The sequence below is a fragment of the Macaca nemestrina genome, chromosome X, assembly GCF_043159975.1.
Source record: "Macaca nemestrina isolate mMacNem1 chromosome X, mMacNem.hap1, whole genome shotgun sequence".
Classification (NCBI taxonomy): Eukaryota; Metazoa; Chordata; class Mammalia; order Primates; family Cercopithecidae; genus Macaca; species Macaca nemestrina.
The window spans coordinates 5,663,473-5,807,651 of NC_092145.1; the positions used below are offsets into that span (position 1 = coordinate 5,663,473).

Here is a 144,179-nt window from a genome sequence, read left to right on the forward strand (position 1 = left end):
TGTCTCTCACGAGGGAGTAAAGTCCCTGAGAGTATGGAGCCAAGGGCTGGTCTTTTCTGCAGCCCTCATAGCATGAAGCATTCACTCAAGGAATGTTTGTGAAATGAGTGAGTGAATGAGCGAGTGAGCATATGTGTGAGTGGATGAGTGAATGACTATGTGTATGAGTCAAGGGATGACTGAATGTGTGAGTGAATGGCTGAGTGTGTGAGTATGTTTGTGTGAGTGAATGGAGAATGAATGAATGAGTGTGTGAGTGGAGAATGAATGAATGAGTGTGTAGGAGTGTGTGTGTGTGAGAATGAATGAGTGAATGCATGAATGAGTAAGTGTGTGAGCAAGTGAATGAGTGAATGAGAGGGATAAGTATCTAGGTTCAGAACACTTGTGAGTTCTGCTTTTTCTACATGTGTAAGTTGAACCGCTTGAGCGTAGGATTGCTGAGACCCAGAAGAAAAGTCAGCATTGGCTCTTACACTACAGAACAAATGAAAGGTGGCTCCAGAAACTCCAAGATGACAACTTCCTGGAAATGCTGCATTTTTGCCTCCTTTGACTGTGGACTCTGGCAGTCTTTCAGGGGACATCTCCAGGGTCTAGATTGGTTTACTCCACACCGGCCGCCCAGGATGTGCTCACATGCTCTCATAGCACCTTAGATTTCTTCTGCAAACATCAGTAGTACTTACAAAGAATGACAGGCTTTTTTTCTTCCTATGGGAAAAAACACAAACACTAACTCCTCCCATAACCCATTCTTTATTAAATGTATGCTTCAATTAGCTAGTTATCATGTTACCAAATCCTTTTTAATTATTTGTCAAAGCTTCCCATATCATTTTTAACCAAGTGAATCTTATCTTAAATTTTAATATGATTTGTTGTTTAAAGGATTAAGGGAATGATTTCATGACCTAAAATGTGTATGGCCTCTTTTTAAAAACCCAATTGGTGATGTAATTGAGTTGCAAACACTATTTTTGTCTTTTCACAACATAATCTGCTATGGGACTATTTTCTTAAGGGACTTGCTTCATCTGCTCTTTATACACATTCAGCCTCTGTAAATATGCTTTTGGCTTTTCAGTAATAATGTTAGAGCTGAATGCTTTGGTGTATATCAGCAGGGTAGGAGAGTGTGAGGAAGGCTGCTACATGCATTTAAAAATTATTAATTAAATAAAAATTATTAAATTAAAAAATTACACAGAAAAAACGCGTCTTTAATGTATTTAAGAATATTCAAAGTACCTTTTGGATATAAGTTCATAGAGTTCCATGAATTAACCCAGCACTAACTGTTTTTTGTTTTTAAGTTTTGGTTTTTCCATTAGTTTTGGTGGCTATTTTTCTGACTGTTGCTGTTTTAATATGAATGAACTTTGTCTTGTAAACACAGTTGCTTAGTGATTAAATCATATGCTTCAGGATGTCCTTATGATCAAATTGTGTTCAGAATGCAAAGCAGATCCAATCAACAATGCCTAAAGGGGCCTGAATATGGCCCAAAGTCTCACTTCACATCTCAAAAGTCCAAGCCATGGGTGGTGTGTCCTGCTCAACAGCCTTGTCAACATGATCTTTATACAGTCAGGACTATCTGATTGACTCTTGGGAGCAAAAATTGAACTTTTAGGATTGAATGATGGAAAACATACTCCACCAACTACTTTATGAGTCTCTTTCATCAAACCAGAATCACCTCTCAGTTTCCAGGCCATTTTGCCCTTTCCAATCCCCTCCCTCTCACATGGACTCATAACAAAGTGCCATCATTTCAGTTTTCTCTTCTAAATGTCTCTTGGATGCATCCCTTCCTTTTTGGTTCCACTGCCACCTCCTTCATCCAGGTCCCCTGTGATCTCAGGCTTGGACCACTACAATGACCTCTACATTCTTTTCTTAGCCCCACACTGAGACTTAACTTGATTCCCAAATTTATCTTCCTAAGGTGCTCATTCATAATCTCTCTTCTCTGTGACATGCTGGGGCACCCCTTTGCTCCTCAGGTCAGGTCCAGACTTTTCCAATTGATTTTTAAGATCCTTCTAATCTCACTATAGCTAACTTTTATCCTTCTAATCCCTAATGAGCACAGCCTGGGTCAATAGCCGTTGAGAGACTTCTGCCTGCTGTGGTATTGGTATAAGGCTAGACAAATAGAATGATGGAACAGAAGAGTGAGCCCAGAGATACAGTCATGCATATATAAAGTTTAATTTATGACAGAGGAGACACTGCACAGGAGTGGAGAAGGAATAGCCTTCTCAATCAATTGTGCAGGGATAGTGAGGTATTCACAGGATAAAAAATGAAATAGGACTCTTATTTCACATCAACACAAAAATCAAGTCCAGACGGAGTAAGGACTTACATGTTAAAGGTAAAACTACAAAGCTTTCAGAAGATCATATAAGAGAATATCTTCATGACCTAAAGGTAGGGAAAGATTTCTTAAACATGACATGAAAAACACCAAGCATAAGGAAAAGATGGGCAAGCTGTACTATATAAAAATGAAGAATTCCTAGTTTTTGAAAGGTAGCATGAAAAGAGTGAAAAAGCAAGCCACAGACTGAGAGAAGTTATCTGGAACATGTAAAACTGACTAAAAGCTTATATCTAGAACATATTTTTAAAATGCTACAAATTATTTTGAAAAAGAGAGACAACTCAACAGAAAAACTGTCAAAAGGCTTAACCAGTAATTCACAAGCCAGGAAATCCAAATAGCTAGTAACTGTGAAATGGTCCTTGATTTCCTAGTAACCAGGGAACTGCAAATGAAAACCACAATGAGCTGCACTACTCACCCATAAAAATGGCTAAAATTAACAAGAGTGATGACAGCAAGTGTTCATGAGGATATGGAGCCCCTGGAACTCACAAGCTGCCTGCTGGTGGAGTGTATAATGGGATGGGTACTTAGGAAACATTTCTATTATCTAACAGAGTTGAAGATCGCCATCCCCAATGACCCAACAATTCCACTTTTATATATCTATATATAGATATAGATAGATAGAAGACAAATAGATATCCCCAGGAAATGTGTATTAGGAGACATGGGCAATGATGCTCACAGTATCCAATCTCCCTGGAGCTACCTAACTGTCTCTTGTAGTAGAATGGCCACATGAATTGTGGTGCATTCATATGAAAAGTATACTATTTGGCAGTGAAATCAAATATGGATGAATTTTAAAAGCAAAATATTAAGTGAAAGAGGACTGACCAAAAGGAATGTGTATGTATCATACACACACACATACATACACACAAATGAGTGGTGAAACCTGAGTAAGGTCAGTGGACATCTCAATGTTGATTTTCTGGTTTTAATGTTATGTTACAGTTGAACAAAACAGTACCATTGGGGCAAACTAGGTGAATGGTGCATGGGACCTTCTTGTACTATTTTTGCAACTTCCTGTGAATCTATAATTACTTCAAAATTAAAAGGTGAAAATTTGAATTTAAAAAGAACATGCATTATTCCATTTCTATAAACTTCAAAGCAAGCAAAAGTAATCCATGGTGATCTGGGATGCCCCTTGATATGGTAAAATACAAAGGATTGGAAGGAAGTGATTCTCATGGAAGTCAGGGATGAGGGAGGGGCTCATGACTGTGACTTGTAGGGCATGCAGGGGGCTTCTGGGGAAGCTGTCAATGCTGCATTTCTTGAGCTGGGTGATGGTTGCACTAGTGTTTACAACAATTTGTTTAACTGCATATATATGTCTTAAGCACTTTTGTGTGCAATATTGAACAATAAAAAAGTTTTCATTAAAGACATTTATGTGACAGCACCTTAGGGATCATTCTGGACAGGTATAAGTATCCTCCATCAGACTGAGTCCCATGGGAGGGGCTCAGTGGCACTCCAGACAGTAACACAGGGCCCACCTAAAGCAGACACAATGAAGCAGGTCTGGTTAATAAAATTAGAAAGACTGTCTCAAGAAGTGCTGCCTTCCATCTGCTTTTGAGGAGGCATCTGGAAAGAGGGGAAAGCAGGCAAGGCACATGGCCTGCTATACAGATTGACAACAAATGGGAAACAATATTGAAAACCAGGACTGTGGTTCCAGAGTCATGGTGTTGTCCAACCCCAAGTGTTGTGTTTCAAGGGCTGATATTTGCAGCTTGGGGTAGAGTCTGTGGCCCCCAAACCTTGAAAATACCTCTGAGGACCCCGCTGGGAATCTAGCTTGGCCCTGATTGGCCACAGAACAACAATTGCCCAAAATTATGCCTAGAAGACAATGTAGTGTTGCCTTTTAGAGTTGTGTAGTGCAGTGCCCCTAAGGGAGGTGACCCACATGCTGGTGGTGTCATTCCACCACTGTGCCTTCCAGGAAAGAGTAAGCTATGACTTCAGGCCATGGCCACAGCCTACTCTCACTTTATCTGTGGACTACCCACTTGTGCCCTAGGAGTCTTCTCCACTAAACATTTAAGTAGGCAGAAAAGACAGCCATGGTGAGTAGAAGAACTTGTCCCTCTGGGCGGGCCACTATGGAATCAAAGGCTGAAAGCTGCTGTGAAACACAAAATGTAAGCATTCATGTAAGCCACTTGGGCTGCTGGTAAAATGACCACAGTTACTAACCACTTCCAGACATTGGCCTGTTGGGTCACAGGTGCCTGAGAGAGCATCTGGTGAAGAGGAGGGAGCCCTGCTGAAATTTCTGGGGGGGACCTGAAATGCAATAAAAGGCTTAGGGGCCAGCCATGGGGAGAGGAAGGCCAAACTCATGGTTTTGTGGGCATTGCCATTGTGGGCAGAAAGAACAGCTGAGTGAACCACCAGGGTCCCCATATCTCTGTCCTGAAGTGGGACTCCTACCTCTAGCCCTGAATCTGTAGCTCCCAAACCTTGGAAAATACCTCTGAGGACCCTGCAGAAATTTCAGCTTAGCCCTAGCTGGCCACAGGGCAATTGCTGTCCAGAACTGTGGCCATTCACCTCTTTGGGCCCCATGTGGGAGTGTTGTCTTCTGGCCATTGTCTTTGTTATTGGTTCTGTTTGTTTTTTGCCAGTCAACCCATTTTTCTTTCAGGATGTTATCTTCTAACTTATTTTACAATTTAAAATTACACTTATTTACCTTTTGATTTTTTACTTGTTTTGACAAGGGAGTGGGGGGCAATGTCAACATGAGGGAAATAGCTCTGAAATGAATTCCTCGTCTAGACAAGGGAGGCAGGAAGGAGGCCCTTGTTAGAAGCTGCATTTCAATCTCAGGGAATGCCCCTGACCATCAAGCCTTTCTGCTGCGCAACACTATGAGCTGCTGTCCTTCGTCAATTCACCTTTGGAAGTCCAAGGAAATTTCTAGATGTTTCTGATAGCTAATGACTAGAGCTTTAGCAGGGGGCACACTAATGACAACTGACCACAGTAACGTGGGGAAGGCAATGAGTGAGTCCAGCCCCTCATCCTGAGAAAGCATTCTTCTCACTACCACCCTGAGACCCCATGGAAAGGTGACCCTGATTTGGTTATACAGATCTGCATAACAGAAACCAGGTGGCAGGAACTCCCTTAGCTGTGCAGTCAAAACCGATTTAGCCATTGATCCCCTAAAATCCCTTACCTCTCCTAAGCACATGCAAGATCCTATCTGAGGCTGGTGTTCTTCAAGAAGAAGGGTCAATGGAAGCCCACAGCCCTGAGAGGCACCCCCTGCTACTAGCATATATCCTCCATAGAGCAAGAGGCAGCCTCCAAAGGGGACAGGCTCCTTGAGTCCCTGGAAGGACTTCATTACAATCAAGTTCTCAGCAGCCAAATTTCTCACACCATGTATCTGTCCAATTGCAACGTGGAAACCTGGCTTACCTGCACAGCATTCCTCACGATCGCATATCACCACCAAAGGTAAAAGGCAGCGACTTGAACTCAGATCCCTGTCTTTTGTGTACAGTGAGTGCTGCTAACCTGCACACCACGAGATGCTCTGTTCTGGTACATCTCTTCTCCCACGTGAACTGAGGTCAAGTTGAATTGGAATGACTATGACAGCCAATGTCAATGAAGAATGGGATGCAGAGGGCACAAGAGATGAGCTGCCTTGATTAGTATTTGTCTCAGTAACCTGTGTTTGTTGTGAAGAGTAAGGCATCATCATTTCCCAAGCTCCAAGGAAACGCTGTTCCAAAACGGGTTGCTATTTTGTGAATTGTTGTACTCCCGTGCTGCTGATCTCTTGTGAGACCCTGGTAGCAGGACCCCACACTGAGCTGTAAGACACTCATCATGCTATGACAACCCCTACCTTCTGTATCGCAATCTATGGAATGCTCAAATTTGGCCAAATTGTGGAGAGCACTCAACATAGTTAGCATAATTGTGAAAGTTTCCAGAAGCCAGATCCCTGATTGGAATATGAAAACCTGGCTGAGATTTCTATGTTCTCTAATCTGGAGATGGATGAAGAGGGTTGGGAGGGGGTGTCCCTCCTGAGAGCATGGGCTGAGCCTTCATCTCAGTTGAGAGAAGGATGCTGGGGCAGGAGCATTTCACCTCCTGGGGGTTGAGATAAGGAAAAGGGCTACGTGCGTATGTTAACTCTCAACCTCCAAGTCAAGTGCTGAGGGCTCGGCTTGGGGATTTGCAGACAGTCAAAAGAGTTCTCCCAGACAAGCAGGGACAGAGCATGAAGGCATTCCCCAGCCTGAGGCCTGGTGGGGCCCCCAGGTGGCAGGAAGAAGCATGGAGGAATTGGGTGGCTAGGACTGTGAATCCCAGGAGCAGCCACTTCCTCCAAAGCAGCTTGAGTTACAACTCTGTTGATGGACTCATGACCTCTAGGCCCAGTGCATCTTGCTTCACAGAGCCTAGAGAACAAAATGTACCCAAGAGGTAGGGCTGGGGCTGCTCTCCCTTTTCTTGCCAGAACCAAATTCTATGGTGTCCTGAGGAGGCCTGGGCAGTTTGGGCGGTGTCAGGGCCAGACGCTTGGCACAGCCTTCAGCCTGCCCACTAGGGGCACTGTAAGCCACATGGTGCCATGGTTTCTGTAAGGGGATTCCTGGGCAGCCCATGTTAACAAATGAGAATGGATTCTGGAGAGAAAGAATGGGGTAGACCCCAGATTGTGATGAGCTGACAAAAACATTTGTGAACACTTATACAAGCTCCTTTGGGGACTCCCCGAAATATTCAGGGGGTTGGGAGGGAGCCTGGGTGAATAGGTAGGGCAAGAAGCAGGCCACTAGCTTGTTAATGTTCTGGGACCCTATCTCTGCAGACTGGTGAGGTCCTGAGCTTATGGATTACAGGGTAATGGGAAATCTGTGAGAAGGAAGTACTGGAGTGTTGAGGTGCAAAGCCGCCACACACCCTATGAGCCCTGTAAAGCAGAACATGTGGTCAGTTTCAGGGTGTGGGGGTTTTCTAGATTTCCAGCCCCTGCTGCTTCTCCACTTAGACACTACGTTTATTTATTTTTATATTGAAAGAAACACAAAGTAACTAATTTTATTTATATTCTTAATAAGGAAACAAACTTTTCAACATGTAGCAGCAAAATAATAACAACAGCAACAATAACAACGTGTACATTATCAAACACACCTTTTAGTTGAACGGAAAATCTTTTACTTTTTTTAACTTTTAGGTTCAGGGAAATGTGAAGGTTTGTTACTAGATACTATATTTACTCAGAGTGCTAAATATGGTGGTGGCAGCCTTATTCCATGCCAGTTGAGTGAAGCTGAAGCTTCAATGCCTGGAATTCCCTTCCCCTAAACAGTTCTCATTCAGCAGGAGCCACATGAAATTCGGGTGTTATCTGGAAGATGGAAGTGAAGCCAGTGTCTCTGATCTTTTGTCTCCTCTTCTTGACATGGAGCAGGTGCTCTGTGACTTCCAGGAACCGTGAACATTTTTGCTTTCATGGGGCCCTTCTTCAATTTAAAATAAATAGTGATATTTTATGATTGTGTTGGTATAAAGATGAATACATTAATATTACATAAGAAAATATTGTCTTTAATCTAAAAGTTCATTTCTCTCCTTCTGATTTTAAAAGAAATTAAATTATCTTTGTGGGTCCTTAAAAGTCTCATGGCCTACTGTACCTAATGGAGAGGTTAACCCTGAAAGGGTCTGGAGCTTGCTTGCCCACGCTAGTTCTCAGGGATCAGTGTTTGGGCTTGGAAGGAGCAAGGTTTGCCCATGGACTAGATGAGGCAGCACAAAGAAATGGGTGGATTGGCTGCTTTTTGTTTTTGGGATTAAAAAATAAGTCTATTGAGTGTTGTGGAAAAACCACAGTCTTACAATTTAGATGATGAATTATGTGGGAAAAAACAATGTCCAATGAGAAAAAATCAGCACTTTTAAAAATTATTTTAAATAATTGTAATTTATAGCTAACCTTTGTTAAGCACTTATTACAAGCCACATACTGGGCTAAGCCTCACTCCTTTCACCTTCACATGAAACCCATTTTAGAGACCAAAATGTTGAGGCTGCAGGCTGACGAGGCATCAGAAAGTCAGAAATGAAGAGCATAAAAGAGCAGAGACCAATGGGTCAGTAGGAAGAGGAAGTGGGGGGAAAGGATTCAGGAAGAGACACTCAGGGATTCCCTGTTTTCTCATATTTGCCCTTCTAGAACCACATTACATGATATACTAATAAATAGGCTTAGAACAACAGCACGGAACCAGAGGTAAAAGTTAACAGTTTTATTAACACTTGTCAAGAAAGGAGGCTGCACTTGTTTCTGATTTTCTTCTCAGTGATTTCCCAGGCCAACAACAGAGGGTATTGTCATATTGAATGAAGAGGACCCATTTGGAGACCTGTTGGAAGTCTTAGGCATCAGGGTCCTTCCCAACTTCCCCAAGGGACTGAGCCAAGGCAGAGCTTTGCACTCTGAGAGAAAACTGTGCTTCCTGGCTCCAGGGTAGAGAGGCCTCAGTCTGGTGAGTGTGAAGCAAGAGGGACTAAAAGAAGACAGGACTGTGACTGGCTGTATTCTACGCACAAGGATGTGGCGGCTCTGAGGGAGAAAGTGATCTACTCATGGCCATATAGCTAAGTAGTGACCAAATCAGGATAAGAGCCAGGCAGTGTGACTCTAGAGAACACCACAGCACGTCGCCCCTCACAGGGAACAGAGCTGGCATTGGCTGCTCATCTATTATGTGCCAGGGCTTCCACATATTGTCTTATGGGAGCCCAACAGTGAGTAGGGGAGGAAAGCCACGCTCAGGCCTGGTTACAGATAAGGAAGCTGGCTAGAGTGCTCAGTGCGAAAAAGGGAGAGGGAGGCACCAAAGTCTCAGAACTGGCAGGAACCTGCATGTCCTTCTGTTCAGCCTTCTGTCTGCTGCTTTGAACTCTCAACTGGTCTTCCCATTGGTCCCCTCACTTTTTATTGTGGTATATGTGTGTGTCTCTGTGTGTGATAAAACTTGTCAGTTCATATTTTAAGTGTACAATTCAGTATACTTGGGTATTAATTACATTGACAACACTATGCAACAATCACCACGTAATTGCAGAACACTTTTATCACCCCCAAAAGAAAGCCTATACCCATTAAGCAGCCACTCTCCCATTTTTCCTTCTCCAAGCCCCTGACAACCGTTAATCTGCTTTCTGCCTCTATGGATTTGCCTATTCTGGATATTTCATATAAATGGAGTTATACAATATGTGGTCTTTTGTGACTGGCTTCTTTCACTTAGCATTATGTTTCTGAGGTTCATCAGTGTTGTAGCATGGATCAGTACTTTATTCTTCATGACTGAATTGATATTCCATTATGTGGACGTAGTGCATTTTGCTTATCCATTCAACATCAATGGACATTTTAGGTTTCCCCCACCTTTTGGCTATTGTGAATCTGAGATAGACATTCATTGTGTGGAAAACTGTTTCCAATTCTCTTGGCTATGTATGTTCCCAGAAGTGGAATTCCTGGGTTACATAGTCATCCTATTTTTTTTTGAGGAACTGCCAAACTGTTTTCCCAGTGGCTGTACCACTTTGCATTCCCACTAGCAATGTACAAGTGTTCCAATTTCTGTACATCCTTGACAACACTTGTTATTTTCTGTGCATGTGTTGTTCTTTTTTTTTTTTTCACCCTAGTGGGTGTGAGGTGGTATCTCATTGTGGCTATCATTTGCATTTACCTAATGACTAATGATGTTGTGCATCTTTTCACATACCTATTGGCCCTTTCCATGTTTCTGAAGAAAAAACAAAGCATCCTTACTGGGCCTCCAAGGCCCTGCCCTACTCCCGGCTGCACTGAATGGCCCCGGGCCCTCCACTTCCACTCTGGCACCAGCCACCTGGGCCTCCCCTTCCTCATGTGCACACACGGTTCCCTCTGTCTGCGAGTGGTGTGTTCCCCTTCATCTTTTGGTTGAGCCCCTGTTGGCATGCCCAGAGCATCATCTTGCACTGCCCCTTGGTGTGCCTCATCCCAGTGACAGGCTTCTTGCTTCTTGCAGTTTCTTGAGGGCAAGTGCTGCATCTGGCCTGTTCACTGGAGTGACTCCGGCTCCTGGCTGAGGGCTGGAAAAACAGTATGTTTGGATCCACAGCACCAGATGGAAGACTGAACTGAAGTTGTGCAGGTTTCCTTCTGAGACACTGGGCTCTCTTGCCCAAGAGGCACTGGCAGTTCCATCTTGGGACTGTTCCTGCTCCAGGGCACCGAGCACCCAGTACTAGGACAGCAGGATAGATGAGGCATCCCCACCATCTCCCATTGACATCTTTGGAGCCGCCCATCCTCAGCTGTGGTCTGATACGACTCATGCCCTCAAGGCAGGATGAGTGTTGTCAGCAAGTGACTCATGGACATAGCTCCTCAGCCTTGGCAGCCTTGGCAGCCAGCTAGGTCTGATGACATAGGAGAGAGAGCCCCACAGTGGGAGGCAGGGACCAGAGTTCTGGTCCCAGTCTGTGATGACTCGATGTGTGATCTGGGGCCCTCACTTCCCCAACCTGTAGAGTCTATCTGAACCACTTGTGGATCCCTTTCAAAAATGCAGCTGGCTATACTCCCACCCCCGCTCCGACCCTGAGATTCTGATTTAGTAGCTCTGGCATGGAGCCCAGGAAATCTGCAGTTTATTTCAGCAGCCCCAGTGCCCCTGATGCTCACCCTGCCTTGGAGAATCTGCACAAGCTGCTTTGAGGGCCCTGTCCATTTCCCAGGCTTTGGTATTAGAATTCTAGAATTCTTCAGAATTCTGAACAGTTTTCATTGGGCAAGTTCCAAGAAGTTCCTTGAAGGAGGAGTTAGCTCACTTTCTGTTCCCTGAACACCTACCCTGGGTACCCACCCAGTGGGAGTAGTGGAACATGCTGTGGGGCAGGGTGGCTAAGAAGCTCAGCCTTCAGCCTGCCTGCCATGGAGAATGGTGGCAGGCCCAGGGGCAGGGTCTACTGGGAGTGAAGCGCTGGGCACTTGTGGCTGCAGCACTGTAGAGGGCCTGATGATAGGGCCACCTGTGCTACTGAGCTCAGAGTTTCTTCTACTGGAGTTGCCAAACATTCTGCAATATGCATCCAAAGACATCACCTCCCCATTTAGGGTGGTCCTAATGGATTGAGGCCTAAGCTGATGCTTCCAGCAAGCCTGCTCCACCATCTGCTGCATTTTTGTTTAGAGCAGGGAGGAGGCACACTCTTTGTTGAGGGCTGTGTTCCCAGAGGGGAGCTAAGCGGCACCTGGATGTGGTTGGGAGTTTGAAGGCTCTGGGTTCCCCACCCATCTCTACCTCTGCACCATCTTGGGCAGTCCAGCCACCCTCTCTCAGGCATAGTCTGCTCCTCCACAAAATGAGAATCCCATTAGTATCTGACTTAGGGATTTCGATGATGCTTAAGTGAGAGGCTGTACAGAAAGAGATCTTTGCAAGTCTCCTTGTTCTTTATGGCAGAGGAGAAACCCCACTAGACCTGCTGGCTTCAAGCCATGGCTGTTCTGCCAAGCTTCAACTATGCCCCCAGGAAGGCAACTCCACAAAGATGAGCCAGTCTTAGGGCAAAAGCTGTGAGAAAGGGCTGGAGAGAACATAAATTCTCAGGGGCGGGGGCAGGCTGGCAGAGGCAGCTATAGGAGGGAAGCTGCTTTGTAGAGAGCCATTCTGATCTAGTGCTGAGCAGACACACAGAAGACCAGAAACCTCCAAAGAGAGCTTTGTAGCTTGGGGGACCCGAGAGGGAGTGACAAGGTTGACAACAGGTAGGGTGGGGGCATTTTCACAAACCTGGGTTCCCCAGGCCCAGCAATCTGAGGCCTCCTAGCCTTGGCCTGCTCTTGGGAGCTTTGCAGCTGCTAGACACTGCTCCCTCCTCTTGATGGAAGGTCGAATTGTGGGCTGGAATCCAAGGATGCGGCCACTATGGACTCAGGGGAGAGGGGGCTGCAAGAATGGGTATCTCCAGGGAAGAAGTCGGAGTTGGGCCAAACCTTGGGCCCCCAGGCCCAGACTCCAACAGAGACGCTGTCCTCACATAGCTCACCTCACGGGGGCTAGTCTCTCGGCAGAGAACAGGGTATTAGGCCAAGGGCAGCTTTGGGAGATGGGGAGGCGAGGGAGCAGCTGCCAGAAGGCCTCAAGCTGTCCAGACTCTGGCCAAGGCCACCTTCCCTCCCCTCACAGGCAGGCCACCACCCAGAAGCACCATCTGCTCCCCTCTGCATTGGATTTGTAAACCACACCACGCCCAGGGTCTCCAGCGGCTCCAGGCCTTTGCCTGCAGGCCCCCTGAATGGCTCACAGTAAATCCCTCCAAACTAAGTGTGGACCAAGTCACCTCCTGTCAGAACCCTCCATGGCCCGTTCTGCCATCTCTACCTCTATAGGAGCCTCTGAATGCTGAGGAGTAAAGAGCCATTGAGGAGCTGTGAATAGTATCATTAGAATTTTAAAAGTATATGAGAAGAGGCGCTAAGAGGTCACTCTGAAGCTCCAGGGCAACTTCTGTGGTTTTGACTGCTTTTACTGCCTGGAGTACACCACCACTGCCAGTTGTTTTTGAATCACAGTCACTGGTGTGACTAGACTAAAAGGGATCAGGGCTATTGTTTTCAGAACTGAGCCTGTATGAAGACAGCCCAGGGGCTACTTGCCCTTTGGCAGCTCTGACTTGCTACCTTTTGCTGGTGGCTTGCCCCTCCACCCCAGGTTTTCTTCTCTCATTGAAGGGGACATCTAGGTCATCAGTGGCCTATGGAGGATATCATGGCCATGAATGTGGCTCTCATGGTCAGGGTCTGGTCCCACTTGCTGCATACTTCCTGCCACACAGCAGACACCTGATCTCAGGCAAAGAGGACACCAGTGGGGCTAGGCAAGGGTCTCTGGAGAGCATGCGTCTGCTACTACTATGCATTGGGCAGGGACTATGGCCCAGCGAAGCATTAGTCAAGAAGCAGAGGTGCAGGGCAAGAGATATGAGCATGAGCTGCTGCCAGCCATCATCAATGAGCTGGTACGGCACCTGAGATATCCTTTGTCTTGCTGAGACCGGCCATTGCCACCAGTGGCTTTCTGGGAGGTTGTCTGGGATCAGGGGCTTTACAGCAAAATGAAACCTCCCTGGACTGCTGGAATGTCCTCTCTCAGGACAGAGTCACCTTGCTCCTAGACAAAGACCAGGAAGGCACCCACCTTTCTTCTGCCTCCTCCTCAGCATTCCTCCCTCCAGGCGGAGAGCACCATCCTGTCCAAACTGTCCTGGCTTACAGAATGCTTACCCAGTGTGCATGATGGAACTCTGATCCCCACAACCGCTCTGGAGAAGGATAATCTTCCCATCTAAAGAAGAGGAAGCTAAGGCCTAGAGAGGAGAAGGGCCATTTCAAGAACCCAAGGTCAGAAGGAACTACAGGCAACAGCCTCATCAACTACCCCTACCCCACCAGCCCAGACCTGGCAGAGGATTTGAGGTTAAGCATCCCCAGCAGAAGCCAGTTTCAGGCCAGGTTGCTTTCCGCTTCTGGGGACCCTGGATGTCTACACAATGATTGCAATTCTTCCTTTTCTGATTCGATTGGCCATCTTCCAGAAACCACTGGGCCAGGCAGAGTGGAGGTGAAGGGAAATTACTACTCATAACCCTGATGTATTTCCTTTTCTTAAATACAAATTACCCCAGCCCCCATCCCTAGTCAAACATAAAGGGAGGGAGCAGCTCAGGCAGGTGTATCCTAGTGAAGCACACTTGATGTCCATTTTGGTGTCTGCTCTGACTCTGAGCAGGTTTATTTTAATTAATCAAATTGCTATCAATTCATAGGCTTCACTTGACAGCCTCGCCTTCTAATGTGGTTAAGTACAAAGCCTGAAGCTCATGGGCTCTGAGCAGGTCTGACAGGGAATGGAGCCAATCATGCTGCTTCGACCTTGAGTGAGTCACTAGAAGCTCCATGGGTACCACCTGGCAGGGTTTAGGCCCTTGGATGGCTCACAGGGTCAGGGTCTTGGGAGCAGCGTGGTCCACTGTATGTTTCCTGAGGCTGCTGTAACAAGTTACCACAAACTAAATGACTTAAAACTACAGAAATGCATTGTCTCACAGTTGTGGAAGCCAGAAGACTGAGATCCAGGTGTTGGCAGGGCTGTGCTCTCTTAGAAGGCTCTAGGGGAGACTCTTTCCTTGCCTCTTCCAGCTTCTGGATGTTGCCAGCATCCTTGGCTATGGCTGCATCACTCCAGTCTCTGCCTTTGTCTTCACACGGCTTTCTCTGTTCTTTTTTGTTGTTGCTGTGTTTGTTTTGTTTTTTTGTTTTTTTTTTTTATTTTGAGACAGAGTTTCGCTCTTGTTGCCCAGGCTGGAGTGCAATGGCGTGATCTCAGCTCACCACAATCTCTGCCTCCCGGGTTCAAGCGATTCTCCTGCCTCAGGCTCCCAAGTAGCTGGGATTACAGGCATGCGCCACCACGCCTGGCTAATTCTGTATTTTTAGTAGAGACAAGGTTTCTCCATGTTGGTCAGGTTGGTCTCAAACTCCCAACCTCAGGTGATCTGCCCACCTCGGCCTCCCAAAGTGCTGGGATTACAGGCATGAGTCACTGTGCCTGGCTTTGTTCTGTGTCTTTCTCCTTTCTTCTAAGGATATTTACCATTGGATTTAGGGCCTACCTGAATAATCCAGGCTTATCACATCTCAATATCCTTACCTTTATCACATCTGTAAAGATCCCCCACCCTCTTTTTTTTTCCAAATAAGGTCACGTTCACAGGTTCTGAGGGTTAAAGCTTGGACATATCTTTTTGGGGTCCACCCTTCACCCCAGTGCATACACTCCCACTGATGGATCACTGAATTCCAAGAAGTCTGGCTATCAGGGCAGTGTGGCCTTTGACAGGATCAACTGACACTTTCTCCTTTCAGAGCTAAAGTGGCTGAGAGCCTAGGGGGAGGAGGTTGCCTGGCTCTCAGCCTCAAGTTCCCTTGGCAAGTGAGGCACGTAATGGAGGAGAGCAGGGGCTTGTCTCCCAGCCCCTAGGCTCCTATTGTCTGGATAAGCCTGCTGAGCTCTGAGCCAGGCCTAACACATTTACATGACACAGGCATTTGTCAAGGGAATGAGCCCTTGGGGTCCCTGGGCACAAGGCAGGGCTGAGCTTTGGATGGAGTGTGACTCTATTCCCACATGGCACTGGAAGGCCTAGTCCCTCTACTAGGCCTCAGGCCCCTCAGCTGGAAAAGGAGCTGATCTTATGGGGTTTTAGACTCAGTGAGGATCTTAGGGGGTTCTCCCAGTTTGGACACCCATGGCTGCCTGACAGGCCACTGCAGCACCCTGCTCTTAGAGTGAACACACTGGCAATATCCCTTCTGCAATTTCAACAGGGGCACCTTGGGTGGCCTGGGACTCATGGATCCCCAGGAATGGCCCATAACCCTTATAGGAATCCAATGCAGAGCAGAAACCTTTATAGTTTATTGCCTGGGTTAGGGGCAGAACAAAGTTGCACTCTAGACACCCCAGAGGCCTGGGCCTGGACGTGGTTGCCACGTGAAGCTTTCTGCTCCTGTGACATTCTCGCTCTGTGGCCATCCAGTCTCTCCTGGTATGCCATCACCTAAAGGAACCTCAGTCTCCATCTCCCTTCTTCCTGAAGCAACAGATACTAGCATGTTTCTGACTCCTTGAGAAGGCTTCTTTCCTCTAGTGCACTGGAGCCTGCATCTCAGTCACTTCTACCACCCCACCCCCATCCTAACTGAGCCCCACATTGAGGAACCTGGCACCCACATTAGGAGATGCCCTCTCTTCTACAAGGCAAATAGAAATTATTTTGCTTCTTCACTCCCAGCCTTCCCTTCTTCAGATATCTTCCAGTTTATCAGGGCCTTTCGACATGTGAGGCCCAGAGCTGACCAGAGCAGAACAGAGCAGAGAATAGGGCAGCTGTGCCCACTAGACACTGTGCCAAACCCTTCACACCTAGTATCTCACTGACTGTTCCTAACAGCACTTTGAAATAGTTTCTACTATTGTACTCTGAAAATATGACAAAGATAATCTGAGTCTCAGAGGGGTTAAATAACTGATCCAAAGTCATAATAAGTAATAATCATAATAAGTCATAATAAGTAATAACTGATAGAGTCAAAAGTCTAACTCAGACAATTGACTCCACAGCCACCCCTTACACATTGAACTGCAGAAGAAAGCAGCACACTCACCCCCTTGTTCTGAATACTTGGCCCCTGTAGATACAGCCTAAGGCCCAGATTATTTATCTGGCCACCCATCTTGGCACCAACTCACACAGAGAGGTTGACTATTCCCACCCATCTCTGTGTCTTGTCCTGTATGTTCTCTGGGCCCTGGTTCATGGTCCCTCAGTCTCCATGGTCCGGGTCCTCTCCTCCAACTAAACCATGCTCAAGCCTGTGCTTGGAGAAGCACCCTTACCTCTTTTTTCCTGCTCCACACCCCTGCCAGCCAATGTGATCACTGAGGAGAGAGAAGTTGGTGCACAGCAGGTGGGCAAAGGGCTGGCACACAATGCTGTGAGCTGGCAACTCTAAATTGAGAGCAATTCCTGGAAATCAGGATACAACTGTTGAGGCCAAAGGCATCCTAATTAAATTGACCTTTGAAATAAACAAGTGCATCTCTTCAGGCATCAGCTGTGATTCTGCAGAGTTCCAAGATGAGCCCTAAATGAGATAAAGCCTCCAGTCCAGGTTGGGCTGGTCATGTAGGGACAGAATGTGGGGCAATCTATGGAAGCCATTAGCATGCTCGTATTTGAATCGCAAGCCATATGAGAGAAACTGGGAGGGAAGGATCTGGGCCTCAGGTCCAACCTGTGGCACCACTTCCTGGCTGTGGGCTCCCAGGTACTGCACCCAACCTTCCTGCAGGGCCATGAACCATGTCATCTGCAAAATGGGATGCAGGGGAGTGGCAAGAGACATTGTACTTTCAATAAAGGTTGGTGGCAGGGGGCTTCTCCCTCTTAAGGGTTCTTCTAGACCTGGGAGCTGAGGTTCCTGGGGTTGTAGTAGTCCAGATGTGTAACACTCTTTCCCTACACCTGAAATAAGACCTCCTTTTTTTTTTTTTTTTTTTTTTGATTTAAAACAACACTAGTTTATTTTCTCATACCCTGTGCATCAGAAATTTTCACAGGGTTCAGTTTGGCAATTCTATTATTATTTTTTTTTATTATTATACTTTAAGTTCTAGGGTACATGTGCATAACGTGCAGGTTTGTTACATATGTATACTTGTGCCATGTTGGTGTGCTGCACCCTTCAACTTGTCAGCACCCATCAACTTGTCATTTACATCAGGTATAACTCCCAGTGCAATCCCTCCCCCCTCCCCCCTCCCCGTGATAGGCCCCGGTGTGTGATGTTCCCCTTCCCGAGTCCAGGTGATCTCATTGTTCAGTTCCCACCTATGAGTGAGAACATGCGGTGTTTGGTTTTCTGTTCTTGCAATAGTTTGCTGAGAACGATGGTTTCCAGCTGCATCCATGTCCCTACAAAGGACACAAACTCATCCTTTTTTATGGCTGCATAGTATTCCATGGTGTATATGTGCCACATTTTCTTAATCTAGTCTGTCACTGATGGACATTTGGGTTGATTCCAAGTCTTTGCTATCGTGAATAGTGCCACAATAAACATACGTGTGCATGTGTCTTTATAGCAGCATGATTTATAATCCTATGGGTATATACCCAGTAATGGGATGGCTGGGTCATATGGTACTTCTAGTTCTAGATCCTTGAGGAATCGCCATACTGTTTTCCATAATGGTTGAACTAGTTTACAATCCCACCAACAGTGTAAAAGTGTTCCTATTTCTCCACATCCTCTCCAGCACCTGTTGTTTCCTGACTTTTTAATGCTTGCCATTCTAACTGGTGTGAGATGGTATCTCATTGTGGTTTTGATTTGCATTTTTCTGATGGCCAGTGATGATGAGCATTTTTTCATATGTCTGTTGGCTGTATGAATGTCCTCTTTTGAGAAATGTCTGTTCATATCCTTTGCCCACTTTTTGATGGGGTTGTTTGTTTTTTTCTTGTAAATTTGTTTGAGTTCTTTGTAGGTTCTGGATATTAGCCCTTTGTCAGATGAGTAGATTGCAAAAATTTTCTCCCATTCTGTAGGTTGCCTGTTCACTCTGGTGGTAGTTTCTTTTGCTGTGCAGAAGCTCTTTAGTTTAATTAGATCCCATTTGTCAATTTTGGCTTTTGCTGCTGTTGCTTTTGGTGTTTTAGACATGAAGTCCTTGCCCATGCCTATGTTCTGAATGGTATTACCTAGGTTTCCTTCTAGGGTTTTTATGGTATTAGGTCTAACATTTAAGTCTCTAATCCATCTTGAATTAATTTTCGTATAAGGAGTAAGGAAAGGATCCAGTTTCAGCTTTCTACTTATGACTAGCCAATTTTTCCAGCACCATTTATTAAATAGGGAATCCTTTCCCCATTTTTTGTTTTTCTCAGGTTTGTCAAAGATCAGATGGCTGTAGATGTGTGGTATTATTTCTGAGGACTCTGTTCTGTTCCATGGGTCTATATCTCTGTTTTGGTACCAGTACCATGCTGTTTTGGTTACTGTAGCCTTGTAGTATAGTTTGAAGTCAGGTAGTGTGATGCCTCCAGCTTTGTTCTTTTGACTTACGATTGTCTTGGAGATGCGGGCTCTTTTTTGGTTCCATATGAACTTTAAAGCAGTGTTTTCCAATTCTGTGAAGAAACTCATTGGTAGCTTGATGGGGATGGCATTGAATCTATAAATTACCTTGGGCAGTATGGCCATTTTCACGATATTGATTCTTCCTAGCATGAGCATGGTATGTTCTTCCATTTGTTTATGTCCTCTTTTATTTCACTGAGCAGTGGTTTGTAGTTCTCCTTGAAGAGGTCCTTTACATCCCTTGTAAGTTGGATTCCTAGGTATTTTATTCTCTTTGAAGCAATTGTGAATGGAAGTTCATTCATGATTTGGCTCTCTGTTTGTCTGTTACTGATGTATAAGAATGCTTGTGATTTTTGCACATTAATTTTGTATCCTGAGACTTTGCTGAAGTTGCTTATCAGCTTAAGGAGATTTTGGGCTGAGACAATGGGGTTTTCTCAATATACAATCATGTCCTCTGCAAACAGGGACAATTTGACTTCTTCTTTTCCTAACTGAATACCCTTGATTTCTTTCTCTTGCCTGATTGCCCTAGCCAGAACTTCCAACACTATGTTGAATAGGAGTGGTGAGAGAGGGCATCCCTGTCTTGTGCCAGTTTTCAAAGGGAATTATTCCAGTTTTTGCCCATTCAGTATGATATTGGCTGTGGGTTTGTCATAAATAGCTCTTATTATTTTAGGATACGTTCCCTCAGTACCGAATTTATTGAGAGTTTTTAGCATGAAGGGCTGTTGAATTTTGTCAAAAGCCTTTTCTGCATCTATTGAGATAATCATGTGGTTTTTGTCTTTGGTTCTGTTTATATGCTGGATTGCATTTATTGATTTGTGTATGTTGAACCAGCCTTGCATCCCAGGGATGAAGCCCACTTGATCATGGTGGATAAGCTTTTTGATGTGCTGCTGAATCCGGTTTGCCAGTATTTTATTGAGGATTTTTGCATCGATGTTCATCAGGGAGATTGGTCTAAAATTCTCTTTTTTTGTTGTGTCTCTGCCAGGCTTTGGTATCAGGATGATGTTGGCCTCATAAAATGAGTTAGGGAGGATTCCCTCTTTTTCTATTGATTGGAATAGTTTCAGAAGGAATGGTACCAGCTCCTCCTTGTACCTCTGGAATTCAGCTGTGAATTCCTTGTACCTCTAGAATTCAGCTGTGAAGCCATCTGGTCCTGAACTTTTTTTGGTTGGTAGGCTATTAATTACTGCCTCAATTTCAGAGCCTACTATTGGTCTATTCAGGGATTCAGCTTCTTCCTGGTTTAGTCTTGGGAGAGTGTAAGTGTCCAGGAAATGATCCATTTCTTCTAGGTTTTCTAGTTTATTTGCATAGAGGTGTTTATAGTATTCTCTGATGGTAGTTTGTATTTCTGTGGGGTCGGTGGCAATATCCCCTTTATCATTTTTTATTGCATCTATTTGATTCTTCTCTCTTTTCTTCTTCATTAGTCTTGCTAGCAGTCTATCAATTTTGTTGATCTTTTCAAAAAACCAACTCCTGGATTCATTGATTTTTTGGAGGGTTTTTTGTGTCTCTATCTCCTTCAGTTCTGCTCTGATCTTAGTTATTTTTTGCCTTCTGCTAGCTTTTGAATGTGTTTGCTCTTGCTTCTCTAGTTCTTTTAATTGTGATGTTAGAGTGCCAATTTTAGATCTTTCCTGCTTTCTCTTGTGGGCATTTAGTGCTATCAATTTCCCTCTACACACTGCTTTAAATGTGTCCCAGAGATTCTGGTATGTTGTATCTTTGTTCTCATTGGTTTCAAAGAACATCTTTATTTCTGCCTTCATTTCATTGTGTACCCAGTAGTCATTTAGGAGCAGGTTATTCAGTTTCCATGTAGTTGAGCAGTTTTGATTGAGTTTCTTAGTCCTGAGTTCTAGTTTGATTGCACTGTGGTCTGAGAGACAGTTTGTTATAATTTCTGTTCTTGTACATTTGCTGAGGAGTGCTTTACTTCCAATTATGTGGTCAATTTTGGAATAAATGTGATGTGGTGCTGAGAAGAATGTATATTCTGTTGATTTGGGGTGGAGAGTTCTGTAGATGTCTATTAGGTCTGCTTGCTGCAGAGATGAGTTCAATTCCTGGATATCCTTGTTAACTTTCTGTCTCGTTGATCTGTCTAATGTTGACAGTGGGGTGTTGAAGTCTCCCATTATTATTGTATGGGAGTCTAAGTCTCTTTGTAAGTCTCTAAGAACTTGCTTTATGAATCTGGGTGCTCCTGTATTGGGTGCATATATATTTAGGATAGTTAGCTCTTCCTGTTGAATTGATCCCTTTACCATTATGCAATGGCCTTCTTTGTCTCTTTTGATCTTTGATGGTTTAAAGTCTGTTTTATCAGAGACTAGGATTGCAACCCCTGCTTTTTTTTTGTTCTCCATTTGCTTGGTAGATCTTCCTCCATCCCTTTATTTTGAGCCTATGTATGTCTCTGCATGTGAGATGGGTCTCCTGAATACAGCAGACTGATGGGTCTTGACTCTTTATCCAGTTTGCCAGTCTGTGTCTTTTAATTGGAGCATTTAGTCCATTTACATTTAAGGTTAATATTGTTATGTGTGAACTTGATCCTGCCATTATGATATTAACTGGTTATTTTGCTCGTTAGTTGATGCAGTTTCTTCCTAGCCTCTATGGTCTTTACATTTTGGCATGTTTTTACAATGGCTGGTACCGGTTGTTCCTTTCCATGTTTAGTGCTTCCTTCAGGGTCCCTTGTAAGGCAGGCCTAGTGGTGACAAAATCTCTAAGCATTTGCTTATCTATAAAGGATTTTATTTCTCCTTCACTTATGAAACTTAGTTTGGCTGGATATGAAATTCTGGGTTTAAAATTCGTTTCTTTAAGAATGTTGAATATTGGCCCCCACTCTCTTCTGGCTTGTAGAGTTTCTGCCGAGAGATCTGCTGTTAGTCTGATGGGCTTCCCTTTGTGGGTAACCCGACCTTTCTCTCTGGCTGCCCTTAAGATTTTTTCCTTCATTTCAACCTTGGTGAATCTGGCAATTATGTGTCTTGGAGTTGCTCTTCTCGAGGAGTATCTTTGTGGCGTTCTCTGTATTTCCTGAATTTGAATGTTGGCCTGCCCTACTAGGTTGGGGAAGTTCTCCTGGATGATATCCAGAAGAGTGTTTTCCAACTTGGTTCCATTTTCCCCCTCACTTTCAGGCACCCCAATCAGACGTAGATTTGGTCTTTTTACATAATCCCATACTTCTTGCAGGCTTTGTTCATTTCTTTTTCTTCTTTTTTCTTTAGATTTCTCTTCTCACTTCATTTCATTCATTTGATCTTCAATCGCAGATACTCTTTCTTCCAGTTGATTGAGTCGGTTACTGAAGCTTGTGCATTTGTCACGTATTTCTCGTGTCATGGTTTTCATCTCTGTCCGTTCGTTTATGGCCTTCTCTGCATTAATTATTCTGGTTATCAATTCTTCCACTCTTTTTTCAAGATTTTTAGTTTCTTTGCGCTGGGTACGTAATTCCTCCTTTAGCTCTGAGAAGTTTGATGGACTGAAGCCTTCTTCTCTCATCTCGTCAAAGTCATTCTCCATCCAGCTTTGATCCATTGCTGGCGATGAGCTGCGTTCCTTTGGAGGGGGAGATGTTCTCTTATTTTTTGAATTTCCAGCTTTTCTGCCCTGCTTTTTCCCCATCTTTGTGGTTCTATCTGCCTCTGGTCTTTGATGATGGTGATGTACTGATGGAGTTTTGGTGTGGGTGTCCTTCCTGTTTGTTAGTTTTCCTTCTAACTGTCAGGACCCTCATCTGTAGGTCTGTTGGAGATTGCTTGAGGTCCACTCCAGACCCTGTTTGCCTGGGTGTCAGCAGCAGAGGCTGCAGAAGATAGAATACTGCTGAACAGCGAGTGTCCCTGTCTGATTCTTGCTTTGGAGGCTTCCTCTCAGGGGTGTACTCCACCCTGTGAGGTGTGGGGTGTCAGACTGCCCCTAGTGGGGGATGTCTCCCAGTTAGGCTACTCAGGGGTCAGGGACTCACTTGAGCAGGCAGTCTGTCCCTTCTCAGATCTTAACTTCTGTGTTGGGAGATCCACCGCTCTCTTTAAAGCTGTCAGACAGAGTTGCTTGTGTCTGCAGAGGTTTCTGCTGCTTTTTTTGTTGTTGTTGTTGTTGTTGTTTAGCTGTGCCCTGTCCCCAGACGTGGAGTCTACTGAGACTTGCAGGCCTCCTTGAGCTGCTGTGAGCTCCACCCAGTTGGATCTTCCCAGGGCTTTGTTTACCTACTTAAGCCTCAGTAATGGCCGGCGCCCCTCCCCCAGCCTCGCTGCTGCCTTGCGGTTAGATCGCAGACTGCTGTGCTAGCAATGAGGAAGGCTCCATGGGCGTGGGACCCTCCCGGCCAGGTGTGGGATATAATCTCCTGGTGTGCCTGTTTGCTTAAAGCGCAGTATTGGGGTGGGAGTTACCCGATTTTCCAGGTGTTGTGTGTCTCTGTTCCCCTGGCTAGGAAAAGGGATTCCCTTCCCCTTTGCGCTTCCCAGGTGAGGCGATGCCTCGCCCTGCTTCAGCTCTCGCTGGTCGGGCTGCAACAGCTGACCAGCACCAATTGTCTGGCACTCCCCAGTGAGATGAACCCAGTACCTCAGTTGATAATGCAGAAATCACCTGTCTTCTCTGTTGCTGGTGCTGGGAGCTGGAGACTGGAGCTGTTCCTATTCGGCCATCTTGCTCCGCCCCCCAAAATAAGACCATTTTTAAGAAGTATGCACAAATATTAATACCAATGGTTCCAATGGTGACATTCCTTGGGTACTCAAAAAAGTCAGAATATGCTCCATGGGCTTTGAGCATTACCAGCTACAGCCACATAGCATTTTTAAGTTTTACATTCTGGGCAATTCAGTGCAATTCAACAAATATATTCCCCAACGTAATGGTGAACAAGGGTGCCCTGTGGGGAAATGGAGAGGACAGGCTTGGTGCCTGTTCTTGATGATCTCACAGATGAGGAAATACTTCCATCTAATGACACCCAGCTTGATAAGTGCTAGAGAAGATGCTCCAAGAGTGGGCTCAGGAAGCTCAGAGTAAAGCATTACTATTTTCCACTTAAAAACCTGAGAAAGCTTTCTGGAAAAGGCAGTGGTTGACCTGGGCCTTGGAGGGTATGTAATATTTCAATGGCCAGAGTTGGTGATGAAGGCATTCCTGGTAGAGGGGAGAGCAGTGACAAGGGCATGGGAGGACACATTTGGAAAATGGCAAGCAGCCCATTTGGCTGGGTCCCTGTGTCCTGGGCTGATATCACGGCTGAGGGCAGGTCTGATTCTGCAGATGATAGTAAGCCATCAAAGCTCTTAAGTAAGGGAGGTGGCACCATGCATAGCCATGTGCAATGGTTCTCAGAGTAGGATCTGTGGACCCCTGGAGGTCTCCAAGACCTTTTTAGGGCATCCGTAAGGTCAAAACTATTTTCCCAATAATACTGAAATGTTCTTTGATATTCCACTGTCATGCTTTCCATTGGCACTGCTGGTGCAAAAGCAGAGAGAGGTGAAAAGAGCAGGTTCCTGAGCATGAATTGGGACCACGGCACCAACTGCACTAGTTGTCAATTGGATTCTTCACCACCACATACTTGCAGTTTAAAAAATGCCAGCTTCACTTAGGAATGTTCTTAGCGAAGCAGTGAAAATTAACTTTATTAAATACTAGCCATTGAGTTCCCATATTTTTAAAACATGGTGAGACACAATGAGAACTATGCTCAAAGCAGTTCTGCTGGAACCAAAGTGTAGTCATTGACTCAAGGCAAAGCACTACTGCATGTTTTGAGTTGTGAGCTGAACTGGCTGATTTTTCGTAGAACATCATATTTACTTGAAAGAATGACTAACTAATATTACTCAGACTTGGGTATTTGGCAGACATTTTCTTGTAGATGAACGAAGTGAGCCTGTCACCTCAAGGAAAACAACTGACTATAGTTTTTGCCAATGATAAAATTTGAGCCTTCAGGCAAAAATTTGAATTTTGAAAAGCTTGTATCCACCACTGTAAACTTGACAGCTTCTCAACAGTTAAAGGCTTTTTCCAACGAGATGGGTCATAATATTAACAAATGTGATCTTGTGATATTGTGGAATGAAATATGTCAACATATGGAGGATCTCCATAAGTCAGGGCACCATCATTTTTTTAAGCAACCAATACACAATGTTAACAAAACATAAATAGGTAAAAAACCCATTCAAAAGATAAGAGAGTCCAATGAAACCAAGTAGAGAAGGCTCACTGATACAGTTTTGCATCCCACATTACATTTAACCTGTAAGATACAACCATTGGTGGAGTTTTTGTGTCCTATCAAAGACGAATGTCCACAATGATCTGAAAAGTCTATTAAAATATTCCTCTCTTTCTCAACTGCATATCAGTGTGAGGCCAGATTTTCTTCATATACTTCAACCAAAACAACATCTCACAACTGAATAAAGAAGTAGATGTGAGAATCCAGCTGTCTTCCAGCAAGCCAGATATAAAAGAAATTTGCAAAAATGTAACATAATGCCACTCTTTTCAATACAAGTTTTTGTTTAGGAAAATATAACTATTTTCATATAAATACTATATTTACATGTAATTAATTCATTATTTTAATTTCAAAATAAATAAATATTTTAATATTCATGGTAACATGAATAGATATGACCCACATAAACAAAAGGTCTTTGGAGGCCTCAATAAGTTTTTGTCATTGTTGTTGTTGATTTACCTCATTATATATTTTTTTAAGTAAAATTCACATGACATAAAATTAACTACTTTAAAATGTATAATCAGTGGCAGTAAGTACATTCTCAATATTGTGCAACCATCACCTCTGTAGCTCCACATTTCCTTCACCCCAAAAGGAAGCCCTGTACCAATAAGGAGTCACCCCCCTTTCTGCTCTTTCCCCAGCCCCTGGAAACCACTAATCTAATTTCTGTTTCTGTAGATTTACTCTCAATAAGTTTCAAGAGTATAAAGGATCTGAGGAAAAAAGTTTGAGAGCCACTGGCTTAGTGGTTCAAATCCCAGCTCTGTTTTTATTAGCTGTGATTCCTTGCTCAAGTTGCTTAACTTCTAGGAGTCTCATTTTCCTCCCTAAAATGAAGATAATAATAATAGCATATTCAGAGAGCTATTGTAAGGATTAAATGGAATAATCATATAAAGCTCCTAGCAGATAGTAGATACTCAATAAATGGGAGTTCTTATCACCAAGACTGAATCCAGTCCCCAGGAGAAACACTGATTCCATTTCCATACACTCTGTAGACATGACTGGCAGCACCTTAAGAACAAGAACCAGCTCTTATTCACCTCATTGTCACATGTTTACCAGCCATAAGACTTTGGTGAGTAACTTTACCTGAGTTTTGTTTTCCTTATCTACAAAATGGGCCTAATTATAATACTAATCCCACAGGGTATTTGTGAGAATCAACACAGGAGTGAATGCTTACAATATTCTTGGCACGAAGGAGGCACTCAATGTCAGGCAGTTGTTTGAGAGAGGTTGCAAACAATGATAACGACATTGATGAAAATGCTGACACTGTGCCTCTTGGCACACTGTGGGCAGCTCAGGGGCTACCACCACAGGTTAGCCCTTCCTTTGGGCTGTTTCTTGTGATGGGCCCACAACCCCCTCTTTCCAGGAGATGGCAAGATCATCACATCACAGTCAGCTCTGTGGCCTAAGAGGCTTCATCTTTACTTAGCTGCTCTCTGTGCAGAGGCTACTTGGGCTTTAGAAGAGTAAGTTTACACTAGACTTTTTGCTAGAGCCCCATCTCAGCTGTAGCCCAAGACAATACTCTAGTTCCCTAGTTATGCACTCAGCTGGATTAAAGGGCACTTTGACTACTGGCTGGTGGAAGTTTCCAAGATACCCTAGAGAGTCCTTAGGAGTTCAAACTTAATCTTTTGGCCTATCAAAGGAAAGAAACAAGGTCTATTGCTGGCATCCATTCTGATGGTGCAGGGCTCCCTGCGGCAAATCTTTCTCCACTGCCATTGGCATATGGATCCTGTCAGGCCTGCAGCTATTGACCTTGAGCCTCTCAGTTATAGGCTGACCACCATGAAGCTAGAGATGTCACTGTTTAGCCACTCTTCACTGCAACATTTAACATGCTGCTGATACAGCTGTGAAATCTGAATTCTTGTCAAAGTGATATTGAGAGTGGTAAGCTGAGGAAGGCTGGCCCTCTCAGCCATGTGTCCAAGGGCAGGTCAGGTGGTAGGGTGGAGAAAAGACAAGACTGGGAATCAAGAGACTTACATTCAACCCTGGGGAGAACTGGAGACATGACCTGCCTGGGCCTTAATTTCCCCACTTGAAGAATGGAAGGTTGGGCTAGCTCAGGGCTAACTATAGTTAGCATTAGTCAGGGAGAAACTGCCACTGAATATTCACTTTCCTGGGCCCTTGAAGAGATTCTATGTGATATATTTTGCCCTGGAGAAGCTTTTTCTGGTCCTGAGGACCTGGATGAACAGGCACTTCTATCCTGGGTGGGTGATATAATTCATCACATATCACAAAGAAAGCTGGCTGGCCTAAAGTTTCATCCCAATGGGAAAGGATCTATCTTAAGCTTCTTCTCCCATCCAAACACCCCCACTCACCAAAAGTCATCTTGGCAACACTGGCTTAAAAGCCTTCTTGCCTCTGCCCTTTTGCTAACTCATACAGCTGGACTTGAGTCCTCCTAGTGTCCCACTAGCAGCCCTTTGGAGGAGGGGATCCAGCTCAACTAAAGGACTTTGGTGGCCCAAGGGTGCCACTTCCCTGTCAGGAGGTTAGCAGCAGTGGGGAGAAATAGAGCGAACGTGAAGGGAATCCATGATGTTCACAGAGGGGGCACTTATGGAGACGGTGGGCAAAAAAAAAGATTGGCATATCTGTTGATGGGGGATGGCAGTAGGTGAGCGTAGGGTGGGCAACCAGGAATACACCTCAGTCAGGGCTGGGGAAGTTTATTGGGTGGGTTTAGGAATCTCTGGATTTCTGTGTTCCAGACTTCACTTGGGGATAATATAGACTGGGTCCCTGACGTACCATGTGCTCCAAGTGGAATGGGTTCTGAATGACTGAAATTTTTAGCCCCCTGCCACTCTATCTGATGATCCGCACTGATGTAGTCTGAGGATGCTGAGTCCATGTGCTATCAAAGGCATGGCAGTGACTGGGAGGGAGGAAGGATGAAAACAGGAGCCAGTGTAGAGTGGGAGAGGTTAGGGCCACTGGGCTTGGGTTGGAGAAGCAGCCCCTTTATATAGTCATTGGAGCCTCAGGGCATGATGCTAGAGAAAGACAGCATGGAGGGCCCATTTGGCCTGTCCAGATGAGGATAGACTTTTACATCCACTTTAGATTGAGTAGAGGAGGGGTCCACAGGGGTGCCTTAGAGTAGAGGTCAACAGACAAGAAGCCTCAGTGCTCACAGTCTGCCTTTATCTTCACAAGGATGCAAGATAGCACTGAATATACCACTCCTCTTTCCCCTGATACCATGTTGACAAAATGTTCATTCAATTATTTCAAAAAAATCCAAACACAGTGATCTTCCTGAGGATTTAGAATTTTCTTAATTTCCGTCTGCCATCCCTGCCTCTCTGGGGAGGTAGAGGTAGGAAATAATATAGAAATTGTCTAAGTCTAAAAGTTGGCTCTAAGGAAACTTTATGCTGCAAAGCAGACGTGTAAAAATCTCTCCAGTAGTTGTCACAATGATATTAAATTGCCTACTTTATTCATTTATGAGGCTCAATGTGAGCAGCAAGTCTTAGCTGGCAGGCCCCAGGCCTGGGCTGCTGAGGGAAACGGGTGGTATGTGAGCACACACACCTTGCCAAGGCCTTTCTTGATGTCTCCCAGTGGACTGAGTCTTCCTATAGGGCCTGCCCAGGCTTCAGGCCTCACTACCACTTGCTGCCTGGGAGTACATGACTGTATGGCCCTCACTATTCACCCAGCTTGAGCCATGCTCTTGCAGATGGAAAAAGGGCATATATTCACACTTGACCTCTGCCCTGTGAGGTAAGCAAAACAGATATCAATAGTCCTATTTCACAGACAAAGATATCGAGGCCCAGAGAGGTTAAGTGATTCGTCATACTCAGCTGGCAGTAATATAGCTGTGTCAAAACTCAGCTTTTCTGACTCCAAGCTCAGTTACCTTGCCATTCTGCATGCTGCCTCCTCAGCTGGCCATGAGCACTCTTCTAAGAGGTCATCTCAGAGTGAGGACACAAGTTGGGGTATCTGTCTCCACAGTTCTTCCCCATTCACTCTGTGAATGCAAACGTGAATTTATGTTTAGCAAATATCAGTTAATATATCACTTCCATAGACAATTGAAAATTGGCTCTTGCCTGGGTGCAGTGGCTCATGCCTATAATCTCAGCACTTTGGGAAGTCAATGGGGGAGGATCACTTGAAGCCAGGAGTTTGAGATCAGCCTAGGCAACATGTTGAAATCACATCTCTTCAAAAAAAAAAAAAAAAAAAAAGTGGGGTATGGTGGCACGTGCCTGTAGTCCTAGCCACTTGGGAGGCTGAGGTAGAAGGACTGCCTGAGCCCAGGAGTTTGAGGCTGCAGTGAGCCATGATCATGCCACTGCACCACCGCCCTCCAGTCTGGGTGACAGAGTGAGACCTTGTCTAAAAAAAAAAAAAAACGAAAATTATCTCTCAAAATTGTGGCAAGAAGATGAGACCTCTGGGTTAGTGAATTCAGCAGTCAAGGAGTAAGATTTTTAAGATGAATCCAGATATGACATTAACTTTAGTAGGTGTTTAAAGAAGAGTTACAGCCATGTGAATACCCTGCTGTAAGACCTAGGTGATGATGAAAACTATTGTAGGCTGGATAACGTCCCCAAATCTGGAACTTCTAAATGCTACCTTATATGGAAATAGCATCGTTGCAGATGTGAGTAATTTAAGAATTTTGAGATGAGGATGTTATCCTCATCTTCATCCATCTGGGTAGGCCCTAAATGCAACTTCATGTGTCTTTATAAGAGGGAGGCAGAAGGAGATTTGACACAGATGCACAGCCCTGGGAATAGGAGTGCTACCCAGCCCTGCCACTTCCTAGCTGGGTTGTTTCTGGCAACTCGAAAGATAGGAATGGAACATACCCTCTTAGAGTCCACAAAAGTTAAATGAGAAAATATATGATGGGTGGTAAGCACTCAAAAGAAGTTGACCATTATCATCATTCTTTATTCATGAAAACATAAGAACTCTTTTCATATGTAGTAGGGCTGAATAATTGGTCCCCATGATGTTCACATCATAATCCTTAGAAGCTGTGAATATGTTACCTGACATGAAAAAAAAGGACTTTGCAAATGTGATTGGCTTAAGGATCTTGGGATGGGGAGGTCATTTTGGATTTTCAAGATTTGCCCTAAACGTAATCAACAATGATTATTCTAAGTGGGATGGAGGAGGGTTAGAGTTAAAGGAGATATAATGACAGAAGCAGAGGTTGGAGTGATGTGGGGTCATGAGCCAAGGAATGTGGGTGTCCTCTGGAAACTAGAAAAGGAAAAAAAAAAAAAAGATTTTCCCCCTAGAGCCTCTAGAAGGAATGCAGCCCTGCCAACTCACTCCAGTCTTTTGATCTCAATAACTGTAAGATAACAAATTTGTGTTGGTTTAAACTCCTCAGTTTGTGGAACTTGGTTACGGCAGCCCTAGGAAACTAATACATCATATGAGGTGAAAGAAAGGTTTTTTCTTGCATTATACACTTGTGTTAGGCTTCCTTCTAAGGAATACTAAGCTTGTGAGGTAAGGTGGTTACCCTGTGGTATATCTTTATATCCCCCAGAGTTCTGCAGGACCTGTCTCTGACAAGATCTCTCCAATCATTATTTTCATTCAATGCTGGTGCCATTGACCCAGTTCAGACCCATATTAGCTTTCTCCAGGACTTTTCAAACAGAATCCCCATAGGCCTCCTGGACAAGCTGTCTCCATCTCAGCTCCATCATCTATGCAGTCCCCAGCATGAGTTCTCTGACACACCAAGTCTGCCATATCATTCCTCTGCTCAGAAACATCCAGTGACTTCCTATCACCTACAGGATGAAATCCAGCACCACAATCCATTCCAACTCCACCCACTTCTTCAGCCTTCTCTCTTGCTATGCACTGCTATCTGCTTTAACATACAAGCTATCCCAAATCTCTCCCTCTTCCCTTTCACCCTTCCGTATCATCACACAGTCTGCTCCCTTCGCTTGGTCATTCTCAGCCATCCTTCAAACCTCATCTCCCATGAAAAGGCCTCCCCCAACTCCTAGCAGAAACTAGGGAACTCCATGGCTTGCTCCCAGAGCATGTGTCCAGATTGTACCACAGGTGACTGATTATGTGTCTGTCACCCTCATGTGACCATGAGCTATTGATGGGAAGGGACTCTGATTCATTCCTGAATCCTCACAGCCTTCACAGAGGCATTCCACAGGCCTCATGGTACTTTAGTGACTTTTCTTTCACAAGTTCTCTTTCATTTGTTTACTCTCACTCATTCTGAAAACCAGCAGTTCTCAAAGTGTGTTCCCTGGACCAACAGCATCTCCATCACTCAGAAACTTGTTAGAAATGCAAATTCTTGGACCCCACCAAAGACCTACTGATTCAGAACCTCTTGGAGTGGCACTCAGAAATCTGATTTTAACAAGTCCTTGGATGATTCTGGTGCATGAAGAATTACTATCATAGAAATTCGTGTTATAAGCACTTACAACATGCCAGGCGCTATGATAGGTATCTCTTGGCATGCCTGCTGTCATTTTGTGTCATAGCTGTTTTATCTGGAAGCCTCTGTGGGGCTATGTGGGAAAATCGGAGACTCCCAGAGTGGTGAACGAATGATCAGTATGGTATGGACTTAGAAAAGAGAAGGAAAGCAACGTTTCTGTGGCTGACAGATCTGAAACTGAGAATTCGAGACAGAGAGGGACTATTAAAAGCCCTTGTGTGGAGCTGGGTAACAGATGTAATGATTGTAGCCCAACTAAAATCAATAAACAGTGTCATACAGGGGCTGGGCATCCACACAGATAAAGTTGCCAGCCCCTGAAGCCTGGTGCTGGAGAGATGATGGGAGAGACAGGGAGGATGACAGTTTGCTGGTGCCAAGCAAAGCTGCATTGTGTCAGGATGCCATCCATGCTAAGTAATTCCACTTGACAAACACTAGCAGCAATTGGCCAATTCAAAGAGCACATGCAAGTACCTGCTCTGAGGATGCAGGAATGAATCAGTCAGAGTCCCTTCCCACCAGTAGCTCATGGTCACATGAGGGTGACAGACACATAATCAGTCGCCTGTGGTACAATCTGGACACATGCTCCGGGAGCAAGCCATGGAGTTCCCTAGTTTCTGCTAGGAGTTGGGGGAGGCCTTTTCATGGGAGATGAGGTTTGAAGAATGGCTGAGAATGGCCAAGCAAAGGGAATAGACTGTGTGATGATACAGAAGGGTGAAAAGGAAGAGGGAGAGGATTCATGATAGCTTGTATGTTAAAGCAGATAGCAGTGCATAGCAAGAAAGAACCCTCTTTGAAGGTAGCAGAGAGCTCAGGCAGTAGAAACGGGATCTGAGAAATGCACATGGGATAGGGGAGTGATAGGGGTACAGGATACACAGAGAAGGAAGGGCAGGCTGAGGGACAATATAAAGACACTGGGTGTCTGTTTGTATGTGAATAAACTGGTATCTTATAGCCAATGAATCCATTGATATGTGGCCACCATTTCTAGATTAGCTGCTTGGTTACCTGCTTCTTAATCCAGCTTTAGTCACAGATCAAGGAGTCTGCAGAGGAGAAGACAGGCTATGCTAAAAAAATAACAATGGTAGTAGGAAAGTGGTATACAAGGCTGCTGGATTAAGTGAGCTAGATCTAGTGTCCTAGATGTCTGTTAATGTAGGGAGGAACAAATATAAGCAGACATTTCTATAATTTCTAATTGGTTCATTTATATGTTTACTTGTTCTTATTTCATTTATGTCTGTTTTGGTACCTAATTTCTTAGTTTTAAAAAATGAGACGTTATTTTTCACCTCTTTGAGGATACTAAATGTATCTTCTATCAAATCATTTTTAGGCTGCAATAATACTTTCCCTTTGTCAAGAGGGAATCCAGCTCCTTAGTGTTGATTTTTTTTTTAGCTGTCACTCTTCATATTCATTTTTCTCATGTGTTTTGGGATTTTGGCTTAGCTCATGTAGTAGTATGTTTGTTTCTTTTCTCTGTCCTCACCCTTTCCTGTTTAGTGTTCTTGTTATTACCTCCATCTAGCACCCTAGAGATCTCGGTTAAAAATCATGTCTTTGCTTGGTGACTCAGGCTTCCATCCTGCTGCGATTCTGGGGATATCACCAGATTTACAGGTAACTTGAGCCAAGTCCTGGTTGCCAGGATGTGTCTGCTTCATCTTACATCCCTAAGTTTGCAGCTCTGTGTAAACCACAGTTCTAATCAGGGGGTAACTGCAATGTTTATACATCCTTTTCATGAATGGGAAAGCCCCACACTAGGACTTGGTTTCAAGCAGTAAATCCAGTGCCTTCTCATTACCCCATAGGAGCAGAACACCTGGTCATCTCCATCTGCTTCTGGATCCAGAGCTTAGTTGCCCTGTGCCTTCATCCCTGCTTAGCAGATATATTTATGTTCCATTTTTGGTCCACTGAGATATTTATTGATTTATTTTTAGGGTTGTATGCATTTTTCTCTTTATAGTATATTCTTGCCATGTATTTGGTGGAGGTGTCTTAAAGTGTAAACTTTGAAAAAGCCATCTTATCCAGCAGTCCAGATTGGCTTAGTTCTCAGTTCTTTACTAGTGTTGTTTGAACCATGAACTGATTTATAAAAATTTAGATTATATTAGTTTTCTAGGACTGCCACAACAAAGTGTCACAAACCATGTGGCTTAAAATAACAGAAATTTATTCTCACAATTCTAGAGGCTAGAAATTTGAAATCAAGGTCTTGGCAGAGACACATTTTCTCTGAAGGCTCTAGGGGAAGATGCTTTCTTGCTTCTTATTTGCTCCTGGTGGTTGCTGGCAATTCTTGTCATTCCTAGACTTGTAGACACACCATTCCAATCTCTGCCTCCATCTTCACATGGCCTTCTCCCTGTGTCTGTGTCTGTTTTCTCTTCTTAGAAAGATACCAGTCATTGGATTAGGGCTCACCCTAATTTAGTATGACCTCGTCTTAACTAATGACATTTGTAAAGACTCTATTCCCAAATAGGTCATATTCATAGGTTTAGGGCAGGCACAAATTTTAGGAGGACATCATTCATGAGTACACTAGGCTAGGACCCTAGAGGCATGCCCTACTCCTGACTGAGGCAATGGGATACTCAGCTCATCTCCTGATTCCCAGCTCTAGCTGGGGCCATTTAGCTCCCCCATTAAATGCTATTTTCAAAAGTGTTACTGGATTATGGAATGTGACTTCCTTTTTGTAAAAACTTTGGAGTGTCCTTCTAATAGTGAATCAGTAGCATAATCTCTATGTACATGGGATGGCAAATGATTTCTGTTCTTGTACTCTAATTAATGTTCCTGAGTCTTGGGTAAGTGCTAAGGTCCAGAAGGACACGTTTAGTTCTTTCAATAGGTAACTTGAGAATTCAAAGTTGTCAGAGGAAGTCCAGTAACATCTAATTTATCTAGCATTGTCAGGCTCTTTGTTGTTATAATAAATGATCCCACATGGCTGAACCTCTTGCATTTGAACCTACTTTGTATAATATTGCTGCTTCCCCTGTCACTGTCAGTGGCCATTTATGATGTCTGCCAGCCTCATTTCTAGTAGCTCTGGCCCTCTCTTTCAAATTTGCTGCTTCTATGTGCTACAGGCTGAAAGAACTGGCAGCAGAGCTTGCTAGACATGTGGGCGTGAAGCCACAAACTGCATGTGAACCTGCCGAGCTCCCTGGTGAAGGAAGGGCAGGAGACTTCAGGCTATTTCAGCTCTTCAGAAACCGTTCTGAGGTTGATGACTTTCTGATTCAGTTAGGTCACCAACTACATGATTTTGGAATAACTGAGGTGTTACTGAACTGTATAGACACTACTTTTTGAAATCTGTAGGCTTCACAGACTTTATTTGGCCTGAGCACCCATTTGTGCCACTGTAGACCCGGAAGGGTCAGAGTGATGAGGTTGAGGCCAGCTCACAACTTGGGTTCTTTCTGCTGCTCCATCTTCCTTCCTCCTGCCTCATTCAGTGGTTTCATCCAAGATTTCTAGGGCAGAGCCAGAGCTCCAGGCACTGGGGTCCAGGCAGCAGGGCAGGAAAGTTCCAGGGGACACCAGAGAGAGTATGGTGTGGAAGAGAGATTTTAGAACCAGCCAGACCTAAGTTTCAATCCCCACTCTTCACTTAGTAGCTGTATGACTTAGGTGAAATTACTTAACTCTGGCCTTGATTTAAACATCTATTGTTTCCTGACTTTTTAATGATCGCCATTCTAACTGGTGTGAGATGGTATCTCATTGTGGTTTTGATTTGCATTTCTCTGATGGCCAGTGATGATGAGCATTTTAACAGGTGCTGGAGAGGATGTGGAGAAATAGGAACACTTTTACACTGTTGGTGGGATTGTAAACTAGTTCAACCATTATGGAAAACAGTATGGCGATTCCTCAAGGATCTAGAACTAGATGTACCATATGACCCAGCCATCCCATTACTGGGTATATACCCAAAGGATTATAAATCATGCTGCTATAAAGACACATGCACACGTATGTTTATTGCGGCACTATTCACAATAGCAAAGACTTGGAATCAACCCAAATGTCCATCAGTGACAGACTGGATTAAGAAAATGTGGCACATATACACCATGGAATACTATGCAGCCATAAAAAAGGATGAGTTTGTGTCCTTTGTAGGGACATGGATGCAGCTGGAAACCATCATTCTTAGCAAACTATCACAAGAACAGAAAACCAAACACCGCATGTTCTCACTCATAGGTGGGAACTGAACAATGAGATCACTTGGACTCGGGAAGGGGAACATCACACACCGGGGCCTATCATGGGGAGGGGGGAGGGGGGAAGGGGGAGGGATTGCATTGGGAGTTATACCTGATGTAAATGACGAGTTGATGGGTGCTGACAAGTTGATGGGTGCAGCACAGCAACATGACACAAGTATACATACGTAACAAACCTGCACGTTATGCACATGTACCCTAGAACTTAAAGTATAATAATAATAATAATAATAATAATAAATCTATAAAATGAGGATAATAATAACATCTACCTTGTGGGGATGAATAAATTAAAACAAAGTGGTAAAAGTGTCCAGTGTACTGTAGGCACCCAATGATAGCCCAGCATTTTCATTGTTGGATGTCAGTCTTCTGCTCATCCATTTATTCAGCATCAGAAAATACATAGCAGTACTAGAAATACACATGTACTTTATGTCCTGCTGAGAGATTGCTAATAAGCACTGGTCCTTAGCTTCCTAGGATGTGGAATGAGTTAGTAACATACCTGGAGGCTTTAGGACAGTAGGCAGATGTGGCCTGTCCTTCCTCACTCTGCCTCTGGCTCTCTTTCTCCTAAGTCTCTGGAGGCTGTAGGCAATAGGCCCAGACTGGAAGCTCACCCCTCTCTAGTGGGCCCAGGGGGAAAGAAACCTCCAAGTTCAGCATCTTGCAATTACTGGGAAGAATTGGGCACAGCTCTGTATTCTCTACCCTTTGAAGAACTTTCTAATGACCCTCAGAAGGAGAAGGGAGGTCTTATTCTCTTCCTTCCCCTACATTCCCCACATCTCAGTCAGGGTCTGAGCAAATAGATGGATAAGCAGTTACTGCTGCAGAAGGGCTAACATGAGGATTCTAATTTTGGGGCCACACTGCTATTCAGAACCTGCAGCCATTTGAACAGCATTTTTAATGTTTTCAAAGTCCTTTCCTATTTTTTAAATGACCCCCATTTTAGCGATGGAGAAATGAAGGCAGTGATTGAGGCAGAGAGGGAGGAGGATCCCTCAAACATTAGCAGCTGAGGTGGGGCCAAAGCCCTGGTTTCTTGCTTCATAGAGCCCTTTCTATACCATATGGGCCCTATCAGTTAGGAATCAAAGAACCAGAAGAAGATAACAAGCCTGTCCACTATCCCTTAAGTAGCCAGCCTGAGCTTCCTTGGGGGCCCCGAGAACACAAGACTTTGCTCCCAGCAAAGGGCAGGCCAGGATGCTAAGGTAGGGGGCAATGTCCTCATTCTGGTTTTGTCACTCAAACTGCAGACCCATTGATAGTATATTTCCTGGGCTCAGCTCATTGGCTATGTGTGGAGAGTGGGCCTGGAGAGGAAGTCAGGGGGGAGTCAAGGGCAGAGGTGGGATGAGAACCCTTCCTCTCTGGGTCATTCACAGGGCACTTATACATTCTGCCCTGCTGTGGTGGCCTTTAAGATCTTCACCTTCCCCATCTGTAAAGTGGGTATAACATCATCGTCAACTGCCTTATGGTGGCTGTTAGAAGGCTCAGAGGCCATCAGGGATGAGTGAGTGATCTGTAAGGGAGAATCAGTATCTGACTTGGCTACTCGTTCTAATTCATAGGGTGGCTACTAGGGGACAGATGGTGAGCTAAGTATTGTGCATGAATCATCCCCAAATAGCCCACTGACAGAACTGATATGAGAGCCTTTTCTGACCAAATCCAGAGGCCTAAAAAATGAGCTAGAAGTCATACTGCTATGTGCATAAGGCTGTCATATATTGCAAACAAAAATAAAGGACTCCACTAACATTTGAATTTCAGGTGAAAGATTAACAATATTTTAGGATAAGTATATATTGTGCAATATTTGTGACATACTTATACAAAAATTATTCACTGTTTTTCTAAAATTCAAATTTAACTGTGCATCTTGTAATTTATCTAGCAATCCTATGTGTGCATGGAGTTGGCATTGCAGGGGCAGCAGGTGGGCAGGGTATATTTTGTTTGTATATTCATTTTGAAGCAAGGGAGTTAGGAGTCCATATACTACTAGAGAAATTATCTTCTCACCAAAACAAGTCACCACTGCTGTTCTCACCTTGAGGGCCACTATGAACATACACAAACTTGATGTTGTGTCCTGAAGAAAAACCTTCACCTAAGCTTATATCCTGTCCCTTCTCTTTTCTTCCTGAACGTTCCTAAGACCCTACTTTTCCCCATTCATCTGGACTCCTTTGGGGCATTTTAAAAATATTTTATCAAGGATAAAAGGGATATTTAAAAAAATAAAGGTTACTTTTGCATGTTTAACATTTGAGTCCACCTAAACATGAAGTTCATGATTTTTCAAGATGTTTGTAGCCTTCCCTTCTGTCCAAGACAGAGTCACAGGGGCTGAATTTATCCTACGACATGAAACAATCAAACAGACAAAAAAATAAGAAACAATACTTTTCAAGATTCTGGGCATTAGGTAATGTAAGACAGTGATCCTTAATACATGGGAAACAAATGAGGTGAGTGCTACAATTGCCCCAGCTTATTGCCTAGAGAGAGATTTAAGGCTGTGGAACAGGGAGGGAAAATCCAGGCAGAGTTTGGTGCTCTCCCTGAGTTGAAGACATGGCTGGGAATCCAGGAAGGCCAAGTAGGCTAACTTTACATGGTAAGTATTGTAAAACTGCAAAGAGGGGACATTTTGGTGACCCGCTGAGGGTCTCCCTTGAGTATTCAGTGTAGTAATGATCAGTGAATCCATGTGAAGGAACTACCTAAGGCATAGAAAAGAACTATCTGAAAGAATCACGAGTAACAGTACCTGTAACTTACACAACTCAGGATAATGCCTGCTCCTCGCAGCCAGTCTGTAAAAATCTCAGATTCACAATGTATCGAGTAGAGCACACAAATGAATCTTATCTCAGTATTAGGGAATAATTAGTTCTAGACTGATAACTGCTTCAATCCTGCCTAACAAATCATAAAAGGAAAACCTGAGAGGTTCAAGCTATTTCCAAGTAACTTAACTATGCTGTAGAACAAGGTTCAAGAATATTTATAGGAATACGAAAATATCCACCACCGAATAGGGCAAATGTTTGTCATCCAACAGAAAGTTACTAGGCACACACACAAAAAAGCAGGAAAATATGACCCACAGAGGAGATTTAAACCAACACAGAACTGAAACAGATGTTAGAATTAGTAGATGAGGACATTAAAATGGTAATTATAACTGTATTCCAAATGTTCAAAAAGTTAAGTAGAGACGTGTGAGATATAAAACAGACCCAAATTGAACTTCTAAAAATGAAAACTATAATGTATGACATAAAAATACACTGGATAAGAATAATGGAAGATTAGACATTGTAGGATAAAAGATTAGTGAACTTGAACACCTGCTAATAAAAATTATCCAAATGAAACACAGAGAGAAAAGATATTTATAAAAGAACATCATTGAGCTGTGAGAGAACTTCAAAGACTTAATACATGTGTAATTGGAGTCATGTGAAGGAGGGGAAGAGGGAGAAAAATATTAGAAGAAATAATGGCCACAAATTTTCCAGATTTGGTGAAAAGTATAAACCCATAGTTCTAATAATTTCAACAAACCCCAGGTATAAGAAATATGAACAAACTGTACCAATATATATTATAATAAAATTGCTCAAAACTAGTGATAAACATCGTAAAAGCAACCAAAGGAAAAAGACATGTTATGAACAGAGGAACAAATATAAGGATAAGAGTAATTTTGGGGGGTCCGAAACAATGCAAATAAGAAGATAATCAACATCTGTAAGGTACTGAATGAAAAAAAAAGCAAATAAAAAATTTGTCAGCCTCATATTTTATACCCAGTGAAACTGTCTTTCAAAAATGAAGGTGAAATATCCAGGAGTTTGAGACCAGCATGAGCAACATAGGGAGACCTCATCTCTACCAAAAAAAAAAAAGAGCTGGGTATAGTGGTGTGTGCCTGCCTGTAGTCTCAGCCACTTGGGTGGCCGGGGTAGGGGGATTACTTAAACCTGGGAAGTTGAGGCTGCAGTAAGCTCTGTTTGTGCTGTGCCACTGCACTCCAGCCTGGGTGACAGAGTGAATGTTTCAAAAAAAAAAAAAAAAAAGAAGGTGAAATAAAGACTTTTAGCAGAAGACCTGCACTACAAGAGATGCTAAAGACGGTCCTTCAGGCAGAGGAAAAATGATACCAGATGGAAATATGTAGCTACACAATGAAATGGAGAACACTGAAATGGTAATGACATGGTTATACATATATATAGAAAAATATATATATTTTTTTAAACTTTTATTTTAAGTTCAGGGGTACAAGTGCTGGTTTGTTACATAGGTAAACTTGTGTCATAGGGGTTTGTTGTACAGATTATTTCATCATCCAGGTATTAAGCCTAGTACCCATTAGTTGTTTTTCTTGATCCTCTCCCTTGTCCCATCCTCCCCTCTCTAAAAGGCCCCAGTGTGTGTTGTTCCCCTCTATGTGTCCATGTGTTCTCATCATTTAGTTCCCACTTGTAAGTGAGAACATGTGGTATTTGGTTTTCTGTTCCTGGGAGTTTTTTTATTACTTAAATTTCTCTAAAAGATAATTTACTATTTAAACAAAAATAATAACAATTGAGAGTGGAGGTTATAACATAAGTGAAATTACTATAATAGCACAAAAGACAGGAGGAGAGAAATGGAAGATACTGTTATGACATTTTTATACTATACATGAAGTGACATAATATTACTTAAGGCAGATTGTGATAAATTAATAGTATATATTGTAAATCTGTAATGAACTACTAAAATAACAAAACAAAGAGTAATAGCTAAAAGACAAAATGAAATTGAAGAAATATTCAATTATTCCAAAAGGAGTTTAAAAAATAGAGAGAGAAAAGGGGGAGCACAGAATATATGGGACAAATAAAAAGCAAACAGCAAAATGATAGATTTAAATCTGATAATATCAATACTCACACTAAATATAAAATAGTCCGAACAGCACAATAAAAATGCAGAGATTATCACATTGAATTTAAAAAGCAAAACCTGACTGTATGCTTCCTACAAGAAATGCATTTCATAAATAAAGATACAAATACATTAAAAGTAAAATGATGAAAACTATGATGCTAACACTAATCAAAAGAAATCTGAAGTGGCTATGTTAATATTAGATAAAGCAAATTTCAGAATAAAGAATATTATAAGGGATAAGATCATCCCACAAGGGATAAAGGTCATTCCATAATGATAAAGGGGTCAGTTTACTAAGAGGAACATAAGAGTTTGTGAACCTAATAAGAGAGCTTCACATTACATGAAGCAAAAGTAATATAATGCAAGGATAAATAGACACATACATATTTAAAGTTGGAGATTTCAATATTATTCTCTCAATAATTAATAGAATAAGTAGACAGAAAATCATTAAGGATATAGAAGATGTGAAAAACACTGATAAACTTGATCTATTTGACATTTATAGAACAGTTCACCCAACGACAGTAGAATACATTCATTTTAAATGTACATGGAACATTTACCAATATAGACAATATTTGGTGCCATAAAACAAGTTTCAATAACATTAATAGGATTCAAGCCATACACAATATGTTTTCTGACCACAATAGAATTAAAATGGAAATCAAAGACAAATATCTCTCGAAAACTTCCAAATATTTGGAAGAAGAAAACAAGGAAACAAGAAAATAAGTTCTAATAACTGTTATTTAGTTACCAAATATTTGGAAGAAGAAAACAAGGAAAATTAGAAAGTATTTTGAACTGAATGAAAATGGACACATAACATATCTAAATTTGGTGTATGATATTATATTAAAGCAGTATTTAGGGGACCCTTTATGGCATTAAATTCCTATACTAGAAAAAAAAAGTTTTAAATTAATGACCTAAGCGTCCACCCTAATAAGAAAAGGAAAGCAGCAGAGCGCAGTGGCTCACGCCTGTAATCCCAGGACTTTGGGAGGCTGAGGTGGGCAGATCATGAGGTCAGGAGATCGAGACCATCCTGGCTAACACGGTGAAACCCTGTTTCTACTAAAAATACAAAAACAAAATTAGCTGGGCGTGGTGGCGGGAGCCTGTAGTCCCAGCTACTCGGGAGGCTTAGGCAGGAGAATGGCATGAACCTGAGAGGCGGAGCTTGCAGTGAGCTGAGATCGTGCCACCGCACTCCAGCCTGGACAACAGAGCGAGACTCCGTCTCAAAAAAAAAAAAAAAAGTAAATTAAACCCAAAGTAAGTGGTAAAGAGGAAATAATAAAGATCCAAGCAGAAATCAATGAAGTTAAAAACAGGAAAATAAAGAAGAATTGTTGTAACAAAAAGTGGTACTTTGAGATCAACAAAACTGATGAAACTCCATCCATGAGTGTGGTTCTCATCATTTAGCTCCCAAAGAGAGAAGATACAAATTACTAATGCCAGGAATTGGGAGGTGAATTCACCATAGATTCTACACATATAAAAAGAATATACTATCATAAAAACCTTTATGACAATACATTTAGTGACTTTGACAAAATGGACCCATTCCTTGAATGACATATATTACCAAAGCTGACTCCTGAAGAAATAAATAACTTGAATAGTTCTACATCTATTTTAAAAATTGAGTTTGTAGTTAAAAACTTATCCATACAGAAAACTCCAGGACCAGATGGCTTCATGAAATATTTAAGGATAAAATAAAACTAACTCTATAGAAAACTCTCCCAGAAAATGAAAGAGCAAGGAATACTTTCCAACTCATTCTATGAGACTAGCATTATACTGATAACAAAGCCAGAAAAAAATATTATAAGAAAAGAAAACTATAGACTAATATTCCTCCCTCATAGAAGTAAATGAAAAAATTCTGAACAAAATGTTAGCAAATCAAATCCAATAATACATAAAATGGATAATACAACATAACCAAGTGAAATTTATCTCAGGAAGGAAGGTTGGCCTAACATTTGAAAATAAATCAATTTAATTTACCATACTAACAAACTAAAAAAGGAAAACCATATTATCATCTCAATGGATATCAAAAAGCACTTGACAAAATCGAACACCTATTTATAATAATTCTCAGCAAACTTTGAGTAGAACTTCCTCAACCTAATAAAGAGCAGCTACAAAAAGTCTATAACTAACAAAAACTTAATGGTAAAATAATGGAAAGCTTTCCCCTTAAGACATGGAACACTGCAAGGATGTCCACTCTCACCTCTTCTATCCAACATTGATTTAGCTAGAGCAATTAGAAAAAAAAGAAAAAAAGGCAATTAAGATTGAAACAGAAGAATTAAAACTGACTTTATCTACAACCAATATGATTTGTCTATTCACAACCAATATGAATATCTATGTAGAAAATCTGATGGAATCTACAAAAAGGGCCAGTGAGTTTAGTAAGATTATGGGATGTAAGATCAATATACAAAAATCAGTTTCATTCTTATATACTACCTACGAATAATCAGAAATTGAAATAAAAATTACCACTTAAAATAGCATCAATGATACAAAATACTTAGGGATAAACTGGAGAAAAGATGTAAAGGACCTCTACAGTAAAAACTATAAAACACTGCTGAGAGAAAATAAAAAGATCTAAATAAACAGAGATATACCACATTCACAGGGCAAGGATTTAATATTGCTAAGGTGTGAATTCTCCCCAAATTGTTTTGTAGATTCAGTACATTACCAGTCAAGATTCCAGGAGGCTTTTGAGTAGAAATTAACAAGTTGATTCTAAAACTCATATGAAAATGCAAAAGATCTAGTATTGCTAAACCAACTTTGACAAAAGAAGAATAAATTAGGAAGACTTACACTACCTGATTTCAAGATTTATTATACAGCATAGTAATCAAGACACAGTGGTGTTGGCATCAAGATAAATAGGTCAATGGAACAGAACAGAGAGTCTAGAAATAGTCCTGTACATATATAGAAAACTGATTTTCTTTTTTCTTTCTTTTTTTTTGCTGGGCACAATGGCTCATGTTTGTAATTCCAGTGCTTTGAGAGGCCAAGGCAGGAGGATCACTTGAGGCCAGGGGTTCAAGAGCAGCCTGGGAAACAGAGAGAGACCCCATCTCTACAAAAATTTTAGAAAATTAGCCAGGCATGGTGTTGCATACCTGTAGTCCTAGCTACTTGGGAGGCTGAGTCAGGAGAACTGCTTGAGCCCAAGGGTTCAAGATTACCATGCCACTACACTCTAACCTGGGTGACAGAGTGAGATCCTGTCTCCAAAAGAAAAATAAAACCTGATTTTTGACAAAGGTGCAAAGGCAGTTACGTGGAGAAGTGATAGTCTTTTCAATCAGTGGTACTGGAACAACTGGACACCCTTGCGCAAAAAATAAATTTTAATCCCTACCATACAACATATACAAAAAATGACTCAAAATGTATCATAGACCTAAATGTAAAGTTTAAAACTATAAAACTTATAGAATAAAACATTGGAGAAAACCTTTTGCAACCTTGTGTTTGGTAAAGTTTTTTTAGATACCAAAGTGCAATCCATAAAAGAAAAAGTTGGTAAATTGGACTTCATCAAAATATAAAATATCTACTTTTCCAAAGATACAGTTAAGAGCATGAAAAGACAATCCACATAGACCAAGAGAAAATTTGTGCAAATAATATATCCTATAAGAGACTTGTGACTAGAATTTATGAAGAAGTTGTAGTTTGGCAGTAAAAAGACAACACAAATTTAAGATGATGGACAAAATCATGACGGACATGATAATCAAAAAATGTCTATTCAAATAGACCGTTTTCTCCAGAGGATATATGAATGGCTTATAAGCACACGAAAAGATGCTCATCAGTATTAGCCATCAGGGAAATGGAAACCAAAACCCCACTGAGATACCAGTTTACGCCCACTACGATGGCCACAATCAAAATGATGGGCAATAGCAAATGTTAGCAAGGATGTGGAAAAATTAGAATCCTCATACATTGCTGGTTGAAATGTAAAATGGTACAGACACTTTGGAAAGCAGTCTAGTAGTTCCTCAAAAGGTTAAATATTACTATATGAAATACCAATTCCACTCCTAGGTATATACTAAAGAGAAATGAAAACATATGTCTACACAAAAACTTGCACAGAAATAGCTGCATTATTAATAATAGCCAAAAGGTGGAAAAAAGTCCAATGTCCATTGACTGATAAATGGGTAAACAAAATGTGATATATCCATACAATGGAATATTATTCATTCATAAAAAGAATGAAGTACTGACACATACTACAACATGGATGAACTCTGAAAACTTTATGCTAAGTGAAAGAAGCCAGTTGTAATAGGTCACATATAGCATGATTCCATGAATGTGAAATGTCCAGAATAGACAAATCAATAGAGACAGAAAGCAGATTAGTGGTTGTCAGGGGCTGGGGGAGATGAGATGGAGAGTGACTATTTAATGGATACAGGGTTTCCATTTGAAGTGATGAAAATGTTGTGGAATTAGATAGTAGTGATGGTTGCACAATTCTGTGAATACACTAAAATCACTGAGTTGTACACTTTTAAAGAATAGAGAATTTTTAAAGGGTGAATTTTATGGTATGCAAACTAAATCTCACTAAAGCTGTTATTTAAAATAGAAAAAATGACTCTGTTCTTTCTATTTTTGATTAGCCCTTTGGACCTTTTCTTTCTTGGTTTTTCATAGAATCTTTAGACGATGGAAATGGGAAGTAAGAGGGAGAGTAAAATCCCAATCTCACTGTGAGGAGTGACCCTGTGGAGTGGACATGTGGTGTTTTATTTATTTATTTTTATCTGTCAAAGAGAGCTTTTATTAAAACAAGGAGCCTGAGGTACAGCTCATTAGAGTGGATTCAGCTGTGGGAAATGCAAATGCATTGACAACTCAAGGCTTCAGCTCCTGCTAAACTCAAACTGGCTGGACAGTGTAAGCTGTGTGTCCAGGTGAAAGCAGCTTTGGCTCTTGGCTGGGGGAGTGGGAGGGACCTTAGAGCCATGTTTCTCTGTGCGTTTACTCAGCTTGTCCATCTCTGAATCAAAGCACATAAGTCTCTTGAAAAACCTAAGAGGTTTTTCATTTCAGGACAGGGGTGGGCAAACTGTGTAGCAGAGAGTGAGAGGTAGACTTGGGTTAGAGTCCCTGCTCTGCCACTTGTGAGTTGGGTAACCTTAGGAAATATACAAGCCTCAGTTTTCTCATCTGCAAAATAGGAATAACACATTTGCAAAGTTGTCTACAGGTTGCCCCAGGAAATGTATGTGAAAGTGCTTGACAGTGCTTGTTGGTTGCATTTGTATCTGAAACTTCTGGTAGAATCATTATTGTAACATCCCTAAATAGCAAGTTTAAATTGGTATAAACCATTAATGTCCCTAAACAGATGGCACATGCCAGAGGAGGATGTCAATAGTGACATGGGCACCATTTACAACAGTAAGAATGTATTGCACATGCACTGCAGAGCAGGCTTTTCTGGCACATTCTCTCATTTAATCCTTGCAACAACCCTATGAGGTAGGTCCTGTTAGTTTCCCTTTATACGAATAAAGAAATTGAGACTCAAAGAGCTTAGATGATATAACTTACCATGCTACAGAATAATGGAAGGATAGAAATTGCCAAGTGTTTGAGCAGGAGGCAGAAGACAGCAGTGGTTAAGTGCCTGGCCTGACTGAATCCAAGCTCCAGCACACTATCTGTGTGACCTGGGGCAACATGCCTCTCTCTGTGTGTCAGTTGCCTCATATCTGAAAAGGGATAACAACAATACCCACCTCGGTGGGTGCTATAAGGATGAAATGAGTCAATATTCTTAAGACATAGAGAATATTGTCTGGCACTGGCACAGAATGTTAGCTTTGATTAATAATTCACTATAAAATAATGTAATTGTTAGTGAATCATCAATCTAAAATGTTAGGTTGTTGAAATTGACATTATCTACCAGATGATACATCTATGTTTGCTCACTATTTAGCAGTTGCTCTTTATTGGGATTTGTTTTGGATGTTGGCATATTTTATAACAACTTCCTAGGTCACCAAAAATTGCTTCATCCTCAGAGCATAGGCTAGTCACTCCCATCTAGGTCAAACCCTCTTCATGCCACCTCTGTAGAATCTGGGGCCCAGAGAGTCCAAAGAACCTGCATTACGTGACATATCAAATGTGTGACAAAGCTCAGACTGGAATCCAAGTCTCCATTAGCCTAAGCCCATTTGAGAGCCAGGAGCCAGGTCTAGGACTGGGAGGGATCTGAGGATTGTCAGACTGCAGTGAGTTTCTCCCAGGAGTTGGTGAAGACTGTGAGACATTTTCCCAAGAAAAATGCATGATGTTTGCCTTGGTTCTTTGGCAATCTCACAGTAGGAAATCTTCTCGTGGCACTTCTGAGAATATTTTCACACAAGGACAGAGATAGTAAATATCTGACTGATAGAGCAAAAGGGGGGCAATAAATCCCTTTTGGCACATGTTCATTGATGAGAACGATGCTTTATAAGTATTGCAATTGTACAGATGCATCATGGCATGCTGAGGGCTGGGTAATGTGAACAGAGTGAGGAGTCCCATCTTTGGAATGCTACTGTTCCTCAGGGGCCATGGAGGTAGGAAAATGTTGTTTTGCTTCCCTCCCCAGGAATTCTGTTTCAACACACAAGGTTGCTGCCAACCTGCACCCTTCACTTTCTTTCCCTCTCTGGGCTTCAGCTCCTCTGCCTTGACCTGGGCCCAGTGACTTGGGCCCTGACTCCTACCAGAGCTGGCGGCTAGGACCAGGGAACCAGTGAAGGATGCTCTTGGATTCTGAGCCTGGGATGAAGCCGGCCACTCTGATAGGGCTGCTCTGAGTTCACATTCCACTTTATCTGCCAGAAGGCCAATATCTTCTTGGTGTGACAGGCTGAGGATTTGACAGTGAAGGGATCACAGGTCCATGAAGGTGTGGTCTCCCCAGTGCCAGCTCTCTGGGCCTCTTGCAAGTTGGGCTCCATTTTCTAGCACCACACTGCTGCCTTCTCTAGGGAAGGACCAGGAGAAAAGGGCCTAGTCTTAGAGCAAGAGCATTTGGGTTCCAGCTCAGGTGCCACTGTGGACCCTGGGTGAGTCACAGCCTGCCCCTTCCCAGGGCCTCAGCCAACCATCTGCAAAGCAAAGGGGGTGGGGGGAACAAAAGAGCCCCAACAATCCTAGAAAGTGAGAGCAGCAAAAAATCTTAGCAGTCATGGTACTTGTCATTAAAAGATGATGAAATTGAGGCTCAGAGAGGTGAGAGACCTACCCAGGGTAATTCAGGGTATTAGTTGCTGAGTGGGACCTGGGCTCTGGATTCTGTCTTGGCCTCCAGGCCAACCACAGCAGTCTGCACTGCCTCTAAGGTCTCTTCCCATTGGAAACCCTGAGGACTCATGTGTGCCTGCTCTGTCCTGTGGGGAGGCCTTCCTTTGGAGCAATGGCCTCCAGCTGACCTGGACAGGGCCACTGTATAGGCGGAGTCATCTCCTCAGGAGCAACTCTCCAGGGCTATCTTCACTGTGTCCTGGAAGTAGACTGGCTGGGACTCAGAGTCATTCATATTAAACTCTCCAGGCTTTACCCAGACCAGGGCTTGAGCCAAGCAGAGAGTGGCAGTGGATTTTTTCCACCTCCTTTCTCTTTGTATAGATACACCCACTTCAGCCAAGGCATGCACGTTTGACTTCTGAGGTTGGCTGGCCCCTCCTCTCAGCTTGCTTGCTCTCCTCCAGTCAGTCTCCTCTTGGTTGTGCCACCCCACCCCCACCTCGCCACCTACCTGGGTTCCTCCTGGTCCTTCAGGAGATGCAGGCAGGCTGTGCTGGCACCAGCTGGGGTTCCAAGGGGGCAGGGGCCCCAAGCAGGAACTTGGGTCCTAGGGCAAAGCTGAAACCATAGCTGCCTGAGCAGATATCACAGCAAAGAAAGCAGCATGGTGTGGGGAAGCCATAGCTGTAGGGACTGGGCCACCTGAGTAACCTGGGGCAGCACACAAGGCAGGTGGTCAGAGGCAATCTGGATCCACAGGTAGCTGCACTCCACAAGAATGTGTGGGGATGCCTCTATGTGGGGATGAAGGCTGCATCTACATGATATGAGGCTCTTCTAGTGGATGCAGGCTGCATCTACATGGAATCTGGCTCCCTAAAGAGATACAGACAACATCCATGCAACACAATACTTCCCAAGGAAAAGAGGGCTGTGCCTCCATAGGACAAAACTGCAAAGAGATGCGTGCTGTGTCTGTCAAGTCCAGCCCTGCAGGCAGAAGCAGACTGCACGTACAGAGCCCCGATCTGCCACAAGAGACAGACAGTAAAAGTGGAGGACAGTACCCAGCCAGGAGATGCGGGCAGCACCAACATGGGGACTATGGGTCTTCCCAGTGATGCACACTGCCACTGCGTGGATCACAGCTCTGCAGAAAAATGATGGCAGTTCCCTGGAGGCAGAGGTTGCACCAGTCGTGAATGTGGCTCTTCAAGACCCCCTCCATGGATCCATGTGGTGCACAGCTCTTCATGGTGGTGCTGGCTAGGTCAGGATCAAGTGAAATTTCATAAGGCAATACAGGCATATCTGTGCAAGGAGGCTCAGTGGAGAGGTGCAGACAACATCGATACAAGATGAGTCTCGGCAGGCTTCTGCAGGCCATGGCCACACAGGAGGTGACTTTATACCCAGATACAAACTGTCTCTACAAGGAACACAGTTCAGTCAGCAAGCTCAAGCCTCATCTACACAGCACAGACTCCACAAGAGGACATTGGCTGTGTCAACAGCTGCCCTGCAACTGGCCACAAACTGTCTACATGAGCAAAAACTCTGTGTGTCATCACAGGCTGTGTCTGCACAGAATCAAACTCTGGCTGCCCAGGACAAGGCGGGACATTCCCAAGACGAAGCTGCACCTGCCCAAAATGAGGCTGTGTCTACCCAAGATGAGGTTTTATCTGCCATCAAGAAGGTTGTGTGCGCACAGAAGGAGGCTATGTTTACTTAGATTGAGTTTGCATTTGCAGATAACCAGGCAGCATCTACACGGAACCACATAGCTTATACACAAAATGAGGCTTCTCAAGGAACTTCCACGTGTATCCACACAGGACAAGCTCCTGTCTGTGGAAATGCATCAGGCTATCCTATGGAGATGCAGCCCACATCTATAGTGTGCACGGCTCTGGCAGGCACCACCACCTGGATCAGCTCAGAAAGGCCCTCTGTGCCTAATTACAGCCAGTACAGGGATGAGCCAGGACTGCTAGTGGATACGCAGTCTGTGTCTACATGGAGTGGAACGCCTCACTGGACCAGCATAGAGTAATGCTTTGCAAGTAGATTCCAACTGTTTATTGAAGAACTGGGGCTCTACCTGCCAGTGTTGCCTGCCTCTACAGCCAGCACCCAGAGAAGTGGAGAACCAGCCACTGCAGGAGAAAACTGGTTGCACCTAACTGGGGATCTTTGTGGAGGGTCATCATATGTCCACACCAAGTGAAGCTCCTCATGGAACTGCAGTCCGGTGAGTGAAACAGAAAGAGCTGCTGCAAGGGGTTGCTGGTTGCTTCCACTTGATCCAAGGACCAGATGCAGGCTGAACCTACACATTGACTGAGTACAGCAACTCAAGGAAACACAGCCTGGGTTGGCAAAGCAGACGTAGATGGTGCAAGAGTTTGCTGGCTGATTTCACATGAAGCAGAGCACTAGCTAGAGGCTCAGCCCATGTCTACTTTGAGCCTAGCTCAGCAAGGAGCTGAATCTGGGCTCAGTGGGCCTCTACCAGGGGCACAGGCTGTATCTTAATGGAGCAGAGGTCTATGTGCAGGACCAACCTGCCTCCAGGCCCACCATAGTGCTGCTAAGAAACAACCCAACAAACTTCCCTGTGGGGCTGTTGTCAGTGCCTCACTAGAGCATAGCTTCAAGCACCGGCACAGAATGCACCTACACGCAGTGCAGCTGGGCCACTCTTGAGCCCTGCTCCCTTGCACCCCCAGCCACACGTAGTTAGAAGAGCACTGCCAGTGTGTGCAGCCTTGCCCAGTAAGTGTGAGTTTGCTGTGCTCTCCTTCTCTCCACCAATGCCCACAGGGCTGTCTCCAAGGCACCTGACTGTCCCCAAGACACTATGCAGGTCCTGTCTGCTGGGTTTCAGAAGCCTGGCATTTCTAGGTTTGGACAGAGTCCCACATATACACCAGGGTATACAGCTGAATCCCTTGTGCAAACCCATCTGCAGGTCTTAATCTGTAAAGTCTTCCTAATAAATCTGAAAAACTGCCAGTCCTTGGTTCTGTTTCTGTCTGGTTGGGAGATTGTGGATTCATAGCCATATGGGGAGGAGCTGACTGTGTGGGGCCTCAAATCCTGGGCAGCGTCTGAACAGGGATAGGAAGGATGACGATGGCAGTGTTCCCAGGAGAAGGCACTCCATGAAGCAAGGCCTGGGGACAGGACAGCATGGACTATTTGAGGGAAACAGCAAGGTGTGCATATTTTCTGAACTGTGGTTGGTTGCTGTCTCCTGGGCCTCCTCAGCATGTTGTATGTTGCTTCATCAGCATTTGTCTCCCTGGTTTCAATTGCCAGCTCCTCTTCTGTTGCTCTGTTCTCAAAGGTCAGATCTCTGCACAGGGTTGCCCCAGCCCTCTCATTACACACCCCCCAGCAATCCCAGCAAGACCCGGGGTTTCAAGTAGGTACCATCTACAGTGAATCATCTGCAATGATGGAAATACTTCATATCTCCATGCCCAGTACAGCAGCCAGGAGCCATGTGATATCCATTGAGCTACTGCATATATAATTAGTGTGACTGAGGAGCTGAATTTTAAATTGTAATTAATTTATGTTTTAAAATCTCTTTCCTTTTTAAACATTTAAGTATTTATTTATTTAGAAACAGGATCTCTGTCTGTTGCCCAGGCTGGCCTTGAACTCTTGGGCTCAGGCAATCCTCTCACCTCAGCCTCCCAAGTAGCTGGGACTAAAGGCACGTGCCACTGCACCCGGGTAATTGTAACTAATTTAAACTTCTGTCTTTTCTATGTTTAATTAAAAAATATACAGAACACAACATTTGCCATTTTAACTATTTTTAAGTGTACAATTCAGTGGCATTAATTACACTCAGGGTAATTAATGTGCAACCACCACCACTATTTCCAAAACTTTTCATCACCCCAAACAGAAACTTTGTACTCTGCTTTTTAAAATTAAAATTAATTTAAATTTAAATAGCAACGTGGCTAGATGTCACCATATTGAACAACACAAGTTTAGTAGTCAATAACCTTCAAATCAGTATCTCCACCCTAGACCCACCCTCTGCCCTGAGTCCCAGTCCTGGATGCCCAACTGTCTAGTGGGCATCATTCCACCTGAGTGCCCTACTAGCACCTAAAACTCTATCTTTCCAAAATCAAACTCATTGTCCCCACCCCTACATTCCTATACTGCTCCCTCTGGGTTCCCTGTCTTACAAAATGACACCACCGGCCACCCAATGGCCAGAGTCAGAAAGCTATGAGTCATCTCAGGTGCCTCCCATTTACTTTGCTTACACAGCAAATTATTTTCAAGCTCTGCGGACTCTGCCTCCTTGACTTATCTCAACTTGGCCCCATCTTCTCCTTCCCTATTGCCATTCCTCAGGCCTCGATCCCTACTCCACACTAAGTCTCCTCCCATCCCTTTACCTCCCATCCCTTTATCACCATGCCTCTGTCCCTCAACACTGGAGGATTGGCAGAGCAGCTAGGTTTTGTTATTCAGGTGCTGCCCAACCTCCACCCTACCCCCAGTGCAAGAGCTCAGCTCTCTGGGCAGACCAAGACCTTATCAAGTTAGGGAAAACCAGAACAAAAAAGATGAGGAGGTTATCCTGGCTTCTGGGAGAGAGCCCAAGGACAGCCAGGAAGCAGTGGGAGCAATCTCCCTACACGAGGGACCCCACAGATTGGGATTCAAATCCTAAGTCTGTGGCTAAAAAGATGCCTCAGTTTCCTCAACTGTAGGATGGAAATAATTATTTTCCACCCTTTACTGTGCTGGGAGGATTAAAAGAAGCAATGGAGGGAGAGGGGTCTGACATGTCAAAGGTACCAGGTCAGCTTCTTTAGGGGCAGAAGTTACTGGTCCCAGCTCACAGAGGAGGCAAGTGGATGGGGAACGTTATGGCAGGATCTTGGAGGTCATTCCAAGACAGAGAGGAGCAAATGCCCTCCTAGAAAAGTGGCCAAGTGAGGTCACTTACAACTTCATTTTCAGAGTTGCCTTGCCAAGTCCCCAGTGTTCCCTGAGCAATGCCAGCTTGGCTGACGGGCAAGCTCTCCCAGTAGGGAGGTTTCTGTCTCTGGGCCTTTGGTACTCTTGATCCTGGGGCGTTGAAAGGGGAAGTGGGTGCCTGCTGATAGTATGCTGCCTGCTGGGCCCTGGGTGTGCCCACATGGTGGCTGCTGAAGGACTGCTTTCTCCCAGTGCCTGGTGGTCATTCAGTCATTAAGAAGGGGTGAAAATTTTACTTGGAAAGAAATAGAGAAACTCTACTTTTGAGAAAGTGAGTCATCAGCACTAAAGGTCTAGCTGAATCTTCTGATAGCAGAGATAGCTTTTTTTTTTTTTTCTGTTGGTTAATGATGTAGGCAGTGAGCATAGAGAGCATCACTTCTGCCTTGTTTAGTGAAAATTCAGCTATTCCCAAGGCCAGCTCTTCAGGGGGACTGCCCTTCCCTTTGGGGGTCATTGGACAGGACGCACAATAGGCATTCTTTCCTGGAGAAGGGTGGGGGCAGGACATGTGGCCTTCACTGAGATGGAATGCAGAGCCTCTCCCTGGCTAGGCTACAAGGACTCCTGTTTTGAAGACTCTGTCCTGGGCTAAAGTGAGCAGTAGTCAAAAGCCATACCTCAGAGCTGAGACCTGAACTGAGACTCTCCCAGAAAACACCTGGGGCCTGGCAAGGTATTTCTGCAAAGGAGTTGTAAGTGGCCTCATTTGGCCACTTTCCCAGGGGTCATGCAGCCAGGCAGCAGGGAGACATGACTAATGAACAAGCCCTAAATACAGGCTCCCAGGTTGGCCTGGCTGTGGGGCCCTTAGACATGACTTGTCATCATTTTACAGCAAGGGAAACCGAGGCTGTGAAAATAGAGACACCTTGTCCAGCATCATGGCACACTATAGTGCTCACTGCATCTCCCACATTGAATAAGGGTGTGGACCCTTCCTGGAGGGTTTGAAAGGAACTCTTCCCCAAGCCAGTGTCTAATTCCTACATAAACACCCAATCTCAACACAATTCTGCACACAAACTGCATATCTTTAATGTCTTCATCCTGAAGGTGCAGTGATCCTGGGCCCTGATGGGGCATGGGGACATAAATACATGTTTTGAAGCAGAATGCTTAGCCCTGCATAGAACTCTGGATCTTTCCAAATATTACTGTGCCTTCTGTGGGGGTAATGCAGCCCACAGGGCAGAGTTCCCTGTGACTTTCCACAGAAATCTTTGCTGACATAAAAATAGACTGCTCAGACATTTGAATGCAGAGTTCTCACTCTCCTTCTAAATTGGGGAAGTCACTCTAACAGAGTGTTAGATACATGGTCATGGAAAAAGGATGCAAGGGAGGAGGAACAGCAGGGGGCAGGAGGCCTGGCTCCTTCTCCAACTGTGATTCCAAGGCCTGGGCTTGGGTTTATGGCCTGGCAACTGGGCTGTTAATTACCTGACCAATCAAAAGATACTCCCATGTAGGGGCATGCCCTGTGGAAACATGACTCTAGTAATAGAGCATTAAAGATTTTAGAAACCATAAATTTTAACCATCCACCCACCCCCATTTTATAAATAGACCAATTGAGGTTGAGAGATTCGCGTAAGGGCAACACATATTTTCTGACCATCTTGACATTGACAGTCACAACTGAGTGTTCTTTCTCCTACAGAAACATTAAGGCTATCACTATACCAGTCCCTATATGCTTTCCTGATGAGTCAAGCAACACTCCCTACTCAGAGCTTTGTGTTCTGTCTGATTGCAAGCATACCTGGGATAAGCACTCCAAACACATGGGACTCATTCCCAGGCTCAAGATGCTCTCTTTGGTCTGTACTTCCTGGTAAGTGCATTTATAAACTTAATGAGTCAGAGTGCTCATTTCAAAGACTATGTGCTCATTTCAAACACCACCCAGGGCCTTGGCCTGCACTTGGGCAAAGTAGGCACTTGGTAAAATTAAGGCTGGTAGTGTCACATCCAAATCCTGAGCAAATCAGGCCGACTGTACCTGACAGGGAGAAGCCTGATTATATCCCTCAGGCCAGCATCCTGCAGGGATAGAAAAGTACTGGTAACTCTGCCTGCCCTTACCCTAGATGCACCTTAAGCCGTGAGGGGTCTGATGATCAGTTTATCTCCAAGAGAAGATGATTCTTGAGCTGGAGTTCACAATTTCTTCTCTTGTGAGGAAACAGCTCATCCTTCCCCAGGTGCAAGCCAGGACAGCACCTATGCTCTGATGGCAATGTCCCGCTGAAGAAGCCCATGTACACCTGCTGTCTGTCACTTGCCCAGAGCCCCTGTGGCAGCATCAGCTGCCAGCTTGGCCCTCCCTGCATGTCCCACTGCTTCAGCTCAGAAGACGTCTGTGTTTGGTGGGGGTTTGGAGAGTTGAGGGTCAGGAGACAGGAGGAGCACAGAAACTGGCTTCAAACAGCCAAAGGCCTTTCATGTGCAGAAAGAGGGAGGAGATTTTATCCGAGTGATATTTAGGGACCCCTCGCTGGCTGATGGAAGCTGAAACCAGAGAGGCCTGTTTCTAATCACATATCTCAGAGAGAAGAGAATTTCTCATCATGGGGGTGAGGTCAAGGAAAGTCTGGATGACCATCTGTCAGGGAATGCCTGCCAAGGGTGGGAGGCCAAGGGCAGGGTGCTATGAGGCCTGTCCACTCTGGGATGCTAGGATTTCTCAGCTCCCCAGGCCACAGGCAGCCTTGTGGCCCACTGTCTTTTCTTGGCACTGTACCCCAGTATGAGGTGGGGTTTCCATGTACCTCTGCACGCCATCTTTCCCCAAGTCTGTCCACTGGCCTCCCCTGGCTCCCTGTGGGATGGCGGCTCTACCTGGATCCAGTATAAGGATGGGGATGGGAGTTTCTATTCCAGGCCCTCAGGGCACATAGTCTGGGCCTACCTTGTGACATGTAATAAGAACCAGAACCGGCTCTAAAGGACTCCATAAGCTTAAGGCAGCTTTGGGGTTCGCAGTCACAGTGGGAACTTTGGACACCATGGCCTTGAGAATATCAGATTGATCTGGAGCCTGTGCCACACTGGGGACATGCTGGTAACTATACAGGCAAGCTGATGGTCTTGTGGACAGGTTTGTTAAACTATAGGGATGCCATCCTTCGTACTCCACTCTTCTCTGTCCTCTGAACTTTCTGGACAATCTCTTCTACTGAATCTCAGTTGTGTGCCCACCTCTCTAGCTGTGACTGCCATTGCTCTCCGCATCACCCACCCCAAGATATTGACTGTCATGGTGGAAACCTACTTTCCTACTTTATGTCTTACTTTCTTTTCAAGTAGTACATTTTGGTTTTAGTACTCTGTTCACCAGAACTTACCTTCTCCTTTTTTCTTCTCTTGTCATCCTATGCTACCAGGGGATTGGACATGCCTTGGTACCCAGCCTGAACCAGGCATGAGATGCCTTGTTTCTCTGACATCCACCTTCTCATCCTCGAGTTTATGTATGACTCTAGCAGGCTGAATAATTGGCCTCCAAAGATGTCCCCATCCTAAGTCTCCAAACCTGTGAATATGTTACCTTATATAGCAAAGGTGAATCTGCAGGTGTGATTACGTTAAAGATCTTAAAATAGGGAGATTATCCTGGCTTTTCTGGGTGGGCTCAGTGTAATCACAAGAATCCTTCAAAGGTTTAAAAGGGAGGCAGAAGAGTCAGAGAAGGAGATGTGATGATGGAAGCCGGGGTCAGAGTGATGCGGCACAAACTAACAAGTGCAGTGGCTTCTAGAAGCTGGAAAAAGAAAGGGAACAGCTTCTCCTTGAGAGCTTCCAGAAAGAACACAATCTTGCTGACACCTTGATTTTAGCCCAGTGAAATTCATTTTGGACTTCTGACCTCCAGAAGCGTAAGATAATAAATGCGTATTGTTTTAAGCCACTAAAGTGCATGGTAATTTTTTACCTACAGCAGTAGGAAACTGATACAGTTGCTAATGGTGTTTAAACAAGAACCAGAGACACAATCACCAGCTGTCACTGGCTGAAGCAATGTGTTATAGAGGACATGATGGGCAGGCAACCCTGAGTTTCGAGCTTAGCTCCCCCACTTCCTGGGAGGGGAACCTTTGGTCAAGTCACTTCACTTATCTAAGCCTCAGTTTTCTCATGTGTAAAAGGGCAATAATAGAATCACAATCCTAAGGTCTGTAGTTTATAGTATTGTACCATAACAAACCAATTATCTGTTTTTGATAATTGTGCCAAAGTTGTATAAGTTTCTGTAACATTAAGGGAGCTGGACAAAGGTATATGTGAACGATTTGTCCTGTTTTTGCAACTTCTCTAAGTCTAAAATTATGTCAAATTTGTATTTATTTACTTATTTCAATTACTTGTAAATGCCTTAAGATTTTTAGACTCACAACCCTTAAGAGATATTGCCGGGACAACAGTTGAGTTCTTGGGACATTGCAGGTGCTCAATGAATGAACAGTAACCATTGTGGCTAGTACATGCTGCTGCTGTTGGATGACATGCTGCCTTCAGAAGCACTCTAGAAAAATCCTCAAAGAGGTACCTTCTTCACTGAGGACCCCAACAAAATCCCAAATGAACAGAGCAGGGAGGAAAGGATACAACATTGGATGAGATCCTTGGCAGGTTTGTGTTTCAATCGAAATAACTGGTATCAGATTAGGCGAAGGGAAAGATAGGTGCTCATGGGGCATCTCCTGAGGTGCAAGCTGTCTGGTCTGTTTTCCTGTTCGGGCAGTTAGGTGGTGTGCCAGGCCATGGGTAGGGTTAGCCATTGCACCAGTTGGGACAGCATAGCCCTCACTCCCAGTCACTGGTCCCTCTCAGGCTGCATCTTGGCAAGAGATGATCCTGCCAGTTGCTTTGAACATTTATAGTCAACAGACTCTTGTTTGCCTTTTCTTTCTTAATATAAGCAGTCTGTCATGCAGCTCTCAGGAACTGAAGGGATATGCGCTCTGTAACCAAGAGGCTTTACTTTTAAAAACTCAATTGTGGATTCAGGGCTCTTAAACTAGCAACAGACCAGCTCAGTCTAGACTTGAGCCTCCCAATCTAGAAATAACTCCATAGACCAGAAAGCAGTAAAAGCCTCCCAAGCAGTAGCCTTTTTTTTTTTTTAAATCTGGGGTCTGTCAGCACAGACACTGGATAGAAAAGGGTACCAGGTCTTGCAGTGTTTGAAAAGCTCAGCGTTAAGGCACTCCTTGCCCTCTTTCATTCAGCAGCTGCTAGCTGAGCGAGTGCACTCTGAGAAGAGGGGAGAGACCACTCTCACCTCCCCTGCACCCACCAGCCCCTCTCCAGGCTGCCTCCTCATAGATGGTGGGCTCCTTAAGGACAAGGCCCAACCCTCAGCCCCTTCTCCTAGTTTTGGGCTCAGATTTGGACACAGGAAATGTTGGTGAAATGGTGGAGCAATCCAATGGTGGATGGTGGAGCAAGTAAGTGAGCCAGGGGCTGGGGGCTGAGGGAATGTTGGGCCCTGACCACCAGAGAAGCCAAATTCAGGAGTTCTTTCCAGAGCCCCCTTTCATTTATTGCATTAATAAGTGAGGATTCTGGAGTGAAATGAGACAGATTTCTGTGCATGACATGACTAATGTAGGGCTTTTTACTGTTGATCACAAAAATAGCCCGAACATGTGGAGCCCCCACCTAACCCCAGACATGGATGACATCATGCTGGCCTCTGTTGCTTTTTGGGGGGAAGTCACACTGTTATCAGCTGTTTTGACCATGCAGAGGAAAGGGTCCTTGGTGAACGCAGCAACCTATGTCTCCAAAGGTCTCAGCTCATCAGCTTGAGCCGCGTCTGCCTCTTCCTGCCTGCCCTCATCCCAGAGGCTGCAGGTTCCACTGGCAAAGACAGAGCACTGGGCACTCTGCCAGTCTTCCCCAGTCCTGGATGGGGCCTCTGAGGGCAGTAGGGTGGCCTGTGATTCTTAGGAGCCATGCCATGGCCATCCCAGTGAAGAGAGGGAGCCCCATCCATCTACTGTTAGGGCAGAAGGGAAGAGGTACTCCTTGGGGTTCCTCTGAGCAGCCTGGTGCTCAGGTGCCTTTCCATAATGTATCTCCTAGCTTACCCTGCGTGCTGCTGCAAAGAAGAGGCAGGTGAAGAAGGGGGAAATGGGCAAGTGAGGACTATCTCAGACAGCCTCACCAAATGCTAGCTCCAGTGCAAAATCAATAGTTACATGGTGGGATCTCTGCTTTAAGAGACACTTGACTGTAATAAGGGATGTAAGGCTGCTGTTTCCCCCTCTTACCAAAGGGCTTAAAATGCACATGCTCTGCAACTTCCAATAGACCTGGCCAGGTTGAACATACTTTCCCAGATAAATCAATCAAAGGCAGCCATCTCCCAAGGTGAAAGGGAGGTATCAGACTAAACAATATTTATGGCGAAGACAGGAAGTGAGCTTGCTTCACGGGAGCTGATGGCAGCATGCACAGCAGGACCAGGGAGCTTGTCCCTGAGGTGAAGACCTGCCGCTACTATGGCAGCTTTCTGGTGACAAAGGGATAGCTTCATCCCAGATGCTGGACAATATGGTGCTGAACAATACCATCCCATACTTTCCATCATGGTTTCCATGCTCAATTCCTGCCCTCCTGAGCTGCAGCCTTGTGTCACCAAGGATAAAGCAGGGGCAAAGCTTCAGGAGAAAATGCCTGTAGCAAGACTCCTGCCCATCTGTAGACTATATGGGACTCACGAGGGGGTAAGGAGCACAGACTCAGAGCCATGTGGCCTGATTTCCAGACTCAGCCTAGTGCTGACAGGCTGGGTACCCTTGACAGCCATGCTGCTTTCTCTGGGCCACATCTTTGTCTCTGTCAAGCAGAGATGCAGCCTCTGGTCAGCCCACCCGATGGTTGCCCCCAGAAGAGCTGTTGCTCAGAGTTCTCCTAGGTTTTCACTGGCCAGTGTTCTAGCATGGCAGACCTGGAAGGGCCTTCAGAGATCATTTTCCCCAATAGTTCCATTTTATAAAGGAGGAAACTGAGGCCTAGAGAAGGAAGGGGCTGATCTGAGGTGCCGCCAGCCTGGAAACTACTTCATTTCATTTCTCTTTATGTTTAAACTTTTACATTGAGATAATGGATTCACATGTAGTTGTAAGAAATAATACAGTGAGATGCCTTATACCCTTCACCTCCAATGGGACACACCCTATTTTTGAAAATGAGGCCAAGATGGGGGTGGAGTATGTATGTGTGCTAGGATAGGGGAGGAGAGAACTAGGGTAATAGAAATGGTATTGCTCATTCAAAGCCAGGTCTGATATGCTTTATCACAAGCTGAAACTGCAGAAAGATTCTCTCTATACCTTTTTGCTGTATTCAAGGCTATTAAGAAAGTGGATTCTGAGTGGCGCATTTTGCCCATTTATCCAGTTGGTTCCTCCTAGGACTTTTCCTATACTTACCCTATTCCCTGTCCCCACTTTCTTTCATTTGAAGAATAGGAGGCCCCATAAATGGAAGGTATCGGAAGGCTTGGTATCTGCTCTGCGTTGGAGACTTCTCAGCAATACCTGAGCGGGCAGGCTGGCTTTCTGAGGAACCACCACCTTCCTTCTATGCTCCCTTCCTCTCTCAAAGCTCCACAGACCAGACGACAGCCCTTCCACTGCCCATCATTTATGAAAAAGGCAAACAGACCAGCTCCTAATTGGCAGGCCTTGATGGTCAAGCTGGATCTTTATTTCTTCTCAAATTCTTAAACACCAGCAAATGGCTAGAATTCACTCTGACAGACAACATCACTTAAGAAGCATTTCTGGCTTAAAAAAATTAGCTTCAGTCCTCTTTTCCTTGGGCTGGACATGGGGAACCCTTTTATAGCCTCTCAAGTATCAACTGTATTTCGATTTGGTTCTCAGCCATGGGCAGTTCACTCCACCTAACTTTTGTATAACCACTGTCAGAAGCGGTATCCAAAAAGAGGCTCCAATTACTCTCTTAGTTTGTGTAAATGCTCCTCTAGTAAAGCTTTTTACTTTTCAGCTGCAGTGAAAGTTGAAGACAAACCCCAGAGCAAGACAAGATGGGCAAGAAAATTGAACCACTCGTGAAGACCATGCATGGGTGGGGACGGGGGTGGGTATTGCCACATTCACACACATATGGCACTTGAGAGAGAAGAATGACCTGCGCAGAATCAGGAGGTGTGGGAAGGATGCAGAAGCATATTTATAGCAGGAGTTCAGCCACATCCATTCCTCCTGGCTTGAACAGTCTAAGTGCTCTCCGATGAAACTTTTTCTGATGATGAAAATGTTTCAGATCTGTGTTGGCCAATATAGCAGGCATTAGCCATGTGTACCCATGGAGTGCTTGAAATGTGATGGTTAGTGCAACTGAGGAATTGGATTTTTAATTGCATTTAATTTTAATTTATGTCAAAATAGCCGGAAGTAGCTAGTAGCCAACTAGCTACCATAGTGAGAGATTGCAGGTCTACATAATCCCAGAACAAACCTCTTGGAATTTGCCAACCTCTACCATGCACCCCATAACACCTCAGATCCCGCAATGGAAACTTCCTTTTTGAAATGTTGCTGGGTTGCTTTTTCTTGCTAAAAATTTGGTCAAACCCTAAGCACAGTTCCATTTTCACAGGTTGAGCAAAAGGCACACCCTAGCCTTGCCAAGCATCTCTTTTTGGGTGCTTGGGAGCCCAATGAGTGCGGTGCATACTTGTGACTGACTGGCAGGCTGCAGCAGGCACTTGGGGCCCAGCCCCAGGACCTGAAGGCATAGCATTGCTCTCAGATTCAGTCTCTGGTGACCTTCAGCTGCAATCTCTATGGCTTCTCCCAGTACGGCTGGGGAAGCCTTGCTCATTGCCTGGGAGGGGGATATGTGCATGGAATCAAGGGCAGGGAAGAGAAGAGGGGTGACAGGCTTTAGGCCTCTTGTAACCCAGCCCTGGGTCCCAAGGAGGAGGCTGAGAACTCTAATTCCCTTGGGAAGAGCTGAATGGTGAGATCAGATGATAGGGTCACAGGGAAGGCCCCCGGATCTCTAAAATTCAAGCAACTCCTGCAGGATGTACTGAGTGCCTGCTTGTGACACACAGGAGGTGTGAAGTGGTTACCCATGGAGCCCAGTGTCTGCAGCCTAGACCACTGGCATGGTCTAGCAAATACCTCTGCTCCCACTCAGGAAGAGGAGGCAGGTGACCAAGATAAGGCCTGCCTGTTTCCACCCCTTCCCAGAGCCCAGGCCAGCTGAGGTAGACCCCTAACTCCCACCTGCCTAACTTTGGCTTGGATCAGGCAAAGCCTGGGCGGGGTGCTAGAGCGTGAGTATGGGAACAAGAGAGAGGCCAGGAATGCTGGTATCCAGGGAATTTGAGCCCAGTGTGGTAGGGGGAGAAGCAAAGGGACAGTTGTTCCAAAGGGAGGGTTGGAGGTGGGCCCTAAGAAACAGAAGTGTGACCAAGTAGAAGAAAGAAGGGATCGAGAGTCAGACAGATCTAAGTACAGATACCCACTCTGTCATGTATTGGCTGTAGGTGTGCAGTTAACATTTCTGTGTCTCAGTTTCCTCACCTGTGAAATGGAATAATACTGTCCCTATATTATAGGACTGACATAGGGAAATGGTTATGTAAAAAGCATCTAGTCCATACTTTGATATATTATAGGGCCTTAATATAAACTAGAGTTTCACTGTAAAAGAAAGGTACACTGCCCCAGGTGGCCATGGGGCTGGGAAGAAAAGGATGGTCTGGGCCAGGGCACAGCAGAGAGAAGTAGACAATGTCACCAAGGAGTCTCGAGTAGGCAAGGGGGAGCAGAGCACATCCTGAGAGCAGAGGCTGGGCACACAGGCTGCACACAGATCACAGAGGGCCTGGAAAGTTGCATCTGACTTTGGACTATAGCCTCTATGCCTTGGGGAGCCATGGAAGGATTTAAGCAAGGGAGTAACATGGTCTGAGTTGTGCTGGAACAATACGGACAGTGGAAAATCAGAAAGAGGTTTGAATGGCTTATTCTGCCAGGCTGCTTGGGAAGAAGTCCTGGGAATTCACGGCCCTACAAAACTCCCAGGGAAGAGGAGCCAAGTGGAGCCTGCTTTTGTGGCAGTGTGGTCAGCTGAGGAGGGCGCTGGCATAGCCAAGCAACCCATTGGTGGAAAAGAAGCACCGGTGAGCTGCTTGTCCACTCACTATTCACACCTACTAAGCACCGAAGGAAACTGGCCTGTAGCTCTCACTTCTACTGCAAGGTTTCTTGTTTGAAATTGATGACTGAGCAGTCTTTGCAAGCACCCAGTGTCAAAGGGGACCACAGGCATCTGACTCCTGTACAGGTGTTGGGCTGCTACCCTGGAGGCAAACTGAATGCTTTCTGTAGCCCTATTTCCTGTGGTATCTTTTCAGAGACTCTACCTTTTGGGGAGGCAACCATAGGGACCCATTCCTCAGAAGCACAGGCATAGGAAGAAGCAGAAGTGGTTCCAGACAACTGGGACTGGCACTAGAGGAAGAACCCAGAGGCAGGCAGGTACTCAGGGGAGCAAGGAAAAAGTTCAAGAATTGGGTCCCAGGCCTGGACTCTGCCTCCCTTCCTGCCTCATGTCCCATCTGAGGCTCCCTGTTTTTGCTGAGCACCCTAAACCTCTGGCTGTTAGGTTTCCACTTCCTGACTGGCAGGCTGATGGCCTGCCCTAGTGCCTCACGACTGGGACCCCATCTGACAACCATCTAAGTCCCATAAGCAAGTGATTTAGGATGGGTTTGAGAGCCTTGGCAAGTGTGCATGGAGTAGCCCATAGGAGGAGCTGAAAAGGTCTCAGCTTATGTGGCGGAGAGGGCTGGGAGCTAGGAAGCCCGACAGTGTTTGTGGCTCTAGAGGATACTGAGGATGAACCTAAAGGCCTTTAACCTCATTTCCTTCCAAAAAAAAAAAGGCCAACTTTTTTAGCAATGAGCACTCCTCCCAGGGACTCCCATTGGATAGCTAAAGTCAGGCCCTTCTGGGGAATTTTCTTCCCCGAACACTTCCGTCTGGGTGTAGGGACTATGGAGGCCAGCACTGGCCTCATAAAACAAGCCTGCAGGAGCTGGTATCCTCAGGAGACTTGACATGAATGCCCAGATGGAATAAGCTCCTATTCTTTGGTAGCAACACATGCTTTTATGGGCTGGGAGAGCCAAGACTTTTGATAGGTTGCTGGGGAATGGGCCTCACACAAATCTAGAATGTTCTAGTTGGTGCCAAGCTATTTTGTGATTTTGTCTCGTGATCAAATCATGCAGCCAAAATTATAAACAGCATGCCAACTTTTAACATGAGTATCACTTTACCCTGGTAACAAATATGATCATTTAAAAAGTATAATAAATAACACATTTTTGTATCTGGTTTTGCATATTTCATAAGATACACACAGACTGAGAGCTTTTCAGAGATGAAGCAGAGCTAAGGGACCTGGAGGCTAACCTCTACATTCTGGGGATGGAAATGGGGAAGTTGAGTCCCAGAAAAAATGAAAATACAGGCAACACCACTTATGCATTTGTATCGTACCTTATATTTGCAAAACATTTCACCATCACTTGAACTTTCACATGCACTGTGGGAGGCAGGATGTGCAGTGGATAAGAACAGGTAATCAGGAACCAGATCCCTGGAGCTGGAAAGTTACTTCTGCGAGCTGGGCCAAGTCTCTTAATCTCCCTGAGCACCGGTTTCCACCTCTGCAAAATGGGTTGTTGTGCAGGTTCAGTGAAATAATACATAGAACATGTTTAAAGCCATGACTGACATACAGCATGGTCTATAAAAGTATTGGATATAATTTTTAAAAATCTTATCAGGACCTATTCTTATCTTCCTGAAGTGGGAAGAGCAAGATTATTCGTTCATTTGACAGATCAAAAAACTGAGGCTTGGGGAGATTGTCTTAATTTTATAGAACTAGTCACTGGTAGAGTCAGGAATCAGTCCCAGACCTCTACACTCTATGCCTGGCGGCCCTTTCTGCCACACTGACCACATCTTGTGAAGATCCTTCCTGCTTGCTTACCCACTTCGCCTATAAATAAGCTCAAGGAAACTTCTTTCTGTCAACCCAAATTGCAGTAAGAAAAACATAATTATACATACTTCTCTAAAGATTTGAGGTGGCTTATAGTAAAAACACAGAGGAAAAGTGGCAGTGGAACTAAACCTATAAGATAGAGTCAGAAACACTCAGAGAAAGGTGAGAGGTCATTTCACTAAGACCTGGGGGTGAGATCACTGGGACCAAAATACACTTGGCTCTGAGCTTCTTGGAAGCCAGAGCACGGGAACAATGGGGCCCAGATTCTGACTACCATTATTCATCGGGAAGTTTCTGGATCAAGAAGTGACCAGGGACAGCGGCAGAGGGTGGGGGTGGTGCTGCATCATTGCCAAAGGAAAGGGAGGCCCATGTACACCCAAATGGTCCACTGTGGAGATGCCACAGTCATGTAGACCCAGGCCTGCCCTGGAGACTTCACAGGCAGCTGAGTCACACCAGCTTCCCAGCAGGAACACTGTTTGGGGTAAGCATGTAACAGGCCAGGTCCAGCAGGGCTATAGCCAAGGAGCTGGAAAGTGCGCCTTCAGGAGACAGTTGGGCCACAGCAGCACAGTGAGCGGCGGTGACGAAGGGGTGGCTATTGGTATCAGCAGAGAACAGAATGGAATCAGGTCCAGAGAATTCCAGGAGCTCCATCCTCGTGCAGGCAGATAAGTGTGTAGGGCTATAAGGCTTAGAATTTTCTGTCTCCTCACATGCCTCTGTCATCAGCTACCTAGACTCTGGATGGAGCCAAAGTTTCATTCATCTGTGCCAGGGCTAGGCCACAAGGGATAAACACATCCTCAAGAGTTGGGAGAGTGGAGAAACCCTGATGACTTGGAAAGCAGAAACTTGGGTGTCCTTTAAAAATAGTGTTCCATCAAGACAAGCTGTTATGGGTTGAACTGCATCCCCCCTTCTACCAAATTGATATGTTGACATCCTAAATTCCAATACCTCAAAATACGGCTTTATTTGGAAATGGGTTCATTGACGATGTAATAAGTTAAGATGAGGTCATACTGGAGTGGTTTGGTCTCTAATCCAATATGACCGGTGTTCTTATTAGGAGAAATTTAGACATAGAGACACACTGGAGAGAATGTCATGTGAAGATGAAGGCAGAGATCAGGTGATGCTTCACATCAGGGTGACAAGGAATGCCAAGCATGGTTGGGAAACCCAAAGATACAAGAGACACATGGAACAAGTTATCCCTCACAGCCCTCAGAAGAAATCAACCTTACCAACACCTTGATCTTGGACTCCGAGCCCAGAAGTGTGAGATCGTACATTTCTGTTATTTAAGTCACCACTCAGTTTGTTGTCACAGCAGCCCCAGCATACTAACACACACACACACACACGCACACACACATACGTGCACACCTCTATAGGTACAAAATCCCTTTTCAAGGTACAAAATCCCTATAGGTACAAAATCCTTTTTCAAGGCCTGCAACACAGGGGAGATATATTCCTGGAGAAGCAGGGCACAGCAGGGACTGCGTGTATGTAAAACATTAGTTGAGTCTATATCAAATTCCCATTTATATTTAATGCTGATACAGAGATGCATAATAAAAATAGCCCCCTACCTTTGTATAGTGTACTATAGACTCAAAAACACCTCCACATTCACAATATTGCATAAGCCCCATCAACATAGAGTGGTGAGTGGTACCATCCTGAGTTTGGATGATGCTGTAAGGTGAAATGCTTTGTCTGAGGCTACACCACTAGAAGGCAAGGGGCAGTGTCATTTCCTCTCTGCCAGGCCAGTGTGTGAATATTCCTGTGCTCAGGTGTGGGTGTAGAGGTCACCCACACTTGCTTGGAGAGGACAGGGCTATTGCTTAAGAAAAAAGTAAGTGGACTTCTTAGCACTTCTCCCTTAGTGTCTTCCAAGACAGCATGATGGCATTCTGCCTACTTGAGCTGTGACCATTTTTGCCACCTTGGCTCATTATGACTTCATCTTTCTTTCCACTGACTCCAATTGTATTCCCAACTTAAGTCTGAGACAATCCTCTCTCCCACTGGGCAGCAGTTGACAGGAATCAAAGTTCTTTCACGTTCTTTATCCCATTTGCAACTCACCAAGTGCTAAGGAGGGAAGCAGGGCATGGAATGTTATCCAATTTGACCACTGAGGCAAAGAAAGGGGAGTGATTTTCCTGTCAGCACTGAGGTAGTTGGGGCCAGTGTTGGGACTTCAAATTTCAGTCTAGTTCAGTGTTATTTTTATAACAATGGATCTTATTATGCACCTACTATAAGCCAGGAACTGCCCTAGGTGTGTGAAGTACATTCTCATCGAACCCTTCTGTTTCCCATATGAGGAGGTAAGAGACTGAGATAAGGGAGGCAACATGCACAAAGTCAGAAAGTACGTAAGTGGTGAAGCTGGGATATAATTACAGGTCTGGCTGACTCTAGCTTGGCTTGACATAATCACCCAATGCTGTCTCCTCTGCGTCACCTCCAGAGATAAAGATGTGAACAAGTGGCCAGGTTGACAGTATGCTCCCAGACCCCAGTGGATGCTTATGAGGAACGGCCCCAAATGCCCATCATCCAGATTGTAGTCCAGTAATCCATTCAGGAAGTCCCCTGGCTCAGGGCCCAGCTCCTGAGGGCTATTTAGAGACAGTCTCATTCCTTCCCCCTAACTCCTAAAACCCAAGAGCCAGCTCTCTTGGAGCCTGGTGAGCAGCAGCCACTCATGAATACTCCAGTGACACCTTCTCTCTTGCTCAGAGCTGGCCTGGAGCCCAACTGGTATAAACCACCATACTGCCCAGTGCAGGTGACAAATTTTTGCATGTGAGTCATCCTTGGAAACTTTTGGGGCTTGACATAAGAGGGTCTACAGAAGCAGCAGTCACTTGCCTGGAATGCCTACCTCTGCTCAGAGGGGCCTATAGAGCCAGTGATTGGGGGATGTCCAGTGGCCCCATCTGCTGGAGTGGGTGATGCAGCTCACCTGCCTGTGACACAAGAGCTTGGCCCTTAAGGATAGTTCAAGAGAAAGAGAAAAATCTTCCTAGAGAGAAATCATTTTCTCTAAGAATTGCAAGCTCTGGAGATTTGCAAGGGAACAGCACAGATGCTGGGGAAGAAGGCAGGTGCCAGGCTAAATAAAGAAATGTGAGCACATACACAGAGAACACGCTCCTTTGTTTCCACAGGGAGGCACAAATGTATATTAATGAGGATTCTGAATGCCAGGAAATCAAATAACAACATAAACATCACAGTAAACACCAAAGCCCCAGCGTTGGCTGAAATCACTTACTATAGAAGGGGCAGAGGACTTCTAACTGTGTGTCCTGCTCTGAAGCCTTCCAAAGCTTCAAAAAGACAACTTCTCTGCTTGTAGGACTGGGACTTGACACTCTCATAAATAAGAGAAGCTCCTGAGTTCAGCCGTTGATACTGGAGAGAAGCCCTAGGAAGCTACTGCATGTGCTCAAAGGCACAAGAACAAGGATATGGGCTAGGATTCATGTTGTAGGCAAGGAGCTCTGTATGAAGTCTGTGACAAATTGGTTTATTGGTCCCAAGAGGTATATAAACCTTCAGATGGGTAGGAGATGTGGTGAGAGAGGCAACTGGAGAAAAAACTTAAAGTGGACAACTTCTTCCCAAGATTCCCACACCACAAGATGAGGGATCTTAGTGCACGGCCTCGGAGGACATGGGTGTGAGTGTTTGCACCGCTCTAATCCTATGCCAGCTATTTCCTGCCAGCCATATTGGCATATATGGATGGGCCAGTTGCACCAATGCCACACAATCCTGCTTTGGGCTTATGGTGAATATCTATCCTTTTTTTGACTGCCCACTATCTTCACTCTTCCCAGGTTTGAGAAAGCTGAAAAAACACCAGTTACTCACTTTCCCAGCTTCTTTTTGAAGCTAGGACACAGTACGTGGCTGAGGCTCAGGCAGTTCAGTTTTGGGTCAGTGCTAATGATGAAGAGAAGCAGGGTCAGTAGAGAATATGGCACAGAATCTCATGTCCTGCAGCATCTATATCAGGGGAATCAGAGGCCAGTGATAGCAATGTTGGTGAACAAGCTACAGGGTCTACTGCTCAGTGGTGTAACAGAGCTGCTCTTATCAGACTAATTCAGTGATATGATTTTATCTGTAAATCTGGTCATATGGCAACTAAGCCTGATTCTTAAACCTCCCAGCAATTCTGTGAGCTACCCAGTACCCTTCCTAGAAACCTTTTTTTTTTTCTTTTCTTTTCTGATTTAACAATTCAGAGTTAGTTTCTGTTGCTTACAACTAGGACTCTGAGAGGATCCATAAATCCTTATTGAGATTCTGGAATATGTCTTTCCCTATTCTCTCCACAGCCCCCCAGCCATACTTTGAGGTTCAACATAATTCTTCTCTCCTAAGAAGCACAGACTAAATATTCCATTTATTCTAAAAGCATTTCCTGGGTATCTGTTGTGAGCCAGGTACTGTGCTACATGCTGAGGATGTAGAAATAAACTGGAATATGTTTCTTTACTTAAAGATTTCCCATTATAGTGATAAATGAAGAATGAAAAAGAAATGTGATGAGGGTTATACTAGAGGCTAGATGAATCCCTGGCTCATGGTTTCCTGACCATGATGGGAAAATCAAGATGAAAAGTTGAGGCTTTCACTTTTGATAATGGGGGATTAGCCTTTCCATTAAAAATAGATGAAAATTCCAGTCAAAACATTAAAAATCATTCTCTCTAGAATGTCAAAGATCTGAAAAGATAAGGATTATGGGGGCACAATAGAAAAGAACACAGAATCAGAAAAGTGAGTGCAACATCTGGGACCTCCTTGGTCAAAGGTAATAGAAAACAAAAATTAGAATCAAATTAGCAGAAGATAGACTCAGTAACCTTGAAGATAAATTAATTTCACAACAGAAAAATACAATAACCAAAATAATAAACTCACTAGATAGGTATAACAACATAAAATACATAGTAAAATAAAGAATTAGTAAACTGGAAAATAGGTCAGAATAAAACAGCCAGAATATGCAAAAATAAACTAACAAGAAACATGGAAGAGAGAGTAAGGGGCATAGAGAATATAATATCTAATCAATGAATCAATATGTAATTGGCATAAGAGGAGAAGAGTAAGTGAGAGAGAAAACAGGAGCAGAAGAAATATTTTGAGAGCGAGTGGTTAAGGACTTTTTATAGTGATAAAAGGTATCAAACCGGAGATTCAAGAGGCCTGCAAACCTCAACAAGGATGAATTCAGAGAAAACTACACTGAGAGGCACATCACAGTAAAACTGCTGAAATAAAAGAGAAAATATCAAAAGCAGTTAGAATGAAATTACATAATGTTTGAGATTTACTTTGAAATGATGCAACAGTAGTGGAAGAAATTTATGGGGTTATAGATGAAAAATATGGTGAACTTCCACTTCCAGAAATAATAGATTAACAAGTGCCAGAGGAACCCCCCACTGCCCCGCCTGCACAGTAAACAACAAGGCAACTGCTTTGAGGCATTAGAAATTAGACACTAGGCTTTAGGCAACAGATAACACAAGACTGGAATCCCTGAGAGCAAGGGATGAAAACCACAGTCACTCCAGTTCTCTGCATGGGGAAAATTTCCCAAGTGTGGTGAAGTGAGCTGGAATCTAAGCAGTGAATAGTGGTACTACTGAGGTTAAGACGCAGAGATCAGAGTTTGGAAAAGAAAAACATGGTTATGATCTTTGGGATATGGTCCTGTAGATGGGAGAACTACAAATGAGAGGAAGCACCAAAAGTCCATGTCTTAGTTTGCTAGGGCTGCCATAACAAACTACCAAAACCTGGGTGGCTTCAACAACTGAAATTTATTTTCTCAGAGATCTGGAGACTAAAAATTCAAAATCAAGATGTTAACAGGGTTGGTTCTTTCTGAGAGCTGTGATGAAAGGATCTGCTCCAGGCTTCTCTTCTTGGCTTATAGTTGGCCATCTCCTCCTCATATCTTTTCACATCGCCTTTGCTTGATGTGTATCTTTGTGCCCCAAATCCTTCCAGTTACACTGGACCAGGTCCCCTCCTAATGACCTTAGTTTAATTTGATTAATTCTGTAAAGACCCTATCTCCAAATAGGAAAACATTTTGAAGCACTGAGGGCTAAAAATTCAACGTATGAATTTTGGGAAAATACAATTCAACATATAAGCATCCATGTGGGGTCTCCTGCAAGTCTATGTCTGAGTCTTGGCTATAAACAGGCAAATCAAGATATCATCTATAATGTCAAGTATACGATAAAATATTGCTAAAAGTAAAAAAAAAAAAAAAAAAAACCATAAAATTGAGACATAGTCAATTGAAGTCAATCCTGAGATGGTCCAGATGTTGATTTTAGCAAAGACTTCAAACCAACTGTGAAAAATACATTCTAGGAATTAAGGGCAAATATGTTATTGATGAGTGAACAGATTGGGAATCTAAGCAGAGAAATAAAAAGTACCCCCTCAAAACCAAGTGAAACTCTAGAACTGAAAAGAACAATAACTGAAATGAGTAATACATTGGATGGATTTAATAGCAACTTCAGAAGGCAGAAGATAGACTCAGTAACCTTGAAGATAAATTAATTGAATTTATCAAATGTGAAGAACAGAAAAGAAAACCTTCAAAAACTGAACAAAACCCCAGGACCCTGTGAGACATCAAATAGTGTATTATGTATGCAATTATATTGTCTCAGAAGGAGAAAAAAGTGAAGATGAGGCAGAAGAATATTGTATGAAATAATGGCTCTAATTTTTTTCCAAGTTTGATGAAAACTTTGACTTATAAAACCAAGAAGTCTAATGAATGTCAAGCAGAATAAATACAATGAAAACAATACCTAGCCACATAATAGTCAAATAACTGAAAACCAAAAATAACAGAAAATCTTGAGAAGAAGCCAGGAGAAAGATACACATTACATACACAGAAATAATGATACAAAAGGTGGCTGGCTTCTCATCAGAAGCAATGCAAGCAGGTAGACAGTGGAATTAGACATCTTTAAAGTGCTGCCAAAACAAAAACAAATAATCATCCTGTCAACCCAGAATTCTATATCCATAAGAATAGCCTACAAGAACAAGGATGAAATAAAGACATTTTCAGATAAACAAATGATAAGAGAATTCACTGCCAGTAGCCTTACGCTACTAAAAGGGAAATGGTACCACATTTAGAAACTTAGAACAAGAGGAAGTTAAAAGAATGTAAATGGTAAATAAGTAGGTAATAATGAAGGAAGTTGGTTTTCTAAATATTACTTTTCATAATTCCCTTAAAACTGATTAAAATTGCAAAGGATACGAACAGACACTTCTCAAAAGAAGACATTTATGCAGCCAACAAATATATGAAAAAAAGCTAATCATCACTGGTCATTAGAGAAATGCAAATCAAAACCACAATGAGATACCATCTCAGGCCAATGAGAATGGTGATCATTAAAAAGTCAGGAAACAACAGATGCTGGAGAGGATGTAGAGAAATAGGAACACTTTTACACTGTTGGTGGGAGTGTACATTAGTTCAACCATTGTGGAAGACAGTGTGGCGATTCCTCAAGGATCTAGAACTAGAAATACCATTTGACCCAGCAATCCCATTACTGGATATATACCCAAAGGATTATAAATCATTCTACTACAAAGACACATGCACACGTATGTTTATTGCAGCACTGTTCACAACAGCAAAGACTTGGAACCAACCCAAATGTCCATTAATGATAGACTGGATAAAGAAAATGTGGCACATATACACAATGGAGTAATATGCAGCCATAAAAAAGGATGAGTTCATATCTTTGGAGGGACATAGATGAAGCTGGAAATCATCATTCTCAGCAAACTAACACAGGAACAGAAAATCAAACACTACATGTTCTCGCTGGTAAGTGGGAGTTAAACAATGAGAACACACGGACATAGGGAAGGGGACATCACACATCAGGACCTGTCATGGGGTGGAGGGCTAGGGTAGGGATAGTATTAGGAGAAATACCTAATGTAGATGATGGGTTGATGGGTGCAGCAAACCACCATGGCACGTGTATACCTATGTAACAAACCTGCATGTTCTGCACATGTACCCTAGAACTTAAAGTATAAAATCACTGATTACAGAAAAATAATACGTGGTTTATAAAATAAGATTTGTAACATATATAGAATTAAAGAATATGACAAAAATAGCATAAAGCACACAGTGTGGCTGGTAAATGGAATTGTACTTTTGTAAGATTTATAATTTTACAAAAAATATTTTATAATTCTCACTTTATATGTGGCACTTCTCACTTTATTATTGCTACATGGTGTAATAATAAAGTGAGAAATGCCACATATAAAGCGAGAATTAGAAAGTGTGAAGTAGAAAGTGCAAAGTGTCAGGTGTGAAGTGGTAAAATACTGACTTTAAATAGACATTAATAAGCTGAAGATGCATACTCTTAGCCCTAAACAAACCACTAAAAGGCATAAAAGTGATATGTCTAAGAAATAAAATACTAAAAAAAAAATTATTCACTAAAAAGAAGCAGGTAAAGAGCAAATAGAGAGGGGAACAAAGAACAGATAAAATAAGTCAAAAACAAATATTGAGATGGTAGACCTAAATATAATAATATCAATGCCCATGTTAAGTATAAATAAACACTTCAATTAAAAGACAGAAATTGTCAGATCAAATAAAAGAGAAGATTCAACAGTATGCCATCTATAATGTACACTTTAAATATAAAGACACAAACTGGAAATAAAAGGAAAAAGAAATACCATACGAACAGTAATCATAAGAAAGCTGGCATGGCTATTTACGTCAGATAAAATAGACTTCAAGAAAAGAGTATGGTGAAAGATAAATAAGAATATTTCATAAAGACAAAAGGATTGCTACATCAGGAATACACAACAATTATAAAGGTATATGTACCTAATTACAGGTTTTCAAAATACATGAAGCAAAAGATGACAGAAATAATGAGGAAAGAGACAAATCCAGAATCATAGTTGAAAATTTTAACACCTCTTTTCTCAATAACTAATAGAGCAACTAAAAAATTAGTAATGATATACAGTATCTAAATGATATTATGAGACAACTTAACCCAGTTGACATTTGTAGAATACTACAACCAACAATGGCAGAATAAATATTTTTCAAGTGTATACGGAACAGTCTCAAAAATAGAACATATGCAGAAACAAAGAAAAAACTACAGATTTCAAAAGAAATCTTAAAGAATATATTCTCTATCCATGATGAAAATGAATCAGAAATCAATAACAATAAAATATCTAGAAATAACCCAAGTATTTGGAAATTAAACAATATGTTTTTAAATAATCTGCGGTCAAAGAAGAAATCACAAAGGAAATTAAAAATATTTTTGCACTGAATGATAATGAAAATACAACATACCACAATTTGAGGGATGTGGCAAGAAGTCCTTAGAAGGAAATTTATAGCTTTAACTACTTATTTTAGAAAGCAAGAAAAGTCAAAATCAGTGGTCTGAGCATCAACCTTAAGAAATCAGAAAAAGAAGAATAAGTTAAACTCAAAGTAAATTGTAGGAAAGAAATAATAGACAGCAGAAATGGAAGCCAGATATCGACAGACAAAACATGAATGAAAGCATTACTGGTAGATAAGTAATTTAGAAAAAAATGAAAACAAAAGTAGTACATTGAAAAGATCCATAAAACTGGTAATTCTCTAGCTAGAGTGATCAAGAAACAAAGACCACAAATTTATGACATTAGGAATGGAAGAGGGGACACCACTACAGATCCTATACATACACATTAAAAGGATAATAAGGGCATACTATGAACAGTTTTATGGCAATACATTTGATAGCTTAGGTAAAATGTACACATTCTTTGAAAGATAAAAATGACCAAATCTGATTTAAAAAGCAGATAATCTGAATAGCTACAGCTACTAAGGAAATTGACTTTGTAATTAATAACCTTTCCACAAATGAAATTCCAGGGCCAGGTGACTTCATTGGTGAATTCCATTAAATTTTAAGGAAGAAATAACACTGATACTAAGGAAAACACTTTCAGGAAAAAAGAGAGGGGAACGCTTCCTTCTCAAGCTGTCAAGCAATCTCTAAGCAGCAGCACACTGGCAGCTGCTAGGTTGGCTTGCCAAAATTCCATAGATTTGTCTGATAAGGAGAAAACAAACCCAAATAGATTCAAATGGTTTATTACTTATACGGACAACAAAAGTGAGATCAACATGGTGTCAAATCCTCCTGTCCCTCACCCGACAGGACAACAATGAACCAGAGCAGCCAGATGACAGACAGCATGGGCAATAAATTGCTCTGCTACTGGGGAACCAACTCTAAACTTATGCACTTACACAGAAGCCTATAGATGTAAACTAAGTAGGGGTGAGGTAGAAAGTCTTGTGCTCAAGTGAATCTAGAGAGATGGGTGAGAAATAGCGTTTTGGAAGTTTCCCATAAGATAGGGAGGTTAATGAGAAACTGCCTCATGGAAGCTTCTCACTAGGCTTCTTGTATCCCTTTGTTCTAGGAAGAATCAATCACAGGTCATCCTAACAAGACTCGGGTCAGACTACAGTTAAGCCTTACCTACATGACCTATGTGAACACATGAAAAGTTGTCAGTGGAACGTGGCAGAGATGTTTTCCTACATATTTTCACCTTATTTTATAAAGCTAATAATATCTCGATACCAAAACCAGAAGAAGCACAACCTAAAGGAAAAAAATTAGACTAGTATCCCTCATAAACATACCAAGAAAAATCCTTAAACAATACATGAGCCAAGTGAATCCAGTAATATATGAAAAGGATAATACATCACGACTGTGGGCTATTTCCAGGAATCCACGGTTATTTTAACATTCAAAAGTCAATGTAATTGAAATTTGTGGAATACAACTAAAGTAGTGCTTAGAGAAAAAGTTATGATATTAAATGCTTATATTAGAAAAAAAGGGCCGGGCATGGTGTCTCATGCCTGTAATCCCAGCACTTTGGGAGGCCGAGGTGATTGAATCATAAGGTTAAGAGATCGAGACCATCCCGGCAGGGGATCATCACACACGGGGTCCTATTGTGGGGAGGGGGGAGCGGGAGGGGAGGGGGGAGGGGGAGGGGAGGGATAGCATTAGGAGATATACCTAATGTAAATGACGAGTTAATGGGTGCAGCACACCAACATGGCACATGTATACATATGTAACAAACCTGCACATTGTGCACATGTACCCTAGAACTTAAAGTATAATTTAAAAAAAAAAAAAAGAGAGATTGAGACCATCCTGGCCAACAGGGTGAAACCCCATCTCTACTGAAAATACAAAAATTAGTTGGGCGTGGTGGCACGCGTCCGTAGTCCCAGCTACTCGGGAGGCTGGGGCAGGAGAATCGCTTGAACCCGGGAGGCAAAGGTTGCAGTGAGCCAAGATGGCGCCACTGCACTCCAGCCTGGCAATAGAGCGAGACTCCATCTCAAAAAAAAAAAAAAAAAAAAAAAAAAAGGTTGTAAGTCAATGATCATCTACCTTAAAATCTAGAAAAACAAGAGCAAAGTAAACTTAAATCAAGACTTATCACAAAGTTACAATAAACACTGACAGATAGATACATACATAAATGGAACAGAGTAGAGTTATACAATAGGCCCATACAAATATTGTCAATTGGCTTTTAACAAAGTTGCAAAGGCAATTCAATGAAGAAAGAATAGTCTCAACAAATGGTGCTGGGTCAATTGAATATCCTTAAGCAAAAACAAAACACAATTAAAAGAGAGCCTCAACCTAACCCTCAAACCTCATACTAAGGTTTCAGAGATTGTCTGAAAACATGTATAGACATTGGCATAAATGTAAAACTATAAAAACGTTTAAAGGAAAACAAAAAAGAAAATCTTCCTCACCCCTAAATTAAGTTCTTAGACATGACACCAAAAGCATGATCATAAAAGGAAAAAATGGTAAATTGAACATTAAGATTTTGAAAATTTGCTTTGCAAAAGACACTATCAAGAGAATAAAAAAGCTACAGATTGGGAGAAAATATTTGCAAATCACATATCTGATAAAAGATTTGTATCTATAATATATAAGAACTCTTATCCAACAACTCAAATCTTAAGTTAAACTTTTAAAGGTAACTGTAGATTCACATGCAGTTGTAAGAAGTTATACAAAGAAATCCAGTGACTCTTCCCCCAGTTTCCTTCAATAGTACCTTCTTATAAAGCCATAGTACAATATCACAACCAACATATTGACATTGATACAGTCAAGATACAGAATACTTCCATTACCACAAGGATACCACATTTTGCCCTTTTATAGCCACATCTATTTGCCTTCTCCCCAACCTCCTCTTTAACCCTGGTAACTACCAGTCTATTCATTTCTATAATTTTGTCATTTAAAGAACTTTGTATAAATGAAATCATACATATAAAAAAGCCAATAATAAATGGGATAGACATTTTTTCAATTAGATTAATTCTCTGGAGATTCATTCAGTTTATTGTGTGAATCAATAATTTCCCTTTTATTGCTGAGTAGTATTTCATAATATGGATGTATTGCAGTTTAACCACTCACCTAATGAAGGACACCTGGACCATTTCCAGTTTTAGGCTATTGCAAATAAAGTTACATTCACGTGCAGGTTTTGTGTGGAAGTAAGTTGTATGATAGTTGTATGTTTAATTTCTTAGGAAACTACCAAACTATTTTTCAGAATGGCTGTGCCATTAAACATTCTCACTAACAATGTATGAGTGATTCAGTTTCACCGCATCCTCCCCAGCCTTGTTGTTGTCACTGTTCTATGAATTTCTTTAGCCATCCTGGCAAATTTGCAGCAATATCTCAATGTGATTTTTATTTGCATTCTCCTGATGGCTAATAATGTTGAACGTCCATTTTGCTTCATAGTGTCACTGAATATATCTTTTTGTATAGCTATTTTAGTGGTTGTCTTAAGTATGATATTATATATACATAATTTTATCAGTTTACTGGTGTCAGTTCACCAGTTTGGGTGAAGTATTGAAAACTTTCTTCCCTTTACACTATGTAACCTCCCCTATTTATAATGTAATTGTCTAAAATATTTCTTCCATATATATTTAGAATTACATCAAACAGTGTTATAACTGTTGCTTCAATCATCAAACATAATTTGGAAAACTCAAGAGAAGGAATGTCTACTATATATATTTTTGCTCTTTCCATTGTGTGTTCTTCCTTGCTAATGTCCAAGATTCCTTCCTTTATTATTTCCCTTCTGTTTAGAGAACTTGCTTTAGCCACTCTTTTAGGGTAGGCCTGCTGGTGAAAAAAAAAAAAAAAAAAAAAAAAAAAAAAAAAGTGTATCTATATCTATATCTATATCTATATAAATAAAATTGTTTTCTAAATTTTTCTTCTGTGAATGTTTTTCTTTTTATTCTTGAAGAATTTTGCTCATTAGGGTATTCTGGGTTGTTGGTTCTTTCAGCACTTGAAAAATATGCAACTTCCTTCTGACTTACATGATTTCTTATGAGAAATCTGTTGTCATTCTAATTGTCATTTCTCTCTTTCTGCTTTCAATATGCTTACTCATAGTAACTGTTTTCAGAAGTTTAATTATGTCTTGGCATGGGTTTCTTTAGGTTTATACTGTTTGGAGTTTGTGCATCTTCTTGTAGGTTTATGTCTTTTGCAAAATTTGGAGGGTTTTCAGCCATTATTTCCTCAGGTACCTTTTCAGCCTACACTCCTTCTTCTCTCCTACCAGAACTGCTATGACACAAATATTACATTTTTTGTTGTTGTCCCACAGGTCTCTCACACACTGCTCATTTGTTTTCAGTCTGTTTTCTTTTGATTGGCCAAGATTGGATAATATCTATTGCAACTTCAAGTTTACTGATTCCTCTGTCTCTTCATTTTCCTGTTCAATCCATCTATTGAGCTCTTTATTTTGGTCATTGTATTTTTTTGCCTCTAAAATATCCACTTGGCTTTTCTTGATATTTTCTATTTCCATTTGTTTGCTAAAATGTTATATTTTTTCATTTGTTCCAAATATGATTTGTAATTTATCATTGAAATTTCTCATTCTTTTTACAATGGGTACATTAGATTTTTGTCAGATCCTTCCAATATCCCTGTCATCTTGGTGTTGGGCATCAACTAATTGTCTTTTTCATTCCATTTGAAATATTAATTCTTTGATGAGTAATTTTGTATGGATATCTTGACATTTGGGGTATTACATTATGAGACTTTAGGCCTCATTTATATCTTCCGTTTAATATAAATTATTATGACACCAATGCAGCAAGGGAAGAGGGAATGAAGTGTCACCTCTTTATAGCCATATGGTCACAAAAGTTCAGATTCTTTCTGTTGGTACCTGAGGCAGGATGATGCTCCTTGTTACTGCTGCACAGGGGTGGGAGATCCAGATCCCTAGTAGGCTTTCAATGATACTTCCCTGGATGGAAGAGGTAGTAGTACCTTTTTACTGTTCCTCATGTTTCTTCCACTGACACCACAGGTGGGTGCAGTGGCCTCATTGCCACTACATGATGGTGAACCTGAATCTCCAGTAGGCCTCCTCTGACACCATTTCAGCAAGGAGTCTATGGAATGCCTAATTACTGCCTTGTGAGGACATAAATCCAGGCTCCCCAAATGATCTCCATTGACATCACAGGATGAGGAGATGCCTTGCTCCCAAATGGAGAGAATGAAAGTCCTAGCTCCCTACTCAGCCTTCTCTGACACTGGAGCCTCATTACAGCCTGGCAAGGATAGAATTCTAGCTTTCCCACTCAGCTTTTGCTGGAGTGAGTGTGGTCAGGCCAAAGGTGTTTGCTTGTTTGTTTGTTTGTTTTCCCCTGTGGCGTTGGGCTAAAACAGTACAGTTATTGCCTAAAATACTTCTGTCTTGATAAGTTACCCCTAGATTGAATTGTTCTGTATCCTGATTTCGGTGGTAGTTACACCAATCTACCCTTATGCTAAAATTCATAGAACTATATAAAAATGTCAATTTGTAAATAAAAGTTTTTAAAAAAGAAGAGCAAAGTTGTAAGAGTTACATTGACTGGCTTAAAGAATCATTACAAAGATTAAACAATTGGGGAAGTAGAGTATTTGTATAAGGATAGACAAATGTATATCAAGGGAAAAAATTAGAAAGTCCAGAAATAGCCTCACACATGTATGACCGATTGATTTTCAGCAAAGGTGTCAAAGCTATTTAATGGGTGATAGCATAGACTTTAAAAAAATGGTACAATTACAACTGAATATTCATTTGGGGAAGATGAACCTCAGCCCTTATTACATACCATATACATATATTAACTTGAGATGGTTCATAAAGCTAAACATAAAAGTTAAAACTATAAAAATTCAGAAGAAAAAAATAGGAAAAATAATTGCAAATTTGGAAGAGGCAAACATCTTGATAGGACACAGGAAGTATAAACTATATAAGAAAAAAATGATACATTGCATTTCATTAAGTTTTGCTCTTTGAATCACTAAAAAAATGAAATGGTAAATCTGCAAACCATATATCTGAGAAAGGACTTATATCAAGAATATAGAAATCACAATTATAATTTAATAACAAGACCAGGAACCCAATTTAAAAATGGGCAAATGATTAAAATAGACACTTCACAAAAGAAAATATATGAATGGCCAAAAAGCACATGACAGTATATTCACTGTCACTTGTTATCAGAGAAATACAAATTTATTCCCCTCTTTCCCTGCTGCATTGGTGTTAGAATAAACTAGATTAAACATAAAGTATAAATGAGACCCGGAGTCTCATAATATAATACCTGAAATATCCAGGTTTCCATGCCAAATCACTCGTCATATCAAGAATCAAAATTTCAAACTGAACGAAAAGAGATGCCACTTCACACCCACAAGAATGGTAAAAACTAAAAAGCTGTACAATATCCAGTGTTGGTAATGATGTGGGGCAAATAGATCTCAGACCTTGCATTGCGGAACTGCAAAATGGTATAATCATTTTGAAAAATCCTCTGACAATTTATTATAAAGTTTAGCATATACCAATTAATTATACAGCCTAAGCAATTCCACTATTAAATATCAGCCAAGAGAAATGAAAATTTACGTTCACAGAGAGACTTGTATAGAAATGTTCATAGCAGCTTCATCTGCAATAGTAAAAATCTTGAAACAATCCAAATGTCTATCAATAGGTGAATGGATGGGTAAACAAGTTGTAGTATCTTCACAACATGGAATATTGCACAACATGGGAAAGAAAGAAACTACTGATGCATACAACAACGTTAATGAGGTCAAAAATTGTGACGAACAAAAGAAGCCAGGGACAAAGGAATACATACTGTATTATTACATTCATATGAAATTCTACGAAAGGCAAGGCTTATCTATAGTGACACAAAGCAGATCAGTACTTGCCTAGGGCAGGGGTGGGAGGAGTTTGACTGCAAAAGGGAAGGAGAAAGCTTTTTGAGGTAATGGAAAGGTTCTATATCAATAACATGTCTCAATCTCACAAACAATGAAAGGAAGCCATGCACAAAAGAATATATACTGTATGATCTCACTTATATTAAGTTCAAAAATATAAGCAAAGCTATAGTGTGTTTAGGTATCCCTAGTTAAGTGGTAAAACTCTGAAGATAAGCAAGTGATTACTGGAAAGTCAGACTAGTGGCTTCCTGGAGTGGGGAGCAGGGGGTGTGGGTATAGTGATTAGGAAGGGACATGTGGGTGGTATCTGGGGTGCTAGTAATGTTATCTTTCTTGATCTGGATAATGGTTACATGAGTGTTTGCTTTATGCAGTTTGTTAATCTGGCTATATACCTTTTTGTTTGTATATTTCACAACTAAAAACATTTTTTTAAAAGTAAAAATGGCAACGGAAAGGCAAGCTGAGGCCAGGAAAGTAAGGACCCATGCACACAAGCAGCAAGTCTTGGTGGATCGGAACTGTGAAGTATTTACAGGGCAATCCTTTAAACTGGTTGGAGTGAGGTTGTGCCAGGCTGGACAGTGCATCTTAACTGCTGCCCCATTCCATACCTAGCACAGGGATGGGCCTACGGTATACCCAACTTAGGCTTGTGGATACAACAGTGGTATTAGGGTATGCCATTAAGCCATGCCCAAATCAGAGCATATTCCCTAGTGGCTACCTACCAAAAAGCACTGGACTTGAAGACAAGAGACCAAAGTTTAGGCAGTAGCAATATCACTTCAAGATACAAGACCTTGAACAGACCATGTTAACTCTCAGCGTTAGTTTCCTTATTACTGGCCCTGGCTATGAAGAGCAATGAGAGAAAGAATGTAGATAGATAATTATAGATACAGATATAGGTATACATATATAGACATATCCTTCTGTATCCAAGCCCAGCTTTTAAGTATCCAAGCTAGCCCAGCTAGTGCAGTAAAGTCTTGAAAGGGAAACACCAAAGGCCTCAAGTTAAGACAGTACCTTGGTCCCCTCTACATCTTGGCCATTCTTAGGTTTAATTGCCTCTGGGTGTGAATGGTGTGAATTAGCATGGTGGTGAGAGGAGCTGCATGCTCACTATTCCAAGCTGAATATCCAAAAAGGTTACAGTTATGAAAAGGGTAGCAGGAATGGGGAGGGGACAATATATGAAGGCCAAACACTTTGACTTTACTGCACACAGTCCCAAGGTGTATTTTCCCATGCATCAGGCTTGGAGGCAGGGGTCAGGGTGCTCAAGGCTGACATTTGATAGGACAAGCAGAGCATCAACACCAATGGTGGATGACTGAGGTGGTGTCACCACTGCTGTCTCTACAAACTGCTCTGTCACATACCCTGCTATCTCTGGGACAAAGGGAACCTTGTCCAGTAGTGGGGACTGGGGAGCTCTGCCTACAGTGCCTTCAAAAGACCAATGAACATTCAAGCTTGGAATTTAGGACAAGCTTCCTTCTCCTATTTGGGGAAGATTGCCCATTTTCTTTTACTTATATAAGAAAAAGTTTGTGAATACACCCTGATCACTGATAGGCAAGAACCATTTGTAAATTAGAGATTTAAGATGAGGCCTGGCTGGCAATCTAGGAATGGCAACAATGGACCAGATGCTACAACCTCATCCATTTCAAAAGCTTCATGAATAGCCAGTGGTACCATGGAAGGATCCTGGCTTTTTATTTATTTTCCGTAAGTTATTGGGGTACAGGTGGTATTTGCTTACATGAGTAAGTGCTTTACTGGTGATTTGTGAGATTTTGGTGCAGCCTTCACCTGAGCAGTATACACTGCACCGTATTTGTAGTCTTAACCCTCGCCCCTTCCCCCCACTCTTCCTCCCAAGTCCCCAGAGTCCATTGTATCATTCTTATGCCTTTGGATCCTCATAGCTTAGCTCCCACATATCAGTGAGAACATACGATGTTTGGTTTTCCATTCCTGAGTTACTTCACTTAGAATGATAGTCTCCAATATCATCCATGTCACTGCAAATGCTGTTAATCCATTCCTTTTTATGGCTGCATAGTATTCATATATATCACAGTTTCTTTATCCACTCGTTGACTGATGGGCATTTGGGTTGGTTCCACAATTTTACAATTGTGAATTGTGCTGTTATAAACATGCGTGTGGAAGTATCTTTTTCGAATAATGATTTCTTTTCCTCTGGGTAGATACCAAGTAGCGGGATTGCTGGATCAAATGGTAGTTCTACTTTTAGTTCTTTAAGGAATCTCTACACTGTTTTCCACAGTGACTGTACTAGTTTACATTCCCACCAGCAGTGTAGAAGAGTTTCCTGATAACCACATACATGGAATCTCCTTGGCATCCATGCCAATATCTACTGTTTGATTTTTTTTATTATGGCCACTCTTGTAGGAGTAAGGTGGTATTGCATTGTGGTTTTGACTTGCATTTCCCTGATCATTAGTGATGTTGAGCATTTTTTCACGTTTATTGGCCATTTGTATATCTTCTTTTGAGAATTGTCTATTCATGTCTTTAGCCCACTTTTTGATGGGATTGTTTGTTTGTTTTTCTTACTGAATTGTTTGGGTTCGTTGTAGATTCTGGATATTAGTCCTTTGTCAGATGTACAGACTGTGAAGTTTTTCTCCCATTCTGTGGGTTGTCTGCTTACTCTGCCAACTGTTCCTTTTGCTGTGCAAAAGCTCTTTAATTAGGTCCCAGCTATTTATCTTTGTTTTTATTGCATTTGCTTTTGGGTTCTTGGTCATGAAATTCTTGCCTAAGCCAATATCTAGAAGGGTTTTTCCAATGTTGTCTTCAAGAATTTTTGTAGTTTCAGGTCCTAGGTTTAAGTCCTTAAACCATCTTGAGTTACTCTTGTATAAGGTGAGAGATGAGGATCCAGTTTCATTCCCCTACCTGTGGCTAGTCAGTTATCCCAGCACCATTTGTTGAAAAGGGTGTCCTTTCCCCACTTTATGTTTTTGTTTGGTTTGACAAAGATCAGTTGGCTCTAAGTATTTGGGTTTATTTCTGGGTTCTCTATTCTGTTTCACTGGTGTATGTGCCTAAATTTATACCAGTACCATGCTGTTTTGGTGACTATGGCCTTATAGTTTGAAATCAAGTAGTGTGATGCCTCCAGATTTTTTTTGTTTGTTTGTTTAGTCTTGCTTTGGCTATGCAGGCTCTTTTTTGGTTCCATATGAATTTTAGAATCGTTTTTTATGATTCTGTGAATCATAAAATCCCATATTTTGATGGGAATTGCATTGAATTTGTAGATTCCTTTTGGCAGTATGGTCATTTTCACAATATTGATTCTACCCATCCATGAGCATGGGATGTGTTTCCATTTGTTTGTGTCATCTATGATTTCTTTCAGCAGTGTTTTGTAGTTTTCCTTGCAGAGGTCTTTTGACTCCTTGGTTAGGTATATTCCTAAGTATTTTTATTATTTATTTATTTATTTATTATTTATTTATTTATTTGCAGCTATTGTAAAAGAGGTTAAGTTCTTGATTTGATTCTCTGCTTGGTCACTGTTGGTGTATAGAAGAGCTACTGATTTGTGTACATTAACCCTGTATCCAGAAACTTTGCTGAATTCTTTTATCAATTCTAGGAGCTTTCTGGAGAGGTCTTTAGGGTTTTGAATGTAAACGATCATATCGTCAGCAAACAGTGAAAATATGACTTCCTCTTTTCCGATTTGAAAGCCCTTTATTTCTTTCTCTTGTCTGATTGTTCTGGCTAAAACTTCCAGTACTATGTTGAAGAGGAGTGGTGAGAGTGGGCATCCTTGTCTTGTCCCAGTTCTCAGAAGAAATGCTTTCAACTTTTCCCCATTCGGTAGTACGTTGGCTGTGGATTGTCATAGATGACTTTTATTACATTCAGGTATGTCCTTTTTATGCCAATTTTGCAGAAAGTTTTAATCATAAAGGGATGCTGAATTTTGTCAAATGCTTTTTCTGCATCTATTGAGATAATCATGTGATTTTTAATTCTTTTTATGTGGTGTATCATATTTATTGACTTGCATATGTTAAACAATCCCTGCATCCCTGGTATGAAACCCACTTGATCATGGTGGGTTATCTTTTTTGATATGTTGTTGGATTCAATTAGCTAGTATTTTGTTAAGGATTTTAGCATCTATGTTCATCAAGGATATTGGTCTGTAGTTTTCATTTTTGGTTATGTCCTTCCCTGGGTTTGGTATTAAGGTGATGCTGGCTTCATAGAATGAATTAGGAAGGGTTCCTTCTTTCTCTTTCTTGTGGAATAGTGTCAAAAGGATTGGTACCAATTCTTCTTTGAATGCCTTGTGGAATTCTGCTGTGAATCTGTCTGGTCCTGGACTTTTTTTGTTGTTGTTGTTGTTGGTAATTTTTAAATTACCATTTCAATCTCACTGCTTGCTATTGGTCTGTTCAAGGTATCTAATTCTTCCTGATTTAAGCTAGGAGGGTTGTATTTTTCCAGGAATTTATCCATCTCTTCTAGGCTTTCTAGTTTATGTGCATAAAGGTATTCATAGTAGCCTTGAATGATCTTTTATATTTCAGTGGTATCAGTTTTAATATCTCCTCTTTCATTTCTTAGTGAGGTTATTTGGATTTTCTCTCTTTTCTTGGTTAATCTTGCTAATGGTCTAATAATTTTATCTTTTCAAAGCACCAGGTTTTTGTTTCATTTTTATCTTTTGTATTTTTTTGTTTCAATTTCCTTTAGTTCTGCTCTGATGTTGGTTATTTCCTTTCTTCTGCTGGGTTTAGGTTTGGTTTGTTCTTGTTTCTCTAGTTCCTGGAGGTGTGACCTTAGAATGTCAGTTTGCTCTTTCAGTCTTTTTGATGTAGGTGTTTAGGGCTATGAACTTTTCTCTTAGCACTGTCTTTTCTGTATCTCAGAGGTTTTGGTAGGTTGTGTCATTATTGTCATTCAGTTTGAAGAATTTTTAAATTTCCATTGGATTTTGTTTTTGACTGAATGGTCATTCAGGAGCAAGTTATTTAATTTCCATGTATTTGCATGGTTTTGAAGGTTCCTTTTTGAGTTGATTTTCAGTTTTATTCCACTGTGGACTGAGAGAGTGCCTGATATAGTTTCAATTTTCTTAAATTTATTGAGGCTCATTTTATGGCCTATCACATGGTCTATCTTAGAGAAAGTTCCACACACTGTTGAATATTCAGAATGTGTGTTCTGTGATTGTTGGATTAAATGTTCTGTATATACCTGTTAAGTCCATTTGTTCCAAGGTATAGTTTAATTCCATGGTTTCTTTGTTGACTTTCTATCTTGATAACCTGTCTAGTGCTGTCAGTGGAGTATTGAAGTCCCCCACAATTATTGTGTTGCTGTCTATCTCATTTCTTATATCTATTAGTAATTGTTTTGTAAATTTGGGAGCTCCAGTGCTAGGTGCATACACTTTTAGGATTGTGATATTTTCCTCTTGGACAAGGCCTTTTACCATTATATAATGTCCCTCTTTGTCTTTTTTTTTACTGCTGTTGCTTTAAAGTTTGTTTTGTCTGATATAAGGATAACTACCCCTGCTCACTTTTGGTGTCCATTTGCATGAAGTGCCTTTTTCCACCTCTTTACTTTAAGTTTATGTGAGTCTTTATGTGTTAGGTGAGTCTCCTGAAGGCAGCAGATAGTTGGTTGGTGAGTTCTTATCCATTCTGTAGTTCTGTATCTTTTAAGTGGAGCATCCAGGCTATTCAGGGTATTTACATTCAATGTTAGTATTGAAATGTGAGGTACTGTTGCATTTATTGTGCTCTTTGTTGCTGGTGTGTGTGTGTGGTTTTTTTTTTTTTTTTTTTTTTTTTGCTTAACTTGTATTTTTGTTTTATAGGTCTTGTGTGATTCATGCTTTAAAGAGGTTCCATTTTGATGTGTTTCCAGGATTTCTTTCAAGATTTAGAGCCCTTTTTAGCAGTTCTTATAGTGGTGGCTTGGTAATGGTGAATTCTCTCATTTGTTTGTCTGAAAAAGACTGTATCTTTCCTTCATATATGATGCTTAGTGTCACTTGATACAAAATTCTTGGCTGATAAATGTTTTGTTTGAGGAGGCTAAAGATAGGGCCCCAATCCGTTCTAGCTTGCAAGGTTTCTGCTGAGAAATCTGCTGCTAATTTGATAGGTTTTCCTCCATAGGTTACCTGGTACTTCTGGCTCACAGTTCCTAAGATTCTTTCCTTCATCTTAACTTTGGATAAACTGATGACAATGTGCCTAGGTGATTATCTTTTTGTGGTGAATTTCACAGGTGTTCTTTGTGCTTCTTGTATTTGTATGTCTATGTCTCTAGCAAGGCTGGGGAAGTTTTCCTCAATTATTCCTCCAAATCAAGCTTTTAGAATTGTCTTCTTCCTCAGGAACATCAATTATTCTTAGGTTTGGTCGTTTAACATAATCCCAGACTTCTTGGAGGCTTTGTTCATATTTTCTCATTCTGTTTTCTTAGTCTTTGTTGGATTGGGTTAATTTGAAGACCTTGTCTTTGAGCTCTGAATTTCTTTCTTCTACTTGTTCAATTCTATTGCTGAGACTTTCCAGAGCATTTCACATCTCTAAAAGTGTGCCCAAAGTTTCCTGAATTTTTTATGTTTTTTTTTTCTTTAAGCTACCTATTTCCTCGAATATTTCTTCCTTCACTTCTTGTATCATTTTTTGGATTTTCTGCTTCACCTTTCTCTGGTGCCTCCCTGATTACCTTAATAACTAACCTTCTGAATTCTTTTTCAGGTAAATCAGGGATTTCTTCTTGATTTGAATCCATTGCTGGTGAACTAGCAGGATTTTTGGGGGGTGTTAAAGAGCCCTGTTTTGTCATATTACCAGGGTTGGTTTTCTGGTTCCTTCTCATTTGGGTAGGCTCTGTCAGAAGGGAAGGTTTAGGGCTGAAGGCTGTTTTTCAGATTCTTTTTGTCCCATGGGGTATTCCCTTGTTGTAGTACTCTCCCCCCTTTCCTATGGGTGTGGCTTCCTGTGAGCCAAACTGCTGTGATTGTTGTCTGTCTTCTGGGTCTAGCCACCTAGTGAATCTACCCGACTCCAGGCTGGTACTGGGGATTGTCTGCACAGAGTCCTGTGATGTGAACTGTCTATGGGTCTATCAGCCATGGATACCAGCACCTGTTCCAGTGGAGGTGGTGGGCGGCGGGGGGCGGGGCGTCGGTGCAATGAGTTCTATGAAAGTTCTTAGCTTTGGTAGTTTAATGCTCTATTTTTGTGCTGGTTGGCCTCCTGCTGGGAGGTGGCACTTTCCAGAGAGCATCAGCTGTCATAGTATGGAGAGGAAATGGTGCTGGGCGGGGCCCTAGAACTCCCAAGATTACATGTCCCTTTGTCTTCAGCTACCATGGTGGGTAGGGAAGGACCATCAGGTGGGGGCAGGGCTAGGCATATCTGAGCCCAGACGCTCCTTGGACGGGTCTTGCTGTGGCTGCTGTGGGGGATGGGGGTGAGATTCCCATGTCACTGGAGTTGTGTACGTAGGAGGATTATGGCTGCCTCTGCTGAGTCATGCAGGTTGTCAGGGAAGTGGAGGAAAGCTGGCAACCACAGGCCTCACCAAGGTCCCATACAAACTGAAGGGCCAGTCTCACTCCCACCATGCACCCCGCAACAGTCCTGAGTCTGCTTCCAGGCGGTGAGTGAGACGGGCTTGAAAACATGCCCCAGGCTACCCACCTCCCAGCTGCAAAATAAAAGGGATTGATTCTTCTCCCGCCTGTGGAGTCTGCACACTGGATTTGCGCCCTCCCCTGATTTCTGGCCAAGAGGCTTCTTGCCCCATTCAAATTGTTATGAAGTTCAGCTGGAGATTTCTTTCTCTCTGGAGTTTTACCCCATGCTCCTCTGGCCACCCTCCCAGTGGATCCCTGTGATGCCAGGTAGGAATGGGCTGTCTGGGGAATCCAGCGAGCTCCCTAGGGCCTTTCTGCTGCTTCCTCTACCCCTGTATTTTGCTTGGCTCCCTAAATTGACTCAGCTCCAGGTAAGGTAGGAAACTTCTCCCACAAACAGACCTTCAGTTTCTCCAGTGGGTATGTGTGTTCAGGAGAAGAGGGTCTCCCTTTCCCACTTTTGTAGTTGGGGCACTCACAGTATTTGGGGTGTCTCCTGGGTCCTGCAGGAGCAGTCTGCTTCCTTCAGAGGGTATGTGGGTCCTCTTGAGATTGCTGGTTTGTTCTTCCAGTCAATCTGAATCTTAAATTTGCAAGCCACCGCATGCTGCTCTGTCTGGAGCTGCAATCTAGTCCTGCCTCCCATCCACCATGATAATCCCTCCCTCACTGGCTTCTTTTTAGTAACATGTCATGGTGCTGATCATGCATCAAATGGCACCAGCACCTGTTTTCTTCCTGTCTGTGTTCCTCATATATACACTTTTATTATTAAGTAGATGTAAGAATCCATTTAAAATAGATTTAGCTTTGGGGAGAAATTCTGTGTTGATTCCGCCCACACAAAGGTGCATGTACCCACACAAACAGTTCCTTCTAGAAATGCAAAAACAATATAGCAATGACACTAATGATCAAGATATTTTATAAAGGAAATCACCCAAATCCCATCACCAGAACACAGCTCTTTTTATTTACGCATTTACTATGAGTTTTTGTAAGTTGCAAGATCACAGTGTAAATACAATGGAGCCTCTTCCTTTTCAAAACCTGTTGCATGTATTCCTCAGACCGCTGCAGGTTTCAGAATGAGCATATTAAATGTTCTCATAATATGCCATGGAATGGATATGCCATAATTTAATTTGCCACCCATTATTGTTGGGCAATTCATTTGTTCCCAGTGTTATATTACTACAGCCAATCTCATAACAAACATCTTCATGCATGTATCTTCTCAATTCTGTTGAACTGCTTCCTGAGGAATAAAATCTCAGGAAGAAGAATTATTGAGTTAAAGGTCAGGAACAGTCCTAGGACTCTTGCTTCAGTTGACTGGGTTGCCTTCCACAAGTGTGGGTCCCTTTCTAAAATGTGCATACCCTCGGCACTAGCCAGCTTTCCCCTTTAGCCACCCAAACCTGTCCCACTCACTCTTGGTGTCTTAGTTACTGCCTGTTGTGTGGGGATCAACTTCTATTTGCTCTCTGGGTGCTCTGCACCATGGTTTCAAAACAATGTAAACCTGTTTTGGGAAACACACTCAGCCGATGTGGAATAGCCTCTCAGCTCCAACAGCTGAGAGTCCACAGTAATTATCTTTGGGGGATGCCAGGCTTGGCAAGTAAGGAGCAGATGCGTTTGTTTCTCAAAGCCCACATTGCAGAGAACTTTCCCCCACACCCTTAACAAGTGAACCACAGTGCTCTGACACAAGCAGCCTTATGCTGACTACCAGCTCCCCTCAACACCCACTATGTGGCAGGCCCTACTACAAATCAGATATGGCTCTTGCCCTCAAAGAGCCCACAAACTCTGGTAAAGACAGACAAACAACTAACAGAGATGCAATGTGGTGTCATGAGCAAGTGCGTTGCAACTAGTCTGACCTGGATTGGGACTTCAATCTTGCCATCTTCTTGCTGTGTGGACTTCAGCAAGTGTGTGTGTGCGTGTATGGTCTTGGTTTCATTCTCTACAATTAGGAATAATGGAATAATATTAATACCAGCTTCCCTCCAGTTGAACCCTGGTATTCTTGCCTGGGGGATCAGGAAATGCTTTTCTGTCCCCCACCCCCACCCCCACCCCAGGGAGAATGTGCTGAAAGGCTCCAAAGGTCATGAGGATTGGGTCTCTCTCACCAGTCCCAGGACAGGAAGGCCTATTGGTTTACTGCAGTGAGCAGCCCTGAAGTGGCTGGAGAGTACAGAACCTCAGTGACTTGGGGCTGCCTGCAAAACCATTCGCAAAAGTTCCACTGTCTCTGCCTACATTATTTCTACCAGGAGGGGAAAGTAACGTGGCTCCGCTGACTATTCTTTCCCAAGTGCTAAACTGGCTTCCTTGATTAGAAAAACACAGCCTTAGGCTGATGGCCTTGCCAGCAATCAGTGCTAATGCAAGACCCAGCTGAGGAATACAGCAGACTAGGCTCCATGCCCAGTGCCACGAAGACTTCTGCCTTGTCCAGGACATGGTCCAGAGATAGAAAATGCTGATTTTCTAGCAGAGCTACTAAGAGTCAACATTTACAAGTGCCAGCAATGGTTTTCGTGCAACGAAAGGCACAAGAGTGGGGCAGCTCTCTTCTTGTCACACCCCAGAGTCCCTGGGTAAACTTTCCCAGAGGAACTGTTAAATGACAATGGCCATGAATGGACATGTCCAGCAGTACAGACAGCCACATGGGTCACAGAAGTACCCATCACTACTGTAGTTAGCACACTCTGCCCATCAAGAGTTGTACTCTTTCTGGGAACAATCTGCTGTCTTACCATGGCTAGGAATCTACTGTCCACATCTAAAATAGGTGCACTTTCCATTCAATTTATCCATTTCTTATTACACCCCTGTGGAAAAAGCATTTCATATGGCCAGCAGTCCAGACAATGCATTTTGGGAAATACAGAACTCTTCCAATCCACTTATTTTTTAGATAAGGAGATTGAAGCCCAGAGAAGGAAAGGGATTTGCCTGAGCTCACCCAAGAGGTCTGAGGCAGGGTAACAATAATTCAGCTGTAGCACTTTCAGAAGGGATGTCTCTAATCTGTTTTTCAGATTGGTAAGCCATTAGAAGGTTTCAGCAGTGGGGATAATGCAATTGAATTAGCATTTTAGGTAAATCGCTTCAGCTGATGTGTGGAGGAGACTCTAGAGGGATGACAGTGAGGAGACAATGAAGAGTAATCCAGGTGAGAGATAATAAAGACCTAAATTTGTGCAGTAGCAGGAGGGTAGATGAGGTAAAGATATATTCCAGAAATAATTAGGAGGTAAACCGGCAGGACCTGATGGCAGATTAGGTGGGGGAGTGGAAGGAGTTAAGGGTGATGCTGAGAAATCTGGTCTGGGTGACTGGGTAGATGCCAGTGCCATGCAGTGGAGAAGCTGTTTGGATGGAGTTAAGTAGGTTGAAGACTTCCATTTCAGTGGCTGTGGAATGACCAGTGTAGATATCCAAGTAGCATTTGGCTTTATGCGGGGAAGGTTTTGGTAAGAGACCAAGATCAGGGAGATAACTGCATATTGATGAAAGTTAAAGCACAAGAATGAGAGAAATAGTCCAGGGAGAACCTGTAGAGGAAGTAGAAGCAATAGACCAAGGCTCAGAAACTCGGAGAACTCAGTTCTGGCCTCCAAGGAACTCACTATCTAAACCTTATTCTTCCTCCAGAGTTCCCCTCAAAGCACCTCCTCCAGGAAAGGAATGCTGCCCTAAGAGATGTACGAGGTGTTGGGTCAATTTGGAGGACAGAAAATTCATATGTGATGGCATAATTAAATGTCTTCTGTTAGCACACCGGATTTTTTTTTTTTCACTGCTTCAATGGTCGTTTTTTATTAAAAGAAAAACAATTCAAAATATATAAGAAATTAGACTTTTATCAATACACAAATAATTTTACTTAAAATCAACCCAGTTACATATTTTTTAAAAATTGCAGAACCTCTGCACACCAATGTCCACAACCTAGAATAGGTTCATGTGAAACCTGCAGTCCTACCCCGGAGCATCAATAAGTGATGGTCCAGGTACTCACTGACATGTTTCTCTTGACACCGAGATGGTTGCAAACAAAACACCATTCTTCCCTGGATGAAGCAAGAGTTCACATAAAAGAGCTTTATAAAATGTCTATGAAGGAGAATTGGTAATATCAGAAGAGCTCCAGCACTTTAATTGAATATAATCCTCTATTATTCTTTTCTTGATTTAATTTCTGTAGCTCCTGAAAACTTACTTCAATCTTGTTGAGCTCGGAATAAACAGATATCTGAGATTTTACAAGCTTGTAAAGATTTATCAGTAGCCTCTTTGCTTCTGGCATCATTACTATAACAGTAAAATTTGCATCCAGAAGTAGACATATCCAATCCATAATCTGGTTCTAGGTAGGTGGGTATATTCCAGAAAGAGTCATAGTAGCATTTTTGCTACACTTCAGATAAAGGAAATACAAATACTTGAGAAACAGCGTGGTATGCTGTGCTGGGATGTTTTTCAAATGAGGCAGAAGAAATGTTTCGCTATATGCTGAATGAAGAATTGCATTAAGTAGAGCTGCTCCTTTTGGTATCACAGGGCATGAAGTGGTCTCCTTTGTTTTGTCCTGGGGCTTTTTATTTAACTCTTGATCACAGTTATTGCATTTATCTTCTTCAGGATTGAAGCCATTTTGAAGAATTTCAGTTTGCTCTTCCATTTTCTCATCATGTACAGAATTACTATAGTCAAAAACTGACTCCATACTGACATCTGTTTCTTGAAGACTGTCATCACCAATGCTCAAGAAAATTTTTAAGCAAGCACAGGTGACCGATTCAGGAATGTCAGGGAACTGCTGTAGACAGAGTTGTAACACCTGTACATCTTTCTTTTTTAAGGCAATCTCCATTAAGTCAGGGCACAAACTGTAAGAAAGCACATGCGTTTGGATAAGCTGCATCAGACAGTTCCGGGGATAAAATGATCATTCTGCTTTACACCTTTCCAGAAGTCCTGTTACTGTGTCCCCAATGACAGTATGAAAGTCAGGTGTCTGCTTCAGAGCCAAAAATTTCCATACTTCTACTTCAATGTGCTTTTCTGAATCTTTCATTATGGTTGACAAAAGTTGTTTGGATGGTGATACCTCTGGCTATAAACTCACTTCAATTTTTCATCTCCTTAAAATTCTTCTTAACTGCTCTGAGTTCTGGGACCCAAGTCCACATCCTTGAGGTGTTTCCCAGTTTACAAAAATGGGGCACAACATGAGTTCCTGGATCTTGACTATGCTTGAGTTTTCCAAGAGCACCTGCTAATGATGACACTTCACAGTTGTATGGAATCACAGCTAGAGATTTTCCATGTAGCATAAACAAATTTTCCCCATAATACCAGAGTTGACCACTGGTCCCTTGTGGTAACTCTTTTGAAGTCTGTAGTGTTTGAAATTTTATGTTCCATACAGAGAGGCATTCCTTAGAAGCTGCTAGTGGACTTCCTAGGACTGTGACGTGATCCTGATCCAAGGCAGTGAGTGCAACTCCATTTGGAGCATTACCAGACACAACAGCCTTGAGCAACAGTGATCTAACTAAGCTCTGATTTTTTTCTGGGTCAGTTGGACGTATTGGTATCAAGGTTTCATATATACAACCATCAGAGCTTAATGACATCAAAGAGATGAATTTTTGATCTACTGATGCAGTAAAACTCTCTATAAAAGAGTTTTTGTCTTGTCCAAGTAAGAGTGTATATTTGGTTAAGATATGTGAGTTAAACATTTGCACCTAAGCAATGTAATTTCCATGTTTTTCAGTAATAAACATTAAAACAGGAAGTCTGAATACTATGAAAAACTTTGTCCATTTAATCACTTCATGAGAGATAACAGTTTCAATTTTCTGCTGGGGGTCTGCAAGCAAGGCCTCTAAACCATAAACAACACCTTCCTTGAAGAGCACCAAGAGTCCTGACCCTTGCACTGAAAGTATCCTATATACTTCAGCTGACAATGTAGCTTTAAATACTTTATCCCTGTTTACATCTTCATTATTCCATACTCTTAAAACTTTATTATTGTGTACAACAATATACTCTCCAGTTTGAAGGTTGCACACAACTGGACATGTTATAATTTGACCCTGTTTCACTGACCAGCTCCCCAAGGGTTTCTATTCAGAAACCTTATAGAGGATCATGATTCTGCCACTTTCTGTCACTAGAAACTGGTCTATTTTGTCACTCTGCTTCATGCCTAGGAGTCCTTCAGGTCCCGCACTCAGGACTACCAAAGACAATGTGAATTCTTCCTCCAGTGCTGCCATTTTGAGCAAACCTAGCACACCTGATTCTAAAGAGGTACTGAGAAAACTTGTAGGAAGATGCAGTTTTCCTCAGATGGATGTGTATGTTTGTCCCTTTCACCTTGGAGTCTAGTTATGTGTACATGTCTTATCCCCTCAGTAGGCAGTGTACTTGCTCCTGAGAGAAAGGAGTCCTAAATTCTCAGAAGTCCCCATGGAACCTGAAGAGTACCTGGCATGTAGTACTCAATACAAATTTGCTGAACACATGAATGAGGGTGAAGGTGGGGAAGGGTCTCAGGCCAAATAAATAGTATGAGCAATATCCCACAAGTAGGGAACTATGGGAAATGCAGAATGATTGAGTGTGGCCCATGCATAGACTACATGAGTGATGGAGAAAGAGGAAACATAGGAGACTGGCAAGATGGACTGGGACCAGGTGTTGTGGCCTTGAACACCAAACTGTAGGATCTGATTACCTTCATGTGCTATAGAAAGCTGGACAGATGCTGTAACTGTGGTGGGTCTGAGCAGAGGTGAGCTGTCCCTCAGAGGCTCTTTTTTGCTTCCCTTACCTCCTGTCAGGGAAGCAGTGATGAGGGCTCTGTCAGCTCCTCCTGGCTTTCTCTTGCTGGATGCTGCCTGCAGTGCCCAAAAAAGTCACCATAAGCAAAGTTACTGTAATTTGCGGGAGCCAACCTCCCATTCCATTTCATTTTTTCAGTATCCAAGAGGAAAAGAGGTAGGTCTAAAGCCTGAGGTACCATGGACTCTCAGGAAAGCTATGAGAAGGGAGTCCACAACCCTGCCTCATTAGTTCATATACAAAGGTGTAAGTTTGTCACTTCACTTCCTCTTGTGGCTTCTGAATGCTGGGGCTCAAGTCAGATATTCTCAGCATTCATTGCCCTGGAGATGGTCTTTTTTAATATCACAGGCACCTGTGACCTTCCACTACTGCATGTCCAAATTCTCTCTAGTCTGAAAAATTTAGTGACAATGTTTCCTCTTGCAGGAAGCAGAGCCCTTCAGCTCAAAGTGACTGTTTCCTCAGAATGTCTGTATTACTGCAGCTGTAGTCCTCAACCTTATTGCCTGGATACACATTTTATATCCTGCCCTTTTCCCACACAAAAATAGTTCAGGTCCATAGTAGGGGGTATGATGGAATTATCTGGAGACAGGATGTTAGAGTGGACAGACCATGCACACTACAATCAGGCAAACCTAGATATCAACACCAGCTCTACCACTTCCTGGCTTCATTACCTTAGACAAGTTCCTTAACCCTCTAAGAGACTCAGTTTTCTTATCTGTATATGGCAGAATATAACAGGATGCTGACACAGTTGTTGAAATTATTAGATGAGAAAAAAGCAAAGCATCAGTAATAATACCTGGCAGGTTTTTGGCACTCAAAAATAATTCATTCCTCTCCTTTGCCTTCAATATTCTTCACAGGGCCTAGTATACAGTTTTCATTCATTGATCCAGCCAGTTATCAATTAAAACATTACTGGGGAAAGATAGTATGTACATTGACATAAAAATTAAATACTTAGGAATAAATCTAATGAAGAGATCTATTCAAATGGAAAGATTTACAATGTTCACGAATAGGAAGAGTCACTATTATAAAGATGTCAGTAGTTTCCACACTGATTTATTAATTCAATGCCATATCCTGAGAGTTGTGTGTGTATGTGTGCAACTTAACAAGCTGCTTCTAAAATATATATGTAAAAAGTCAAGAATAGTTAAAGTATCCTTGAAGGAAGAAAAAGGGGGGAAACTTGCTCTACTATGTATCAAGATTTATTATAAAGCTATAGTAATTATGACAGTGTAGTATTGTCTCAGAGACAGACAAATAGAACAAGGAAACAGAATGTAAAGTCCAGAGACAGATGTACACATACATTGAGACTTGATGTGTGACAAAGGAAATATTTAAGTATGGATTTTAGTTAATAACAATGTATTAATACTAGTTTATTGATTGTGAGAAATATGCCATACTTATGTAAGATGATAATAATAGGTAAAACTGGGTACAGGGTTTATTATAACTCCTTGTACTATCTTTACAACTTTTCCATAAATCTAAACCTATTCTAAAATACTTTTTAAAACTTATTTTAAAACAAGTAAAAAAATCAATTCCAAGAGGATTAAAGAAAACTAAATGTATAAGGCAAATTATAAGAAAGATTATATAAGAGAATGTATGAATAATTTGGGGGTAGGAAACACTTCCCTGCATAAGATTTTAAGAAAAGAATCACAAATGAAAAATAGACTTGACTACATTTAAATTAAAAATTTTTATTAATAATATAATATGATTAAGAAGGGGAAAAAAACAAGCTACAGATTCTACTTCCAGCAATAGACAAGTAAGCTCCTATCGACCCTAACCTACTACAGATTAAAACTATGAACTCTGGAGAAAAACAAAACAAAATATAAATACACTACTTGAAGGCAGTGTGGAGAGATCAAAAGCAGGCAGATAGTGGAGGGGGGTCAACACTTAGAAGAAGAAAATGGCACTGGGTCAGTTTCCCATTACTTTTCTGGTGTTTAGCTTGAGGACAGGACCCAGTCTGTACCATGCAGAGCAACTTAAACTGTGATGGAAAAGCTGTAGTCTTTCTGTATTGAAGAACTAGAGTACAGAGTTCATAGCAAACACAACTACTGAGAAGTAAGGAGGAAGTCCTCCAAAATGAGAAAGCCAGAAAGAAAGAGCTTCGAATCCTACGTATAAACTACATCCAACTCTCTGCTGACCCCAAACCATGCATGTGTGTGACAGACTCTAAGGAGAAGACCTAAGACTAAAAAAACTGAATTGTTATTTAAGCTGTTACCCATTGCAGAAGAGAAATAACTTGCAATTTGAGTCCAGCCAGTCTAGTTGCCGGCTAACACAAACAAAACAAAACGAAACATAAGCAAAATCAATATAACAAAACAAAAATCAACACTCTTCAAACGAAAAGAGCAAAACCAGGGTCCCCACACATACGAAGAACCAGAAAAGCATGAGGAAAACTCAAGAGAAAAGGCAATCAACTAAAAGTAGCCCTAAAATGATTCAAATGTTGGAATTAGCAGACAAGGATTTTTAAAGCAGCTATTATAGATATGCTGAAGGGCATAAAGGAAAATATGCTTATAATGAATGAAAAGTCAGAAAATATCAGAAAAGAAATGTAAAAATTATAATAAAGAACCAAGTGGAAATTCTAGAGCTGAAACATATAATATCTGAATTAAAAATTCACTGGATAGGCTTGACAACAAAATAGAAATGACAGAAGAGTCAGAAAACATGAAGATCAATAGAAATTATCCATTCTGAAGAACAAAGAAGAAAAAATGAAGAGAAAATAACAGAGGCTCAGGAACCTATAGAACATTATAAAAATATCTAAAACATATGTAGTTAGAGTCACAGAAGGAAAAGAGAGAAAATAAACTAGAAAAATTGTATTTGAAAAAAATGACAGAAGTAAATTCTCCCAATTTGATGAAAGACATAAACTCACAGATTTAAAGAAATTCAGCGAGTTCAAAGTAAAAGGAATACAAAGTAAATCACAGCTAGACACATCACAGACAAACTACTAAAAAACAAAGATAATGTCTTAAAGAAGCTAGAGGAAAGTAAGATTCAGAGGACCCACAATTCAAATAACTGCTTATGACATATGACATACAATGAGGGTCCAAAGACCATGGACCAACATCTTTAAAGCACTGAAAGAAAACTGTCAAGAATTATATATCTAGCAAAAACCAAGAATAAAGGTTAAATGAAGGCATTTTACATAAAAGATAACCCAGAGAATTAATAGCCATCAGATGTGCATTACAAAAAATGTTGAACAAAGTTCTTCAGGCTGAAGGGAAGTGATACCAGATGGAAGTTTGGATCTACAGGAAGAAATGAAGAGCATTGGAAATGGGTAGATAAAAAACACTACTTTTCTTCTTAATCTATGTAAAATACATATTACTGTTCAAAGTGAAAATCGTAGCATCATATGGTGGAATGTAAAATGTCAGTAAGTTGTAATACATAAACATAATACATAAAGCATAAAATTGGGAGGAATATAGTTGCAAGGTTTCCACAATTGACATGAAGGGGTACAATATTATCTCTAAGTAAATTGTGGCAAGTTATTAATATACATTGTAATCCCTAGAACAACACTAAAAATGATGCAAAGAGGTACAGCTAAAATCAAATAAATATAATAAAAATCTACAGTACATTCAAATAATCCAAGAGAAGGCAGAAAAAGAGGAATATGGGAAAAACAGAGGGGGAAAACAGAAAACAACTAGTGAATAAAGATTTAAATCTGAAATATCAATAATTATGTTACATGTTAATAAACATGGACCACATTTGAATTAAAAGGCAAAATGTCAGAATGGAGAAAAAGAGCAAGACACTATCATGTGCTTTCTAGGAGATATGTATTTTAATATAAAAATAGAGATTGGCTAAAAACAAATGGATGGAGAAGGGCACATAGTATGTAAACAGTAGTACAAGAAGGCTTCTGTGGCTATCTGATATTAAATCAGGTAAAGTAGACTTCAAGTAAGAATGTTACTAAAGGTAAAGAGAAGCATTTCAGAATGAATACAGAATTACTTCATCAGGAAGAGACAGTATTCATAAATGTATATGTGGTATAATAACATAACTTCAAAATAAAGTAAAATTGGGAGAATTAAAAGGAGAAAACATAGCTGGAGATTTTAACAACTTGTTCTCAGCTACAGATAAAGGAGCTAGACAAAAATTAGTAAAGACTTAGAGGAACTAAATAACATTACCGACCAACTTGACTTAACTAATATTTACAGAACACTATATCCAACGAGAGAATACACTTTTTTTTCCAAGTATACATAGTGCCTTCACCAAGATAGGTTTACGCTAGGCCATAAACCATGTGTAAGTAAATTTGACAGAAATAAAATGTAGAATATGTTCTCAGACCACAATGGAATTAACAAGAAGTCAATAACAAGATAGCCAGAAAAATGGAAACTTTGAAAATTAAACAATATACTTTTAAATAACATATGGGTCAAAGAAGAAAGCATAAAGAGAATTAGAAAATATTTAGAACTAAATGATGATAAAAACACAACATATTAAAATTTGTGGGAAGCAAGTGATGCAGCACTTAGAGAAAAAAGTTGTAACTTTAAATGTTTATATTAGAAAATACTGCACACTTGGGGCGGAGCAAGATGGCCGAATAGGAACAGCTCCAGTCTCCAACTCCCAGCGCGAGCGACACAGAAGACCGGTGATTTCTGCATTTTCAACTGAGGTACTGGGTTCATCTCACTAGGGAGTGCCAGACAATCGGTGCTGGTCAGCTGCTGCAGCCCGACCAGCGAGAGCTGAAGCAGGGCGAGGCATCGCCTCACCTGGGAAGCACAAGGGGAAAGGGAATCCCTTTTCCTAGCCAGGGGAACTGAGACACACAACACCTGGAAAATCGGGTAACTCCCACCCCAATACTGCGCTTTAAGCAAACGGGCACACCAGGAGATTATATCCCACACCTGGCCGGGAGGGTCCCATGCCCACGGAGCCTCCCTCATTGCTAGCACAGCAGTCTGCGATCTCGCAGCAAGGCAGCAGCGAGGCTGGGGGAGGGGCGCCCGCCACTGCTGAGGCTTAAGTAGGTAAACAAAGCCGCTGGGAAGCTCGAACTGGGTGGAGCTCACAGCAGCTCAAGGAAACCTGCCTGTCTCTGTAGACTCCACCTCTGGGGACAGGACACAGTAAACAACAAAAGCAGCAGAAACCTCTGCAGATGCAAACGACTCTGTCTGACAGCTTTGAAGAGTGCAGTGGATCTCCCAACACGGAGGTTGAGATCTGAGAAGGGACAGACTGCCTGCTCAAGTGGGTCCCTGACCCCTGAGTAGCCTAACTGGGAGACATCCCCCACTAGGGGCAGTCTGACACCCCACACCTCACAGGGTGGAGTACACCCCTGAGAGGAAGCCTCCAAAGCAAGAATCAGACAGGTACACTCGCTGTTCAGCAATATTCTATCTTCTGCAGCCTCTGCTGCTGACACCCAGGCAAACAGGGTCTGGAGTGGACCTCAAGCAATCTCCAACAGACCTACAGATGAGGGTCCTGACTGTTAGAAGGAAAACTAACAAACAGGAAGGACACCTACACCAAAACCCCATCAGTACGTCACCATCATCATCAAAGACCAGAGGCAGATAAAACCACAAAGATGGGGAAAAAGCAGGGCAGAAAAGCTGGAAATTCAAAAAATAAGAGCGCATCTCCCCTGGCAAAGGAGCGCAGCTCATCGCCAGCAACGGATCAAAGCTTGATGGAGAATGACTTTGACGAGATGAGAGAAGAAGGCTTCAGTCCATCAAACTTCTCAGAGCTAAAGGAGGAATTACGTACCCAGCGCAAAGAAACTAAAAATCTTGAAAAAAAAGTAGAAGAATTGATGGCTAGAGTAATTAATGCAGAGAAGGTCATAAACGAAATGAAAGAGATGAAAACCATGCCATGAGAAATACGTGACAAATGCACAAGCTTCAGTAACCGACTCGATCAACTGGAAGAAAGAGTATCAGCGATTGAAGATCAAATGAACAAAATGAAGCGAGAAGAGAAACCAAAAGAAAAAAGAAGAAAAAGAAATGAACAAAGCCTGCAAGAAGTATGGGATTATGTAAAAAGACCAAATCTACGTCTCATTGGGGTGCCTGAAAGTGAGGGGGAAAATGGAACCAAGTTGGAAAACACTCTTCAGGATATCATCCAGGAGAACTTCCCCAACCTAGTAGGGCAGGCCAACATTCAAATCCAGGAAATACAGAGAACGCCACAAAGATACTCCTCGAGAAGAGCAACTCCAAGACACATAATTGCCAGATTCACCAAAGTTGAAATGAAGGAAAAAATCTTAAGGGCAGCCAGAGAGAAAGGTCAGGTTACCCACAAAGGGAAGCCCATCAGACTAACAGCAGATCTCTCGGCAGAAACTCTACAAGCCAGAAGAGAGTGGGGGCCAATATTCAACATTCTTAAAGAAAAAAATTTTAAACCCAGAATTTCATATCCAGCCAAATTAAGTTTCATAAGTGAAGGAGAAATAAAATCCTTTACAGATAAGCAAACGCTTAGAGATTTTGTCACCACTAGGCCTGCCTTACAAGAGACCCTGAAGGAAGCACTAAACATGGAAAGGAACAACCGGTACCAGCCATTGCAAAAACATGCCAAAATGTAAAGACCATCGAGGCTAGGAAGAAACTGCATCAACTAATGAGCAAAATAACCAGTTAATATCATAATGGCAGGATCAAGTTCACACATAACAATATTAACCTTAAATGTAAATGGACGAAATGCTCCAATTAAAAGACACAAACTGGCAAACTGGATAAAGAGTCAAGATCCATCAGTCTGCTGTATTCAGGAGACCCATCTCACATGCAGAGACATACATAGGCTCAAAATAAAGGGATGGAGGAAGATCTACCAAGCAAATGGAGAACAAAAAAAAGCAGGGGTTGCAATCCTAGTCTCTGATAAAACAGACTTTAAACCATCAAAGATCAAAAGAGACAAAGAAGGCCATTACATAATGGTAAAAGGATCAATTCAACAGGAAGAGCTAACTATCCTAAATATATATGCACCCAATACAGGAGCACCCAGATTCATAAAGCAAGTCCTTAGAGACTTACAAAGGGACTTAGACTCCTATACAATAATAATGGGAGACTTCAACACTCCACTGTCAACATTAGACAGATCAATGAGACAGAAAGTTAACAAGGATATCCAGGAATTGAACTCATCTCTGCAGCAAGCAGACCTAATAGACATCTATAGAACTCTCCACCCCAAATCAACAGAATATACATTCTTCTCAGCACCACATCACACTTATTCCAAAATTGACCACATAATTGGAAGTAAAGCACTCCTCAGCAAATGTACAAGAACAGAAATTATAACAAACTGTCTCTCAGACCACAGTGCAATCAAACTACAACTCAGGACTAAGAAACTCAATCAAAACCGCTCAACTACATGGAAACTGAACAACCTGCTCCTGAATGACTACTGGGTACATAACAAAATGAAGGCAGAAATAAAGATGTTCTTTGAAACCAATGAGAACAAAGATACAACATACCAGAATCTCTGGGACACATTTAAAGCAGTGTGTAGAGGGAAATTGATAGCACTAAATGCCCACAAGAGAAAGCAGGAAAGATCTAAAATTGACACTCTAACATCACAATTAAAAGAACTAGAGAAGCAAGAGCAAACGCATTCAAAAGCTAGCAGAAGGCAAGAAATAACTAAGATCAGAGCAGAACTGAAGGAGATAGAGACACAAAAAACCCTCCAAAAAATCAATGAATCCAGGAGTTGGTTTTTTGAAAAGATCAACAAAATTGACAGACCGCTAGCAAGACTAATAAAGAAGAAAAGAGAGAAGAATAAAATAGACGCAATTAAAAATGATAAAAGGGATATCACCACCGACCCCACAGAAATACAAACTACCATCAGAGAATACTATAAACACCTCTACGCAAATAAACTAGAAAACCTAGAAGAAATGGATAATTTCCTGGACACTTACACTGTTCCAAGACTAAACCAGGAAGAAGTTGAATCCCTGAATAGACCAATAGCAGGCTCTGAAATTGAGGCAATAATTAATAGCCTACCAACCAAAAAAAGTCCAGGACCAGATGGATTCACAGCTGAATTCTACCAGAGGTACAAGGAGGAGCTGGTATCATTCCTTCTGAAACTATTCCAATCAATAGAAAAAGAGGGAATCCTCCCTAACTCATTTTACGAGGCCAACATCATCCTGATACCAAAGCCTGGCAGAGACACAACAAAAAAAAAAGAGAATTTTAGACCAATATCCCTGATGAACATCGATGCAAAAATCCTCAATAAAATACTGGCAAACCAGATTCGGCAGCACATCAAAAAGCTTATCCACCATGATCAAGTGGGCTTCATCCCTGGGATGCAAGGCTGGTTCAACATTCGCAAATCAATAAACATAATCCAGCATATAAACAGAACCAAAGACAAAAACCACATGATTATCTCAATAGATGCAGAAAAAGCTTTTGACAAAATTCAACAGCCCTTCATGCTAAAAACGCTCAATAAATTCGGTATTGATGGAATGTACCTCAAAATAATAAGAGCTATTTATGACAAACCCACAGCCAATATCATACTGAATGGGCAAAAACTGGAAAAATTCCCTTTGAAAACTGGCACAAGACAGGGATGCCCTCTCTCACCACTCCTATTCAACATAGTGTTGGAAGTTCTGGCTAGGGCAATCAGGCAAGAGAAAGAAATCAAGGGTATTCAGTTAGGAAAAGAAGAAGTCAAATTGTCCCTCTTTGCAGATGACATGATTGTATATTTAGAAAATCTCATTGTCTCAGCCCAAAATCTCCTTAAGCTGATAAGCAACTTCAGCAAAGTCTCAGGATACAAAATTAATGTGCAAAAATCACAAGCATTCTTATACACCAGTAACAGACAAACAGAGAGCCAAATCATGAATGAACTTCCATTCACAATTGCTTCAAAGAGAATAAAATACCTAGGAATCCAACTTACAAGGGATGTAAAGGACCTCTTCAAGGAGAACTACAAACCACTGCTCAGTGAAATAAAAGAGGACACAAACAAATGGAAGAACACACCATGCTCATGGACAGGAAGAATCAATATCGTGAAAATGGCCATACTGCCCAAGGTTATTTATAGATTCAATGCCATCCCCATCAAGCTACCAATGAGTTTCTTCACAGAATTGGAAAAAACTGCTTTAAAGTTCATATGGAACCGAAAAAGAGCCCGCATCTCCAAGACAATCCTAAGTCAAAAGAACAAAGCTGGAGGCATCACACTACCTGACTTCAAACTATACTACAAGGCTACAGTAACCAAAACAGCATGGTACTGGTACCAAAACAGAGATATAGACCAATGGAACAGAACAGAGTCCTCAGAAATAATACCACACATCTGCAGCCATCTGATCTTTGACAAACCTGAGAGAAACAAGAAATGGGGAAAGGATTCCCTATTTAATAAATGGTGCTGGGAAAATTGGCTAGCCATAAGTAGAAAGCTGAAACTGGATCCTTTCCTTACTCCTTATACGAAAATTAATTCAAGATGGATTAGAGACTTAAATGTTAGACCTAATACCATAAAAACCCCAGAGGAAAACCTAGGTAGTACCATTCAGGACATAGGCATGGGCAAAGACTTCATGTCTAAAACACCAAAAGCAACGGCAGCAAAAGCCAAAATTGACAAATGGGATCTCATTAAACTAAAGAGCTTCTGCACAGCAAAAGAAACTACCACCAGAGTGAACAGGCAACCTACAGAATGGGAGAAAATTTTTGCAATCTACTCATCTGACAAAGGGCTAATATCCAGAACCTACAAAGAACTCAAACAAATTTACAAGAAAAAAACAAACAGCCCCATCAAAAAGTGGGCAAAGGATATGAACAGACATTTCTCAAAAGAAGACATTCATACAGCCAACAGACACATGAAAAAAATGCTCATCATCACTGGCCATCAGAGAAATGGAAATCAAAACCACAATGAGATACCATCTCACACCAGTTAGAATGGCGATCATTAAAAAGTCAGGAAACAACAGGTGCTGGAGAGGATGTGGAGAAATAGGAACACTTTTACACTGTTGGTGGGATTGTAAACTAGTTCAACCATTATGGAAAACAGTATGGCGATTCCTCATAGGATCTAGAACTAGATGTACCATATGACCCAGCCATCCCATTACTGGGTATATACCCAAAGGATTATAAATCATGCTGCTATAAAGACACATGCACACGTATGTTTATTGCGGCACTATTCACAATAGCAAAGACTTGGAATCAACCCAAATGTCCATCACTGACAGACTGGATTAAGAAAATGTGGCACATATACACCATGGAATACTATGCAGCCATAAAAAAGGATGAGTTTGTGTCCTTTGTAGGGACATGGATGCAGCTGGAAACCATCATTCTTAGCAAACTATCACAAGAACAGAAAACCAAACACCGCATGTTCTCACTCATAGGTGGGAACTGAACAATGAGATCACTTGGACTCGGGAAGGGGAACATCACACACCGGGGCCTATCATGGGGAGGGGGGAGGGGGGAGGGGGGAGGGATTGCATTGGGAGTTATACCTGATGTACATGACGAGTTGATGGGTGCTGACGAGTTGATGGGTGCAGCACACCAACATGGCACAAGTATACATATGTAACAAACCTGCACGTTATGCACATGTACCCTAGAACTTAAAGTATAATAATAATAAAAAATAAAAAATAAATGTTTATATTAGAAAAGAAGAATGGCCTAAAATTAATGACCTTGGATTCCACTCTAAGAAACTAGAAAATCATGGGAAAGTAAATCCAAAGTAAGTAGAAGTTAAGAAATAATAAAAAGGGCAAAGGTCAATGAAACAGAAAAAAAAAAAACTGAGAAAATAACAAAGCCAGCAAAAATTGATGCTCCTCTTCCTCGACTAATCAAGAAAAAAGAGAATGCAAATTAGCACTAACAGGAATAAAAGATGATCATCAAAAACAAGAAAAGCCTGAGATCATTAAAGATCCTACAACATTAAAAACATAATAAAATATTATAAACAGCTTTATTGCAACAAATTTGACAACTTGGATAAAACAAACACATTTCTTAACAATAACTTACTGAATTGGACACAAGATGAAACAGAAAAATCTGCATTTCGTATCTAATTAAATAAATTGAATATATTATCAAAAACATTCCTTCCTAGGAAGAAAACTCCAGAGCTAAAGAATTCACTGGTGTTTGCCATCAGACATTTAAGGAAGAAATAACACCAATTTTACCCAAACAGTTTCAGAAAATAGACAAGGTGACTCTTCCAATTTGTTTGATGAGTCCAGCATAATCCTACTTCTTATGTTTTCTTCTAAAAGCTTCATGGTTCTAACTTTTATGTTTAGTTTTGTGAAACATCTTTAATTTTGTGTTTGACATAGGTATAGGCTGAGAATATTTTCATGACTTGGGTAAGAAAGCTTTCTTAGGAACGGAAGGGACACAATAACCATAAAAGAAAATAAAAACTTATAAATAAGACTTTGTCACGCCAGGTGTGGTAGCTCACGCTTATAATTCCAGCACTTTGGGAGGCTGAGGTGGGAGAATTGCTTGAGGCCGGGAGTCTGAGACCAGTCTGGGCAACGCAGTGAGATCCTGTCTCTACCAAAAATTTAAAAAATTAGCTGGGTGTGGTGGTGCACACCCATAGTCCTAGCTTCTTGGGAGGCTAAAATGGGAAGATCGCTTGAGCCCATGAGTTCGAGGTTATGGTGAGCTATGATCGTGCCACTGCATGCCAGCCTAGAAGGCAGAGTGAGACCCTGTCTCAAAAACAAAACAAAACAAAACAAAACTTCAGGGAGAGCATAATTTCCTAATTTCCTATTCCTTAAGTGTGGGCTGCTCGTAGTAACTTCCTTTCTATGAGTATAGTATGGAAGAGGGGAAAAAGAGTAAGGTTATTGTGGGGAAACCTGACAAACTACTTCAGCCAGGTGATCAAGGTCAATATCAACAGTGATAAGTCATGTTGATACGATGTAATGAAGATGGCACTCTATCTCCATGCTATTCCTTCCATAAACTCATAAATTCAGACTAATCACAAGAAAAACATTTGATAAATCCCAAGAGGAGCATCCTACAAAATAGCTGACCTGTACTCCTTAAAACTATCAATGTCATCAAAAAAAGAGAAAAGCTGGAGAAAATGTCACAGCAAAGAGAATCCTAAGGAGATATGGCAAATAAATGATATTAATATAGTATCCTGGATGGGATCTTGAAATAGAAAAAAAGATACTGGGTAAAGACTAAGGAAATATGAATAAAGTATGGATTTTAGTTAATAATAATGTGTTGATCTGGGTTTATTAATTGTCACAAATGTACCATACCAATGTAAATGTTAATTATAGGGGACACTGGGTGGGAGGTATATGGGAACTCTCTGTACTATCTTTTCATTTTTCTATAAATCTAAAACTGTTCTAAGCAATAAAGTCTATTTTTGAAAAGACATCATTAAGAAAATGTAGAGATGAGTCACTGACTGGGAGAAAGTATTTGCAAAATATATATCTGACAAAGGACTGGTATCTAGGATATTACAAAAAAATTTCTAAAACTCAACAATAAAAACAACTCAATAAAAAGAGACAAAATATTTAATGGACACTTTATGGAATAAGATATACAAATGGCCAATAAGCATGTGAAAAGATGCTCACCACTATCATTAGTCATTAGAAGAATACAAATCAAAACCTGAAGTAACTCAGGAATGGAAAACCAAACACTCTATGTTCTCACTGATATGTGGGAGCTAAGCTATGAGGATGAAAAGCATAAGAATGATACAATGGACTTTGTGGACTTGTGGGGAAGAGTGGGAGGGGGGTGAGGGATAAAAGACAACAAATATGGTGCAGTGTATACTGCTCGGGTGATGGGTACACCAGGTTCTCACAAATCTCCACTAAAGAACTTACTCATGGCTGGGCGCGGTGGTTCACGCCTGTAATCCCAAAACTTTGGAGGCTGAGGTCGGCGGATCACCTGAGGTCAGGAGTTCAAGACCAGCCTGGCCAACATGGTGAAACCCTATCTCTACTAAAAATACAAAAAGAAAAAAAAAATTAGCCAGGTGTGGTGGTGGGCACCTGTAATCCCAGCTACTTGGGAAGCTGAGGCAGGAGAATCACTTGAATCCAGGAGGCGGAAGTTGCAGTGAGCTGAGATTGTGCCATTGTACTCCAGCCTGGGCAACAAGAGTGAAACTCCATCTCGAAAAAAAAAAAAAAAATACCACCTGTACCTCCAATAACTTATGGAAAAATAATTTTTTAAAAAAACCACAATGAGCGATGTCATTACACCCACCTGAATGGCTAAAATTTAAAAAGAATAAGTACACCAAATATTGGCAAGGATATGAAGCAACTGGAACCTTACACATTACTGGTGGGTACATAATATGGTGCAACCACTTCCAAAACTGGTGTAGCTTGCATTTTCTTATAAACTTAAACATATACCTAACTCTATGACCAGGCAATTCCATTTTTAGGTATTTTCCAAGGAGAAATGAAAACAAATGTCCACAAAAAGTTTTATGAAAGCAAACTCATAGCATCTTTATTCACAAAAGCCAAAATCTGTTAACAGCCCAGGTGTCCATCAATAAGAGAATGGACAAACTAACTGTGGTAAATTCATACAATGGAAGACATCTCTGAAATAAAAAACAAACTACTGATATATGCAGCAACATGGGTGAATTTCAAAAACATTTTGCATGGAAAAAACACTTACAAAATAGCATATACTGTATGACTTCATTTATATAAAATTATAGAACAGGTCAGACTAGTCTATAACAGAAAACAAATGGAACTTTGGTTGTCTATGGAAGTGGGAGCCGAGATAGACTGGGAAGGAACACGAGAGGATTTTCCAGGACAATGGTAAGATTCTAATTCTCAGTAAAGGCTTGGTTATGCAGGAGTTGTATTTTTCCAAACTTGTCACATTGAATACTTTCTGTATTTCTGCATTTGATTTCTGCATTTCATTATATGCAAATTTCATCTCAGAATTTAAAAAGAACTGTAAACAAATATTAATGGTATTCATACTGGTATGAATCATTCATTAATGGTGTTCATCCCACAGTTTGGCAGAAGATTTTGTAACATGTAAAAGAAACTAGGAGACTAATATCCCAGGATATACAAAGGGTCTTACAGGTCAACACAAAAAAGGCAAACAACCCAATAGAAAAAGTAGCAAAATGGCTTAGCAAACACATTAGTGTAATGTGACCAGTGAAAAGATGCTCTGGTGGAGCACCCTCCAGGCCAGAAAGAGCCTTCAAGGTGGTCTTCATGACAGTTTGGGGAGGCAGGCGGGTCAAAAAATGATTCTATTCCTCATTGTTTTCCAGATGAGGAGGGAAGAGGAGCTGCAGGGAGTTTGAGTGACTTATCCAAGGTCCCTGCAGCTGATTGGTAGTGAGGACAGGGGGTGGTGTTTGAATCTTCAGTAACAAGAGCAGCAAATGATATAACTGGGACTCAACCCCAGGACTCTGACACCCTCCTTAGCATTGTTGCCCTCAGAGCAGCTCCTCAGATTTATCTCCCAATGGCTGCTTAGATGGAATGTCACCTATGTAGAGCCCTTGTAATGATCAAAGCTACAGTCACTCACTCTGCTTTTTTAGCAATGAAAATTATACTATCAACAAAATTGTTACCTGCTCCTTCTACCTCCAGGTAATGATACACTGTTACATCCACAGAATGAAAGGTTGTAGCTAGTGAACGATCAATAAGCCGAAAGTCCTCAGATGGTACTACTGACAGGTGATCCTAGAATGGCTTAATGCACACATATACATGTGAATTTATACACACAAAGCTCATGACCATTTTAAGGAAGCTGTATCACCCTACCAGTTCAGGGATGAGCTCCCCAAATTGGGGAATTCTGTTCTCTGACCAGAGTTGACAGAATACACTACAGGAAGAGCCCACTGTGCTTGTGACACTCGTTAAGCTCTGATAGTAACAATGGATGGCACAGCTGTCTTGGTTCCATCTCTGAGTGTGGGACATATTGCCATAATCAGACTAATCCAACACTTCATGTCTGGCCTCGCTCAGAACTATGCTGGGATAAGTACATCTAAAACATAGGAATCAATCCTCAAAAGCAGCCCTGAGAGACAGGCCTTATTTTCCTCACTCATTAAATGAGGAAATGGAGGCTTGGGGAGATGAAGGAAATTGCCCAAGGTCACAGAGCTGGCCAGTGTTGGGGCCAGGACTTGAAATTGCAAGCCCATCGTGGTCTCTCTCCTGAGTGTGAACCAATGCCTCTTCTCCTACACTGTGCAGCCCATATGAATACATTCTGGGAAAGGCCAAACATGATGAACTTGGCCTCACAGTCTGTGACCCAAAGGGCCCAAATGTTACTCAGTGACCCCATCTTTCAGTAAACTCTGGAAGCACAGTGTTCTCCTGTCCTTTCTAGGGCCAACAGAAGGATGCATGGAAAGGATGACGGTCTTGACTTCTTTCCCTATAGCCTAGCATGTCTAGCAGTCTAGACATGTCTAGCAGTTTGCTAGTTATTTGTGGGGGACACTGTAGTTTGAGTGAAGAAAAGTTTCAAGTTACAAGTCCACATTGCATTTGTTAACAGGATTTCAGCTCAGGAGTGCTTGCCTCAGGCTGACTAGTCAGTCAGTCCAGTGAAAACTGTCCCGAAACCAGGAAGGCCACCCGCCTAGGACAATGTCCTGGGAGTTGGTGCCCAAATGTGCTGAGTGTGAGGCCAATGAACCAACACAGCAGCATATTAGAGGGCTCTTTTCTTTCTTACAAACCTCATCCCCACTCCACACAAGCTGTAGCCACAAGAAACCTCAAATCGAGAGGAGCTTTTGAGAATGGCTAATGTGGAGCACAGAAGAAAAGTCCAGTGGAGGACTCCCAGCTAAGTAAAGGCAAGAGAGTAAGGGTGCAAAACTTTAACCCCTTTACCTCCCTCCTCTAATTTCCTGATTGCTATCCCTGCCTGCTGCTCTCTCCAGCCAATGGAGCCTTCTGCTGAAGGACCAGGCAGCAATCAGGACTAGGGACTGGTTCAAGATTCAGACAAAGGCCAAGTCTAGGTTTGCCAGGTTCAGAGTAGGACCCTGACCACCTACTACACCCATACCTCCCAAACACAGAGAGGCATACCTGACCCATAAAGCTACTGAACCCACAAATATTTACTCATCAACATCTCCGATGAACCGGCCACTCTGCTGGTTGCTAAGGACAAAGTGATGGGCAAGGCCAACACAGCCCCTGCTCTCTGAGGAAAGGCATTCTAGTTGGGGAAGAGAGAAAATAAAGAAATCAACAAGTACATTACAACTTTACAATAAATGTTATAAATAATAATTTGATAATAAGTGTCATGAAGACAAAATATAGGGTAATGTGATGGTGGCTGTGGGGGGCAGGAGATTGGCACTCCTAGTCAGGAGGTTCAGGGAAGGCGACACAGCATGAATACACTCACACATCCTAAGCACACATGCAATGTACAAACACTCCAAAATAAATCAATCTTTTGCTCTTAAACACACACACATACACGCACACATATATAATCATGGGATGTCAGAGATGGAGAGGCCATTGGAGGTCACCCAGCCCAGTGGCTTTCATCGTCTAAAGGTCAATCTGTTTCTTTAGTAAAGTCACATCCTTGGCCTTACCCTTGCTCCCCCAAGGTACTACCCTAGAATGCCAGAAAAGTTTTGCTGTCACTGCTCCAGTCTTAGTACCTTAATGTACACATACACATTTCAAGGCCCAGGATAGAGAATGGCCCTGCCCAAGGTCAGGCCATGAGTTGGTGACAGTTGGGGACTAGGCCCCTAACCCCTCCCCACTATGCCTCGTAGAGGCTTCTCCCAATTGTCATCTGTGGCGCCTGACAAGTGATGTGTCTAGGCTTAGGATGGTTAATGATCTCCCTAAGGAATGAGGGGAGCCTGGTGGACCTCAGGTACCACTGAGGACAGAAAGGAAGAAGCCGGATGGGAATTGGCACACCTGTCGGAAACCAGCTACCTTTACTGTGGGTAGAGCACTGCAACTAATGAGCATTTCACTGTCTGCCAAGGAAAAAACGTAGGAAGCAAGTTGGTGTGTGTATGCATGTGTACATGTATGTGTGTGCTCACGCATGCTCATGTGTACAAAGAGGAAATCCATGTTACCCGGAGGCCTGGCACCAGCTTTAAGGTAGGCATAGACCAAGGGCTTTCAGAGGCAAGGGCTGGCAAAGACAAGCTTCTCTTGGCAAATTGCCCTCAGGACCCACACTTATTTTTGAAAATTAATGATGCTGGAGAATCTTTCACTTGAATGAGATATATACAATTTTAGAACTAGCCAAGTGGTATGAGGAAAAATGTGTGTGGGCTTGGAAGCTGGTCCAGTCTAGGTGAAAATCTGAGTTCTGCTGTTAAGCTCCTCTGTGATCTTAGACAGGCAACCACAAACCTTACTGGGCCTCTGTTGTCTGTGAAATGGAGATAATAATAGCTATCTTTTGTGGAGTGTCTGCTGTGGCCAGGCTCTGGTCAGGAAAAGAAATCCTCTCATTCCAGTGCAACAATAGCCTTGCAAGGTATGTCATTTCAGTGCTGCTTCTTACTCTAGCCTCTGCCTGAGAGTCTCCAGCAGAGATGGCATTCACGTAGCTCCCTGCTCACTTTCTCCTCATGGTGTTTGTCTGTACCCACTCCTGATGGATGGGTGGGCCAGCTCTGTACTCAGATCAGGGATGTTTAGGGATGTGCTCCTGGGCACACAATGAAGATGACTATTAGAGCCCAAGGTATATATGCAGTGTCTTGATGCTTGTTTTATATGCCAGTTGTTCCCACCTAGCTGGGAGCTTTCCATAGACAGGAGCAGGGCTGGCCTCCTTGCTGGAGCCATAGCACCCAGCCCAGTGCCTGGAAAACAGATGCCCTTGGTAAATGTCTGTTGAATTGATAATGATGTAAACTCTTGCTCTGTCACAGATAAATTCCTTGGTAGACTCAAGTAAGTTAAGACTGTCCCAGATCAGTGACTGAGGCCGAGACAAAGATCCTAGAATTGAAGATGTCACAACTAGGGAGAAGCCCTTGGAGATGGCCTAATTATAGGACAGATAGAGACCTGCAGCTGAATGAGAGGAAGCGACCACCTAAAGTGACACAACACCCTAGGAGCAGGGACAGACCCAGACCTCACACCACTTGATCTTGGGTGATAGTGCATCCCTTCCAGTTTTCTGACCTTTCTCAATCCAGCAAAGGTAATCCAGGAACCCCAGAACCAACAAGGGCCCTGGCAAACAGAGTCAATGCCCTCCTCCAACAAGGCCCCTCATTCTGCCCTGGATTCTGGCCCTCCTCCCTGACCTTGCAAGCACCTCAGGAAATCCCATTCTGGTCACTATCTGCTTCCTCCCAGCATCCGGGCCCCTCTGCTCCAACAGCCTTGCTGCCAGCCCATCCCCCAGCCACTCTACACTTGGGCCACAACTGGTTCAGGCTCAGAGTCCCCAGTGTCCTGGCCAACATCCACGGTTACTTCCCAGATTCCTTCCCAGGGTTCTGTGGAGATAACCAGAGGGTCACTGCTGCCCTGTTATAGCCACTCCCTCATCTACAGGGCAGATATCTACAGTCTTCTAGCTTCTGAGGTAAGGACTGGGGCAAGCAAGGATTTACAGACTGGAGGTCCAGGCTGCAAGTGCCTGCCACCTCTCTTACTGCCTGTGTGTGAGACTTAGGGCAGACTGTCAAAGGTCTGCTTCTTGTGGGGCTGAGAGGGTTCAATGAGAAAATGCATCTGAAAGGCTCTCTGCAATGACTGGTGCCCAGAAGGGGTTCTGTAAATGTCAGCTTTCCTTCCCTGGGGAGGACTTCAGGGTACCATAAACTCCCAGAGATTATCTACAGTAGGTATGTGTGCATGAGCATTTTATCCAGGAAGAGGACCTCATGGCTTTCATGGGAGTCGGGCAATGACAGACCGCATATACAACCGTGGTCCCATAAGATTATAATATCGTATTTTTACTGTACCTTTTATATTTTTAGAGACACAAATACTTATTGCTGTGTTACAGTTGCCTACGGTATTCAGGACAATAGCCTGCTCTATAGGTTTGTAGCCTAGGAGCAATGGACTCTACCACATAGCCTAGGTGAGTGGTAGGCTATATCATCTAGGATTGTGTAAATCACTATAGGATGTTCACACAAGGACAAAATTGCCCAGTGACACATTTCTCGGAATGTATCCCTGGATTTAAGTGAAGCATGACTATATAACTATCTCTATTTTACAAATAAGAAAACAGGATTGGAGCAGTACAGTAACGTAGTTGGGTCCATGACTAATAAGCAGTGAGCAGAGCCAGGATTCCAACTTTGGCAGTTTGGCTTCGGAGTCTATGATTTTAACAATTGTAATAGACCACCTCTCAAAATGTTCTGTTACTCTGTCCTATGTCCTCTGTGCTTTTGTCTTACTGCCCTGACCTTATCAACTATGCCTTGACTATCTCCTGCCCTCACCACACACCCTTCCCCTACCGCTGCTGTCCTTTCCCCTAGTCTCCATAGTCAGGGTAGCAATGGGTCATCCTGCACTGCAGTGTGGGCTCATCCCAGATCAGTGTCTCTGGGATCCCGCTCAGGGGCCCCATAACTGTTGGGTCTTTAGGTCTCAGAGCCCCATGCCCTGGGCTGGCTCAGTGCAGGCCCCACAGGAGATAGGGGAGCTGACACTCAACCAGACTCCACTCACTTTCCACCTAGAGGAAATTCTCTAGATCAGAGGTTCTTAAACTTTAGTGGGTCATGGAACCTCTTCTAGTCTCCCATGAAAGCCATGAGTACCTAACTATAGGGTTGTGGCAAGTGAGTTAATGCACGTAAAGCCCTCAGAACGGGGTCTGGAACTGGGCAAGCAGTCTGCACATGCTTGCTGCTACTATTCTGGCTCAGGCCAGTGAGGCTAGAGGACAGAGCATGTGGATGAGTGCAGTAAGAGATGACGCTGGACCAGCAAGCTAGGGTCAGATGGGGGATTGCTTGACTAGGCTGGGCTGAAGAGTCTGGGATTACATCTGCACATGTAGGGGCACCATCAACCATTTCTGAAGAGAGAACCAAGACACACTAACAGGTACTGTGGAAAGATTATATAAATATGATGGCGGGGCTGGACACAGAAGAAGGTCACTCATTTATCTAGTCAGTCAGTCATTCATTCACTGAACTCTTACCCATGCCAGGCTCATGATAGACCTGAATGAAGAGTTTCCAGGAATGAGACTCTTCAAATTCCACATAAAGGGCTGAATCTGTGCCCCAAAGTGGCTTTCACTTCACCACTTTCTCCAAAAAAATGCAGTACCCCTCTGTCAGGGAAGCCAGGGCCTAGGTGGGCACATGGAGTGGAACCCCCAGCTGAATCTATCAGTGGTTAGGTAAGCTTGTTTGGCTAATGGCCTTGCAGGCAGAAGGAATCTGAGGTAGGAAGAATAATAGTCCCTCCCAAAGATGTCCACGTCCTAATCCTTGGAACCTGTGAATATGTGACCTTACAAGGAAAAACGGACTTGGCAGATGTGACTGAATTATATTTTAGAATAAGAAGATCATTCTGGATTATCCAGGTGGGTCCAATGTAACCCTGGATTCAGGGTTCTTGTAAGTAAAAGCGGGAGGCATAGGGAAGGGTCAGAGTAAGAGTAGGTGATGTCATGATGGAAGCAGAGTCAGATAGAGTCAGCAGGGGAGGGGGTAATTGAAATCTGAAGATGCTATGATACTTGCCTTGAAGATGCAGGAAGGGGTCACAAACCAAGGAATGGGAGCAGCTTCTAGAAGCTGGAAAAAGTGAAGAAATGAACTCTCTTAGAGACTCCAGAAGGACCGCATCCCTGCCAACACTTTGACTTTAGCCTTGTGAGACCCATTTCAGACTTCTGACCTCCAGAACTGAAAGAAGATAAATGTGTGTTGCTTTAAGCCACTAAATTTGTGGTATTTTGTTACAGTATCCACAAAAAAAAAAAAAGGATAAAGAATCTGGGGTTAAAAAGGAAAGGTAAAGCTACATGTGAAATCTATTTTAGAAATAGAACCAAACCTGGTAAAAAAGAAAACCACAGGGAAATGAAAGCTTATTTAGCAAGTACTCTGGGGGAGTGTGGATGTTAACCTGAAGGGAGATTCACTTAAATCTTTGCCTTTCCCTGAACAATCTAATTTATTCCAGATGGGTTACAGAATGAGATATATGGGAAGAAACTGGTAAAAAACAGAGGGAGAACAGGATGGCAAAGGGTCTTGGAATCATGACATAAGACGAATGAATGATAAGCCCTGAGACAAGAAGATGAGGGGTCCATGGCAGCCGTATTTGGAAAGTGCATACAGAGGACAGATCCAGGACTATGTGGGTTAGACATTTTGGGGAGATAAATTTCAGCTCAGAAGAAGGAAAACTTTCCAAATGATTGGCATTGTCTGAAACTGGCACAGGTGCCTTAGGAAGAAGTCAGCAACATGTTCCTAGAGGTATTTAAACACAAAATTAATTCTTGAAAGGGGATTCCTGAACTGGACATAGGATTTTGGAACTGTCAGGCCCCTCCCAGATTTGAGGTTGTGCCAAATACCTTCTGCAGCTTTGTGAGGACAGGGCCAATCAGTGCTCTTCTCTGTCTGGACTTGAAATAAATAAATAAATTAATATCAGTTCAGAGACCAATTCCTCTCAGCTCCCTGATACAAGAAATATCAGAGAGAACATAAAATCCATGAAGTCTGAAGTGCATCCAAGAATATCATCCCCAAACAATTCCTCAGTGCTCCTGGGAATTACAAGGAAAGCTTAACAGATTTGCCTAAAGGGGCTATGGTCCCATGACAAGTGGACTGGTCTCTGCATGGTGCATTCTGGGTGTGCAGGCAATCACCAAGGGCAGAGGGGCCTTAACGTGGCAAGGAAGGAGGACAAGGTTGATGCCTTGGCAGGACAAGCCAGTTGCCTGCCCTGACCCAACCTCCCCTTCAATTCAACATGTTTGGATTATCAACCAGTATCACCTCCTGCCTCCTAAGTTAACTTCATAGCTCAGCAGGGTTCCTCCTTGTTTTCTTCCACCTCTAGGAAGCTTCCAAAAAGAAGCTGATTTTAACAAACAGGCACTTAACTTAGACTATTTTGAAGATGAGGAAACAGAGACAGGGAGGCTAGAGAACATACCAGCAGAGAGGCAATAGGGGCTGTCAGAGTCAGGAGGAGGATAGTGGGTACTGCACAGACTAATCTTCCCTGGCTTGCTAACTAGTCCACAAAATCATGACGTATCAGAGAGGAAGGGGCCTGGAAGTAGCCCTCCTGTCCCCTTTGCTTGTATAGGAAGAGGCACAGTCTCTCTCACTGAACTGACAATGTGGCCTCCCTCCTGCTAGGCTTTCCTCCCCCAAATTTCAACCTGCCCTGATTTATCTCTTCAAAGGAACCCCACCTTAAATACCAGACAAATTCCCAGCTTGGTTCTGGAAGGTACACTCATAACCTAACAATACTTGGAAGGCACAAAACTCCCATCCCCTCACCAAAGGCCTTCATGACTCTCTTCTCTCTTCTCCAGACTCTGTTCAGGTTTTCTGTGGCCTAGTAAATGCTTCCAAACCCCCTTCCCCAGGAAGGCCAGTGAGAGGGGAAGAACATGGTAAGCCAGAGACTTGGCTGGTTTCAGTCAATATGACATTAAAGATTTGCTAAGTATAATTTTTCCCTTCTGCAAACAAATACAATTTATAGTCCCAGGCATGACATCCTGCTGACTGATGATCCACATAGTTCACCGACAGCCTGCAGAGTGTCCCTTCTTAGGAAAATCTTTCCTCAAGCCCTGGTAAGATTTAAGATCAGCCAAGTAGCAGGCTGGAGGTGCAGCCTGTCTGCAGTTCTGCTCTTCTGAATGGCTTGAAGAGGTAGGAACAAGGAAGGAAGTGTTGGGGGCCTGGTTTTCATGGCCATTGTTACTTTACTGGATCCTCCCAACAGCCCTAGGATGTGGCCATGTGACCCCCAGCAAGTCATCTCATTTCCCCGAGCCTCAGTTTCCTCAAGGATTAGAGGAGGGCAATCATACTGCCTGCCACAGACAAAGCACTTCATAAGAAGCTGTTGATATTCCCACCATGATGAGCACCCCACCATTCACCACCACCTGCGCCACAAGATATACATACAGGGTGCCTCTCATGGGCCAGGGTCTGTGCCAGGTGTGCACAGAGATTAAATGCCTATATGGCAGGACACGATTTAGTCTCCAGCTTACAGAACAGGGACTGAGCTCAGAGACACTGAGTAAATTGCCCAAGATCTCTTGGACAGGAAATGTGGCAATGGAGACTGGAAGTCCTGCCACCTGGCTTCCGGGCCTTCCCTCTTAACTGCCTCCGCTGTACTGCTTCCTAACTACTGATTCTCCAGTGCCAGGCATGGTTGTTAAACTGCTTTACCAAAAACTGTGGGGATGCAGGAAGGCTGGACATGAATTCCAGGGCATTGCCTCCACTGATCCTGCCCTAGCGGGGCTTTCTGGACGGGGGCCTCTCCTCTGCTCACCCTACCTGACATAAACCCTTTCATGACGTATTCACCCCCCACTGTCACTGCCTTCTCCTGCCCCAAGGCCACACTGAAGTCCCACACCTAGCCTGCCACACTCAGGGTGGCATCACTTCTGGGATCTGTTCCAGGTGCACTCAGCAGAACTGGCCAAGCACATGTATCCATGAAGCTAGCTAGGTAGCCACATGGGGGACTCATGTCATTTAATGAACTTTGCTACTCCAATACAGTCAAAGGGTGCATTAACCATGTAATGTGGGCGCAGAAAGGAAAGAAAAAAAGCTGGGAAGTAACTTTGTGGACTCATATAAAATTTGACATGTATTTCAAACGAAATGTATTTCAAAATGTATTTCAAAACATTGGTAGTCTCACCGGTATGTCCAGCAGCAAGAGAACAGGGGAAAAACAGAATGACATTAGGTTACTGTCTTGCCTTTAATTCTTGGGGGTTAGCCATCACAGAGGAATGAAAATGCATAAATTTGTAATTTCTTCTCTGTTAAAATCTGAAATTCTAATGTAATTCTAGCATAATTTAGTATAAAAATGAGTCCATTCTAATTCACTCTTAGTATGTAATTGAGCACAGAAGATTTCTTACTGTTACATATCTATTATCTTTCATTCATTCATTTATTCAATAAACATGTGCTGAGCTTTTACTCCATGCCAGTCTCTGGCTGGGCCCTGGAAGAAGAAGGGAGAATATAGAGGCACATCAGGCTTAGGCCCTGACCTTGAGTCTTGTGGTCTAGCAGAGGAGACAAGACAGGAGCCTATATAACGAAGTGGAATATGGTCACAGTTGCCCAGGAACAGCAAAGTGCTAGGCAGGAGGTTCCAAGAAAGGACAGAAGACTTGAAGCTGGAAAAAGAACTTAGCAGGTTTGCCATCCTCTGGCTTCTCATGATGACCAGGAAAGGGATGTAAGGCTGACTAGCAACATGGGTCAGAAAGAGTCCTGTGATCCAGTCCCAAGTTGGCAGGAAGCAAAGTGTGCAGCCTGGCGGCAGGTCCCTGCATCTCTCAGGGCCTGTTTTCTCAAGTGTGAACTAAGAGTTTTAGACCCCAAAATTTCTATGGGCATTTCCAGGATGAGGAGTCTGAGCCAAGTCCCAGATGTTTGGGCTTCAAATTCCTGGCCTTCTGGCCATCCTTTTGCCATCTCCAACCACACAGCAGCTCACATTAGCTCAGCCTTTGAGTCAGAATCATAGCACCTAGGAAAGAGGGCTAAAATTAGTAGAGGACCAATGTACTTTCTGTTGCCCTGAAGTCTTGAGAGCATCAATCGAAGACCCTTGTTCTAAATATGTTTCAAGGCAAGAGCGATGCTAATGCCAACAATGTTAAAATGCTCAGCAAACAAACAAATATACTTCTCTCCCATCTTCACTCTCTCCATCCCATTTTATCTTCATTTTATCAGGTACAAAACAAAATACATCAGAATGGATGAAATACAGCTCAAGTGAGCTGAGGTAAATTAATCGAAATGCAGGAGCCCTCTTGAGGGCCATTACGACTGGCCACTCTTGGGGTTTCCTGGATACCGCTGGGAACCAAGGCCCCTCTTGAGCAACTCAGCACGCAGATGTTTCTGCCACTTATGATGGCCTCCGAGCACTGAGCTGGAAGCCTCTGATTGAATAGGGCTGTGGGCCTGGAAGGAGCCAATTTCCCCCTCTATCCCTCTCTCTGCCAGTTCCAAAGAGTTGGTTGCATTGATATTCACTCCCATACTGACCCTGACCCCTCAGTTGCTTCTCAGGAGCAATAGTACATCAAGACTCCTTATGGGGGTTCATTCTCTGCATGAGTTTTCCAGGGATGCCATACAAATTGTCACAAACAGGCTGGCTTATGACAGTAGAAATTTATTCTCTGAAGGCTCTGGAATAGAATCTGTTCCATGACTTTCTCTTAGCTTCTGGTGACTGTCAGCAATCTTTGGTGTTCCTAGCCACAGTGCTTCAATTTCTACCTTAATTTTTACACTGCCTTCTCCTCTATGTGTCTTTTCCTCTTCTGTCTTCCATAACGACACATGCCATTGGATTTAGGGTCCACCCTACATCCAGGATGATATCATCTGGAAATACTTAATTACATTTGCAAAGACCCCTTTTCCAAATAAGGTCACATTCACAGTTTCTGGGTGAACATATCATTTGGGGAGGGATCCCACTCAATGCACTACATCTCCCTCAGAGCTGTTGCGTTTTCCAGATTCAACTGGCAGCACTCAGACAGAGAGAGATTCTGGTCTGGGCAATCAGTGCTCTCATCCATTTTATTGGACAAGAGCTCCATTCTGGAACACTTGGCTCCTAAGACCCCTTCCAACAGAGCACAGAATGAACTCTGGAGCTAGGTGCCTTGAATTTACATTCAGGCTCTGACACTTCTTAGCTGCTGTGTGACACTGGAAAAATCACTTCACCTTTCTGTGCTTCAGTCCCCTCATCTGCAAAACAGAACTAGAAGCAACCCTAGAGGCAGTTACTAGGCATTTACATAGATGCTCTTTTACAGGGGAACTGTCACATTACTGAGACTTTTTAAGCAAAAGAAACAGAATTTATACCACCAAGGAAATATCTCCCTTTAAAGTAGTCCCCTTGAGAGGCTTTATACACTTTCCTAAAGCTGCTGTTTCTCAAACCCAATGGGGCTGTGGAAGTGGCCCTTAGAGACAATTTATGTATACCACCACCCATTGGAGCCAAATCCACACTTCTCTGGTTTAACCATCCACCTTCTCTATATTCTCTCAGAAAGCTGTTGGGCTATTGAGAATAAAAGCCACCCTCAAATGATAAAAAGCTGTTCCAGGAATGGCTGGCCAACTCTGAAGGCACACTCTCAAACATACACTTAAAACTCAGGTTGGAATATTTAACAATGGTGAGCTCGCCACCATTTCCCAGCAATGCCATATCCCTTACCTTATTTCATTCTCAAGAAACCTGTGGCTAAATGCTTTACTGCCCCTTTACTAATGGGGTAACTGAGGACCAATGAGGGTAACCAGCTTCCTCAAGGTCACATACCTAGGCCAAAACAAAGGGGAGGGCTGAACTCACACTTTTTTGCTTCCTAATTTATCACTCTTTCCACCACTCCAGGATGAATACAGATGCATCCCATTACTTTAGAGGCAAATCTTACATGTTCAAAGTAATTTTCTGATTGTCTATTTTGTCCTTATTTTCTAAGAAATGTCTTTGGAAAAGTTAGTATGAGCTTGGGGAAAATAAGGGGTCTTAGTCTGCTCTACAGTGTACGCTGAGGCCAGCATGTTGCTCTGCAATCAACAACCATGTGTGAAAATATTAAGAGATGTCAGTGCAGACTGGTCCCACTGGCCTTTAGGGGGTACCCTCATCTTCATGGTCCTGGGCTTCCTTATATTCATCTGTAAAACTCGTATAGTGATAACAGGAGAGACAGGGTTGGGCTCAGAGGGATTTTGTGAATCCCAGTCTTTCCTGTGGTTAGCAATTGGAAGTGCTCTTCAGTGGGGACACCTTTGAGCTGTCCTATAAACAACAGCACTGGCCTAGGAAGGGGTTAACACTCAGAGTTCTGCCAGCCAAATCAACTGGCAGAAGAGCCTAGAGAGTAGACAGCTGCAGAGGTGTGCACATGATTCCTAGGGCCGACCCAAGGTCGCAGCTCCTCATGATGGCTTTATGAAACTGGAACAAAGCGAAACAGGGAGGGAAGCAAAAGGGAGAGAGACAAGTACAGTTCCTTACTCTATGTAGAAAAATAGGACATTTTAGGATGGAAAGAGGCCAGAAAGCCACTGAGATCTGCTTCCTCCTTTCCCTGCCATGAATTCTGGTGCAGTATAATTTTCCTCCTAATGCTTGTCAAACCATTTTTAAAAGCAAAAACAACCATTCCCACTAGTGGTTTCCATTATTGCCACTGGTGGTTTTTTTCCTGTGCTGTAACTGTCCTCTATGGGAGGAGATGGCAGTGCATTTCCTTTGGTGCTGAGGTTCCCTAGTGATGCTGTTTCTCCACAGGTTCTGAACTCCAGGGCATTGCTGTCCTTTTCTGGACTGAATTTTCCTGGGCCCTGTGGTCCTTACTCCCAAGCCATGCTTGCCTTTCTCCATCCCATTGTGGAATAAAATCCTCAATCCCTTGATGTTTAGAAAAGAAATCTTATCTCCCAGGAGGACTTAGGGCCTTGGCATATCCTTCACTGAAGGAAAAATCCCCCTCACCTCAGAGAGGAAAGGTGCCTAGGCCTCCCTGTGAGTTTAATTTTCCCAAGGGGCTTTGCTGCCAACTTGAAGAAAATTCCTAGGCCCCAAGTGAAGCTGGATATTTCTGCTATTCCCCTCAAAGCTCTTACCCATCCTGTTAGTTTCTGGCCTGTGTCAGAGCTAGTCCTTAATGACAGACAGTTTTTAAAGTGTCAGTTACTTGTCTGAGTGTTTGGGCTTACTTCCTGGTCCCCGCTGTGGGCTTACACCCGGTCCCCAGCCCTGGTGAGGAGCCTCGAATTTCCTTCACTTTGCTCTGACATGCAGTGCCACCTGCCACCCCCAACCAAATAGGTTATGTATTTCAGAAGACAGTCCTTGTTGAGGGAGGCAGAGACAGATAGCACTACTGCAATGTGGCCAGAAGTGCGCCCAGTGGTGAGCTTTATCTTGCCTCCAGGAAGATGCCTCTGTAGGTCGGGCATCCTCCACTAGGCTCCAGTGTTGCCCTGTGCAGATTCTACCATTGCCCTTGCCACACTGCATTCTAATTGTCTGTTTGCTTATTGGCCAACCCCAGTAGGAGTAAGGCCTGTAAGGAGAGAACCATGGTATCAGTGTCACTAGTCTTCTCAGAATAGAGCAGAGGGCCTGACTGGAGCAGCAGGTGCCCAGTAAATAAATATTGGTTGAGTGAATGAGGAATAAAGTAGCCAAGTAACCTTCAATATGGTGTCCAAGTGAAAATAAACAAAGGACTAAGAGAGGAATGGGTCAGTCAATCTGCCTCAGTCCCTGCCAGCGCCCACCTCTCACTGCCAGTAAAGCTTAGGGCCTCTACCCACAGTCTCAGTCTTGACCTTACCATATACCTGATAGGGCCCACCCAGTAGCCTCTATCTTGCTGCCCTAGAGCCAGCAGTTGGTGCAGCTGGGGGAGCCCTGTGACCCTGTGCCTATAGAGAAACAGTCTTTCACTGCTGCCACCATGTTGGCCAAGTCCATATAGATGGGCTGTGCCTTGGTTTCTGTGCTGAGCATTCCAGCTCCTTGCTGGACCTGGGTCCCTGCCCTAAGCCCCAGTGTGTTTGGATCAGGTCCTGATTCCCTGCCCTGCTTTAGTCTGGCCTCCATCAGACAGACAAACCCCTCTCTCCCCAGCTGCTGACAGCCTTTTGATGTCAATGACTTGGCATCTGACAATGTATCACCAAGCACCACAGTTCCAGTGTCCCGAGCACCTATTGCCATGCTGACCCACCAGATGAGTCCCTGAACAAGCCACACCCACATTGTCCTCACCATTTTTGGTAATGTCCAGGCATTCTCCGCAGCTTTTGAAGGGACCTGTCTCTGTAGCTCCACAGAGGGGCCAAAGACGCAGTGCGGCCCACAATTGAGCTCATCCATGTTACTGCCAAGGGAGTGAAAACTGATCCCCCAAAGCTACAGAGAACAAAGCATTAAGTATTAAATGGAAGCTCTGTGGAGACTGTTCCTAAGTCAGATTTAATGGAGCACCTGTCACCAAATCCTCCTCAACACCTCCAATCACTACTCAATCACATTGGTCAAAAGCAGCTCTTCCTGGAAGAAACACATTTTCCTCACACATTGATGAGATCCCACTGCACAGCCTTCACCAGAGTACTAAATGGGATAGTTGCAAACTCACCTCATGTCAACACATCCTCAGTAATAGCCACCATTTCCATTTCCAAGAGCATCTCTGAATTACTCTTCTCGGGATTCAGATTTCGGGATAGGCTCACGGGCAAGGTTGCATTGTGACGAAATGTTTTTGTATTTCAGGATATAAATTCCCCTAAATGGGGCCCAAGAAATGCCCATCTTCACTGCAGTGCCCTGTATGGTGATAGGACAGATAGCACTAGCCCAATAATGAACCTTTATCAAGTGTTCCCAATGTAACCCACCCTGTGCCTGACCCTTCCCATTTACTCCTCAGAAACACTTGACAGAAGGGTGAAGTGACTTACCCAAGATCACACAGCTAGTAAGGATTGGGAGACAGGATTCCCCACAGAACTCCCTGACCCCAAAGTCCTAGATTGCCACATAGCTTATCTCCCTATTCTTGGGCTGTCTCAGTTTGAGTCTAAAGCTTCAAAGCAACCAAGAAAATGGAGCCCTTGCTGATTCAAGATGTTGAAATATCAGGAGAAGGCTCTCCTCATAGCTACTGGCTTCCCCAAATGGCACCATCTGTGGGTCTGTTTCTAGGTAGATGAACATGAGGTAGCTTCTTACGATTCAAACTTAGATACTCTGCTAGCAAGGGCCCAGGTCCTACCTGGCCTTTATGGCGGGGGGTGTGCCCTGGCACTCAGGGAAGCAGGGCCAGTATGATCTAGTCAAATGCTGGAAAGCCTATCTTCTTCAGAGCTTCAAATGTGACCCCGCACCCATGGATCCTACCATAGCCACTGCTCTACATCAAGCCCTGTACTCTGAGGTGAAGCAGACCCTGAGCCTATCCTCAAGGAGCTCAGTCTCTTGAGAAACCAGAGTAGCTGTGGCCATGCTGAGACAAATGAGAGGGTGATGCACACCACAAGGGAGGGTGAAGTGATCACAGCAGGCTGGGGGCTAGAAGGGCTTCCTCTGAGCTGGGCCTTGAATTCTAGATCTGATTTTAGATAGGCAAACATGATAAAGGAAAAGATGTCTCAGGTATAGGGATGAGCATAAACAAAGGCATGAAGTCAAAGCAAAGGCTCAGAGAGAGTCACAGTGTAATAGTAAAGACCAAATCTGCCTGAGCACAGGGTGTGTGGGGAGGATGGGGCCAGATTGTGCATGACAGACTTGCACTGCAGTGTTCACAGCCACTAACAACTAGACAGCCACGATGGTTAAGCACTGGGCCAGATGCTCTGCATTTATTGTTATCTCTTCAGTCCTTGCAATAGCTCTGTGAGGCATTATTATCTTCCTTTGATGGATGAGTAAACAGAAGCTTAGAAAGAAAGGTGAAGTAACTGTCCAAGGTCATATATGAGTATGAGATAGAGCTGGCATTCAAAACCAGATTTGCTTGGATCTACAGCGAACCATCTTTTCCACTGCTCTGCACTGAAGAGATGAATTAGGGAAGGCCTTTAATGTCAAATGTAGGAGGTCCAGCTCCCCAGGAAGTGATGGAAAACAGGGCAGTTGGGTGACAGAATGAAATTTGAGAATGGAAAGGTGCCCAGCTTTAGGCAGTGGTAACTGTGCTACCTGCACTACCAAAACGGTTTCAATTTGGGCAGCATCTTGGATGCCAGGTTTTATCAGGACCAGGGGGATGTGAGGGATAGATGCCTTCTAGGGAGCCAAATGCCAGAGAAAGGGTAAAGGGAGTCTCAAAGTGAAGTTTCTGTAGAGTTAATGGTTTCTACCACGGTCTGGTAGCAGGCTGCATTCCCAGCAGCCTAACGAAGGAAAAACATAAGCCCTTAAGATATGATTCATAGTTACCACTGGGGGAAAATGGGTAAAGTATACACTGGATCTCTTTGTATTGTTTCTTACAACTGCATGTGAATCTACAGTGATCTCAAAATTAATACAAGTTTGATTTAAAAATTTAAAAATCAGTTTCCTGTATACTTAAATCTTGCCCATTGAAAATATGCCAGTTTTCATGTTAACACCTTGATCCTTTGGATTAGGTGACTCTTTTTTTTTGTTGGGAAACTAGCTGGGGTGCGGACAAGGGGAGGGATAGCATTAGAAGAAATACCTAATGTAGATGACAGGTTGATGGGTGCAGCAAACCACCATGGCACATGTATACCTACGTAACAAACCTGCACTTTCTGCACATGTATTCTAGAACTTAAAGTATAATTTAAAAAATTACCTCTACTCCCACCAAAAAAAGAATGATTCTATATGCTCCAAATCACATCTATAAGATGGGTTGTTCTGAGTTCAAGTTACCTAAAAACAGAACTGTTGCCTGGTTTTGCTCAACAGGCATTCTCTAGCCTCCTCACTTAATAACAATAACAACAACAATAAAATATGTTCCTAACACAGTTGACAAAAGCTTTCACATTCATTTTCCCATGGGCACTTCATAACATCCCAGTGAGGTCAGGAGAGCAGGGCTTTTAACCACATTTTACCAAGGAGGAATCTGAGGCTCCAAGAAGATAAGAAATTCGCCCAAGGTCAAGTGCTAGAACTCAGATTTGACTGAAGTAATTCTGTTCCAAGCCTGGTCCTCTTTCCATTTTGTTAAAGGTACCAGCAAAATGATTTTCTGAAAAACTGAATTGTGGTATTTTCCAAGCTGCTCTTGGTCGAGATAAAGTATTTACACGTGGCCTTGTCCTAGAAACCACATCTCCAGCCACCTGGAACCCAGTACAACTACTCTAAGTCCAAGCAAATGCCTCACTCTGCTCCAAGATCACTGCGGGACTCGAGGCAGTTCTCCCATCTCTCCCTCTGTGGAAGAAAAGGCTTGCATGCAAATAAAGTGGGACATTTCTATTTGCATTTGGGGAGATGCAGCCAAATAAAATATGATGACCACATTAACTAAATATTGCAGGCATTTCCTTTCCAGTTTTCCTGCCTGTCACCCACTCAATCTGGTGTATAATGGCCATGCAAGAATGTGATAAATATTTTTTCCTTTCTAAACTGGGATTTCACATGTATAGAGAAGGATTAGGGTGAGACAGTTAACTGTTGAGATTTTGACTTTCCTTGGGCCAAGTATCTATGGACAGTTGAGGTTGTTCAGGATTGAGCTATAGTTGGGAGGGAATCTAGGTATGATGCAGATTTTTAAGGCATGCTTAGCCCAAAATCCAGGGCTGGGACACATATCATCTTTGTTGTGCTTCAGGTTACTCAGAGGCAGATGGGCCAAGAGGTGGAAAATCTTTGTAAATAAATGGATTTGAGCCTAGTTGCTGCCTGGCTGCTTTAAAGCATGATATTTTTCCCACCTGGAATTTGTCTCAAAGGACAATGAATGGGTGTCTCTGATCTGGGGTTATGAAATGGTTAGAGTTCAGCAGCAGGTACCAGGGCTGACATGAAACTCTTAGTCAGGCTGGCAGGAGAACAATTCCTACCTTGACCAGAAAGCCTTTCCACTCCCTGATTATAGAGCTTGAAGTACAGGCCTCGATACAAGGTGGATTCAAGCAAGAAGGGAGGTCAGAGGTGGGATAAGGCCAACTTCCTTAATCTGAAGCTAGAGGAACCAAGGCCCAGAGAGGGACGAGGACTTATGGAAAACCAAGAGCAAGGCAGGGCAAATCTGCGGCCAGGGCTCCGGCTGCCAGACTCTGCAGGCCATGTTACTTCTCCCTACTCCAGGCCATCTCCCACTACTTGGGCCACAGAGCTAGGGGTGGACAAGCTACTTTCCTTATCACTTGTGGCTTGACCTGAGGAAAGTCCCCTGCCATGACTTAGGAGGAAGATACAGATGGCACTGAAGACAATGTCCCCAGCAAAGAGGAGCCATGAGCAGATCTTAGACCTATTTACAATAGAAACAAGAGAAGGGCCATCTATTGCCAAGCCCTTGTCCATTGGACTGGCCCTTCCTTCCTAGATGCTCTGTTCAACCTTCATCAACTCAGCACTTCACTCCTGGGGCCTGGCTTAATCAGCTCTTTCTGTGGGTCTGATGGGCCCACGTGTAACTCCATGCAGCAATCTCCCAGAGAATAAGGAAAATGGATGGTGCTTGGAATGTGATTTTTGAGCAAGTGGCTGACCAACTGGGCCTATCATCTTGTTGTGTATGTGTGTGTGTGTGTGTGTGTGTGAGAGAGAGAGAGAGAGAGAGAGCACGCATGAGAGAGCATGGGGGGAGGAAGGGGAGAGAAGTGGGGGAGTAGCTGCTGATAACCCAAAAGGGAATTTTGAAAGGAGAACCTAGCTGTGACTCTGAGAGGCCAGGGGTTCTCAGAATTTGCATTGTAGAGTGACTTCAAACTAGGATGGGACTTTCACAAAGGAAGTGAAGTGGCACCTGAAGGTCAGCCTGTGTGCCACATAAGACACCAGGCCATAGGCTAACTTGGGGCATACTTTACAGAGCATTTCCCGCATGCTCCCTTGATTAACTTTCCCAGTGACCTTTGTATGTACATGTATGTGTGTGTGAGGGGGAGTATTATCCCCATTTATGGGGATGAAGTGGAGGCTCAGAGCACATAAATAACTTCCTATGGTCACACAGCCAGCATGTGACAGAGCTAGGCCTCAAACCCAGGTCTTCTCACTTCTTATCCCATTCTTTCTTCATTATAGACAGTATACCCTAGTGGACAGCAGGCAGGCTCTAGGATCAGAGATACATGGGTTCAAATCCAAGCTCTACTGCTTCCTGGAGTACTTATTTATCAGATATAGTGTTTGTGACCATGAAATGAGAGTATCTGATGACAGCATAACACAGGCCTAAAAGACCTTTCTTGCCTTTCAGAAAGCAAGTCAGAGGGAAGTGTGGCTGTTGGCACAACCTTCAGCCTCTTGGCATCGGCCATCTAGGTACTCCATGCTAGGCTATAAGGTGGAGACAGTTGGGGGAAAACAGTCCTTTCTCCCCACAAACCCATGCTTGCTGCTTGCCCTCACTTCCTGGCCCTCAGCAGTCTGAACTTTAGGCTCCCAGTCCCATCCCTCTGCTTCCACATCCCCCAGCCCTGGCCCAACACTCAGCTCTGCAGCCTGACCCTGCTTGTGACATTCCACATAGGTACATGAGAAGCAGATCGATGATATTTCCTGGGCCTTTTACCCATCTTTCCCAATCCCCTATTTTCTTCTCCCATCCCCTCCATAAAGGTAGGAAATCATTTTTCCCTTTAGCCGTGGTGTAAAAAGGACACACAGACCCTCAACCTGAATTCGTGGGCACAACTGGCAGAAGGACTTGCAGTGGGAGAGCACTGCTCTCTCTCATCCATCTATTCATCCATCAACTCATGCTTCATGCAGTTGACCCTCATTGGCTTGGGTGTGGTCCCACGTCAGCCTCCATACCAGGCTATGCCAGGACAGAGATCAAGACACTCCAGGCTAGGCTGGACCCATTGCCTTTCACCAAATATCCTAATTTTATTTTCATAATCATACCTGAAAAGAATTATCCCATTTTATGGAAGAGGGAATTGAGGCTCATGCAGGGATATGATTTGTCTGTTCATAATACTAAAAAAAATAGTAAGTAGGCTAACTAAAATTTGAATTCATATCTCTCTGTACCCTCAGCTTATGTTCCTTCAATTTTTCAGGCTAGGCAGGGAAAGGGAGAAGTCAGAAGAGGCTCATGGAGATCTCTTCTCCTCCCAATGGGGACCTGGGCCAGCAGGGCTTAAGCCTATCTGTGCCTCTTACAAGTACTCTGTTCAATTAAAGGCAGGACTTGGTAATCCTAACTGGCAATGTGTGGTGTAGTCGAGAGAGCCTATGCCAGAATAGGGCAGCCTGTTCTGTGTCCCAACAATATTCTGTGCAGACCCTCCCCCATTATGGCCCTTATTATCCTAAATTTTCATTACCCATTGTTATGGGATGAATTGTGGTCTCCCTAATGTTTATATGTTGAAGTCCTGTATTTGGACAGAGGATCTGCAAAGAGGTAATTAAGTTAAAATAGGGCCACTAGGGTGGGCCTTAATCCATTATGACTGGTGTTCTTATAAAAGGGGGAAATAAAGACACAGAGACACACACAGAGGGAAGATGATGTGAAGAGACAAGGAGAAGACGACCATCTACAAGCCAAGAAGAGAGGCCTGAAACACATCCTTCCCTCACAGCACTCTGAAGGAACCAACCTTGGTGAAACCTTGATCTCAGACTTCTAGCCTCTGGAACTGGGAGAAAATCCGTATGTGGTGTTCAGGCCGCCCAGACTGTGGTACTTTGTTATGGCAGCCTGAGCAAATGAATACACCAATATACAGAGATCTATGTTCCCCATTGGGCCATAAATGCCTTGCGGAGTGTAGCCCAGCACCAGCTCAGTGGATGATCAGTCAAGAGCTGCTGTATGTGGCGGCCTTTCCCAGGGTGGATGCGGAGAGAATATTAGGCTGGGAGGCCATCTCCGCCCCATTCGTCTCTGGATAGGTCTGAGGAGGCTTGCTTGCTGGCCCCTCCCTCCCTAGGCTTTCTGCCAGTCAAAGAGGACATCCTTCCTTACAAAAGATGGTTGTGCTCCTGCCAGAGCATGTGAGCAGCTGCAGCTGCCTGCAGGGATAGTTGCGAACAAGGAGTCAGCAGAGATCCTAGGTAGCACATGTTCCTAGAGACTTTAGGTCACTCTGGAAAATGCTTAGTTCCAGTTCTCTTCACCAAACAGCATGGGGCAAAGGCCCTCAGAACAAGGGTCTGACATCACTCTGCCATTATGTGAAAGGAAACTAACTCTCCAGAGATTAGAGAAGGCTTCACAAAGCGGTGATGTTGGAACTGCAGCTTGAAGAATGAAAAGAAAAAGACAGTAGGGGAAGAGAGAAGAACTCCAGGTATAAACAAAGTAAAGCAATGTACAGGTAAATGGGAACAGAAGGAGGTCTGGTATAGCTGAAGCATCAGGAGCTGTGGAAGGTGGTGGCCCAGTCATCTGGAGAGGTAACCAGGAGATAGAATGCCAGAGCGTAATGAGTGCTGAACACTAGGCCTAGGGGTTGGGATTTCATTCCAAAGTCAGTACAGATCCAGGCTTTGTGGGTAGGAGGCATGACTTTGCAGTGGGAAGAACAGCCTTTAAATCACAGGCAGTGGAGGAGACAGCCTGGAGCAAGGGAAACAAGGGATGGAGCTTCTGCTGGCACCCATGTGAGATGAGTGGTCTTAACCTCGGAGGTCCAATGACGAATGACAGCTGAGGGAGAGTGGGAAGTTTTTAGCTGGGCAGCTGGGGATATGATGGGCCTCCTAGCCAAAATCCCAAACTGTCTGGCTCTGCCTGCTGTATACATTTGTCAGTCTCCTTCCCAGATTGTGTGCTCTCCAAAGTCAGAGGAACTTCTACTTCTCTCCACAAAGCCCACTGCCAAGCCTAGCCCAGAGTCAGGGCCCTGCATGTAGTGGAAGAGTCTCTCAGGAAAAAATATATTAATTTGCAAAAGAAGGAACGAATGTTAAGCTTCTGTTTTAACACTGCAGAAAGACTCTCTGCCTCACAAAAGACAAAAGGAATGAAAGGTGGGGAGACTTCGTTGTGAAAAGCAGCCAATATTTAAATCTAAAACTTTAGAAGCATTCATGGAAGTTGGTTCCCGATAGCAAAGAGGAATTTAAACTTAGGAAGTGCAGTAGTTCATTGGGACTTACATTGTCAAGAAGGGGAGGAGAGTTCATCTAAAGAGAACAGCTCCATCTAGCAGCATTAATCCCCAATGGCTTTGGATCAATTTTGGCTTACTAACACTACAAGAGAAAAAGGGCCTTTTCAGCGTCAAGGAAAATCCTGCTTTCAGAGAGTCACTCTTTGCCTACCTCCAACAGGCCTTAGGACGAGTGTGTATCATGAGCTTCTCTCCGAAGTTGTTCTGCAAAGCCCTCAGGGACATGCAACATGAGTTCCATCCCCTGGCAAGAAGCTAAGTCCCATGTCTGTGAATGCATGGTCCTGCCATCCTAGTATATATGCTCTGGCATATAAATGGCATCCCAATGTTACAGATAGGAGAGCTGACCAATAAAGGAAGACTTATAGTTCTTATGGAATGTGTGCTCAGCAGAGCAGGCGAAGCCTTCAAAGACCAGGGTCCACAGAGGAGGGTAGCTAGGCAGGTTAGTGGAAGAGCTGTGAGTATAATGTAGAGCTCTTGACTCCTGGGCCAGGGCTCTTTCCACTAGACCATGCTGTCTGTCTCACAGACTAGGCCCATACATTCAACCAGTTTGACCATTTTGATGGAATTCGATATTAGAATTAGTGACCATTAATTTGGCTAATTTCTTTTCTTACCCAAATGATCAATTGTTTACATTAGCCAATAAATGAGTCTAAATGAAGTGGTTGTTCAAATAGACACTTGACTACGGTTGAACATGAAAGGCTTTGTGATTTAGAATTGGGAGTTGTCTGTCATCACAGTTAAATGATCTATCAAAGCGCAGCAGGTTAAGAACAGGCCTGGCCGGGCGCGGTGGCTCACGCCTGTAATCCCAGCACTTTGGGAGGCCGAGGCGGGCGGATCACAAGGTCAGGAGATCGAGACCACGGTGAAACCCCGTCTCTACTAAAAATACAAAAAATTAGCCGGGCGCGGTTGTGGGCGCCTGTAGTCCCAGCTACTCGGGAGGCTGAGGCAGGAGAATGGCGTGAACCCGGGAGGCGGAGCTTGCAGTGAGCCGAGATCGCGCCACTGCACTCCAGCCTGGGCGACAGAGCGAGACTCCGTCTCAAAAAAAAAAAAAAAAAAAAAAAAAAAAAGAACAGGCCTAAGTGGTACATCCATATAATAGAATACTATTCAATGATAAAAAATAAGTGAGCCATCAAGCCATGAAAAAACATGGAGGAACCTTAAGTGCATATTACTAACTGAAAAAAGCCAGCCTAAAAAGACTACATATTGTATTGTTCTATAATGTATAAGACATTATGGAAATGACAAATTATGGAGATGAAAAAATATCAGTCGTTCAATGAGATACCATCTCATGCCAGTTAGAATGGTGATCATTATAAAGTCAGGAAACAACAGATGCTAGAGAGGCTGTGGAGAAATCGGAACGCTTTTACACTGTTGGTGGGAGTGTAAATTAGTTCAACCATTGTGGAAGACAGTGTGGTGATTCCTCAAGGATCTAGAACCAGAAATACCACTTGACCCAGCAATCCCATTACTGGGAATAGACCCAAAGGATTATAAATCATTCTGCTATAAAGATACATGCACACGTATGTTTATTGCAGCACTATTTACAATAGCAAAGACTTGGAACCAACCCAAATGTCCATCAATGATAGCCTGGATAAAGAAAATGTGGCACATATACACCATGGAATAGTATGTAGCCATAAAAAAGGATGAGTTCATGTCCTTTGCAGGGACATGGATGAAGCTGGAAACCGTCATCCTCAGCAAACACACACAGGAACAGAAAACCAAACACTGCATGTTCTTATTCATAAGTGGGAATTGAACAATGAGAACACATGGACACAGGTAGGGGAACATCACACACCAGGGCCTGTTGCGGGGGTGGGGTCCTAGGGGAGGGAGAGCATTAGGACAAATACCTAATGCATGCAGGGCTTAAAACCTAGATGAGGGGTTGATGGGTGCAGCAAACCACCATGGCACATGTATACCTATGTAATAAACCTGCATGTTCTGCACATGTATCCAAAACTTAAAGTAAGATTCTTTAAAAAGGCATTCAAACAGAAAGAGAGGAAGTCAAACTATGTCTGTAAGAAAAAAAATCAGTGGTTGGCAGGAGTTTGAGGGGAGGAGGAAGTTTTGGAGGAGTGCAGCAGAGGGGATACTTAGGACGGTAAAGCAATTCTGTATGATTTTGTAATGGTGGATACGTGACATGATGTATTTGTCAAAATTCAAAAGGTGAATCTTAAACTATAGACTTGAGTTAATGATAATGTACCAATATTGGCTCACCAATTGTAATAAATACACTACACCAGTCCAAGATGTTAATAACAGGGGAAACAGAGGGAGTGTATGAGAACCCTCTGTTCTTTCTGCTCTATTTTTATGTAAACCTAAAACTACTCTAAAAAATAAAACTTATTAATTTTTAAAAATCATCCTAGGTGTCCAGGTATGGAGGGAAGCAGTACAGAGCTGAAAAGTTTCTGTTCCATAACAGAGACAAATGGAATAGTAGACTATGAAATCTTGGCTAAAAGTCCGCACTGATACATCTAAATGAGCACAGAAAAATTTGGTCATGTATCTAAATACTTAGGAATATTCATATACAGGCATCATGTAGTCATGGTCTTCCATGATATACTGTATATATCTAAACAACAGCTCCAGAACAATATGAAAATGGGAAAAGCAAAATAAAAGAGAAACTTACAACATAGTTGTCATCCTATGGTTATCAAGACCCTTATAAATGTTCCCTTTCAATCTAGACAAACTGCATTAATTCCCGTGATTTTCCCACTAAAGTCAGAGGATGTGGTATATATACAAAGAAATGAAACTCTTTAGGCTTTTATTATTCTTCTGTAGCATGGGTTTTTGTGACAAGTCCCGGTATGCTTAGGAACTGGAGCAAACAAGTTGATATGGCAATAAAAACACAAAAGAACATAGTAGACAAACGCCACTGGGTCGATCTTATACAAACAATTGAAAATTATGGAACATAACAGTCTAAATTCTACATACAGGCATGAAGTTCAAGGTACTTCATCATCAGTATTATTATATATGACCTTTGTTAAGTTAGATCCATGGAGGTGAGACGACTTTCAGGAGGCTTAAGAGATCCCTCAAAAAAAACCGTTCTTTTCATGAGAGAAAAGATGAAACAACTCCCTAGTAATCAGGGAAATAAAAACTAAAGCAAAAGGATATATTTCACACCCATCTACTTGGCAAAATATTAAAGTCTAACAGTATCAGGTGTGTTGCTCATAATGTGAACAAGCAGTGCTGCTGGAAGCATAAACTACCATAACTGTTTTGGAGACCAATCTGACAATGCCTATTAGAGTTGCTTAAAGTGGAAATTTAGATAGTTCCTTTCAGATGTTTCTTCTTTTCTAAATTAGCAATGAATTCAAAATTTTTCTTCATAAGCCCTGTTTTAGCTGCACTCCACAAATTTTGTCATATTGTGTTTTATTTTCATTTAGTTTAAAACATTTTCTAACTTCTCTTGAAATTTGTTTTTTACCCATGGGTTTTCTAGGAATGTGTGGTCTAATATTTATATATTGACACCATCAAGAAAGTGGAAAGACAGCCCACATAATGGGACAAGATATTTGCAAATTATATATCTGATAAGGGACTTGTATTTAGAACATATAAAGAACTCTTACAACCCAACAATACAAATATAAATAACCCTATTATAAAGGGGCACAGGATCTAAACAAGTATTTCTCCAGATAAGATATCCAAATGGCCAATAAGCATATGAATATATGTTCAACATCACTAGTCATCAGAGAAATAGAAATCAAACCCACAATGAGGTATCACTTCACATCCACTAAAATGGCTAGAATAAAAAAGTCAGATAACAGCATGTGTTGGGGAATATGCAGAGAAATCAGAACCCCTATACAGTGTTAGTGGGAATGGAAGATGCTGCAACCACTTTGGAACACCACCTTTTGAGAGTTCCTAAAAAAAATAAACACAGTTATAAAATGGTCCAGTTAATTCCCAAGAAAAATGAGAATATATGCCCACACAGAAACCTGCATACAAAGTTTTATACCAGCATTATCTATCATAGTCAAAAAGTGGAAACAACCCAAATTACCATCAATAGATGAGTGGATAAGCAAAATGTGGTGTATCTATATTATGGAATGTTATTCACACACAAAAAATGAAGTATTGATATATGTTGCAACATGAAATAGCCTTGAAAACATTACACTAAGTAAAAGAATCCAGTCACAGAAGACTACATACCATATGGTTTCATTCATATGGAAGTCCACAATAGGGAAATCTACAAGCAGAAAATGGTTGCTCTGAGTGGGGTGGAGAGATAGTGTGATAACTAAAGGATACGGGGGTGATGGTTGCACATATCTGTGAATACACTGGGCTAAAAACCATCAAATTGTACATTTTAAATGAGTGAATTGTATGGCATGTGAATTATATTTTTTAAAAGCGGTTAAAAACATGTATTGAGAATTTTTCACATATCTATTTGTTACTGATGGCTTGTTTGGTTGCTTGGTGATTAGAGAACATCCTTTGTATTATTTAAAATCTGTTAAATTTATGGAGGGTTTTTTATAGTCCAGAATATGATCTTTTTTACAGAATGTTCTGTGTGCACCTGAAAATAATGTATATTCTGCTCTCATTGGGTATAATGTCCTATAAAAGTCAATTAGATCAATTTGGTTGATACTGTAATTTAATTTTTCTTTATCCTAACTGATTTACTTTCTATTTGTTCCATCAATAAATGAGACAGGAATGTCGAAGTCCCTAACTATAATTACAGACTTGACTATTTTTCCTTACAGTTCTATCAGTTTTTGCTTTACATCTTTGAAGCTCTGCTATTAGGTCCAGACACATTTAGGGCTGTTATGCCCTTTTGATGAACTAATTGTTTTATCATTATGAACTATTTCTCTTTATCCCTAGTAATATTCATTGTACCAAAATCTACTTTGCCTAATATTAATATAGCCAGTCCAGCTTTGTTTTCGTTAGTATTTGCTTGCTATATCTTTTCCCATCCATTTTAAGCTATGTGTATATTTATATCTAAAGTGGGTTTATTATAGACAACATATAGTTGGGTCATGCCTTTTTCACCAAACTGACAGTCTTTATCTTTTAATTGGATTCAGATCTTTAATTTAATTGTTCAGGTTTTTACATTTAATTAAATTATTCATTTTGTTGGACCTAAGTCTACAACCTTGCTATCTAATTTCTATTTACCCAATCTGGTGGTGTTCCTTGCTCTCTCTTTCCAGGACTTCTGTTTTAATTGTTTTTATTATTCCCTTTTATATCCAGTATTGGCTTCATAGGCTCTCTGTTTTATTTTTATTTCTTGCTCTACAATTTACATTAAAATGTTTACCTTAGCACAATCTACCTTCAAGCAATATTATACCACTTCATGTATAAGAATTTACAACATTGTACTTCCATTTCCCCTTCTGTCCTTTATGTTATTGTTGTCATACATTTTATTTCTACATTTATAAAATGTAGAAACATATTACATCACAATACAGTGTTATTATTTTTCATTTAAACAATTAATTTTCATTTAATGGGAATATGCAAATAATTTTTAAATATCTTTAAATATACTCACATGTTTACCAGTCCCAGGACTCAAACTTTTATTTGATCCAAATTTTCATTTATTATCCTTTTCATTTTGTCTGAAGAACTTCCTTTAGTATTGTAGTGCATTATCTGTTCATGATGATTCTCTCAGTTTTTGTCTGAAAGTGTTTATTTCCTCTTCATTTTTGAAAATGTTTTCATTGGGTTTAGATTTTTGATGACAGTTTTTTCCTTCAGTACATTTATGATGTTGCTGCATTGTCTTCTAGCTTGCATGGTTTCCGGCAAGAAGTCTGATGTAATTCTTATCTTTATTACTCATTGTGCCATGTCTCTTTTCCTCTGGTTGCTTTTAATGTTTTTCTTTATCAACAATTATTTTTCAATAATTTGATTATGATATGTCATGATGTAGTTTTCTTTGCATTCATTTTGTTGGAGTTTGGTGAGATTATTGGATAAACCAATATTCAGTTTTCATAAAATTTAAACATTTCCCAGACTTACTTTTCAAATATTTTTCTGCCCTCTCGCCCTCCTGCTACTCCAATTATGCACGCTAGATCCCTTTATGTTGTCCCACATCACTCATGTTATGTTCTTTTTTTTCAGTCTTTTCTGTCTGTTCATCATTTTGAGTAATTTTTGTTGCTATGACTTCAAGTTGACTAATCTGCTGCAGTTTCTACACTGTTAATCCCATCCAGTACATTTTTCATTTCATATATTGTATTTGTCATCTCTACTAGTTTGATTTTGGCCTTTTTTATATCTTCCATTTTTCTCTTAGTCATATCCACGTTTTCTCCACCTTCATAATCATATAGAGCATATTTATAAAAGCTGTTTTAACTTTCTTGTCTGCTAATGCCATCATCTCTGTCATTTCAAAGTCTATTTTTATTGATTATCATCTATACTGGTTAAGAATCATATTCCACAGTTTTTTTTTTTTTTTTGCACGGCCAATAATGTTTTATTGGATGCTGTACAAAGTGGATTTTACATGGTTGGGTGGCGGATTTTGTTGCATTCCTTTAAATTTGTTCTGGGATGCAGTCAAGTTATATGGAATCTGATTATTTCAAGGTTTACTTTTAAGCTTTGTTCAGGCAGGTCCATAGCAGCCTTTAGTCTAGAAATAGCTAAGCCCTACTACTAAGACAATATCCTTTGGAACATTGTAGTTCATACTCTAGGTATTACAGGTCTATTCCCAGACCTGTGTGAGCTCTGTTAATTTTTCAGTCTATTGTTTTCTCATGGTCTTTCACTGCCCAAGGGTAGATTTCTTTTTTTCTCATACATGTGCTGAAGGTCAGAATTCAGCCAAAGACTAGAGAGGACCCTCTGCACATCTCTGGAGCTTTCTCTGTACAAATCTTGCTTCTTGCCATTTCCAGCCTTCGTGGTCTCCCTGCACTCTAATCTTTGTCTGCCTTACTGATCAAGACCTCTAGGATTAGTTTCAGTCCTCCCTTTCTCTGCTGCAGCCTAGAAAATTACTCCAGGGAATAAGCTATGAAAATCATAGGACTCACCTTACTTGTATTCTCTCTGTCAGGAATCACTATCTTGTACTTTTGTACTGCCTGTTGTCCAATGTCTAAAAGCCATTATTTCACATATTCTCTCTGGTTTTCTAGTTGTTTAAGATGGAAGGTAATTAGTCCCTGATATTCTATCATGGACGGAAGAGAAAGTCTCCTATTATATTACTCTTTAAATATTCTTCCAAGCACAAAATGTTTAATACTTTAAAAATATACCTTTAAAAAGCATTTTTTTTTTGTTCCTCACAATATTTGGTTTTGGTGCCATACATCTGAGCGTCAAGAAAATAATGCTCTAGACCAGAGTTTCTCAACCTCGGCACTACTGACATTTTGGACAGGAAAATTCTTCGCTGTGGGAGGCTGTACTATCCACTGTAGGATGTTTGGCAGTTATGACAACCAAAAATATCTCCACTTATTGCTAAATTTACCCTGAGAGATGAGGCAAAATTGCCCTTGGCTGAAAACCAAACTTTCAATATTGTAGCAACCCAGAAACACACCCCCTTTTAAATAAAAGTTAGGCAGCCTTAAAAAAAATAATAACAGGGGCATATTGAAAGGACACAGGAGCCAACCTGGAAAAGTTCCCAATGGTCAAAGTTGCAGCAATTTGAGCAATGAGCAATAAATATTGAGAGTATTAGACTATACTTTAAAGCATAAAATAAAATTTATGAATTCATTCTGATATAAAGAAATAAATGAATAAGTGAATGAGAGAGAAAAATTCCAATTAAATAGATGTAGGAGGGATGAAGGAAGCAATATCACCATTAGAACACCACAGTGATAAATGCCACAGGAGGAATCTATCAATGGATGTGATAATGAGTGAGCAAAAGTTTAAGCAGAATAGGATGTCTGCATATTCTCAAAGTATTTTTCCTAAAATATTTAGTAACTAACAAGGTGGGGAAGAGGAAATTATAACTTGGTGGTAGGGAATCCCAGTAGAAATCACTTTAGCCAGGTGATTAAGGTTAACATATCCAGTAATACATATGAATATCATGTATCCCCTGATACAACAGACTAAGAAAGGCACATCACCTCTGTGGTAGTCTTCCCAATAATGTATAACTTCAATCTAATCACGAGAAAAAAATCAGACCAAATCAAATTTGAGGCACATTCTACAAAATAACTGATTGGTGCTGTTTTGATCAAGTATCATAGATTGGAGGATACTTAAGGAGATATGATGACTAAATGCAAAGGGATATGCTGGATTGGATCTGAAATGGAAAAAAGACATCAGTGGAAAAACTAGTAAAATCCAAATAAAGTCTATAGTTTAGTTAATAGTATTGCACCAAGGTTAATTTCTTAATTTTGAGGACTGTACCATGGTTATGCAGATGTTGACTTTGAGTAAGCTGGCTTATGGGTGTACCACAGTTAGTTCTCTGGGGTGTTTTTGCAACTTTTTCATAAATCTAAAATTATCTCAAAATAAAAAGGTTTTAAAATTTTGAGCATCTTGTAGTTTCAACTGTAGGTATACATCTGTGACTGTAACAAATCTCATTAGACTAAACACTGGAATCACAGAATCTCCAAGTTGGAAGCGCCCCCATAGATTATCTCATTCAATTCTTTCATTTGACCATTTGAGCAAACTTGGGCTAGGGAAGAAACAGGATCTGCCCAAATTGATGCAAATAATGGTAGAAAAGGGACTGGAATCCCTTTTCTGCTTCCCAGGTGGAAGCTCTTGCTACATCTTCCTGATGGTCTTTCACCTTCACCTCTAAAACACCTGCAAACACATTCTGAGATGTGTTGGGTACATGTTATGCCGGACATCTGTTCTCTACAGCAGGGGTGGGCAAACATTTTCTGTAAAGAGCCAGATAGTAAATATTTCAGTGTTTGCGAGACAAACGTTCTCTCTCTCCAATGTAGTGACTACTCAGCTCTGCTGTCGTAGCACGGAAGCAAGCACAAAAGCAAAGTAGTGACATCTACTCAATTCTGCTGTCACAGCACAAAAACATTCATAGAAATATGTAAACAAATGGATGTTTATTGTTTGCCAATAAAACCCTACAAAAACAGGTAGTGGATTTGACCTGTGGGCCAAAGTTTGCTGATGCCTGCTCTAGATCTTTACTAGTGAAAAAAGGAGATCTGAGCTGGACTCGGTGGTAGCTGCCTGTAATCCCAGCTACTCAGAAGGCTGAGGCAGGAGGACCACTTTAGCCCAGGAGTTTGAGACCAGCCTGAGTAACACAGTGAGACACCATATCAAAAAAGAGAAAACGGCAATCTTTGGTAGCTCAGGGACAGTCACCTAAAATGCGTCTCATGTAGTACAGTTAATAGATGATATGCGCATGTTTCCAGCTGGACAATACTAGTGGAGAGGAGGTAATAATGGTGAGATCTTCTAAAATAAAGAAACAGTAGTGATAGCAATATGGTCTATTTGTCCTTTGTGTTAGGTTGGCCTAAGCAGAGGTTGATGAAATAGTGTAAAGAATGTCAAAGACAATAAGCCCATAAATGGAAAGATGAATAGTCATCTCTCTGACATTTCATTTTGCCCTTCTCGTAAGGAGGGGAGGAGGTTTTCTACAGAAACATCCAGAGCTGCAGAGCTTTCAGGTTTCAAAGACAATGAATTAAATCTAATTTCAAAATAGTTGGTCATTATGCTAATGCACATGCACGCACACACACAGGAGCAAAGTGTTGTGATCTAAAATACTTAGAAAAAATGACAGAATAAGAATAATTCTGTTAGGAGAGTAT

The 144,179-nt window shown here is 42.4% G+C and overlaps 1 long non-coding RNA gene and 1 pseudogene across 1 annotated transcript; both read right to left on the bottom strand.

The window, feature by feature from the left end:
- Window positions 1–7,571: 7,571 nt before the first annotated feature.
- On the bottom strand, window positions 7,572–70,612 carry LOC139360852 (uncharacterized). Its single transcript, XR_011618398.1, has 3 exons — window positions 65,148–70,612; window positions 29,378–29,491; window positions 7,572–7,917 (listed from the first exon to the last, which is right to left on the bottom strand). It is a non-coding gene; the product is annotated as an uncharacterized lncRNA (long non-coding RNA).
- A 23,143-nt stretch (window positions 70,613–93,755) lies between these two features.
- On the bottom strand, window positions 93,756–96,646 carry LOC105495900 (nucleolar protein 11 pseudogene; annotated as a pseudogene).
- Window positions 96,647–144,179: the final 47,533 nt, after the last annotated feature.